Source organism: Hesperophylax consimilis, chromosome 3 (genome assembly GCF_061612785.1).
Source record: "Hesperophylax consimilis isolate HC1 chromosome 3, BYU_Hcon_1.0, whole genome shotgun sequence".
In the NCBI taxonomy this organism is placed as follows: Eukaryota; Metazoa; Arthropoda; class Insecta; order Trichoptera; family Limnephilidae; genus Hesperophylax; species Hesperophylax consimilis.
This window is the reverse complement of record NC_142838.1, coordinates 37,504,605-37,646,616: the sequence shown is the minus strand read 5'-3', so window position 1 is coordinate 37,646,616 and position 142,012 is coordinate 37,504,605. Positions and strand designations below refer to the sequence as shown.

General features: G+C 34.6%; 1 protein-coding gene and 1 long non-coding RNA gene across 3 annotated transcripts; both read left to right on the top strand.

Moving 5' to 3' along the window:
* Positions 1-72,051: 72,051 nt before the first annotated feature.
* On the top strand, positions 72,052-132,147 carry LOC149425427 (proton-coupled zinc antiporter SLC30A2-like). 2 transcript variants are annotated; one of them, XM_089650640.1, is made up of 10 exons: positions 72,052-72,499; positions 105,974-106,131; positions 110,020-110,127; positions 112,049-112,169; positions 113,233-113,412; positions 115,306-115,492; positions 116,449-116,646; positions 120,570-120,701; positions 122,375-122,483; positions 125,063-132,147. In XM_089650640.1, the coding sequence occupies exons 1-10, from the start codon at positions 72,264-72,266 to the stop codon at positions 125,206-125,208; spliced, it is 1,575 nt and encodes a 524-aa protein (XP_089506766.1). In that variant the 5' UTR covers positions 72,052-72,263; the 3' UTR covers positions 125,209-132,147. The 2 variants fall into 2 exon arrangements, with proteins under 2 accessions (XP_089506766.1, XP_089506767.1); XM_089650641.1 differs by lacking the exon at positions 72,052-72,499 and adding an exon at positions 97,915-98,012.
* On the top strand, positions 95,147-97,452 carry LOC149425428 (uncharacterized). The gene is made up of 3 exons (XR_016305679.1): positions 95,147-96,012; positions 96,102-96,199; positions 96,547-97,452. It is a non-coding gene; the product is annotated as an uncharacterized LOC149425428 (long non-coding RNA).
* Positions 132,148-142,012: the final 9,865 nt, after the last annotated feature.

Genomic DNA, 142,012 nt, shown 5'->3' with positions numbered 1-142,012 from the left:
AGTGTTTTTCTATATTTTTCTATCGTTAAAAAGAGAAATAATAAATCTTTAGAGTTTGCTTGAAATATTTATACTGGAATCCATTAATAAAGTCGTAAAATTAGACAAAATTAATAATACATATTTCGCCGCGCTATCGTAACAATCTGTTAAACATTGAAAATTATGAATATTTTTTTTCTACTAACGAAATAAAAGTGAAGATACAGTTTTCTTACAAATTCCCCAAAACAAAACGAATGTATTTTAAAAATGTCGAGTTCGATTGGAGTAAAATATGATGTAAAAATGGGGTTAGCGTTTTTGGCAACCTTTTTCACGTTTGATATTTAAATTTTATTATTTTGAAATAGTGAAATTTATTGTTAAATTATTTTTTTATTATTGTTAACTTATTTTACTTATGTTAATTTATTGTTAGGGTTAACCCTTCAGTTTTCTGATATGTTGACCATTGTATTTCTTAAAGAAGCTGTCAGGAAGTGAATGGGGTATTTCTGAACGTATCCGAAAAATAAAAACTGTTTTTGAAAAGTGATGTAATACACCTTAAAATTTTAACATTGTAAAATATCGTATAATTTTTGAAATATTAAAATTTTAAATGAGAAAAGTTTTAAAATGTTTTAGTGTGGCCGTGAAAATCTCAAATCATACAAAAAATGTACAAGAACATCTTGTTAAACAAAAGCAAAGAATTATTGATATTTTTTCTCCCTACTGAATAAGCCAGTTAAAGTGTTGGGATTTCCTTTTCAACGGCAAAAATAAATCATTTTAATAGCTCAAAATTCTTACCCAAAAAAACATTAATAATTTTGTTATGTGAATATCTCAAATCACACAAAAAGGTATTAGATCATCTTGTTGAACAAAACCAAAGAATTGTTGATATTTTTATATTTATTTGGATTTAACACAAATGTTTATACTATACCTAAATCAAAAATTATATTTAGATTTGTAAATATGTGAGGATTATGGTTGTAATTGTGTGTCATTATGTGTCCATACTCACAAAGGTTATGAGGTGTATAATTATATATAAGTAGACACTACAAATCATTTGTAGGAAGCACATTGTAGTTATTTTTAGGTCAGTTTTTATTATTCAATTTCCTCGTGTCATCACGATTCTGGTACGAAACCAGCCAATAATATTAGTTTAGCAATATGAATTATTATGTTATTATTCAAACGTGCTTCAATAAACAATTTATTGTAATCTAAACACGATTAGTACATATTTGCATACGTGAGGTTTTTAATGTACTGAAAATAATATCGAACATTAAATCGATCGGTGCTACTGTCACAAGCTGTCACTAGGTGGACGACTAATCCGTGTGCTAATTAATAAACATGACACTGTTAATATTTATCACTCATAATATTTATATTATGACACAATAAACAGGGTCGTTTGTGAGCAAAGGGCTATAGTAAAAACTTCAAAAATACAGTATTAGGTGTTTTCAGCGCATTGGTTCTTTGGCTCTTTGGCAAGACGGCGCCGGCGCACAGTGGGCTAAAAATCGCCTTCCATAGACATAGAGACTTGAATTTTCAAGGGTTTTTTTTTGGCTAGAAATGGATTCTGCTGATCATTACTATGCTATTAAATTTCGTATGAATCAATTGCGTCAACAAATGAAGGAGTTATCATTTTAAAAAAAATAAATTGTATGGCATTAAAAATGAGGTTATCTCTGGAATCATAAGGTTGGCCACTATATACTTACACACAGATATACTACTATTTATTTGCATTTTTTGACATACTTCGTATTGTGGCGCAACTTGCGCTTTTTTTTTAAATCTTCAAAGTTGAAATTTTTTATGTTGATGATTCATTTTAATGCTTAAATGCTTTACATATGAGTATGCTTTGTCTAGTTTACAATTCAAGTCTCTATGTCTATGAAAGGCGATTTTCAGCCCACTGTGCGGCGCCCGGAGCGGACTGATCCAATTACACCTGCCCAAGGCTGGCCCTGACAATAAACATATTATGTGGAGAAAAGTATGCAGATCCTATTGAAGGTGAAGTGGTGAATAAAATAAATAATTCGTAAAAAAAACGTATTTTTCTACAATATATGTAGTTTCAATTTTGGACCTTGTTGCGCCATCTCTTGCACCGTCTATTATCCAAAATCAAAGGTTTTTTTTCTTTGGTTTGACTGAGTATTGAATCTTCCTCCCCAGGGATCGGATCTTAAACCGCTGTGAAATTTTAAAATGTCTTTTAAAACTTTGACAAAAAAATGGTTTGACTGATGATTGAACATTCCTCCCCAGGAACTTGAGTCAACACCGCTAACACCTAAGCCAATCCTCATAAAATAATACCGAAATTTATTTCCTTTAATAAAACGCTGTAAATTTTTAAATGAAATGTCTTCCGATTTAAAAAAATTGCGTGTGTATAATTGAGTGCCATCGAAAGTTGATTGAGTGCATTGTCATAAAAAAACGAGTCGATCTGAGTTTCTCCTCGATCACATGTCGGGAATTAGGTTAATTTCCACTTCCAAAATTCAATTTCACTCATTCATTAGTTTATTCAATCAATCAAGAAAACTAAATCGATATTCAAATACATATACGTCAAGTAATAAGGTGAAAAGCTGTAAATATACCAAATGGAGGACTGAATGCAGAAGTCGCTGCTAGAAAGTTTTCAGAGGAATCGTGGTTAGCAGTCCATGATGGAGATCTCAAACCAATTCCGAAGACAGAAGAAGGATCAAAATGAATCGAATTGAGTAAAAATGAGATTCCCACGGCACGTAAGGGTGTTTTTGCAATCCATTTCCTAGGATAGAAATTGTGTGATGTTAAGTTGATTGGAAAACTACTTACACGCTATGTGGAATAAATTAAATGTAATATAATAATTTACTTTATTTAAATCCAATTTTTTTCAATATGTTTCTAAACCAATAGTTGTTCTGATCTATAAAAGTTATTTTTAATAGAAAAAAATTTTGTTCACTTTCCATGACTTTATATAACTTTTTAAAGATGTGATGAATTATCATTGTGATTAGTTATCCGGTCACCACTCTATTCATACTCTACTAGCATTTATAATTTTAGTTAGGAAGTTTTGTTTATAGGTAACACTTTGTCTACACTTGAATGAATGAAGAAACCATTGTTTTTTATAGGTAACACTTTGTCTACACTTGAATGAATGAAGAAACCATTTTTTTTATAGGTAACACTTTGTCTACACTTGAATGAATGAAGAAACCATTGTTTTTTTATAGGTAACACTTTGTCTACACTTGAATGAATGAAGAAACCATTGGTTTTTTATATCTAACACTTTGTTTGCACTTGAATAAATGAAGAAACCATTGTTTTTTTAAACATGTTGATACTTTTTATCAACTCCTTCATCGTTTGAGGGTCATATATGACCGGGCGATTTATAAAAGTATTTTTATCTTTTTTCTACTATAATACTATAATATGACAATTTTTTTTATCATACGAACGAGAAAAAAACGAGTGAAGTTACTGTTTTCTCACAAATTCCCCAAACAAAACGGATGTATTTTCCATGATTGGAGTAAAAAATTAAGTAAAAACATGGTTAGCGTTTTTGACAACATTTTAGCGTTTGATATTAAAATTTTATTATTTAGAAACAGTAATATTTATTTTAAATGTATACACCGAAAATATAATTTTATCTAGTTTCTAAAATAGTATTGGTTTTTACGAAAAATTAAAAAAAATAAGATTTTTTTTTTTTTTTTTTTTTTTTTTAGTTTTTTTTTTATTAGTAAAAAAAAGATACACGATACACGAATTACATAATATCTCAATTACATAATATAATTACACAATATAGTAGGTTATTAATTACATAATATAAGTATTCGATGTACCCCCATAAATAAGCAGGGCTTGTGTGTATGGGGGTGTTGTTATATTTGTTTATATTTAGTACGATTCAGTTCAACTGTTCGGAATACTTTTTAAGGTGGCTTTTGAATTCGTTTATATTTGCATTCATGTTTCTAATTTTTTCTGGTAATGAGTTAAAAAATTTAACTCCGAGATATTCATGGTTGAACTGTCCTATTGTTTTTTTACATTTAGGAGTAGGAAGTATTGACGTTTGTCTAAGATTTCTGTTATTTTTAAAGGGTGCAATTTTATTTTGAATATAGTTTTTATAAATTTGTAATGTTGCATGGTAGAAGTATAATGCACTTAATTTTCTGACCTTAAATTGTTTGAATAAAAGTTCGGACGAATATGAATAGGGTTTTTTTAATATGGTTTTTATTATTAGTTTTTGTGATATGTAAATTGTTTGAGTTTGATTTTTATATGTACCGCCCCAGCCTATAATGCCGTATTGTATAATTGATTGACAGAAAGCGAAGTATGTGGTTCTAAGTAATTTTTCGTTTAAAATGTCTCTTAAACATCTAAATATATATGTTAGTTTCCTTATTCTGTTGTTCAGAATATTTATATGTGTGGACCATTTTAAACGCTGGTCTATTGTTATGCCTAGGTACTTAATATCGGTCTTGCTTTCTATGTTTGTGCATAACATATTGCATTTGTGGTTTTCTGTATTTTTCACAGAGTGGATAATTATGTTTATTTCTTTAGGTGTTTCTTGTTTTTTAATGAAAAATGGTAAATAATAAGTTTTTTTAGAGTTTAAAGTCAACAGGTTTTCATCAAACCATAATTTTAGTTCATTGATATCTGTATTTGCCATGTTACTTAGTTCTGACCAGGTGTTTGCTTTTAGTAGTAGGACTGTATCGTCAGCGTAAGAGACAATGTCTCCATATTTGGAAATATTGAATATATCATTGACATATATAATAAATAACAATGGTCCCAAAACCGTGCCTTGGGGTATTGAAAAGTCGCTATATTTTGAATCGCTGACTTGATTGAGTAATTTTACTTGTTGAGGTCTTTTATATAAATAACTAGTTATCCATGCTAAGACTTTTCCACTAATCCCTACTGATTTTAATTTACTTATTAATTTTTTATGTGATATGCTGTCGAAAGCTTTTTTGAGGTCTATAAATATGCCAAGACATTTTTTATCGGAATCTAGGGCCGTATATAAATAGTTGGTTATTTTTGCTATCGCGTCGTGAGTACTTGTATTTTTTTTGAATCCGAATTGGTTATAATTAATTATTTTATTTTCTTCTAAGAATGTCCAAATTTGTTTTTTTACAATTTTTTCATATATTTTTGATATATTCGAGAGAAGTGAAATCGGGCGATAATTTTGTGGATCTTTACGACAGTCTGTTTTATAAATGGGGGCTATAATTGCTCTTTTATAGTTATTGGGATATTCGCCATTTGCTAGACTTAGGTTTATTATATGTGTTATGGGGTGAATTAAGTATTCTTTCATCGATTTTATTGTTTTAGTATCTATGTTATCAAAGCCGGGGGCAGAATCTCCTTTTAGTTTCGAAATAGTTCTGTCAATGTCGATTTCTGTGACTGGGTGAAATTTATTAATTTGACATTGTGTTATTTGTTGTGGATTAGATATATTGGTCTTATTTATGGATTTTGCTAGGTTTTTTCCCACGTTATTAAAATAGTTATTTAAAATATTACAACATTTTTTTGTGTCATTTTGTACGTTATATATTATTTCTCCATCTGAGATTTCTGATATGTGCTTATATTTTTTCTTTTTATTTATTATTTCATTTATTGTTGACCATATTTTTTATTATTGTCTTTAGCTTCTGTTATAATTTTTGAGTAGTAGTCGTTTTTCGTTTTCCTTATTAGTGTAGTTAGTATATTTTTATACTTTTTATAGTATAATACAATTTTATTGTTAACTAGTGGCCTTTGTGTTATTTTATGAAGTTTATTTTTTTTCCTAGTGGCTTTTATTAATCCTAGAGTAATCCAAGGTTTAATTTTTCTTGTTTTTGAGTTGGGGACGATTTGTTTTTTTTTTGTTGATTCTAAAACGTGTTTATTTAAAGTGTTTTCAAACAGTAATGCACTTTGGTTGGCGCATTTATTTATTAAAATTTCTTCCCATTTTTCAGTTTTTAGTGATTTTTCTAATAATTTGTAGTCTATTTGAGAATATGGAAGATATAATTTGGGTTTTGTATTTAGTTTTCTATTTGTATCATGTAGTATAAGACACGCGTAGTGATCAGTTATATTAGTTTTCCACACAGTAGATTTAATATTTTTTATTTCATTCAAATGTATATTACACCAGATGTGGTCTATGCATGATGGCGTTTGGTTTTTGATTTGTCTAGTGTTATTATTAATAAAAGATTTAAAATTGAGGTGTGTCATCATGTTTATGAAATTATTTTTTTCAATTGAGTGATGGTTTGCAGAAATATTTATATTGAAATCACCACAAACAAAAGTAAGTATTCTCGGTAATTTGCTAAGATATTCACATAGTTCGTATGTAAAGTTGATTATGTTTGATTTGTGCGTTCTGTACACTGTTAAAATTCTGTATAATTTATTTTTTAATTTTATATCTATTTTTAGACAGTTTACATATTGTATATAAATTTCTTCAATGTCAGTAATTTCACACTCATCATTAACAAATATAATTATATGTATAGCGCATTTGAAATACTCAGAAAATATTGCAAAATGAATAAATTTGTTGAAAGTACTCAAAAGATATGTTACATTAGCATTCAATTCGATTAATACGCATCGTTGCAGTTATAAGAATCTATGAGATTATCTTTATTATTGATTATCTGGACGATAATATATATAATTAAACATTTGATCGAATCTTATATAGTAGTTCGCCAAATCAATCAGATATCGATCTCATTGATTTTTTTTTGCTTGTTTAATCAGGTTTGGGAAACTCGATGTATCTGTGTATTTTTCTGTGCTTATTGCAGATTATACAAAATTATATATAGTTTTTAAAATTTGATGCTAATTAATAATAGTTCATGGCCCATCTACCTTGTTTTAGTTATCTATGCTGCAGACAAACATTATTATTTGATTCATCCTCAAACCGTGTATTTATAATCATGATTGATTGATGATAAGATATTTGTATACCTACTGATTACTTTACTTATCTTATCTTGCTTACAGTTAAATTGCGAACATTATTTTTTTATCCGTTCAAACGGACATAATAAATTATCTTTATCATTAATTTCCCCTAAGGGATACAAGTTATAAAATGTCGTAATACGCGAGTGCAAATGTAGGTACTAGGTAGATACTATATCAGATAATAGTGTTAGGTGAAGTCGATAGCCAAAATATTGATTTAGAATAAAAAGTCAATAAAAAATAATTATACTTAGGTAATTATTACTGGGTTCATAATTTATATATATTCTAGCTGACATAAATGGTTCGAGATAAACTTTTGACGTTGGGAATTCTAGTATACCTGACAAGTGAATGCATATTTGCAAGTAATATGAAACTTTGCAGCGAAGACGAGCAGTAGCCGACGCAATATTTATGCACAGAATTTTAAATAATGACATTGACTGTACCAAACTTCTGTCCCTTATTAACTTTAACTTACCTTTGAGACGTACACGACATGCAGTGCTATTTCACACGCTTAATTATAAAACAAATGCAGCATCTAATTCGCCAATTAACCGACCTCTTCATACTCTAAATAATATTTGTCTTAACTCTAACATCGACATTTTTTCGGATTCACTGCCCAAATTCAAATGTGGCATCATGTAAAAAAAATTATTATTTATCATTTTTCATTAAAAAACAAGAAACACCTAAAGAAATAAACATAATTATCCACTCTGTGAAAAATACAGAAAACCACAAATGCAATATTTTATGTACAAACATAGAAAGCAAGACCGATATTAAGTACCTAGGTATAACAATAGACTAGCGTTTAAAATGGTCCCCACATATAAATATTCTGAACGACAGAATAAGGAAACTAACATATATATTTAGATGTTTAAGAGATATTTTAAACGAAAAATTACTTAGAACCACATACTTCGCTTTCTGTTAATCAATTATACAATACGGCATTTATAGGCTGGGGCGGTACATATAAAAATCAAACACAAACAATTTACATATCACAAAAACTAATAATAAAAACCATATTAAAAAAACCCTATTCATATTCGTCCGAACTTTTATTCAAACAATTTAAGGTCAGAAAATTAAGTGCATTATACTTCTACCGTGTAACATTACAAATTTATAAAAACAATATTCAAAATAAAATTGCACCCTTGAAAAATAACAGAAATCTTAGACAAACGTCAATACTTCCTACTCCTAAATGTAAAAAAAAACAATAGGACAATTCAACCATGAATATCTCGGAGTTAAATTTTTTAACTCATTACCAGAAAAAAATAGAAACATGGATGCAAATATGAACGAATTCAAAAGCCACCTTAAAAAGTATTCCGAACAGTTGAACTGAATCATATCAAATATAAACCAATATAACAACACCCCCCATACACACAAGCCCTGCTTATTTATGGGGGTACATCAAATACTTATATTATGTAATTAATAACTGTACTATATTGTGTAATGTAATTCGTGTATCTTTTTTTACTAATAAAAAAAATGTCAATAATTTAAAGTATTCAATGCGCATACATACAGACATACACACACACAAACACTCAAACATACATTACACACGTCACACACCCACGCCTATAAACTACACACGTCACCTGGTAATTAAGGAATAAACATACCACTTGGCAGACATTACAAGGAAACATATCATAGGTACGGACATGAAATATCTTATTCCTGTGTATGTATTTTGTTTCATCTACTGTTTGTTTCTCTAATATAAAAAAAATAAATATATATTCAAGGTGAAAATTGATTCGATTAACTTGATCGTGCCATGTCTTCCACAGACGTCTTTGCCTTCTTCAACCATTCACTTTCAAGACTTACATTCTTCTTACACATCTTTCTTCGTTCGTCACTTAATCTCATTTTACCACAATGTTATTCATGTTTTCTGCGGGCGTCCCAGACTTTTTATACTCTTCACTTCATGTAGTATCATGAAATATTATTATTACTGTTAAAAAAAACTATATTAACTCGACTCCATATTTCAATCCAGTGCATAGATAAAATGTTAAGTCTTTCTCAGGCGTCCCCGACTTTTTAAACCATTCACTGCTGTATACCGATTTTTTACTACTCAAAAGCTACTTTACTAAAAGCGATTTTAATTCGACTACGTATCTCATTCTAGTGCCGAGATATAATGCATGCAGTCTTAGTTAATGTTGTGTTAATCTCAAGTGACCTACCAGGTAAGTATTTTATATATTTTTTTTATTTATTTAAGGAGAAACTTGTTATAAATCGGTAGAAATTGAGTATGCGGAGACTTAAATTGCCTGGTATTTGTAGTGTCTGTCCAAAGCTTGGGTTCCGAAATACCTGGCAGATAGAAAGACCAAAAACTGAAATTAGTATTTTTTATGATAAGGTAGATACAGGCAAATCATTTTAAAGAGCGCACCTTGAGATAGTTAATTTTTTCTTTTGAATAGCTATCAGTTATCGGCCGGCATAGTCCAGTGGTAACGCATTGGACTGCCATTCCGAAGGTCGCGGGTTCGAACCCGGCGTGCGCAAATAAATTTTATTTGATTAATTTATGTTATTTCACAATTAATTAATTAAAATAATAATATATAGTATATTTGCGGCACGTTCCAGAGTGGAAGATACTACCAGTATCGCCCTGGTGTAAGACCACCATTCAGAATTGAAACGTTGCTCCAAATGGCTATATCCGTGTTTAGTGACTAGATCTGAATAGCCAAGTACTTCTCCACCTTCCTCTTTCCCTTCCCCACTTACCTTCAGCCTCACAACATCCCCCAATTGGGGATGCCATAGTCTCACTGGCTCCAGACGGGAGCAGTTGGGACTCTTGTGAGGTATTCACTATACAAAAAAAAAAAAAAGTTAAATTTATTTTTATAAATGATTTTTGCTTAACGAATCTTACAATTAATTATACATCTACGTGATAAATAAATATGCCTACGTAGATTAATCATAAACATTGTCGTCAAATCTTCAAATCCTTAGCTCTTTGATAGACATTATTTTGATCAGGCAGTCGTTATTGAAAATTTTCCTGACAGTCGCTTACTAACAAATAATTTAACGCTTGTCTACGAACTATTTTAGAAAGAAATATTTAATGAGAATATAGTGACTATAGTTGATTAGTCAGGTGCTTCACAAACTTCATTCTGCCCTTCTCTCTCCCGCTTCTCAGCATTCCCCAAATGGGTATGGCATCATTTTACGCAAAAAAGGTTCACTGTATCACAAAGTTTGAGCCAAATTAATTGATATGCTTAACTTCGCGGAAAAACTTAAAAGTGGATTCGAAAAACACTCCATGTAAACTAAACGTTAATTCGTTTTCATATCACAGTATATACGTAGCTGTTTCGGGGATAATAATCGTAAATCTATATATAGGTAAAGGTACATATATTCTCCAAAATATCTTAAAAACATTAATGTGTCTTTTTTTATCCCATTACCATGTCTAGGATGCAGGCGAATTCTCAAGTTATTGTTTTATAAGACTATCTTTTAATTACTATCTGTATTTGTGTTTTCTCCTTAAATAAATAAAATAAAATATAAAAATACTTACCTGGTAGGTAACTTGAGATTAACACAACTTTAACTAAGACTTCATGCATTATATCTCGGCACTAGAATGAGATACGTAGTCGAATTAAAGTTGATATAATGTAGCTTTTTAGTAGTAAAAGTCGGTATCTTTAGTCGGTATATTCTTTAGCAGAAGTAATTGAACAATTGTAAAATTTATTTAGCTAACAATAATATTTATATATTGGGTATATATATATATATCGGAATTTAGTTACAAGAAGGCTATAAATACATTTAAAATGTATACATATACATATATTTATATTATTTTTAATGTTTTTATAGCCTTATGTATCTAAATTCCGTGCAGTTGAACACATTTACTATTTCTGAGTAAGTGTTGCAAAATGCATGCAATCTAGGTACAAGCGAGTATCAAAATGACTCGACCGAGTATTTCTAGTTGTTATATGGACTGGTAATTAGTCAAAGCAAATCAGGGCTGTTTATAAAGCCTGTTATATTTTTATAAAAATAGAGCACCGCTTATGAAGAGGATAGCCATTAAAATATTGATTGTTTTCGCGAATCGACTGCCAAGAGTCGATCCTGTATAAGGTAGAGAATGTTTTTCCCTCTAATAGAAATTAAATATTTTATAAATTCCAAGATTATAAACTCACTGAGAAACTAAAACAAATTGGATTGGACGGAATAGTGCTATCATGGTTCCAAAATTACCTAAAAGAAAGTTTTCAATATGTCAAAATCAATAATACCCTTAGTGAACCCAAAACCTCATCTTTTGGCATACCGCAAGGAACTGTCATCGGTCCAATCCTTTTTATTATATATGTAAATCAAATTTCACTCTTCCCATTGTTGGAGATATCATATCTTACGCAGACGACACTGTAGTTATCACAAAAGGAAAATCATGGGAGGAAACAATGAGGATATCCAATATCAATATAAACATACTCAAAACATGGTTCGACCTAAATTGTCTCTCACTAAATACCGAGAAAACATATTTCATCCCATTCTCTTTGCAGGAAAAATTTTTTGAAAACAATATTACTATTAAAATCCATTCATCACAGTGTGAAAATAAAAAAAGAATGCGGTAATGTAAATTGTTTACCAATAACATGCAAAAATAGTATAAAGTATCTGGGTATCATAGTAGATAGACACTTAAAATGGAACGAACAAGTCCAAAATACGGCAACCAGAGTAAGAAAACTTATTTACTTATTCATTAGATTGAGAAACATCCTATCATATAATATGATTAAAATTATATATTTTTCTCTTGCCCAATCCATATTACAATATGGTATAATCGGTTGGGGAGGGACTTTCAAAACTAACCTTTCACCTGTAGAAAAGGTTCAGAGGTTAATTTTGAAAGTCATCCTAAGAAAACCATCGATATTTCCAACCACGGAGCTGTTTGACTCGTTTAGGGTTCTTAGCTTAAACAAAATTTTTAAAAAGAATGCACTGTTACAAATTCATAAAGACCATTTCAATTCAACAATTTCTACAAAAAATAAGTAACCGATCTAGATCACGTGGTAACTTAGAAATTCATTAATGCAAAACTAGTGCTGGTCAACACCATTATACTTATCAAGGTATAAAACTGTTTAATGCCCTTCCGGATAAAATCAAAACTGAAAAAAATTACAAAACTTTCAAATCACAAACCAAACAACTTTTAGTTGAGTTTAGATTACCCAACGGTAATCACAAGTTTTAATTTCATTGGATACATTTTTCAAATAATTGTTTATATGAACTCATTTGTAATTTTTATTGATTAAATTTTCCTAAATTCACGTTATGAATTTAGGAAAATTGATTAATGATTGATAAAAAAAATATATATAAACAAAATTTAATATTTAAAAAAAATACATATCATCTAAAGTTATATTATGCGCTTCCTAATTTTCGTTTATTGTTGTTGCATTTTATTAAGTACCCATTTCATACAAGATTGCCAGCTCGGTCTTTGAACAATTTACAACCAGTACTGTATCTACCTTCTATTATTTCGTACCTAATAAGTACATTTTTATTTTTATATCTTATTTTTTCTAAGTTTAATAACTATTATTTAAGTTATATTTTTTAGTTTGTAATTGAATTTCTTATTTTCTTAATTATATAGTGTTATCAAATTTATCATCTAGTTTTATAGCTATTTGTTAATTTTTAGCTACATCAACTAGTGAAATTTTACAACCTATAAACCATAATGATAATGACTCACAACACTCCCCAACTCAAACACGAGAAATAATTTCTCAATTGATTATTTTAAATTTTTTTTTATTTATAATTTTTTTTATTTATAAATAATTATTTATATATAAAAAAAATATATAAAAATAAAATGGAGTTCTACAAATTAAACTTAATAAGAATAAATAATAAATTTCTCAATTGAGTTGGGCAGTTTTTGTTAAAAATTTCTATTAAAATTCTAATAAATTTTTTCGCAATCAGCCTCAAAATATCTACATATGTAAATTATTGTAATGTTTTTGTATATTCAATAAAATAAAAAAAAATATCCCGTGACTTTTCACGGGTTTTCACGGTAGTACATAATAAATCCTTCCCGGAAATATTGCATTTAAAATCCTACGTAGGAAACTGCACGTTGTCATAATTTCACAAGACGTATAGCAACGGTTTTTGCAACATTTCCTTGGAACTTAAATTCCAAGAAAATTGGTACAGTGAAATACTTTTCCAAGTATTTCCGTATTAGGAGCAAGTATTTAGGTCATTAGAAACTGGTGACTGATGGCGATCTGCACTGCTGACCAATGACCATTCTCACCAAGCCAAGTCGGGTCAATTGCTATTTAGCCTATATTATATTTAACACTGATGGACTGATAGTCTAAGCGCTAAGTCATCAAGCTACAAAATGCATTTTTAATAATGAGTCACCCGCAACTTGCGCTTTTTCTAAGGCATCTACTACTTTTCTGAGGTCTCTGGTATTTTTCTAAGGCATCTAGTATTTTTCTAAGGAATCTAGTATTTTTCTAAGGCATCTAGTATTTTTCTAAGGAATCTTGTATTTTTCTAAGGCATCTAGTATTTTTCTGAGGAATCTAGAATTTTTCTTAGGCATCTAGTATTTTTTTCTCATCCTTTTTATGTTCCTCCGTTTGTCCTGTATCTGACTACTTCAGTGGTCTCCGTCCATTGTGGGAATTCACGGATTTTTTGTCGTTCGGGCAATCGGAATTTTTAATTTCGGAGGCGGGTAGGAGTACCACCGTCCCGGAAACCATTTATTGGATAACCAACACCCCTGTCATATGTCACTTCGAGTGATTTGCTACGTTTGGTGACTTACCAGGGGTGCCCGAGTTTATGGGATTCGGTTTTTCCAGATCTTGGCGGCGGATGTGTTTATCCACCTACTGCGTGACGGGTCGAATCTGAAGAGACTGGTTAAGAGAGACCTTTTGACCTTTCCAGCCGGACTCTCTCGACCCATCGCCTTGCACCGATTCCCAGATTCCTACCCAGACCTCATACATTTTCCATCCCATAACTTCCTCTCCTTCCTTTCGATAAAAATAACTACACAGCATCCCCAAAGATGTCATAGGCCTTGAGGGATTTTTTTTCTCCGGGCAAAATTATCAAATTGGGCGAACAATTTGAACTTTAATCTATTTAATAATATGACGATCAAAGAAATCATCAAAAATATTAATTTCTGTTTCACGTCTCTGTATATCTTACTCAGGTTCAATGAACTCGGATTTGCTTGCAATATTTGCTACAAGAACACCCCTGTATTTACAGTGTAAAGGTAGGTGAGCCATGTCGCTACTGGTTGGGCAGCGTTTGTAAGACGGGTTAAGGTAGGGGCTGTAGAAAAGGATTTATTAATACCACGCATTCCCAATTTCTACTGACTCAAACATATTTCTCTTTAACACTTTAAGTTTTTAAATTCCTAAAAAATATACATTTGTAATGACGGAACGGTAATTAAACGAAACTCCTTCGATACAAAAAAAAATTGCTAAGTAAGTTGCAAAAACACGTTTTATTCTGTTCTTTTATATGTTATAGGTATGAACAAAATTCACAGTGTATCTTTAAACCCAACGTTTTACGTGTTACGTGTCAACGTGTTATCATACGGATTAAACAAATCAATATGCATTGCTTGCAGTGTGGGCTCGTGCACTGTTTAACATGCAGGGCAAAGGCCAGTGTCATTATGGCGGATGGCAAATTTTGCGGAAGTTTATTTTCGCAGCTTGGTGACGATATGACGATTTCATGATATCAAAATGACAATTCAAAACACCTACAAAAACTGATATAGAGTCTTTAAAAGTGATGAAACAACAACTATGTTAAATAGTTACCTATTTAACCTATTAAATCTTCTTCTTTTCTAAAACTTCAATTAACTACACGTACTAACGTAGTACAACTAAACACGGCCGGCATGCAACAAATGGAACTCGTAAAAAACAGAGATAGTAGAAATTTGCGATCTGTGTCATAGCGACGACTAATGCGAAGAACGAACGAACTGTTTTATTATTCAGGGATTTCAATATTTTTATTATTCGGGGATTTCTCGGTTGGTGGGATAACTACCATAGACAATCATCGCGCAAATACGGCAATGTAATTTTTGGTGTAAGAAGTTCCTACAAGTTCTGATAGATGGCACTAGTTTTTACTGTTATATAATAGTGATGTAAAATGTTCGTATAGCCAAATTATCAAAATCTCGTACATAATTGTACGAGGTTGATAGTCTCCTCGTACCTCGTACGGAAGGCCACAAATCTCGTATTTGTACGAGGAACCTCGTACGTTTGGCAACACTGGCTAAATCCTTCTTTAGCCGACGTTTCGGACAGCGTTGCAGTGTCCATCATCAGGGCAGATCCGGTAGATCCGAAGATGTGTAAATTTTGGTTGTCGAGTTTGTGCTTATTTATTTGTGGCCTGGGCCCGTCCAAGTGCGAAATGCCAACGGAAGTGGCGACATCTTGTGGCGAATATATTACCTTATTTAGGTGTTTTTTCGGAGGTCACCCGATATGATAATATCGGCTCCATGATGAAATAATCCGCCCCCGCTCCTGCTATTACCTTAGCCGCTCTAGCCGGCCAGACTCACCTTCCCGTTAGCGGCGTCCAGCCGCTCACTACCCGCAAAATGACCACAAGATCCACTGCTAAAAAAGGAAAACCGGAGGAAGATCTACATTCCGCTTCCACATCTGCTGCAGCGGCGTCTTCTCCTCCACAACCACAGAGTACAATACAGCCTGTTGTGCCCAAGCTGCCAACCCAGCCAATAACATCGTATAGCGATGCCCTCGTCAACGGTAGACGACGATCTCGGCCAATCTGTAAAGGGACAGGGTCTATCGACGACAGCTTGGTCACTATTCCCAAAAACCTACATCTACATGTATTCATGTTTCACCCGAATACCACAGAAGAAAATATATCTTCATTCTTAAAAAAGAAGAAGCCGGATTTAATTTACACTGTCGAAAAACTGGTTACGAGGCATGAACGTTATGCTGCCTTCAAAATAGGCATACCGGAAAATTACTTCCACTTTTTCCTGGACCCCACGATCTGGCCTGAAAACGTGGCCTTCAACGAATGGTCATTTCGGAGACCACGACCCCAAACTAGGACGGTCGATACGACGTCCGAAAAAGATAGACATTAGTGGAGTATACCAGAACGTTCGAAGTCTGAATAATAAAATTATCGACTTCATGACAAACGTAATGTGCCAGAAACCACTTCTGATTGCTCTTACCGAAACTTGGCTAACTTCAAGCACCTTTTCGTCGGAGCTATTCGAAAACCTATACCACGTCTACAGGAAGGATAGAGGCAGTCGCGGAGGAGGGACTCTCCTAGCCCTCCGAGCTGACAGCCACTCACACGCGGAAAGAATGGACTGCATAGAAACCCAAGGTGAAGACTTGTGGGTGAAAGTATCGCATAAAAATGTCATCATTTATATATGTGTTGTATATTTTCCTCCAAATACAACATCTGAACAGTATCAATTATTTTACGACAAAACTATAAGTGAAAGTGTAAAGTTACAATCAAAAAATATTATTATTTTCGGTGATTTTAACTTTCCCTCAGGGAAAAACCCAATTGACGTTTTCGATTACTTTTGTTCTTTTTATAATTTAACACAATTCAACACTGTTTATAACATAAATGCACACATGTTAGACCTAGTATTAAGTAATGTAAATTCTAAAAATGCTGTTATCTGCCGCCATGACTCTCCATTAGTCAGAGAGGATATTCATCACCCTTCACTTTCATTCACATTCGATTACACAACTCAATCACATATACAAACAGACACATTGCCTCCAGACATAAACATGGGTTGGATTTTCCACGAAAGCTCAGATAACACACTTAAGAATGCCTTAGAACAACATCACTGGAATCATTACGATTGCCTTGACGTAAATCTAGCTGTCGAAATGTTTTATGAACAGCTCAATAATATTTTCAACATTTGTTTTAAGAAAAGATCTACACGTATGCTCAAAGATGTTAGACAATATCCGAAATGGTTTAGTGGGGAAATCATTCACCTCATACGAGAAAAAACTAAAATGCACTATCTTTGGAAAAAAACAAAACACGAACATGCCTTAGCTAACTTTAAAACTTTGCGAAAATCAATCAAACGGTTAATTGGTCAGGCCTACACTGACTTTACACGTGAGGCCGAGAACAGTATAATAACAGACCCAACTCGATTTTGGTCTTACACTAACGATAAACGCCGCGGCTGTGACAAACTTAACCACATGGACTACAAAGACAATAAATATGATGGATCGTCTGAGATCGCCGCAGGTTTCGCACACTATTTTCAATCAGTATTTAGCGACAATATCCCCAAACTTGACATATCCTCTATAGCTTCATCGTCATTTAACTCTTTACCTGTACAAATTCATGAAATTAACGATGACGATATTATTACAGCTTTTCATAAGCTAAAACCTAAATACTCCGTCGGCCCAGATTGTATTCCACCTATAATCCTCAAAAGATATGCAAGTTATTTTGTTCAACCTCTAAAACATATTTTTAACCTATCACTTCGCAAAAATATCTTTCCGGAAATGTGGAAACTAACGAAAGTAACGCCTATACATAAAAAAGGAAAAAAGTCAGAAATAGATAATTACAGACCTGTAGCTGTGTTGTCAGCACCCGCAAAACTTTTAGAAACCATAATTTATTCACAGATATATAACCAAACAAAACACGCACTCACCGAAAATCAGCACGGATTTCGTCCCACACTGTCACCTTCAACGAATCTTATGAATCTCATTACCTATATTAATAATTCATTTGAAAATTTTGTACCTGTTGATGTGATTTATACAGACTTCGAGAAAGCATTTGATAAAGTCGACCATGATATTTTATTAAAAAAATTAAGTGACATCGGATTCTCTCAGAATTTCCTCACTTTTGTGGCTAGCTACTTACGCAATCGTCGTCAGTATTTCAGTTACGGACACCATATCTCTCACGAATACAAAACTAACTCCGGGATTCCCCAGGGATCGAATCTAGGACCCCTTCTCTTTCTCTTATTCATCAATGACATTGGCAACACTATAAACCACTCAAAATATCTCCTTTTTGCTGACGATATAAAACTTTTCAAAGCAATCAAAAGTTACATCGATTCCATTCTTCTGCAGAACGATCTTGATTCTCTTGTCAAATGGTCGGAACTGAACAACTTACCCTTCAGTATTCAGAAATGCAGTGTCGTTACATTTACAAGGTCCAAAGATACATTCCTGTTCCCCTACCACATTAATAAACATGAATTAACACGTAAAAATGAGATTCGAGACCTAGGCGTAATTTTTGAAGCAAATCTCTCTTTCAAATCCCATATATCTGATATTGTCTCCCGTGCCAACAAAATGCTTGGATTTGTTCTTCGTAATTCAAGATCATTTACCAACGGAATCGCAATCCGAAGAACGTATGAAGCACTTGTTCGCAGTATCTTGGAATATAGCTCCATTATTTGGGCCCCTTCTGAGCAAAACCATATTCTCGAAATAGAAAAAGTACAAAAGAGATTCATGCGTTACCTATATATGAGGGAATATATGTACTACCCTTTCCTGTATCCATCCTTATTCTTAGCAGGAATGCTCGATCTTAATACATTAGAAGCCCGCCGAAAAATATTTTTAGGAAAACATTTTTTTAAGATAATCTCTGGAACTATACATAATCCACCTATTTTGAAAGAGATTAACTTATATGTCCCAGACAAGTATACTCGTGGAAGGTCCCATACCCTTTTTTATGCTCCAAAAGCGAGGACTTCTGCCTATCAGAACGCCCCAGTCAACAGAGCGACTGAACTGCTCAACGAGTCTGCATTGACCATCGACATTTTTAACGTAACCTACAGGCAGTTTTACAATTATCTTTTGACGTATGTCACAAAGTAGTGAAACTGACCTTTTTATGTGTTTTGCTATACTTTTTGTCTAATTTGTAATCTTCTCCATAGTGTATTGGTGAATAACCGTTTTACGGAGAACATGAAAAATAAATAAATAAATAAATAAATAAATAAAACATCGAAGAAAAGTACAGAAAAAATTATAAACAGCAAACCTGACCTAACCCGAAATGGAAGATACTCTCACCATCGCCCTGGTGAAAGACCATTATTCTGAATTGAAACGTTGCTTGGAATTGCTTTAGTCGTGTTTGATGACCAGATCAGAATAGCCAGGTGATTCACGACCTTTCTCTTCCCCACGCGGAGGACCATTGAATGACCATTGCTTATTTATTAATATTCTCTTCAAATTATTGATTATTCAGGCTAAAAATGGGATTGAGGGCCTTACAAATAAATTAACAGGTTTCCTGATAAACTTTTAGTAAATTACGCATATATTATCATTATAATTCATCACATCTTTAAAAAGTTATATAAAGTCATGGAAAGTGATGAAAAAAAACTTTATGAGCTGGGTTAAGTAGATTAGGTTAGGTAAGTTTAAATTATCTTGATGTCGAATAGTTGTATCGTCATGATATATTATCAAAGAATATCGATAAAATTATCTAAAATTGATTTTTTATTAATAAGATCTGTTGTAAGAAAAATTACTAATAAAAATATTGTTCATTTATTAAGAGTCTCGTAATTCGGTTAAAACGGGATTGCAGGCCCTTAGAGAATAAAGTGAATAGTTTCCTGATAAACCTTTAGTCAAAATACAATATATTGTCACAATGTCGGAACACGTGTCCACGTGTTCATAATTTTTTTTTTTCGCTTTTCGTCTTTATTTATTATTAAGACAAACGGAGGTGCATGAACACGTGTTCCGTTATTATTACGAATTGACTAAAGGTTTATCAAGAAACGGCGTGCAATCCCGTTTTTAACCGGATTACCATTAATTTGAAGAGATTCTTAATAAATTAGCAATACTCAATTTTATCTGTGTGTGGGCAAAAATCGGTTTCTCTCCGTGCTTCTCCCTCCCTCCCCGCTCTCTTCCTACATAGCCACATGAGCTAAGGGCAGTTGAGTCTCTTGTTTTGAAATCATCTTAAACACAAAACTTCTAATACCTTTACCAACTGCGTCGATGTAGACCCTTGGACCTCTCCAGTCAGAATCTTTCAATACAACGCTTATTCCCAAAGATGATATACGCTTTACGTGTGGAGTTAATGTTAAAAAAATGAACTAGATTTCTTTCTCCGTTCTTTGTGGATTAACAAAAGCGGTCAAAAACCATGTGGCTAGGAAACGCTCAAGAGAACGTAAAAAGTCAGTAAATAATTAAATATGTTTTAAATGTCTGAAATCCCGGAAACCCTTTTGGACTGAATTTGCAGAAGTCTACTTCAGTCAGAATTCTTCTTCCCTGGCAAAAAGCAACATTTGTTGATCCTTCTTCCCATTATCAAATTGCAAGAATTCTTTCTGTTGGAAAGTGGACAACATCGGTTCTTTTAAGTAATGGTACAAATAGTATTCACTAATGAAATACCACTAAAGTTTAACCCATTGACACCAAAATTATTAAGCTACGAAATTGACCCTCACCCAAGAATAATTATTAATTTCGTACTAAACTAACTACCTAACTAACTAACCAACACGCCGTTTCCACGCAGGGGTAGGCAGAGAAGATGGACCGCCAAACAACTCGGTCTTGGGACACATTTCTTGCTTCATTCACATTCATACATCGTATCATACATACTCTTCTATTATTCTCATGACATGGCCAGACTCGAGTTTCTGATTCACTTGATCGTGCCATGTCTTCCTCTGGCGTCCCCGACTTCGGCTACCATTCGCATTCGCATAATATATTATCCTTACACACTACTTTCTTCGCTCATTCGCTCTACATGCCCAAAAAATCTAAGCTACCCTTTCTTAATCTTACTCATTACGCTTATTTTTAGTGGTAGTTTCTTCCTTGAACCGCTTTTGGTTGAGTTTAGGATTATCTTAAATATTACATCAAGCTATTATTATTGTTTTTCACGTGCTATAATTGTATAAATAGGTGTGTGTTTTATGTGTCTAACGTTGTGTTAACGTTTTTTCGTTAATTTTCCTATTCATTTATTAAAATTTACTTATGTATTGGATTAAGATAATGCAACAATTTTTTTTTCTTTATGTTTAAAAATGTGTTGAGACACTTTTTATTTATAAAGAGACGAACAATTTACCTTGATAAATTATATGTATCATAATTTTTGAGCCCATTAAAATATACTTATAACTACGAATTTTATTTCATATGAGAGTCTTCAAAGCATTCGGGGAGGTGAAGTGCCACTTTGCATTTTTTGCAATTTATGCATTGTCAGCGCCATTTTGAAGAAATACATTGTCCGCTAGCTGCTTACAAAACTTTTAAAGGTAAAAACTCAAATGAAAGCTTCATTATTTATAAAGCGATTGGCATTTAAAATTTTATTTTTAAGTGTATGACCTTTTTCCGTCTCTAGGCCGACCTACCACAAAATGTCCAAGAGCCGGAGTTTGTGGTTTTGTATTTTAACACACGCCCGTCTCGTAGTAGTTCGGGGCCAATGGGTTAAACCACAAAGCACATTGTTGAAGAATGTCCATTGTCCACTCCAGCTGACCGCAATACATCAATACCACGAATACTGCACAAGAGTCCCATCTGCTCGCAATCATTGGAAATTGGCATCCCGTTTTAGGGAATGCTGTGGGGTTGAAGGGAGCTCCTAGGAAACAAGTTTTATTATTTATTATTGGTTCCATGAAACCTTTTAAGGCGAAGCTTAATGCTATATTACTATTTTGATTAATCTTTATAACGATTTGGTGTACATTATGAATACTAAAAAATATGTTTGAGATAAATTGAAGGTTTTCTATTTTTTAGATAAAAAATATAAATGTAAACTACCAAATAAAATTATTTTTCGATAGAAATTAATGAACACGTAAAGGAAACAACTTTTTAAAAATACAGTATTATAGCTAAGATTATCTGTGACAGTTTCACTTGATTAACTTTTTTTCCTTTCTTATAAAATTATTTGCAAAATAAATAAAAACCAGTTTTTTTCTTGTGACTCCGTATGTCAATCGATTTGAATGCCTATTACCTACAATATAAGGTATACCATGAATATACAATTTTTTGGCTTGTAGCTTCCTATTAAAGAGAATAAAAAAATTATCAACTTCAAGGTGAACGTTTTGGAAATGTCTGCGAAAGTTTACAATATCATAAATCAATTGATTGATACCATACTTACATTAATATGGAAGTAGTTTAATAACCAATATAATACTTTTATAATTCAAGTATCTTCTATCTTATATTATCGAGTAGAATTTTTTTACGACACTAATTAGCTATCCGCTGTCACGAGCCTTGTGATGTTCTTTTACACGCAACTGAAAAGTGCACATCGATAATAATGAAGCAAAACTTGTCAGTAACAACAAACTGTGATGAATAACTAAAAAGTCTCTTATTTAAAAAAAAAGTACCTTCTATCGTATAAATAACAATGACCAAATTGTAATCCTTTAACTAAAGAACCTTGTACCTAGATGGGTGCGAATATTGGAAACGATTATTTTTATCTATAATTTATTTAATTCGGCGATAAATTAATGATTTATTAAGGTGATCCAATTGAACCAATTTTAACGAAATCACGCACTTATTACACTAGTGGCGATAAGGTTGTTTGTAGGTACATAATTTAGTAATGGTCGCTGGACACCGAGTCCTCCTAACTACTTCGATATATCTCTATCTCTTCTCTATTATCTCTAAATATTATAAAACAAATTCATAATCCGCGTCTGTCTGTTTTTACGCTTAGTTCTTCTAAACTATGCAACGGAGCTCGATAGCGTTCGCACTATCATTTAGAGAATTCCATCCATAGAATAATTTTAAAAAATACATGCATATATGCCAAAAAAATTGTGATGCATAATCAAGCATTACATATTTTATATATGTGGAAACAATAATGCGAGTGGGAAAGGATTAAAGCATCTCTAATATTTCTTGGCATCAAATATTCAATCCAAAAACACACGGTATTGCATTATTTTGGATTTTATGCAAACTATTAATTGTGTTCCTGTATTATAACGGTAAACGGACAAATCAGGACAGTGGCAATTCGACCTATTTTTAAAAAGTGATATAAAGTCATCTAAAATGATGAAAAAAAAGTTAAATAGGTGACGTGAGGTTAGGTTTAAGGGTCAGACTTTTTTAATCCCTTTTAACGACTTTCACTTTTAAGAGGAAGCTACAAGCCAAAAATGTGTATATTCTTGGTATACCTTATATTGTAGGTAATAGGCATTAGTATAATCTACACAGTATGGGGTAAAGTGCGCTAACTTCGGGAGGTGATTTTAAATGACGGTAGTAATACAAAAGATAAATAACTTTTGCCCAAATTTCAATTTTCATTAACCCATGCAAAAATATTTTTCCACAGAAGAATATTTATTTTCCAATGCGAACAATTCATATTTGTACCTAAAAACTACCATAAAACGTTATTTTTTTTTAGTTCAAATACTTAAAAATTATGTAGAATCACCCTCTGAAGTTAGCGCACTTTACCCCCGAACACCTCTATATCTTTCCTTGAACTATTTTATGTCAGTTTCTATATTAGTAATGTTTTCACATACACGGTCGTTTATCATTGGATGTTGTAACTAAAACTATTTATTTAATTATTTTTCCTTCACACATAACTAAAACTAATTTAATGGAGGTGCAATCACTGGGATGACAAGCTTTGTTTGTGCATGCACTGCGTGATAATCTAACCATGTGATAATAAACATATTAAAATGACATGGACCTATCGGAAAATACGACAAATAATTTTCCGTTGTTATCATCCGTACAATAATATGTTGTTCCTACGTGACGTACGTGACTACGCGCCTCTTTATTTATTTGTTTTGTTCTTCGGAAGTTTTTGAACACGGTGACACTATGAGATAATTTTTTGCAGGTCATCGATATTTATAAACAATGATTTGTTAGTAAACTTTAAAACAATTGATTTGATTTTTTTAAGGATTTGTACCAATAAGTCAAAAATTACCTCATTTTAAACATTAATTTTATGTATGTGAAGTCTCAGGCGGATTTTTTAAAAATTTAAATTAACCTCACACAAGAGGCCCTGGGGAAAACGATTTCCCTCCTCAGGGCCTATGTCATATTTAGGGATGCTGTGTTTAGAGTCGAGATACCAATTGAAGAGGTCAAAGGGTATCCCCAAACCAGCCTCTCTCGATCTGGCACGCACTCGAGTTTTTTGAAATCAGATGTAGACACTATTTTATTTTATTATTTTGGACATTAATTTTACAAAATTGTAGATAACCTACTTCTTGTTTTTAAGGTCGAATGTGCAAAATTTCATTGATTTGGTAATAAAACTTTGTTTTTGTACGAAACATATATTTAAATAAATGACCGGTCTGTGGCCGGGTTGGCATCGCGTTTGGGTCCCACCCAGGCGTAGTGTGTTCAATTCCTCGGCCGTCTAAGTCCTCCATCACAACACAAGCAACATTTTCAGCTTACTGTGGTGGTAGTAGAAGATTTTCAAATATTGTCAGGTTATTCGTAACCCGGGAATGTTTGTCTTTCTTTAAAAAAAAAAAAAAATAAAATAAAACCTACACCGCGAAATTCTTATCTATATAATATTTATGTATATTTATATACATAGGTAGAAAGACAGTAGATAGGTTTTGGTGCTACTAACTTTTGCTTTTAACTAAGGCGTTTTACACGTCTTAAGTAAACCAACATGTTTTAATTTACTTCGGCTAGTTAATTATCACTAGATTAAAAGAAATGTTTTCAAGTAAAGATAACTGGTATCTAAATAATATATTACGAAACTATACGACAGGTGTCACGGGCTGTGAAAAGGTTTAATTTTCTGCGATAAACTGATAAATATTAATCTGCAGTCTACTTACGAACATTCCGCCATCCATTAATACTAATAAAAAGCGAAATATGGTATTAGGTAGAATCTAATTCAGGTTTCGCATTTAGCGAGCCAATATCAGTCTGTAGTCTATGTTCAAGGAACGAACAAGGGTTGGGATAGCCGTATTTTAAAGGGCTATTCCACACAGATAAAGCATGGATAAAGCCTATAGCTTATGACAGGCGAATGCGATAACACAATATGTAAGGTTAATTATTCACAGTCAGCTTACCGGGTGGCGAACGAAATCTGCATCTCGGGAATCATCTGTCAGCACTGGAACGGTGATCGTTGTACGGTAGCACTCGTTATGTTGAATTGGATTGCGATAGTTGCGATAAAATACGTTTAAGGGATTATTCCGATAAATAACCGGAGATAGTACACACATTGGTTTTGACAAGACGAACCTTTTTCATGCGATTGTACGGCTCACGGCACTCCGTGATTACAGTTGACGTGTGTGAATTCAAACTGTACAGTTCAAAATCTGACCATACTATTGGTCAGCACACGGCCTGTCAAAAGCAAATCGGCGTGACGGAACAGTCTATTTGTAGAATTTTTTTACCTACATGAACACAAAATATCATGAATACCTAACCTTTATAATCATCACAACATAATCATTACCCTGAAGTTTCTTGTGCCACCTTGATAACGCGGTGTGTACGGAGTGTCTATTTAGTAGTTTAGGCTTATATTTTTCATGACGTAATTCAGGCGATGCACAACGTAGTAATGCAAAATCACGTGTTTTTGGTTTGAAAATTTGGTCGCCTAGAAATGTTTCAGATGCTTTAATTAAATACTGCTAGTAGAATACATTTTGATCTTTGAAATAATCGAGTATTTTTTTATATAAGTCTTTTTATAAACCAAGAAAAAAATAATGTATAAGGCCTATGAAAACTGCTTTAAAGTTCAAAATGTCCTACTTACGAACCCATTTTCTGTTATGGTTTTATTGTATAATATGGCAAATTAAGATATTTATAAAATGATCGAAAAACATTTAAATATTTGTGCCTATTTGCGTCGTGTAATATTTTGAATCGAGCCGCCATCAATAACACTCCTTACGTGGATGGCGATAAGGCTTAAATTCCCGCTTAACACCATCCGCCTGTTTTGATTTATGCAAGAAAAAAACATGGCCAAAAAGTGCCTTTTATTTTATTTTGTGGATGTTCAGGCATAAATATTTAAATGTCTTCCGATCATTTTATAAATAACTTAATTTGCCACATTATACAATAAAATCATAACCGAAAATGGGTTCGTAAGTAGGAAATTTTGAACTTTAAAGCAAATTTCATAGGCCTTATAAATTATTTTTTTCTGGGCTTATAAAAAGACTTATGTAAAAAATACTCGATTATTTCAAATTCCAAGATGTATTATACTAGCGGTATTTATTTAAAGCATCTGAAACATTTCTAGGCGACCAAATTTTCAAACCAAAAACACATGATTTTGCATTACTACGTAGAGCATCGCCTTAACTTAGGTACTAGGTAAAATCATGTAGAATCACCCCTCCGAAGTTAGTGCACTTTACTTCTGACACCTTGTATAAATAATTGGATAATTTTGTAACAATATCATAAGTGTAACTTTTACGAATTTTCCCAATAACATTTGTTCACAACTTCTTCGCTAATTGCCTTTACTGATAATGCAAACTTAATCTATTTATGTTGTTGGTGTTACAGTTAATTTATGTGGTACGTTTGTTGAAGATAATATTGATTTTACGGTGGATTTTATTATTTTCTTTTCGAGTTATTTACCTCACTATTAGTGACTCACTACTATTATTGTAATATACACGATCAGTGATGTATGGGATTTATGATTTACGAGTAAACTTAATTCAAAAATAAATGTTTCTTAGATTTCTGTACAGCCTGGTACGGGTCGGTCCATAGTTGACACGAAGAGTTATAACTCTGGGGTTCGAGCTCTAGTGACGCTACTGTTAAATATTTAATGAACCTCTCAATTGATTTTCGGCATATTATTTATTTATTTATTTAATATCAACGGTATAAATATACCATAAACAATGATAACATGTCACAGTTAAAATCGTAGAAATATTTTTTAAAAAGAATTACAAATATATGTGGCATTTGATTGTGAAATGACATTAGAGAGTAAGTAAGTAAGTAAACAAGAGATACAAGTACATAAGTTTCTATAGTGCAAATAAGGTAGAATTAGATTAAATTAATATTGATTGAAAAGATTTGATAGCATAGCCCTCTTGTACCTACCTTGCGTGCAGTTAAATAGATCTGCCACATCTGCGTATCTATTACTAACTTCATGCAACCTAGGTACAAGCGAGTGTTTGGAATACTCAGTCCTGATATTGTTGCATTTAAACAAAATTTTAGAACGAGTAGCTCTCGTGGGTATATGAAATTCAATGAGGTTAATTAAATCAGGACTGTCTATACTACCATTAACAATTTTGAACATAAATATGTCGAGTTTGCAAAACATCTTGAGTGATCGCACGCCAAAATATGCCATTTTGGACTCGCGCATTTAGGATTTTTTTTTTTTTTTTTTAATCATAAAAATATCGGATAAATAGATTTATTGGCTATATAGCACTATAATCAGTTTATATGTCTCCCCTTTAAAATTCAGAGATATGATTTTTTTAAATGAGAGCGAGAAATATCCTACTCGAACGCCAAACACTCAACTTACGAGATTCCAGTTACAGACGCGAGCACTCGAGTGGTTAAATATTAGATACCTTACTATACGAGTATAGGTGGATACCGACTACAGCGATGTAATGCGAAGTTATGGACAGTCGGGCATAATCTTTTTTTTTTGTATTGAAAAGATGATCGCTTTTAGATTTTTTAATTAAATACTGCGAGTAGAACACATCTTAGCTTTTGCTATAATCAAGTATTTTTATAATTATTTTTTAATGATAAACTAACGTTTATAAGACAAGGTTTTATGCATAGCATAAAGGATAACAAATAGATATTTTCAATTTGTATTAGTATTTTGGATGACTAATTATTGCTTATAATTATTTATTTTTATAAGCCTAGATAAACATAAAGTGTGAGGCCTATAAAAATGATTTGAGCTGCAAAATTTCCTTTTATGAATCCACTGTCGGAATTATTGAATAGCTAAAGTCCCGGTGTTACCCGGGCTTCATAAAAAGTTTTTCACGATCAGACGTAGTCAATTGTGCAAATTTTCATCAATTAGTATCTAAATTCTGGTTTATGGGGTGGGAAAACGGGATGGGGGGTGAATTTTCTTAATCTCATCTAGACGGTAACCTTCCTCCTATTTTGATGTGTATGTCTGTAAAATGTCATAAATCTTGGAATAAACTGTATATTTGAATAAAAATCAATCCACACACCAATATCTTCTTTAAATAGATAAGTTGTTATTCTTTAAGCAAAATAACGTTTATGATGTCACAGGTCTTCGTTGGCGAGTTAGCGTTGTTTCAGCACACAGATTTTCAAATCTCTGAAAGAGTGCGCGGTGGCACAAGCGACTGACATATCATCCAAGGTACCTACATAAATATCATCCAAACACTGATAGAAGACGAGGAATTAGAGTTCCAATATTAACACACTTGAGAAGACCTTCATCCTGTGACATAGTTAGACTATGACGTCCTGGCCTCGTGATGTGGAATACGCAGCTTGCAACATGCGCTCGATGTTCCTAAAAACAACACTTAGTTTAAAGTCTAATCGCTTTCGGCCGTCACGCCCGTCACCCACCTGTGACGTTATCAATCGACGCCAACCATGACGCAAAAGATCTATTGGTTAATCATCCCATCAGCGCAGATAGCTGATCAGATAAGCTGCCTCACTCGACACTGAACTGTGAACTACTGTCAACAGACAACTGCCAATCTGCGGATAGATAAAGAGAATCCGTGCGTATCAAATTGTCACTTGGATGGAGTTATTGACATTGAAAGGCATTCAAAGGGACAGGATCAAGTGCATTTTTCACGCAGAGTGTCAATTGTCCGTTATTAGATGGACGAAGTGAGGAGAATATGTCATGATGATATGGAGGTAGGACATCACGTAGAACCTGACACCTGTTAAAAGGTGATGAAAATTGAAAGACAAGAACAATGACTGGAAACAAATTGAGACACTAACCTAGTTCCAAATAGAAAAAGCTTCCAATTAAGTTTATAATGGAGAGGTTATGTCAGTTTGAAAGCATCTAAATAATGTTAAACTCAAGGTTAGGTTCAATGAGTTTCTAGTTATTGACTGTTACAAAACCTTTTTCCGAGATGATACCTTATGAAGACGACGTTTTTATATACCTAGAACAAAAATCAATAAACTGTTCGTGGTTGATCTGTATAAGGATATTGACCATTGCCAATGGCCCTTTGGGTCTTAGAAGTTAGTAAAAATTAGGCAAATAAAAATTATATAATATTTGTATTCTTAAATTGAGATTATTGAGATCTCAAAAATGATGGAAAATAATGTATCAATAGCTTAGTGGTTATAAGCGCTGTTATTGTAAGATTAGATCTTGGGTTCGATCGTTACCTTTCATTTTCTGTTTTTTTTTTGTTTTTGTTTCATTTCGTTTAGATCTACATTTCCTTCAGTGATAGCAGTAGATTGTGAATGATTAGTGAGGTTGAAATAATAATGCTAACATTTAATCGAAGTTGACCAGAGGTGCGATTTAGGTTCTACTTAAGGATAAAGAATCTAAATGTCGTTAATTTCATGATTAAGGATAATTTATGGTTAAGGATAAGTCATGGTTAAGTATAATTTATGGTTAAGGATAATTTATGGTTAAGGATAATTCCTTATCCTTAAGTAGAACCGGAATCATCCCTCTGGTGGCAAATAGAAATAGAGCCAAAGGGGAATTGATTTTAGACACACTATTATCAGTTATCATAGCCACGCTGAACACTGAACAGTTCTATAGCCGAGTAATTGGACAAACGGCTAAACGAGTTGAGGGGGATTCTGGATTAGGGATAGAAAGTCAATGACCTAATAATCAATGTCAACGTTTATCACTGGTTAAATGAAGGGATTGTCACGTGATGAATAAAGAATTCTTGTAAATAATCAATATTATACAATATCGTTGACCTTGACTATAAATTTGTGATATCTGGAGCAACAACTAATCTATAACAGTGCGCTTTGCCCCAATTCAAATTGCACGCTTTTCTGTCTGGAATTTTTAGATCAATGTAAAATTTTCAGATAACAATATAATTTACACCCTCGGCTGAAGGCTTTTGAAATGTATATTCAATTGTAAGTTGATTAAATTTGTGTTGTTTCACAGAATTTAAACAATTCATACAATTTAAAAGTTAATATTTAAGTTTTGTGAAAGTCCTTTTCAAGGTCTTTTACTAAACAATCGGCCCATGATGAAATAATAACATACCCTGAACAGAACTTTCATAGAACTTCAATTTTAACTTTTAAATTTGATGGATTTTTCAAATCCTGTGAAACAACCCATTAGTCTTTGGACGACACGTCATTTTTGATGTTCAATAATAAAAAAGAGAAAGAAAAGGTGAAGATATTGGGATCAACTGCCCATTAACTGTGATATTTTTTAGAGAAACGTAAACATTTTCGGAACAGTTCATCTTGTTACCCATGAATTCATATTAATAGTTAGATAATAGAGTGTAGGTACTTTAGGAGTACCAATCAACTGATTGAGGAAGAGATTTGGAGGAATCTAGAACAGGATGTCTATTTGCCCACAAAATAAAACTCTCGCTTTGCGAAACTAGATTAACTGGCAAGCAAAGAAAACCAGAAGTAGCGAAATCCTATACTGATCAAGTCTCGAAGCTTCCGGAACTGGACTAACTGTCAACCAAATCAGAAAGCAGAAGTATCGAAACCCTCTACTTATCGAGTCTCGCAGCTTCCGGAACATCTGTGTCTACAGCTCTTCACGGAGCGCAGGACCGTGAGGAGTGAAGGGTCTGGATAATCAGTGCAATTGGCGCGAGGGTCAGGATCATCAGTCATTACCATGTCACCACCAATGGGCAATGAGGGAACAATTGGAGAAGAAAATCATTTTTGGAACTGTGCCAAGTGCACGTAGAAGAAAGCCATGGAAGTGGTGGCGTGGTAGTGGGATGTTACGAACCGTACCGGGTTATTACACATTCCCAAGTTGCAAATAACTTGAAAATCTATTATGATAACTTCTTTCAATCTTCAACTGCAATCTTTAGAGCACATGCGTCAGGTAGGTATGATGTCCTTGTTCTATCGGTATTACAATGGAAGATGCTCTGAGGAACTAGCGCCAATGATCTCTTTGGCACCGGTGCGTAGTCGGGATACATGCCAAACGCGCGCCCAATATTTGTACACGGTTGACATTTGTCACATGAGAACGGGTCGCTTCTACGATTCGTTCTTAAGTTCAACAGCTCGGCTGTGGAACGAGCTGCCGGCCTCTATGTTTCCTCCCTCCTACAACATGGGACTCTTCAAGACCCATGTTCACTCCTTCCTCTCCACCAAAAGACCCTCCACACAGCATCCCCAAAGATGACTTAGGCCCTGAGGGAAATTATTTTCTTCAGGGCCTCCTGTGTGGAGTTAATATATTAAAAAAATATATTTTAATGAAATCAACAGTTTACGATATGGTTGGTTCAGTATGTTATATATTTTCGGAAAAATTATTGAATATCCTTTTTATGAAAGTAATGATTTTTATGTAATTTAAATCCAATTTAAGTTGCATAAGTATTTTCGTTTTTTTATTACTGTGACAGCTGTATCGACTTCAGGACCATTTTCAAACTGTAAAAAAAATAATGTAGTGCTTTAAAAGAGATAATTAATGATAACCTGTTTATTTATTTAACCTGCCAACGAAAGCGTCCAGCACTGACATACTATTCAAACAGCAGACTATACATATGAGTATTGAAATGTTGCATGCAGTTTTCTCCGAAGACATTGGAGATTAATGGTCATGGTAATCGTTCATTGAATCAATAAAGTGACTTCACAAAGGACAATGTCCAATGGCGATAAAATGCTCATAAATACATTCATAATGATGAGTTTATTGACTGCTTGCACTGAACTATTGAGGCCAATGAGTTATGGCTCAAAATTCCTAAAATTAAAAAAGGGTGTAGGCATTAATTGAATATTTATTTTTGGGAATAAGGACGGAAAAACAATTTTGTATGTCTCAAGAAAGTGCAATATTTGTATGGGCTCCCTTTCAGACCATATGCTATGCATATTTGAAAATACATAGATTTCAAATTAGAGCGAATAAAAATTGACCTTTTTCGTTTTCCAATTATTGGTACACGGAGAAAAATGTGTAATGCTAATTTATTAAATTAATTGTAAACTGATTAAAAACGGATTGCAGGCCGTTTCCTGATAAACTTTTAGTAAATTCGTAATATTTCGGAACACGTGTTCATGCACCTGCATTTGCATATATAATACAACGAATTACCTAGTAATCTAAAACTTCCGACAACGAACAAAAAACATTGGCAAAAGCTCTTAAAAGCTATTTCCTCAGCAGTTTTATTAATGATTGACTCATTCTTTCTTTGGAACTCCAAAATAACTTCTGCGTTTATTTATTTTAATGTATTTATGTTGTCTTGTCTTTAATCTAATGTTATCTTTCCCGAAATGAGTTTTTTCAACTAACTGGGAATAATACATTATAAATTGTTATTATTTTGTAATGTATTATCTTGTAATAAATAAATATATAATGACGAAATGCGAAAATATTAGAATTTTTAACACGTGTTCCGAGATTGTGATAATACATAAGTATTTTACTAAACCTTTACTAGGAAATCTATCAATTTTTTCGTTAAGGGCCTGCAATCACGTTTTTAGTAGGATTACGAATAATTTGAAGAGATTCATAATAAGTTAGCAATATTCTCAGTATTCAACTGGCTTAGCGAGCTATTTTTAAAAATTTGATTTTATCTACTCGTTCAGGCTGTAGGTAGCCATTTTAATAATAAGAAACGCGATTTTGATTTTAATCTTCCGAGTTTTTTGTGTAAGTTTCGAACGTGTGTTTTCAATGTTTAATTTTATGTATTATAAAAAAAATAATAGAATGCTTTATTTTGGAACACAGTGTACTATTTATCATTTTATGTGAAACGCCCTTTGGGAATCTGCAAAATACAAAATAAAAAGAGTTAATAGGGCTGAGAAAAGTTTTTCTCTTTACACTTATATTTACAGAATGTTCCAGAAAGAAGCTTTTTAGTAATTCTCTGTTGAATATCTTTGGAAATACCCTCCAGTCATTTTAAAGCTTAAATGTTGTCAGCCTTTTCCTGGTTATAGAATAAGTCCATAAATCTTGTATGCACTTTTTCCTCCTTCTGACCCATGGTTTTTTTTAAATATGGTTCAGTTAATAAAATTAGGTGTTTAATTTAAAAATATGGTACATGTTGTATTAAAATATATTATGACAGATACAACTTACAAAAACAAAAGGAATGTTTGCAAAATACCCAGTAAAAAAACAGGGGTTTAATTTTGAAATATTTTACATGTTGTATTATAATATATTATGACAGATACAATATAAAAAAAAAACATAAATAATGGAGGCACAATACACAGTACAAAACAGGGGTTTAATTTAGAAATATTTTACATGTTGTATTATAATATATTATGACAGATACAACACAAAAAAGACAAATTTTAGGCACAAGACTCAGTACAAAAACAGGGGATTCATTTTGAAATTTTGTTCATGTTGAATTATAATATTCGAGTAATACGACAGACACAAAAATTAAAATAAGTTTAAAATTTAAAAATAATTTTATTTAATTTAATTAAAAATATTGTACATGTTGTATTATTATATATTATGACAGATACAACATACAAAAACAAAAGGAATGTAGGCAAAATACCCAGTACAAAAACATGGGTTTAATTTTGAAATATTTTACATGTATTATTATAATATATTATGACAGATACAACACAAAAAACAGATTTAAGGCACAAGACTCAGTAAAAAAACCGGGGATTTATTTTGAAATATTGTTCATGCTGTATTATAATATACGAGTAATACGACAGAGGACAGACACAACAATTAAAATAAGTTTAGAAGATTGTAAGTACAAGACTTGGTACAAAAATATTGGTACATGGTAAGCTTCATAAATGTTTTGGAAGAATATTTTTATGCTATTCTCAAAACGTTTGACAAGGGTTCAAAGACTAAAAATAATTGGAGATAGCTGCCCTAAGCAATTAATAACGCAAAGATGCAATCTGCTTCCTTGAAATCCATTTCGTGACCAAGAGGGAATTTTTAGCGGCCAGTTCACGATAGCAATATCGGGAGAATACCCAAGTTTGAGAGCAATGCCTTCGTGCTGGGAACTTATATTATGCTTCCGGACTTGTCTGAACTGTTTTTAAGCTGCCCGTTTTCCTCATGGTTTCTCTTATGGTTTCCATTATGGTTTTCATTATGGTTTCCATCCTGGTTATTACTATTATCTAAGGTTTCCTTTATGCATGATTTTCACTGTGGTTTCTATTATGTTTCCGTTATTGCTTCCTTTTAGAAATGTTTACAGTTTGTATAGTATCCATTATGTAGTGTTTCCATTATGCATGGCTTTAATTATTTATATGTCCTATTGGACTTTAGCAAGGACAAAATGATTACAAACACTAATACTATGTTTAATATCGAATCCACATAATAAGACCTGATAGAGTCAATAAAACATGAAAGTAAGTATGTACGCATATACATATAATTATTCATGTTTGTTACAAACCCGTAAAACAGAAAACAAAATAGTATTATAAGGGTGAATAATTATAGAATTAAGTTGTACCCACAGAAAAAAAAAACTGATAATTATACTATATATTTTTTTGAATTTACATAAAGGACTCGAAATGGTAAATAAATCTAAGTATAATATTTAAAGCAAATATGTTCGTACATGAATGCAATCATAAATATGTAAACAAATAAAAACTAAAAAATAGAATGTGATGTACGCAGGTACGGTATAGACATAGGTATAAGAGACAATATTAAAAAAAAGAGAAAAAATAAAAGTTGAAAGCCAACAAAACGGTCTTAAATTAGTTGCCTTTCGAAACCTACAAAATTGTTAACACCATACATATCACAGTGTTTATTTATATAAAAGGTGACGAGTTCTAGGAATTGGTGAGTAAATAGAATAGTATTGAGGTTATGGTTACATTTGAAAGTATCTTTGCATTGAGTTTGCCTGGCTGCTATATTAATGTAAATTAGTTCCAATATTTCAGGGCAGTCAATTAAATAATAAATCAAGATTAGATATTAAGTTATCATTATTTATAAATTCGATCGGAATATTCATTTTTATTGATGTACCGAAGGAATTAATTTTGCACCTTTTCTAATGATTGAGAATGGACTTTGTAGAACGGTATCTGTTACTGTTAACTTGTATTCGAATTGCTTCATATTCAAAAGTAATACATAGATGTTTCAAAGTTCACACATTTTTAAACATTCCACTATTCTTAAATATGGTTTACATTATCTCCATCGTGTAAGCTTTCCATTATGTACGGTTATATTATGAATGGTTTATATTATGTTTGGTTTCCATTACGTATTGTGTCCATTGTTTATGATTTCAATTATGTATTGTTAGTGTAACTAAAGTGAGTTTTAAAATAATGGGTAATGGACGCCATCCTATTTTAAAGAAAAGGAAACTGATTAACCCTTGAGAAATCTTACCTAAGGTAGTGTACGCATGAGTATGTAACTTGTGATAATGGTACTGCAACTTAAGATTCATATTAAAAGGCAAAATTTCAATCAGCAAACAAATAGTTATATAAAAAACATGTAAAAAAACAACCTACAAGCTATTCTGAAAAAGGGATCAACCAGGGTTTTGCGAACACAAAGCAACAATAGGTGGTAGATACTAGAGGTCCTTCTCGAATGTTACTTGTGGTGATGCGTCATTATATTCCAGTATTTGATGAATGATATTGGCGATCCTCGATCCAAGATTAAGGCAGTGAGTTGGCCTTGATTCAGGCCGGACCTCTTCAAAGGAATGCTGCATGTCCAAAGCAGCACGGGCATTATCAACATTCAGATTTCACCAAAATATTGGAAAGGAAATGAAAATACGACCTTCGCAGTATGGATTGATGATTATCCAATAATTCCGGATAGAATTTGCCTCGCTGGACCATAAGATAATCCGATTACTTCGGATTTGGTTAGTCCCCAACTTTTAAAATTACATCTCGTATGTTTATGGATTCATCAGCAACACACGAGGCGAGAGCTCCTTCGTCGTCTTGTGTTTTGTTAAAAAAACTCTGTTTCCTTCTGTTACAATCATGGACAAACATCGGGATACCAGTGCACAAAAGCGTCAAAGATAAATCAGTGACTGGAAATGTAGGTACCCTTTATAATTAAATATTTTATATTTCGTTTCCATTATGTATGGTTCCATTGTGTATGGTTCCATTATGTATGGTTTCCATCATATATGGTTTCCATTATGTATGGTTTCCATTATGTATGGTTTCCATTATGTATGGTTTTCATTATATATGGTTAAAATTATGTATGGTTTCCATTATGTATGGTTTCCATTATGTATGGTTTCCATTAAGTATGGTTTCCATTAAGTATGGTTCCATTATGTATGGTTTCCATTATGAATTTAATTTATGTTTCCATTACGGATTTCACAATGTTTTCCACTATGAATGGTTAATATTATGTATAGTTTCCATTATGTATGGTTTCCATTGTGTATGGTTTCCATTATGTATGGTCTCCATTATGAATTTAATTTATGTTTCCATTATGGATTGCACAATGTTTTCCATTATGGTCATCATTGTGGTTTTCATTATGGTTTCCAGATCACACTGTATTTACGGATCGAGCCCAACAGAAACAGAAAGTGACTCGAAAAGAAGGTGTTAAAAATGACATAAATGGGGCCAATTGGTGAATACAACAAGAAACGTTAGTAAACAAAGCGGCTTTTTTTACTATGGTCCATCTCAAATACCTGTTCCTGACTTGACCAAGCAAGAAGACAACAGTTGGATAAAAACTTAAAATAAGTGCCTCACTGGAGACCTGAAAGATATTCAGAGGTGATTTACTATGAGTTTGAAATAATGTATTGAGTTATTTTATTTGGGAGGTGGTTTTGGGTACCGCCGCCCCGGTAACCATTTATTAGATAACTAACACCTCTGTCATAGGTCACCCCATGTGGTTCGCTACGTTTGGTGGTTTAAGCAGGGGTTCCCGGGTTTATAGGGTGAGGTGTGTTCAAGATGCCCCTACCCACGAGCTGCGTGGCGTGCCATATAGAGAGGCTGGTTTGGGGAGACCCTTTGACCTCTCCAACTGGTCTCTGACACATCGCCTTGGGCCGCAGTGGGAGGGATATATTCATATGTCCGTCACACCTGGACATTCTGATATCCCTAGATTCCTACCCAACACTCATACGTTTTATCCTCCCAGAATTTCCTCTCCTTCCATTCCTTTAAAAAGACCGTCCACACAGCATCCCAAAAGGTTACATAGGCCCCGAGGGAAATTATTTTTCTCAGGGCTTTTTATGTGGGGTTAATGTAAAAAAATATAATATTATGAACACAATGATATTATTGTGAAATAGTGAACACTCTTCTATTTATGTAACTATGAATATTGTATTGTTTTGATCTGGGCAACAAGTTTGAGGGTACTATTGATATATTGATTGACACCATTTATAGAAGTAAGCGTAATCTATACCAGCACTGTTGTTGGATTTGTAGGATTCAACACAGCACTTGTGTTAAATCCTACAAATTATAGTAGCGTTCGTAATATAGTTTTAGTGATATGTCTTATTTGTAGTTTCTATATTATGTTATGTTACTGTTACGTGTTTTACTAATACTGTTTTATAATCAGTTTATCAGTTTACTGTTATATCATACTATAAATTTTTTGTAAAATTTTTGATAGCAACCTTTTTTTAAAATGCTTGCAAAAGCCCGGCTGGGCCTAAAACCAAATAAAATAAAATAAAATATTAATAACACGCGATTGCAATAAAATCATAAATATTCTGAGAAAAAAAATCAATTCATCGCTTATCATACAAAAAAATATTTAATTTGAAAAAGTTTACATTTCGGTGTAAAAATAACAATCTAGATTATACTTCTAAAAAATCACCCAAATTATTATTGTACATAGACAGATAAAAATATTTGCTAGTAGTTAATGCGTAGTGGACTTGAAACTTATTATAACAGAGTCAAGAATAATATGACTCATTGAAATCAATTAATCCATTTGACGCCAATTTTTAGTATAGATTATATATTTATCAATCTCGGGCGCGGCAATCAAAAAAGACAAGTTGATCTGCCAATTCTGATTATATAAAAAATGAATAGTTTTCAGTTTTCCTGAAAGGCGAAACGCCCGAATTCTCACGTAGGTACGCAACCTTGACACACTATCGGGGTCGGGTAGACGCTTAGGTGATAGGATTTCAACACGTATGATATATTCATTTTTCTCATTAAGATTTCTCCAGTTACCAAACCAACATATCAATTAAGTTGTACTCTGTAAATGTTGATATAAAAAATATTCAGTAAGCTAACACTACGTTAGCCCGTGCCTGTACACTATTCCAGCGCATTCAATGCATTTGGGAGACGGGTGTCGGTACCGCCGCCCCAGGAAACATTTATTGAATAACCAACACCTATGCATTAGGACACCCCAAGTGGTTTTCTACATTTGGTGATTAAGCAGGAGTGCCCGAGTTCACGGGGTGGGGTTTGTCTAGGTCCACCAACTGCATAACGGGTCGGATCGGAATACACTGGTTAAGAGGAAGCTACATGCCAAAAATGTGTATATTCTTGGTATACCTTATATCGTAGGTAATAGGCATTAAAATCGCTTGACAAACGGAGTCTAGAAACGTTCGATTTCAAGCACAAAACTGGTTTTTATTTATTTTGTAAATAATTTTATAAGAAAGCAAAAAAGTTAATCAAGTGAAACTGTCACAGATAATCTTAGCTATAATATTGTATTTTTTAAAAGTTGTTTCCTTTATGCGATCATACAATTCTATTGAAAAAAAAAATTAGTAGTTTACATTTATATTTTTTATTCAGTAATTTATTTTTTTATTTGCATTCTACTCAAGCGAAACGATAGGAAAATCTTCATTTTATCTAAAACATATTTTTTGGTATTCATAATGTACACAAATTCGTTATAAAGATTAATCAAAATATTGATTTGGCATTAAGCTTCGCCTTAAGGGAGATCCTTTGACCTCTCCAACAGGACTCTATCGACCCATCGCTTTGCACTGTATGGGATAAATGGATTTATACGTTCGTCACTCTTGGACACACTTACCCCCAGATTCCTACCAACCACTCTTACATGCGTCCTTCCCAGATCTTCCTCTCCTTTATTTCATTAAAAATACACTCTACACAGCATCCCAAAAGATGTTATAGCTAATGTGAAAAATCTACATTCGGTGGTGTCATTCAATTTCTGCAATGAGTACATTCATCAAAATAATATAATAATTTAATAAAACATATCGACTGTTGTTTCGGATAACACTTCAACCCACAAAATGAAAATTTAACAGAAGATGAATAAAAAAAATATTTACGAATTCATAAAACTAATTTATAATCTTGAAGTTTAAATGAATGTGTTTATTCGTTTACCAAAATGAGGATCAAGTAATTTCATCTATGGTTTTCTCGAAATAACCTAAAAAAAGGTAAGCATAATTTTAATTTTTAGCATTGAAAATGCATAAATCATCAAAAATTACTTTAACGTGTTTGAAGACTCTTCCACGTGAAACCACTGTAAAATAATATTCCCAAAATGTGGCTTGAAGGATACTACCAAAACACAATCAATATTGACTGTGGTGTGATAAAACGCTCAAGCCACAAAATGAAAACAACTGAAAAGTAATATTCACAAAAATGTGGCTTTAATGATGTTACTAAAACACAATCGATTAAAACCAGGCGTGCGCCAGTACGGCCAGCTTTGGCCGTGTTTGGTGACCAGATCTAAATAGCCAGGTATTGTCCCACCTTCTTCTTCCCCATCTCCTTCCCCTCGCCACTACCTTCAGCCTCACAATATACCCCAATTGGGCATGCAATAGTCTCACAGGTTTCAGGCGGTTGTAGCAACAACAAGCAATAACATCACCATTGTGCGGGGTTTTAATTATTTTAATAAACGATTACATTATTTAATATATGAGTCGTGTAATTTCTATACCCGCTATATCAACTTTCAATGATTTGGAGAAAACCGCAAAAAACTGTCACATCTCTAGCGTACATAAGTAAATGCATTACAATTTTTTATATAATGAATTGGAGTAATAAAATTTCGAAAAGCATTTATTTTTCTATATATGTCTAGCAATAATTAAGTAATTTCGATAAATAAAATGGATATAGCGGATTTTGATACTCACTTCGTGATTTTGAAAGTCAACTGAGCCGACATGGCGGGTTTAGAAACTCACGCGTAGATCATTTTGACACACGAGCGTGGCGTCAGAGCGGCGGCCATATTGTATTTTGGCAAAATAACTGCTTGTGATTCGTTGAATCCGATATAGCGGGTTTTGATAGTAACTTTCTGTATGATATAGCGGATTTGGTTTCTCACTCGCAGTTTAAACATGGTTTTTGGTCGCGATAAGGAGGGTTTTGAAACTCAATTTTAGGCTCCTCTTGTTGCTCGCAAAAATGTGAACAAGATGTCATACTCAGATCATTTTGTCAAAAAATCGGATATAGCGGGTATAGAAATTATAGGATTCATATATCTTTCACCTTGCGAAAAAACTCGATAGATATATATTTTATATTAGATGTATTATGGAATAAATGGTTCCATAACAACTCGGGACAGTGGGAATTCAACACACTTTGGAAAAGTGATAAAGTCTTTAAATGTGATGAAAAAAAACTGTCCTATAAACACAACCTAACGTAACCTCTTTAACCTAGTTTTTTCATCATTTTAAGGCGACGTAAGACTCTAATAACGGGGGTTTGCTCGACGCCCCTATTAAAATTATTTCTGATGAACGTATTACTAAAATCTGAAATTTTTCTAGAGGGATCCCCACAGATGTAAGTTATTTATATTTAAAATTTAAAAAAACCTAACCTTAAAATGTAAAAAAATTGTGTAAAACGGTTTGAAAAATTTATAAAACATTTTTCAACTATATAATTAGCGGTAAGCATCAGATTTTATTTTTAGAGCATGAATTGGTAACTTCCCGAGAGTTCCCTTTAGAAATATTTTGATTATAGTTATATATTCATTAAAGACCGATTTTCTAGGCCTGCTAGGGCAAAGTCGACCGTAGGGTCGCCGGCGCCGGGCCGCGTGCCGAATATTGTTTTTACACGACTTCATCACTTATGTCGTTAAGACTCCCACATTATTTTAGAGTTTTGATAGTGAAAATTCAACAACAGGTCTGCCCAATATACGTCGTGATAATATGTTCGTAAATTACTAAAAGTTTGTCAGGAAACCTGTTAATTCATTCGTCAAGGCCTTCAATCCCGTTTTTAACCGGATTTCCAAAATTTTGAAGAGATTCTTAATAAATTAGCAATAATAATAATATTTGTATAATTAACATTTAACCTTTTTTGTGAAAAATAACTTCAACTATTTTTTCTCAGTGTAGCAGCGTAAGTTATAAATATTTGCTTTCCAGACGATATTAAAATAAAAAAAGGTTTCGATTAGAAAATAAATTAACCAATTTTTATAATTTTAAAAAGTGTTTATTTAGGTAACTATTCAAGAAAATGTAATTTTCTTATTTGTGGAGTAAAAAAATATCAAAAAAATTGTCTAGACGCATTTATCTCTTTTGGGGATATAGCTTTTATAATGAGGAGAATTCGTACGTATTCCAAGGGTAGGCAGTAGTTAGTCCCTGTGTTTACTTACAAAAGATTATAAATCAACGTAATATAAGATAACATTTAAGGAGCGTTCGTCTGTTGAAAGATTTCAGATGATTATTTGATTTCATCAAAAGGGAGTGGTTGATTTAAATCAAAATTTCAATTGACGCGTTGCAATATGTACATAGATGTCAATAGAAGGTCATCTGCGGAACGGACGTCAACCTGCACGTAGTGTATTGAAAGGATACTTGGCAAAGGCGTGCCCAGCATCCGTACACCGGTATCCGGACACCGGACAGGAAGGGTTTAAAATAAATAATTGCGACTTCTTTGCATCTTGTAGGCCCTACCCAGAGTGGTTGAAAAGTACTAGATGCAAAAAAATAATTAACCTTTAATTTGACGTTGTTCACTGTTGTGAATGATCTAAAAAAATATTGTACGCGTACTTCGTTTTTTTCTTAAATTTTTTTTTTATTTATCCTTAACCCTTCAGGTTTTTAAATATTTTTACCAATAAGTCACAACGACATGGTGAATTTCGGAATTTCGGAATATTGCCGAGGTATCTAAAATGTGCTGTATATTACTTATTTTGAAGTTGTCGTTAAAAGAAATAATATTTTAGAAACTAGATTATTATACTATCTATGAAATATTTGCATTTGAAAAAACAGTGATCTTTCAAAAAAATATTTTTTTAATATAGACATGAAAATGTTAACAAAAAACTCACTAGAACATTTTGACTCGGAACGTCCATAATTTCCAAACAATGAGATATTTATAAAACATATTCCTTTTTTGTAGTTAATTAGTAATAAAACTGCCACTTCACTTTTTATGCCGTTTATTCAATAAAAAAAAATATTTTTTTAACTTTCAACTGTCTATGGAAAAATGCCGCCAATTCGTAATCATGGAATTTGACAATTTTTTTATTTATCCATGTAATAATATATAAATATTTGATGCAAACTATAAAGAGCAATTATTTATCTTTCACATATCACATTTCTACGCATTATAAAATAAAGATATAACAATATTTTCATAACATTATGACGCCCCGGTCAGATCTGTCCTTTAGAGGCTATAATGGAATATTATGTTTGTGGCTAGTAATGTCCTTCCGAGGCCTGAAGGGTTAAGAAAGTTTGGTGAATAAAAAATCTTGTTAGTAACAACTCTTTTAACTATAATTCTGGAAGCAAAATGTTCACTCGCCGCGGGGTCATCTATTCTTGGGAAGGTATTTATTTATTTTTTATCTTCAAAATGAGTTTTTGTTTCAAATGTTGCTTTTGGTTTGCTAAATAATGTTTGTTTAATGATCGTAAAATTATTTAACAAATCTTTATCTCATTTTCGAGTTTGTAAACACTGATAAAGTTAAATATGATTTAAGATTTTTACGGCCAAAAATATTTTTGTTATTTGTTTTTGACATTTTTTCAAATTTCACCACAGCTTCAAATAACACATCTGCCCTGATGATGGAAACTGCAATGTTGTCCGAAACGTTGGCTAAAGAAGGAGTTAGCGCAACACGGCATAACAACCCAAAAACAAATAACAAAAAAAACTGATAAAGTTCTTTGTTCATCACAGTGAACATTTTCAAATCCATAGAAAATAGCCTCCTACTCGATCTGTTCACTGTGGTCTTGCCAAATGGGGTACATTGTGGTGTTTGGTTTATTTTTATTTATTTTTGGCTAATTGGACGTTATAACATAAACATATGAATATTTCCGATAAAAATGAATTGTATGACTCCCTCTCGGGCTAACTTTTCTTCTACTTTACCTTTTCTTGACTATTTGGTAGAACGTCTTCACCTACTCAACAGTTCCGACTCTGGATAATCAAACTGAATATTATGAAGTTCAAGATGAGCCAAAAAATCAAGCCAAAGACGTTCCACTAACTACAATTTTTAAGGAAATTTTCCGAACGTCATAACCCAACCCAATTATGATGATATTCCCTCACTGTCATCTTTACCACCTCTTCCCTCCTTCTCTCTTTCCTCTAAAACACCATTATACAATTTGCAAGGAAAACTAGGTCCAAGTAATAGTTTGCTTCGGTTACCAATAGACCAAAGAAAAGGAAAAAAAAATTACTAAATTATAAATAGAAAAGGGATGAATTTAAAATTTTGAATAAGAGATACTATTGAAGTAAACTCCATTGATTTGCCTGATGATGATTATAAAAGGTAGAAATATGCACGTGCAGTGGCTTTAAGGGTAAATTTGCGTATTAAGATCTCTGTCTGAATAGTATCTATAGGTAGTTTTAATATTTTTTAAAAATAATTCTACGTAATAGTTTTAAAAGTGACTTGAATTTGTCGCTTTTATTACGTAAGTAGGTACCTAAGCCTAAGTAGGTACTTAAATATATTTCGCATCAAATACAAACTACAGACTTACAGCTCTGTCCCTGTAAATACTTGAAATCCCTGTAAGTACTCGTGAGTGGTGAAATGGTGGGAAGCATGGACCAAGGCTAAAGTGACCGAGAAGAAACTAGTTCCTAAGCTCTGGCCATACCGGCTTATACTGAGAATTCCCTAAGGATCGAATGCCATGCAGAGGTCATTACAAGGACAAGTCAAGTCCAAGGACAGGAACGTTGTCCACGCACAACAAAAGGGGAAATTATAATAATAATTCATACCTTCTCTGAATATAGAACAAAGAGGAATAAAAAAACAAATGCTTCAGTTTAAGGCCCCAAAGTAAGCGTTCAAAGAAGGCTTGAAATATACATAAATACGAATGTTGCGCGCTAATATTAAAAAAAACGATAATAATTAAGCGAAAATGGTGAAATTATTTATTAAAACACGATTTGTTCGAAATAGAGCAAACATCTCTAGATAAATGATTTAGTCGCATTTAAAAATTAACTGTGATTAACTGTAATTGATGTAACTGTGAACGTGTTTTTAATAATTTTTGTAGCTTACTTTGCAATTTTTTTCTATCGAGGTAATTTCATATAATTAACGTTTCGGCATAACAAATGTGTTGATATTATCTTAAAAAATAACATACATATTTTTTTGGAACTTAAAACTTAAAGAGTTAATGAGAATAAAAATTTTCAAGCGACTATATAAAACATGCGAACGTACAAAATACTGTGGTGTAACAATGGTATATCTTAGTCCTCCTCACAAGGGGATCCTGTACTAAAGTTATTTAATTAGTTGCGTCTTCTATGTTATTTTTCCACTGACTTCTTTTAGCCAGATTTTGATTATCGAATACTTTTCTATTCGTTTTATATCAAGTGAACGATATTATGGAGTTTTGTTGCTGATAATACCTAACACCTAATACAACGCCCTCGAGTTTTTTTACTAGCGCCAGGCACCCGCGCCATTTGGCTCAGGGCCGGCCCTGGTTGTCAGGTGAGTGCAAGAAATACAGAACTTGTGCTAAATGGGATAAAACAAAAAAATAAAAAAAATTAACAGAACAAAAAATTAAATTAAAGGTATTTCTGGTTATTATCGTTTTCTTCTTTTTAAAGTTCTTATATTGTAATCTTCCTCGCCCTGGTGAAAAATGAATATTCAGAATCGAAAGATCAAACACCCTTAGATGGCTTTAAGGGTGTTTGCTGACAAGTGATCATATCTGAATAGCCAGGTTCTTCCCAATCTTCCTCTTCCTCATCTCGTTTAGAATAACACAAGAAATGCCCTGTGAGCGTGATTCTTGACACAAATATTTGCCTAATCGAGGCATAAATTTCCATTATAAAACTATGATTACGAAATTAAAATGGGATGGAGATCTACGATGTAAGTGAGACAGAGCGCTGGGCTGGTGGGCTAAACATTTGTTTCTATTCAAATTTGTGTAAGGAATGCAACATTCACATAAAAAGGCTTCTCAAACTCTTACAATATACAGCCTCATTTTAGAAAAAGTAAGGTCCAATGATTCCGCCGGACCATAAACTGCACCAAACAGTCACACGTTGAGGATAGAGAGGCTTTTCAACAATAACTCTTGGGTTTTCCGAGCCCCAGATGCGACAATTTTGCTTGTTGACGAAGCCACCGAGGTGGAAATGGGCCTCATCACTCAAGATGATTTGCGTTTGATTCACTCAAGTGAATTTTAATAATTTCATTGCGTTGTTGAGGCGTGTATCGTTTCATTTTTAATAATGGCGTAGTTTCTACTTGTCAAATGTCAAAAAATGACAGCTTCAAAAGTAACATCTACCGAAATAGCGGGCTATTCAAAATAACACCTCTTATTGGAAAACCCTGTATGATAGGTAGGCCTTTTCTGTATTACGCTTCCTCTTGAACGTCAGCCAAGATAATATGTCATTAAACTGTTTGCATGTAGGTAGATACATACACCTAATTATATCCCGAGGCAGATGTAACTTCTTAGAGTAGTTCCATCGCGTTAATTATCAATAAGTGAATATGGATCACTTCAACACTGGGAGACACAGTTCTGTTATTATATCATTATTGGCCAGTTATTTAATAAATCTTAAATAATAACACAAATTGAAAATCAATTTGTACAAAACAAAAGATTATATAAAACTAAAAATTTACAAAACAATACATTTATAGCCATGAAGAGAGGTTGTAGGTATAAATCAAAGCATAATAGAGATATAAACAATAGAGACATAAACATTATTCACAAACCATCAGAGAAATATTCTTTTTGGACCTCTTGCATTTGGTAAGGTCGCAACTGAAAATATCAACCGATAATTGATAAGTTAATAATAATAGGGCGTAGTAACATGCGATTAGAAAAAAATATACAGTATTTTTTTCCTCTTTTTATACATAAATGAACTTCACCAGTAACAATGTTTTGAATTAATTTATTTAAAATACAAGCGGCACAACATAAACCATTAACATAAATATAAAGTAAAACAAAAAAATTATGAAATAAGTACAAAAGGTAGGAAAACAATATTTTTAATAATTGATTTATTTTAATTATTATAGGCAATAATTAGTCGCCTGTAATATCAATAATCGAATATCAGTAATTGTTGATTTAAGTACTAGTACATATTGAATTATTTGGCGGGTTGTAAATAAGCCAACGTGGCTGAGTGGTCCAGAGCGTCTGACCGGACATCAGAAAGCACGGGTTCAATTCCCATCGGCGGCATTTATTTTTACTCTGGAGATATTTTCAATTTGTACTGATATTGCAGGCGACTAATTATTGCTTTATTATCCTTTGTGCTATGCATAAAAACCTTGTCGTATAAACATTAGTTTAACATTATAAAAAATATATTTATTTATTCACACCTTGACTGTTAAGAGCCTGTTAGAAGAACGAGATGTGCTATGAGCAGTTCATACTGTGCGGAATTGTTTTGCCCAGTGTCGCCGGTTTTGTTCACCAATACTACTGCACACCTTCGCTTACGCTAAGGTATCCGCACTAATACAGAGCACAGATTTCTGTGCGTACACGTCCCGATAGTATTCAAAGTACCCTAATTAGGTAGTACTCCGCCTACGGTCCGGCGGCCAACATAGCATATCTCGTTCTTCTAATATCTTTGAGCCAATCCCTGGGGAGGAAGGTTCAACTGCCTGTAAAAGAAAAAAAAACATAAATATATCTATTAAGTTATGTTTGTAAGAGGAGTGCACAGTGCATCATTGTAGTTATTTATAAGTAATTAATAATATGGTAGTTATTACGTGTTGTAGTGATAAAGTAAAAAAGATTACATAATATGTTTGGTAGATGTTATATAGATGTAAGTAGGTAAGTAATATTTAGTAAAATTCTAATGTATAAGTCGGAACACGTGTTCATAAAAAACCTAATATTTTCACATTTCGTCAGTTTATATAATTGAGGCAAATGCAGGTGCGAGGACACGAGTTCTACAATCGAACGGCCTACAATTTCGTTTTTGACCAGATTACCAATAATTTGAAGAGATTCTTAATAAATTAGCAATACTCATTTCTCTCCGTGTAGGACCGAAATTTATTTCGTATATTAACTTCTCTAATGTCATCCAATTTCAGAAAAAAAACGTGTATGCCCGCGTATGTGTACGTAATTGTCACCAAAAGTTGATAGAACGTATTGTCATTAATCTCGATTGATAGCTTGATTTGCATTCATTCATTACCGAAAACAAAATTCAAATTCAAATCGATGTATTTGATAAATAACCATTTATATAACTTTTGTTATTTGGGCACTAATGAAAAAAAGTTTTTCATCAACAATCACCCCCCAAAGTTTCGCGGTATGAGTGTGGAACACGTGTATTTATTTATTTACTAAGGCATACACAGTACAATAAGATACAGTTAAGGGTATGTTTCTTTATTACATAGTTGTAGTACCTATTAAGTATGTCCATAAAATATCATTACGTAATTTTGCCTCAGATTGTTATAAAAGGAAGAAAGTGTGTGAAGAGAAATAAATGAATTGAAATCAAGATTTATAATATGCTCACGAATTTTAATTGTCTGTTAATACATAGAAGTTTTTAAAAATGATGTATAATAACTGAGTTGTTTGCTGTATTGGTATTGTTGGCTTCAATATGAAAAAGTTTAGTGTGCCTGGTACGCCTCGTTGGAACATTTAAACCAATGACGGATGCAAGTGAATAACATAAACCTCAAGAGGTATACAAAAAAGCAGTAAGTAGTGACCTGCCTTAAGGCGATGCACTACGTAGTAATTTAAAATCATGTGTTTTTGGTTTGAAAATTACGTCGCCTAGAAATGTTTCAGATGCTTTAATTAAATACTGCGAGTAGAATACATCCTGGCCTTTGAAATAATCGAGTGTTTTTTAGATAAGTCTTTTTATAAGCCCAGCAAAAAATAATGTATAGGCCTATGAAAACTGCTTTAAATTTCAAAATGTCATACTTACGAATCCATTTTCGGTTATGGTTTTATTGTATAATGTGGCAAATTAAGTTATTTATAAAATGGTCGAAAAACATTTAAATATTTGTGCCTGAACATCCACAAAATAAAATAAAAGACACTTTTTGGCCATGCTTTTCTCTTGCATAAATGGTAATGGTGTGAAGCGAGAATTTAAGCCTTGTCGCCATCTACGTAAGGTGTGTTATTGATAGCGGCTCGATTCAACATATTACACGACGTAGTGCATCGCCTTAATTGTTATCATCAACAAATGCCCTTTTCAAACTGTACTTAGTAATAAAATCACACTTCCATCTTACTATTAAATGCAAGTCACCATAGGTGTGGCTGTCACGTTATTATCAAATTCACTGATCTAACTTAAATATTATTGTTCGAAAGAAGGTTACTTCTTGCAAATAATTGTGCAAATATTATATCGTTGATAAAATGATGATTCCTGTTATCTAGTGTTTATCTAGATTATCCAGTAAATTAACTTTTACCGACAAAGCTTAACCCCGCTAAGAGTGAAGTTATTTATTAACTACGTATTATTACAGAGTTTGCACGTTCCTATCAGTTAGCGACAACAGTAGGTAAGGAATACATAATAAATTGATGGCAAATATACAGAAGCGCGCCTAATCCAAATACTTCGTATCATTTTTAACCAATATCACCCATTTTCTGTTTAAGAATATATTGTATACATCAGAGTTTTACTAAAAGTTTATCAGGAAATCTATGAATTCATTCCTTAAGGGCCTGTAATCCCGTTTTTAACCGCTTTATTTATAATTTGAGGAGATTCTTAATAAATTAGCTTTACTGCTTTTTATCCGTGTACCCGATTGGAATCTGGCAAGGTTGGTAGCGCGGTTGACTTTGATCCCTTGTAAGAAATGTATAATCGTCAGCCATACCAAAAAAAGGTAAGGTATTATAGTAAAAAAACTTCGTTTTTCACAAGCTGATTTTCACAAATCTTTACTAGGATTTTTATCTTAGATTATCATGAATAAACAAACACCCCCCAAAATTTCGCGGTATGAGCGTATAATATGTATAAATAGTGACACTTTCCCATTGCTGGCATATTATAGTGAGCATTGACGCTGAACTTAAAGGAGATGTAAAGATGGAGGTTGGGAAGATCATGTTACTAAACAATCTGAACATAGCCATTTAAAACATTTTCACATATAATATTGGCTCAAAAGTAGTACAATTATGATTACCTACCAAACCACCTTTATAACTTACTAAGGACAAGAATATGATTACCTACCTAACCACTTTTATAACTTACTAAGGACAATAATATGATTACCTACCTAACCACCTTTATAACTTATTAAGGACAATAATATGATTACCTACCTAACCACATTTATAACTTACTAAGGAAAATAGTATGATTACCTACCTAACCACCTTTATAACTTACTAAGGACAATAATATGATTACCTACCTAACCACCTTTATAACTTACTAAGGACAATAATATGATTACCTACCTAACCACCTTTATAACTTACTAAGGACAATAATATGATTACCTACCTAACCATCTTTATAACTTACAAAGGACAATAATATGATTACCTACCTAACCACCTTTATAACTTACTAAGGACAATAATATGATTACCTACCTAACCACCTTTATAACTTACTAAGGACAATAATATGATTACCTACCTAACCAACTTTATAACTTCCTAAGGTCAAGAATATGATTACCTACCTAACCATCTTTATAACTTACAAAGGACAATAATATGATTACCTACCTAACCACCTTTATAACTTACTAAGGACAATAATATGATTACCTACCTAACCACCTTTATAACTTACTAAGGACAATAATATGATTACCTACCTAACCATCTTTATAACTTACAAAGGACAATAATATGATTACCTACCTAACCACCTTTATAACTTACTAAGGACAATAATATGATTACCTACCTAACCACCTTTATAACTTACTAAGGACAATAATATGATTACCTACCTAACCATCTTTATAACTTACAAAGGACAATAATATGATTACCTACCTAACCACCTTTATAACTTACTAAGGACAATAATATGATTACCTACCTAACCACCTTTATAACTTACTAAGGACAATAATATGATTACCTACCTAACCAACTTTATAACTTCCTAAGGTCAAGAATATGATGACACTGATATAGATCTTTTAAATGACAGAATTTATAATCTTGTATTGGTTTTGGAGAAGGAACTTGCTTAATTTAAATTGACAGGAAATACAAATATAAAGCACGTTAAATTAATCTTATCTTTGGAGTTAAATTGCACTTCATAGGCACGTGTTAATTATTCGATTTCCTACGTATTTATATCAGGTAGATAATACGTAATAATTTAATGTTTATTGAATTAGTAAAAAATCTGGTGATCACAACATGAACGTAAATAAACTTATTCGAGATTTTTGAGCTTTTTAACGATTAAATAAATACATTTTATATATTTTAAACGGTAATGAAACTTTAGTTACATCTTAAATTAATTATTCATTTTTTTATTTGAACTCCCAACTGTTCCCTACCGTCTGGAGCCTGTGAATCTATGCCCCCCCCAATTTGGGTACGTTGCAAGTCTGAAGGCAGCGGGGAGGTAGAGGAGAAGGGGAGGAGGATGGTGGGGAAATATCTGGCTATACCGATATGGTCACCAAATACGGATAAAGCCATTACAAGCAAATTTTAATTTCTGTATTAAACAACACATTAATAAATAAATTTACTTGCGCACGCCGTCATTTGAACTCTCGTCCTCCGGATTCGTAGTCGACAGCCCTACCCCTCGACCGCGGAGGCCATCTAAGCGGTATACCGTCATTTTTGTGAAAAATCACCTTAAGGATGCTGTGGGTAGGTACCTACGCAAGAATAAAACAAAATATTTTGAAATTTCTCCAAAATAATGCAATGAGAATAACAATTTTCAAAAGTAACTAATATATTATGGAGTTAAATTGGCTAAAAGCGAAATAGATGCTGACCTTGAACGCGATGATATTTATACATTAAATAATAAAAAACCAATTACCAAAATACTTTTTAAACAAAACTACATACAATAAGAACATTCACAGACAACACTGAAATCGGACTTCAAAAAAGGACAAAGCAAATTCCCAAACCATTTTATATTCTGTAAAGGATGAAATAATACATGTCAAATGTACACCGTTTGTACAGCGTAATAATTAAACATCTCTTTCTGATGCGTATTTTGATAATAAGAGGGAGAGGTCGCATACATACCAATTTAATAAAATAATAAAACTTTAATTCTTTGCAAGCCATTAACTATTATACGTATCTCTAGTAAGAAGTCTAATTGAATATAACTCAGTAGTTTGGTCCCCATCTTATACAATTCACATTAACAACATTGAGCGAATACAAAAAAAAATTTCTACGTTTTATAAATTTTAAATTAAATATCCCTGTCGAAGACTTAAAATACAATTTCTTATTAAATACTCTAAAAATACATACATTAGAAGATAGACGTAAAATAAACGATTTAACGTTTTTATTCAAAATACTTAACTCTAAATTCGACTGTTGTGAACTCCTGCAACTTATAAACATACATACACCCACAGTAACAACACGACAAAATACAATATTCTACAGCAGTACACATAAGCGTAACTACATTGCCCACTCTCCGATACAACGACTTCACACCATGGGAAATCATTACTTGGGTGATGTTGACATATTCAATACCAACTTGGCAAGTTTTGTGGATCATTTAAAACATTTATTTCAACAATACTCCTAAACACATCATGTAAACCAACAAATAGCTGTAATTTTCTGTTTTTGTTTCTTGTGTTTGTATAACTTGTTACATAGCTTTTATCAAATGTAATTTTATTCTTATTTTTTATGTTTGAAAGTATTTGTCAAATTAAAATTATACTACCAACCATGTAAAAGCCCTCTGGGCGTTAAATAAATAAATTAAATAAATTTAACGTTTTTGTTAAAATGAGTTAGTAGCACAGACATAGGAATTCATATGTCTATGGTTAGTAGGATTCATTTCAATTTTACGTAAAAGCAATGAAAATAACCCCGCGTACTACCGCGGCGTGAGCAAGGTAGGTACATCAATGACACCGTGTAGAGTTCAGTTTACGGGCGTTGTCAAGAGATGAATAACAAATTTCAATATGAAATTTTTGATATTAGTTAGACGGTAAACATTGATAAAAAATGTACTGGAATTTCTTACAACATGCATTAACCACACGACGCGACGTACAGCGCACGGATGACGTCATACACCCTCCCTTGACGGGCTTAAAAATATTCAAACTTAGAATAAAATCAACATTTTATCTACTCAATTTCCTTATTGAGGATGCCATAGTCTCACTGGCTCCAAACGGTAGGGAGCAGTTGGGACTCTTGTGCGTTAAAATCAAAAGAACGTCTAAATTTCTAAGGACGGGTTGTTTCGGAGAATTTGAACAATTCATCAAATTTCAACGTTCATTTCCGGGTTCTGTGAAAGTCCTATTCATGTTCTTTTATTATATCATTATAGGCTAGTTGCTTGACAAAACTGAAATTAAAACAGAACTTGAAAAAATCTTTCACAGAACTGGAAAATGAACGTTGAAATTTGATGAATTGTTCAAATTCTCCGAAACAACCCGTCCTAAGACTCGAATAAATGATGCCAAATATGAATAAATGCAAATTTTGCTGGGTTACAAACCAATCCGTTAAAAACAAAGTTGTAAATAATAGACGTGGCTTTGTGGGTAACAAATTATTACCTACATTCGGGAAGTGCGTTTGTCGAATGAGAAATGTATTTAGATCAAACGTTACAAAAGAGGTTATGGATAGATTTGGTTACGCTTATTCTTGAACGTAAGCCAAGAGGGAGTCAATAAACTGTTACCCATAGAAATCTAAGGTAGATGCATTGGGAGCATGGGTAAATGCAGCTTCATAGAGTAGTTGCATCATCTTGTTTTATGAGTGCATTTTGGGGCGAGGATTTTCAGCTCTCAGTGTATAAATCAGGACGTGACATCTCGCACGATTATATTTATCAGGAATAAACAAATTATTATCTTGCATAAGAATTAAAATGCTTCCGGATAAATAGTTGTCAATGCGGTTAGTGTTTACCCAAAAGTATTGAAATGTTTGTTTTACTTGGCGTACTGAAATCAGCGTTCCGATTTTAACCGGTTAACGATGAGCCCATTTTTTTAATCAAAATTATGGATAATAAGCTATCGTATTATAGATCAGCAGTGAAGATGTAGATGTTAAAGATACGATAGTAAAACATTATAAAATAGATTATAAATTGATAAATGTTGACACCCTGTTATTTATATAATTTGTCTGTCTGTGTTTGTGTTTGTGTATAGTTAACCTTAAGAATAAGTAAAATAATAACCTTAGTTTTATTTTATTTCGAGAATGTAAAATTATATTAAAATACATAACGACGGCCTCCGTGGTTGAGTGGTTACGGTCCTTAGCTACGAATCCAGAGGCCACGGGTTCAACTCCCGGCTTGCACAAGACAGCTCATAAGCTGGGCGCATTGTTCAGGGTCCGCAGACACTTTGATAGTACACAACTGCTGACCCTGTACAAATCGCAAGTACACCCCACTGATGAATTTGGCAAACTGAGAAGGAAATATAATATTGGTCATACAGAATATATCGAAACACGTGTTCACGCACGTGTTCTTTCCTAATAAATATCATAACGGAATGTCTCAATATTGTTATTTGTATGGACACGTGTTCCGCCGTCGTCATAAAACATTCGCTTTTATTTTATTTTATTTATTTATTCATACGCCCATTGGGCTTTTACATACATAGTTAATAAAAAAATAATATTCTGAAGATTGCAAGTTCACAAAAGTAATAGTAAAAATACATATGACCATATCCATTTGACATATTATAACAGCAAGTAAATAGTACAAAAATAAGAATATTCCTACTCCTAAGTTATACAGACTTAAATTTGTTAATAAGAAATGTAAAGTTTATATGTAAATGCTAGGTAGTGGCAGCAGTAACATGATACAATTCGACACATAGTGTATGAGGCCTGAGTAAGAAAGCTAACGAAATAATAATTATTGGCAGTATTGTTAACAAATATACTGCGTTTTAACTGATACTTTGTGAGGAACACTTTCAATTCATTCGTTAAATGCCTGCTGTCCCGTTTGTAACAGGAAAACGAATGATTTGACCAAAATTTTAATTAATAAACGGTATTTTATACTAGTAAGTTTTCTCCGTGCAACCACCTCTGGTCTGGAGATCCAAAATACCTAAAAAACCCTTGACTCTGTGCAGAAAAAAAATCCCATCAATAGTCGGGCACACTCCAAACGCGCGCCCAACATATGTACGAGGTTGATAATTGTCACATGAGAACGGGTCGCTTCTACGACTCGTCCTTGAGTTCAACGATTTGCCGGCCTCTATGTTTCCTCCCCAGGAGGCCAAAGCTCGATATGGGCTGTAGCGCCATCGAAGAAGAAGAAGAAGATGTTTCCTCCCTCCTACAACGAAAGATATTGGCCCTGATGGAAATTATTTTCTTCAGTTCCTCTTGTGTGGAAAGAAAGTAATATTTGATTAATTTGTTTTATTTCACAAATTTATTAATTCAAATATTAGCTGTACTTATTTAGCTATGTTCTCTAAAACACACTATCTGGCGTAATAAAGGCTTACTAAATAAAAACATGCTTTACAACGAACTGTTCAAGTTTATTTATAAATATTAATAAAGTTACTACACATTGTTCTGTAACTACTTTCATAGTACCTACCTAAAGTACTTATTTTGTAGTCTTACTATGATATACAGTTATTGAACTCCTTTGTACAACAGTACTTTCTACGGTAACTTGTATTGTACCTGCTAGTATCGTTCATACACAGTTTGTTATGTTATGTACTATATACTTATTATTGTACTCCTGAACAACTTACAAAAGCAATCAATGTACACAAATAAGCTGCAAACCTGCTGAGCTCAAGACCGATAGGCAGAAGGAGCCTGGGAAGGCCAAGGTTAAGATGGAGCGACAACGTCTTCAAAGATTTGTCTGCCTTGGAGCTTCGAAACTGGAGAGAGCTGGCGCGGGACCGAGATGAGTGGAGGAAGACTCTTGAGGAGGCCAAGACCCACCAGGGGTTGTAGAGCCAAAAGTGATGTACACAAATAAATTCCGTCAAGGCGTGAATAAATAAATAAATAAATTAATATCATTGAAGAATAAGATAATAGTAATAAATCTAAATGAAACTTGAAACAGAACAAGACAAGGAAAAAAAAAAAAAACAGTCACAACTAGGAATCGAACAGGTCAGGACAAGCGTCTTAACCAACGTGACATATGATTTATTAGTATTATCCTCTACTTCAATGATATATTACATTGATGGGGTTATATTTGCGGTACGTTCCAGAGTGGTAGTTACTTTCAGTATCGCCCTGGTGACAGAACACCATTCAGAATTTAAACGCTGCTTGTAATGGCTTTAGCCACGTTCGGTGACCAGATCCGAATAGACGGGTACTTTCCTGACCTACCTCTTTCCCATCTAATTCCCCTCCCCAATAATTTCAGCCTCACAACATTCTGAAATAGATTGGGGATACCATAGTCTTACTAGCTTCAGACAGTTGGGAGCAGTTGGGACTCTGCCAATAAAACAAAAATGATATTAATAATAAATCAAAAGTTGTGATATTCAGAAACCAAAAACAAACGCGCAAATGACGTTTCTTGTCCAGGTATTCTCTCCTATTGGAGGTTGGCTATCATCTGATCATTGGGGCAATCTTACCCTTCTGAAGGTGCGCAGGTGTCGATACTTTCTAAGCCATAAGGTGTGAAAAATTTTAATTATTATTTACCTACAAAGTAAAAATCAAAAATATAATGTCTTTCAAAAATACTTAAAATATATGTTACATTGCGGAAACGGAATATATTTGTTAAAGCATACGTTACATATCAGAAACGGAATATATTCGTTAAAACATATGTTACGTTGCGGATACGGAATATATTCGTTAAAGCATATGTTACATTGCGGAATAGGAATATATTCGAAAAATTATAAAAGTTTTTTACTCTAATACATCTATTTTAAAATTCCTTTTAAAACATAAAAAAAATGTTTAATGAGAACTAAACCTTCCTATCCAGGAACTGCATTCGATAACTTTACCAACTTCGCCGATTGTCGATCTGGTAGGACCGACATTTATTTGGTATATTAACTGCTGTTATATTATCCGATTATCCGCGTGAGTGTATGTGATCGTGACGGAATGCATTATCATCAATAACGAGTCTATCGGCCGAGTTTCAGATCGATCGGATGTCGGAAAGTGTATTAATTTCCGCTTCCAAAATTTGCATTCATTCATTACCGAATGTCGAATTTATACATTTATATACACGATAGTTATTGACATTTACATATGCTGTGTCCTGGTTAAAATTTGCACTGTTAAATTTTTAATTAGTACAGCTTTATACTGCAATAGAGACGTATTGAAAATATCAGCTAACATAGCATAAGAGTTACCGATGGTGTGCAATCTATTTATAACAGAATTGTAGCCTAGAACCGCAATATAATTGTCACAATAATACATACTGGGAAACCTTGATCTAATAATTGTAGGAACATGAATGTGGATCAACATTAATTTATCAGGGCTATTCAACTGAAAATTTACAATTTAACTTCAATCTATTGATTCTAAAGGAATTCCAAGTCTAAAATTAATGTACCTAAAAAAATTGCGTTGGACTCTTTCAATGATAATCAATGTGATTACTAAAGACAAGTAACCTAATTGTAGAGTTATATTTTAGAATGCTTCTAATGAGAAATATTAAAATCATACATTATGGATAAATATCATTGTTTGTATGTCCTCCTAGGAACCGTAGGTATACTGCAGCGGAAAGTAAAAACACAGTGCCCTCCTTGAAACTCACAAGGAAGACACTGTGTTTTTACTTATCGTGACAATAAATATCATTTAACGATATGAAATATTGATAATTTATTTAAAAAAACGTGTCAAATTATTCGTATTCCAGTTAAAAATGGGACTGTAGGCCTTTAACGAATGAATTGACAGACTTCCTAACAAACTATTAGTAAACATAAATGCGTTATTAGAATCTCAAAACGTGCTCATAAAACTTCTAATATTGTAACATTTCCTCATTATTTATCAGTAAAAGGACACTTGCATAAACACGTGTTCCGATATATTCTGAATATAGTAATATTTTATGAAATGGCTTGCCATCACGTTTTTAACAGGATTTTAATAAATCAGCCGCACTCATTTTTCTGGAGGATGTCGGAACACGTGTTCATAAAAATTTTAATATTTATTATATTTATCAGGAAGAGCGCAGCTGCATGAACACGAGTTCCGATATTTTCTGAATGTACTAATATTTTATAATAAATCAGTCACACTCATTTTTCCGTGTGGATTCCCCTACCAGTTGCCCTAGTATAACTTGCAGTAGTAGAGTTTAGGTGTTATATTAATTTGGTCCCAGTAGACATTTGATATGTGCCAAATTATTGCAGCTTCAATTAGATATAATTCAGGTCCGGATCTGCGCTCTCACCAGGACAGAGATGGCGGCCATAAAATATAAAAACAATTCTGGCCCCCCTTTAGTCTGTCGAGTGCCGACCCTCATTCAGAAACGTACAATATTCAATTTATTGTTTGAGATCGCAATACCTAGCTAAAGGCGTACCGCTGATAGCTCCGTTGCAACCTCTCACACTTCCCCAGTGACAACGCGTGTAACAGAGGGAGATGCCATAGCGGAGCTCTCAGCGGCAGGCCGATACTGTATAGAGTTTTGTATTTCGCCTGTGCGAAACGGAACGGCTAACCATGAATGATTCATATGTGTATAGGTATTCAGCGTATATATATGCCTAATGACCAGTGGCTTAACATGATATGCCCCGTCCTAGGGCAAGGGATTAAAATGAGCCACCAAGCGTTCCCAACACTTGGAAAATTAAATTTTAAACATAAATACTTATCCACAGGCTTTTCCAATAAGAGGTGTTATTTTGAATAGCCCGCTATTTCGGTAGATGTTACTTTTGAAGCTGTCATTTTTTGACATTTGACAAGTAGAAACTACACCATTAATAAAAATGGAACGATACACGTTTCAACAACGCATTGAAATTATTAAAATTCACTTGAGTGAATCAAATGCAAATCAACTTGAGTGATGAGGCCCATTTCCACCTCGGTGGCTTCGTCAACAAGCAAAATTATCGCATCTGGGGCTCGGAAAACCCAAGAGTTATTGTTGAAAAGCCTTTCTATCTTCAACGTATGACTGTTTGGTGCGGTTTATGGTCCGGCGGAGTAATTGAACCTTACTTTTTCGAAAATGAGGATGGAGCAACAGTTACTGTGAATGGATTGCGCTATCGAGAGATGATTAATGATTTTTTATGGCCGGAATTGAATGGTATTGATCTGGACAACGTTTACTTTCAACAAGACGGCGTTAAGTGCCACACAAGCAACGAAACCATTGATCTTTTACGATTGAATATCAAAATAACACCTCTTATTGGAAAACCCTGTATTTATTTGTCAAAACCACGGAGCGTGGCGTAAAGGAATATGATGAATAATAAATTGGAATTAAGTGAGAAAACACTAAAGCCAAGAAGTTAAAGGATGTAGGAAAGTAGTATTTGCTCAAAAAAATATTATTAAGCCTGCTCGTAATCGTAAGTTGATATCATAACTTATGAGACCAATTTAAAACATTATGAGTCATAACACTACCTCGGACAGTACTTACTCGTAATTTGCCATCAAGCTCATATGCCTCAATAACATGTGTGAATTTTCGTTAAATCAGCATTTTTGCACTATTTTTTTTTGTTCCTATTGAGTGAAGTACAATAAACATCAAAACATTTTATTGAATACGTTGTAAACGAAATTTTAATATACAACATTTTTCCACAAATTCAGCATAAATTCTAGCAATAATTTTTACATTAATTGCCTTTTCTTACGACTTAACATTTAAAACACTTAAAAAAAATTATGTATATATATAATATATTGGCATACTAATAGCAATCAACAGTAAGTCGGTTGTCCGCTGTAAGTATCGAATTGTGAGAATGGGATGAGAAGGGATTGACGGGTGAGTATATCTATTATGTCGGGGACACCCTGTGAAGAATTGGCACCATCACATCTCAAGAGATAGAATACGGTAAGTATGAGACGATGTATGAATGTAAATAAAGCAAGGAATATCTTCCAAGATAGAGTTGTAGGACGTAGGACATTTCACCTATATATCTGCTGCTTGACCCTTCAGAAAACGGCATGATGGTTTATTTAGTTCTATTAATTTTTTCAAACACGAAAAAACTATTTATTCATCTCTTTTATTGAATCTTTTGAAGACTTCTCAGATCACGGCATCTAAAAGTACCCACAGATAAATAATTTTCAGATATCCTTGCTTGTGTAATGGTGTATTGGATTAATAAAAAAATAATTAAATTTAAAACTAATTTTGTTTTTGGTAGGAAGCTGAAGTATTAAACAACAATCGTCGAAATGAATCGCTGAGAATTGAAGTCTAAAATTAAACTGAATCGATTACGCACCCATTTTATATGTTTCGTGTCTTTGTGCATATCGTATCTTTGAAAAATTTTGAGGTAAGAGGGGACTGTGAGGGGGTTGTTCCAAACTGGTTCGAAAAACTATTTAAAAAAATTGTGTATTATAAGTGTGCACAAATACATTCAAAGTGTCATCATTAAAATGATTTCCGCGTACTGTAGTGCCAATTCAGTTTGCCACCTGAAATTCTCTGTTTTCTTAAAATAATGTATTCAAAAGTTGATGAAACTACGAACATTTTGTTAATGTCCGCTGCCTTCGGCTTATAACCTTTGTGATAAAAAGTGTTAAAATTGTATTTTTTGTATTTCCTGTGCGCGCACCCTACTTTGTGAGCCACTGCCCCGGGACCTGCCCAGCCGCACAGGCGGCCGTTACCCCCCTGCCACCTGCTCGTGCCGAGTGCTCCGAGTGCTCGCAACCGTCTCCCAATGAACTTTGCAGCCGTGCTACGTGATAGTCTGCACGAGTCACGCGACCTACGCAAATCGCTGAACGATAATCATATATTTTGCATTGCTAAACTCGAACATACTGTTCCATAATAAATAATAAATAATAACTAATAACTGCAGTTAGACGGAAGCGGTTTGTGACAGGTAGCGGGAATGTAGGTACCTACCGCCGCCATTGATGGCAGTTTGAGGCATTCACGCGGGAAATCCGCCATTGTATTTTGGCGAATTTGCGCGGGAAAGCCGCCATCTTCAAACAATAATGTCGTCATATTGTGTAAAATGTGACGCGCTGAACTGTAAAAAGGGGCTTTACGCTTCAAGCAGTTTCTGGTATTATCATTTCAATATAAATTTCTCACACTTGAAATGAATAAAAAAGTGAGTGCTGTTTGCATTACGAAATCAGCAAATGGTACATACCTACTCGTATAATAGGCGCCACTTCCGAATAAAATACGTAAATGATAAGCAATTTCTTGATTTTGTTTTAATTTAGCAGAACGAGGTGGGTGTGCCTGCATTGTGCAATACAACTTAGCTGAATAAAATTAGGTTCTTACACGATGAAAAGAATCAAAAATAAAATTTATAAATAAAAAATAATTATGATAATTAGAGAAAGCGACAAAGCGGCAAATTCCTTTGATCCGGACAAAGAGGTCGAGGGTTCCAAACTAGGTCAATGCAAAAATGATTTTTCTAATATTTATATAGATTTTTTAGTGTAAATGATTAACTCATTGTGACGACCTCCGTGTCAGAGCGGCAAGGTCCTTGGCTCAGGACGATGTTGAAAATGACGCGGTTCAAGGAGTTTGTTGCATCATGTTTTCGTTGAATGAAGCGCTCATTGAGAGTGGAGATGAGTCACTGAGTAGCTGTTATATTGAGTTGTGAGAAAGATGTTAGTTGAGTCTAGACACTGGCTAGTCGGTGGTTTTAAATCTTAGGTAAGAATCTTGGTAGGAACCTTGTCTCCATAGAAAGGATTGGTTGGCATAGTTACGGTACCTACCCCTTAACGCCTTCGTGTGCCATTTCTTAATTAAAAATTCATTTTAACGATCCTTGATTGTTGAAATAAGTTTTGTTTTACATTTCCTCCAAACAGAAGGCCCTGAGGGAAAAAAAATCTCTCAAGACCTATGTTATCATTGAGGATGCTACATGGAGGCTCTTTTTAGGGAAAGGAAGGAGATAATGTTTTGAGAAGGAAAAATGTATGGGGGTGGGTAGGATCAGGGGTTCAATCTGTGTTAAATAGGATGATCCTGCTGTAGAGGTCAAAAGGTCTCTCTCTACCAGTCTCTACCGATCCAGCCTACCACGCAGTTGGTGAGCAGATGCATCCGTCGTCAAGACCCGGAAAAACCTCACTCCATGAACCCGGGCACCCCTGTTAAGTCACCAAACGTAGCGAAGCACTTAGGGTGACCTATGTCATAGGTCATTGGCATTATCCGTCTCGCAAATTGAAAAAAAGTGTTAATCATTTAAAATGGGATTTATTCACACATAAGTAAACCATTCAAGGACCCTCAATCAATTCTAACTCTTTACAAGCCAACGAAAAAGTGAGTATTGCTAATTTATTAAGATTATCTTCAAATTATTGGAAATCCGGTTAAAAACGGGATCGCAGGCCTTAACAAATGAAACAGGTTTCCTGAAAAACTTTTAAAATATATTATCATAATGTCGGAAGTTTGCATTGCATATCATGAAGAAATGCGAAAATATTCGGATTATCATGAACACGTGTTCCGACATCGGGATAATATATTTATAATTTACTAAAGTTTATCAAGAAACCTGTTGATTCATTTGTTAAGACCTGTAATCCCAATTTAACCAGATCACAAATAATTTTAAGAGATTCTAAACTAGGAATACTCATATTTCTCCGTGAAGATGTGTTATAGTTATACCGTCTTACCAGAGATGTGCAAAATGGGTACCCAAAACCATTTGAAATGCAAAATGGAAATGGGTCAAAACTTTTCCATTTGAAAATGCAAAATGCAAAATGGTTTTAAGAAAAGCATTTCAAATGCAAAATGCAAAATACCTATTTTCAAAATGCATTGAAAATGCAAAATGGTTTCTCAGGTCAAACAATCAAAATAATTATAGAATTTTTAAACAATTTTATCATTTAATAATGGACATCAATGTAGAATAAACATATTACATGATGGTAAATCCAAAAACACCACGACTACAGATTATGAAACCACAAAAAAATTTCGCGGGACTAATGTTGCCAACGTAAAAACATAGAAACTGCTATCTAATATTTAATATTACAGCGTCATGGCCCCATGTTCAGTATTTGAATCAGTATTTTTTGTAATGGTATCACTCAATTGCCAGGGCTCCTACCATGGAGCAACTTGACAAATGTAAATTATCTCTCATAGCGAGGTTGAGGAGCGACTGATATTTGGGGCTTATGAAAAAAAGATGAGTGGAGATAGTAGGAAGAATGTTGCAAAAAAGCATTTAAAATGGAAAATGTATTGAGAAAAGCATTTGAAATGCAAAATGCAAAATGGTTTTTAGAAAAGCATTTAAAATGCAAAATGGAAAATACCCATTTTGCATTTTGCATTTCCATTTGAAATGGATTTATTTGAAATAAAGCACATCTCTGCGTCTTACTAATTAGATTCTTACACGCGCATTAACTGGATTCATCTCACGTAAGTGAGAATATCTGTAAATATCTAGTAGATGTAAATACATGAATAAAATGTTCTATTAGAATAATAAGTCCCTGTACCCATCACTGGTTATGGTATAAATCGAACCTATTTGCTAATACATATTTACAGGGCAGTACAGTTCGTCTTGATTTTCTCTAGAGTGCAGTCTTCTGAAATCGTCACTGTATCTAGCAATAGAAGCGCCTTTGTTGCATTCCGGATCGCTCTCTGTCGATCCATAAATAATATTGAATGTTCCATAAATAGACAGTCGAACGTTTCATAAATAGATAACCGAACGTTCCATAAAAAGACAATCGAACGTGCCTACCTACCTTTTCTCTCCTTTTATATGGGAAATAGGCTCATTTGTGCTTGTGATTTTTTTGAAACTGTTACACTACAAATTATAATATTTTTTCTAATAAATCTGAAATAAAAATCGATTGCGGGGGTTAATAACAGCTATTTTAAAGTTTTTTTAACCCTTCAATTAAAAAAAGGAAATATATATATATATATATCGAAAGCTCTGATCGAAAAAGGTAAGTTTTTTTTGGGTTCTTTATGTTATATAGATTCACCAGTTTACTTCTTGTACTACGAGCTTCGGGACACCGTGTATATTACTGCAGGGTTTTCCAATAAGAAGTGTTATTTTGATATTCAATCGTAAAAGATCAATAGTTTCGTTGCTTGTGTGGCACGTAGCGCCATCTTGTTGAAAGTAAACGTTGTCCAGGTCAAAATCATTCAATTCCGGCCATAAAAAATCATTAATCATCTCTCACCGTAACTGTTGCTCCAGCCTCATTTTCAAAAAAGTAAGGTCCAATGACTCCGCCGGACCATAAACCGCACCAAACAGTCACACGTTGAGGTTAGAGAGGCTTTTCACTTTTCAACAATAACTCTTGGGTTTTTCGAGCCCCAGATGCGAAAATTTTGCTTGTTGACGAAGCCACCGAGGTGGAAATGGGCCTCATCACTCAAGATGATTTGCATTTGATTCACTCAAGTGAATTTTAATAATTTCAATGCGTTGTTGAGGCGTGTATCGTTCCATTTTTATTAATGGCGTAGTTTCTACTACGTCAAATGTCAAAAAATGACAGCTTCAAAAGTAACATCTACCGAAATAGCGGGCTATTCAAAATAACACCTCTTATTGGAAAACCCTGTATATAATTCCTGCAAAATGTGCAACCACTCGTCTAGCAAGTCCGACAAGAAAAGGATAATCATTATCTGGAAAAAAATTCGAAAATTGTGATAATATGCCAAAAATATACTCTTGAAACTATAAAAAAATACGGAATCCTCTACTATACCGCGTATCCATCACATAAAGAAACAATTGTTTTGCAACAAAACTTCACGACATCCTTCCCCCATATAAAAAGAATAGAAAAGTTTGATGAGCACAGTTCACGAATAAAATCTGGCTAAAAGAGGTCAGTGAAAAATCTCTGAAATAAATATTAAAATCTCTGAAATATATATTGAAATCTCTGAAATATGGATTAAAATCTCTGAAATGTATATTAGAATCTCTAAAAAATATTTTAAAAACGACATAGAAGTCAAATAAAATACAATTAAATAACTTTAGTCCGCCTCAGCACAGATACCCCAGTGATGAGGACTAATAGGTACCATTACTATACTTAAATTCACCATAATATTTATTTTAAAAAAAATGTTACTGACCATTTTCATGCCCGAAAGAAAAATATTATTACACAACAATTTTCTCTTAAAATAAAGCGAGCGCCCAAGGCAGGCAATTTTACTAGCAGATATGCAATAATATTGCAAATTAAATATTTTGTATTTTTATTAGCCTGCATAATGGCGCGTAAGGATTTTGTAATAGACTTCTTGTTTTAAGTGTTTTATAGGCACTTACCGAATGAACTGAAAGCTAAAACAAAAAAAGAAATAAATTCAACAACCTGAAATAGGTAGGTACAGGTTTCTACCTTCGCCTTGACACTTACCAAACAAAAAAAAATAACACCCACACAACAAGAAATTTATAGCACTTTTAGAAATTTTTTTTCGGAAAGCCATTCATGAATGAAAATCAACGAAATGTAAAAATATGTTGTAGGTACCTATAATATAACTTCCCGTACCCGACGAGCAGCGCCAACGCCTGAATACATACAATATCCATATCATGCTTACAATATATTTGTATTATCATTTTTTTTTTAAATCCCCGTTATTAATTCCAAATTATGCGATTTTTTTGCAACATTTTTTGGAACAGTATTTTTTTGCAATAAAAGTAATGGGAACTTTTTTTGATTTGGTGAAGCAAAAAAACTAGCGGAATGCTGTTTTTTTAAATAAAACATTATTTATTTTTTACAAAATTAAAAAAAAAAATTACAAAGATTTTTATAATATATACCTTTCTTATAAAACTATTAGAAAACCTAATTTCCCAAATAATTGCAAAGTATGAATAATATTTATATACTAGCTGTACCACGCCACGCGTTGCTGTGGATCAGTATGTCTGTGCAGATAGAGAAACAATAGCGCGTGTTGCTTTTACGTCCAACATATGGTGCTGTTTTTGAAAAAAAACATGTTTTAGATATATAGATAGAAAGATAGATGGACAGACAGATAGATAGATAGACAGATAGACAGATAGACAGATAGACAGACAGACAGACAGACAGACATACAGACAGATAATCAAACAGATAGACAGACAGACAGATAGACAGATAGACAGACAGATATACAGATGGGCAGACAGACAGATAGACAGACATCTATATACAGACAGAAAGACAGACAGATAGACCGACTGATATACAGACAGACAGACAGACAGATAACAGACAGACAGACAGATATACAGACAGACAGATATACAGACAGACAGATAGACAGATAACAGACAGACTGACCGACAGATAGACAGACAGAAGGATAGACAGACAGATATACAGACAGATAGACAGACAGATAGACAGACGAGTGCGTAGTACGAATACACATATATAAATATAATGTAAGGCGAGTTATGACGGAGTTTTCGATCATGTATAAGGATTTAACTTGCTTGTGGGATACTGCGAGGGAGGCGGGTATGGGTACCGCCGCCCCGGGAACCATTTATTGAATAACCAACACCCTTGCCATAGTCACCCCAAGTGACTTAGCAGGGGTGCCCGGGTTCATTGGGTAAGGTTTGTCTATATCTTGGCGGCGGATGTGTCCGGATATACCGAAGGTCGCGGGTTCAAATCTCGGCGTTCGTAATACAATTTTATTTGATTAATTTATTAATTAAAAATAATATGTCTCCTTCCTCGTACCCATTTCCTTCCCCTCACAACGTACCTCTATTGGGAATGTCATAGTCGTACTTTGCTTTAGACGGTTGGTAGCAGTTGGGACTCTTGTGCGGTATTCACATAAAAAAATCTATAAAAACATGTTTTGGAGTAAACTTAATTTTAAAGTTTGATCTTCATTATAGTCAGGATGTTAGGAAATAATGTCAATGTTAATTTGTTTTTGTAAGTGCTGTTACAATATTTTTATTGTCTATTAAATATAAAGTTTAAAAGTTTTATATAAAAACTACTGCCTTTAAAACTACTTAACTACATAAAAGGGGACCCAAACTTATTCCAGACATAAATTATAATACATAAACATTAAAATTATCGCTAACTCAAAAAATGCAGTTACCAACTTTTGGCAGTTACCCCACGAAATACCCTATTTTACAATCAATCACAGTAGACCCACAACCGAAATTGGTAAGGATAAGGTTGGTTCGGACTAGGCTAGTAATTTAGTCGAGTGGCAAGTACAGGATTTTCCAATAAGAGGTGTTATTTTGATATTCAAAGAGCTATCGAGAGATGATTAATGATTTTTTATGGCCGGAATTGGATGGTATTGATCTGGACAACGTTTACTTTCAACAAGACGGCGCTACGTGCCACATAAGCAACGAAACCATTGATCTTTTACGGGAAAAGTTTCCTCTCGAAGAGGTGATCACAATTGGCCACCGAGATCTTATGATTTAACACCTTGCGACTTCTTCCTTTGGGGCCACGTGAAAGAGAAGGTCTACGCTAACAGCCCAGCATCGATTCAAGATCTCAAAGATGGAATTCGTGAGGCTATAGAGGACATAAGGCAGCCACTTTGCGATTTGGTTATGGAAAATTTCATGAAAAGGATATGGTCCTGTAGGCGTGGTCGTGGTGGTCATTTGACTGTTGTTGTTTTTCAGTATTAACGGCATACCTTCATCTTTATAATGAAATAAACATTCGATCATTTATATTAAAAAGTGGCATTTTTCTTTGAATATCAAAATAACACCTCTTATTGGAAAACCCTGTAGTTAACATCAAGCAGTTGGACGTGTCCGAACCATGGAACTAAATAGCCCTAGGTCAATGGTCCGATCCTAACAACATAAATTTAGTCAGTGGTTTAGTCGAGTCAATCCATTTTGTTCTATTTTTTTTTGGCGAGTAGAGCCCGCACAGGGCTGGACTTATGCGGGCACAATTGGAGCAATCCACTCCGGTCGCCGACTTAATAATACGTAACAGTCCGTGAGTCACATCGGTCGCATCGCCTTTGAGATTATTTTTCACAAAAATGGCGCTACTCGAATATACAAATCATCCGAATATTACTGATTTGTGATGGTTTGATTACCTACCTACGCGTCTACTGGTTTTGACAAGGGGCGTCAAAAGTTTACTCGCGCCAGGAGACTTTTTGTTTAGGGCAGGCCCTGCCTCCGCCACATTTTACTGCTCATTGAATAAATAAACCACCCATGGTAAACTGGCTCGACCATTAAACAAGTCCGAACCATAGAAGTACAATTAGAGGCGCTACGGTCCAAAAGGTCCCTTTCTCTTTCATCATGATTGAAATTAATACGTTGTTGAAAAATAGATGTAATTTAGGTTTTGTGAAAAAATTATTTGCAATGGAAAATGGCTGCAATATGGGGAGAATTAGTAGGATTTGTCTCGGTTTTTTTTATATGGTTTTTATATTTGCGTCGTACATGGCGAGGCAATTGATAGACGCGTTTTCATAGGATGTGTTTTTTAAGGAGTGGGACTTCAGAGCCCTGATGGAGTTGGAAAGCCCTCATCCATTTGGGTCCTCCCAGAGCAATACATATTGTGGCTTTATTTTGGAAAGTTTGGAGTCTTTTCAAATACGACTCTGAAGTGTGGGCCCAGATGAGACTTGCGTAAGTTAGTTTTGGCCTTATTCTCGATTTGTATATTAAGAGTTGATTTTTGATTGATTTTTTTTACATAGTTAGATATATGAAGACAGATATGAAGAGGCAAGAAGATGCAGAAAGAAGCCCAAAGAGCGAGAAGAAGCCAGATAAAGCAAGAAAAACTAAGAAGAAGCAAGAAAAACTAAGAAGAAGCAAGAAAAATCAAACAGAGCCATGAAGAGACAAGAAAAGCCAAAAAAGAGATTAGAAGAAGCGAGAGAGGGGGAGAAGATGCAAGATGAGTCGAGAAGAACCATGAAAAGCCAGAAAGAGCTTAGACGTGCTATAAAGGGGCCAAAAAATGCAAGATGAGTCGAGAAGAGCCACGAAAAACCAGAAAGAGCTAAAATGTGCTATAAAGGGGCAAAAAAATGCAAGAAGATAAAAGAGTAGTTAAGGCGAGCTAAGAGGAACCAAGAAGAGTCAAGAAGAGACAAGAAGAGTCAAGAAGAAACAAGAACAGCCAAAAAGACGCCAGAAGAAGAATGACATAAGAGAAAAAAACAACGCTCAATCAATTCTTTCGCGTATTTGTTTGGAAGTCGTAAAATATACGTAGGTAGACGCAACTAAAAATAAACTGTATGATTTTTTTCGATGAATTAAAAGGCTGTGATTTAATGTTATATTTGGAAAGTTTTGGCACTCAATCAAAGAATCTGTTGATTTATCATTTATCATTACCAGCCGTCGCCATCATCATCGTCACCGCGACCGTATCGTCATCACCACCGTCACAACTAATTAGCAAACTTATTTCACACACGATTTTCAATAATTTTGAGTCATCATTAATAAAAGGTTCTAAAACTTCATTTTTGTATGAAAAAAGATTTTTTTTACATTAACGCCACAAAGGAGGCCCTGGGGAAAATAATTTTCCTCGGGACCTGTGTCATCTTTTAGAATGTTTTGTGAACGGTATTGTTTAAGAAAAAGAAGGAGAGGACGTTCTGGGAAGGTAGAAAATATGAGGGTTGGGTAGGAATCTAGGGATCAGTGTCTCCAAGAGGGGGGGGGACATAATATGAATATTTATCTCCCATTGCGGCACAAGGCGATGGGTCGAGATACCAGTTGGAGAGGTCAAAGGGTCTCCCCAAACCACCTCTAATCTAAACCAGATCTGGCACGCCACGCAGCTGGAGGTCTTGCGAATCCTGAACACAACTCACCCAATGAACCCGGGCACCCCTGCTCAGTCACCAAACGTAGCGTCCCACTTGGGGTGACCTATAGCAGAGGTGTTGGTTATCTAATAAATGGTTCCCGGGTGGCGTTACCCAAGCCCGCCTCCCAAATGAAAATGACGAAAATTACGAATAACCCAACGAAAATTCTTACTACCATTATTATAAGCGAAAAATGTTGCTCATGCAACGACGGGAGACTTGACATAAGATAAATTAAACTCACGATGCGGTCCTAACGCGGCACGTTAGGTAGGAACGTTGTAACAGTGAAAAACTTGACTTATTACCACGGGCTTTTGTATGGGGGGAGGGGGTTGTTGGAATCCTCGATATATTAATAAAACTTCATTTTACCAAGTACCAATTTTTACCCGACGGCCCCGACAACCCTACGCCGCCCCCGCCCCTGCTGTTCCTGCGTCAGACGCTCGGTGTGTTGGATTTCACCCATTTATGTGTGCAACGAGGTTGTCAACCATTTTATCACTCATTTTCTTGACGTTGTATTCGCGATTGTTTGATAACGTCACTGCTTCCTTCGAATGATACTCTTGTGTGGTGGTTAGTTTGAGGGAATCTTTAAGCGAGTCCCCAGCTTTAATGAGCATTACACTCATAATAATGCAAATGGTTTTCCTTCGAATTTTATGTACAATGATAACCAACTAAAAGGAAGTTGGATCGCGTATGTATTTGTCTCTAAACTGCTTCCTAATAAACCTGAGTGCGTACGTAAGTACCTGTCAACTATGTTATACCTTTTCTATGGGTTTTGTTATGATGCATTATGCTTAAAACATATCTGAAACATAATGAAAAACTATTCTCGCGTTCTGAATGTAATATATTTTTTATTATTTTTTTTGTGATCAGCAGGTCGCACCAAAAAGCCTCGCGAGCCGCAGTTTCCTCATCCCTGATTAAAGTAAGGAAAGTACCAACTTTCGCACAGAAAAGATGAAGATACATCGATGAAGCAACGATGACATTCCATTTTTTAGGTCCATGCCATTTTATATCGTTTGCATGACGTAGTAACTTACCAACTGTTTGTTGTTCTTCTTCTTCTACTGTTTACCTTGTTTACTATGCTCAAGCACATCATCTGCAGCTAACATCTGTGCGCTTGTCCGCCGTCACTGGGTTGTCAGTGGTGTCAGCCAGTGTCAGCTGTCATTTGACTGCTATTCTTGTCGTGCCGTAAGGTTATCGAGATGACCGTTCAGTATTTCTCCATTTCCTGATAAACAGTACACTAGTTTAAATACAATAATACGAATTAACTTGTTCAGAATGAATCTCGCCGTAAATGTAATCATTTGAACAATGTTTTTGTTATTTGTGGCGCTTTGAAAGATAGAAAGTTGCTTGTTTATTTTTGTTTGCTTTCGTTTTCTGAGAATGCCATCGATTGATCATAGTAGACTCTGTGATAGGAAGACGAGTGATAATAATAGTGATACAACCAATGAAACCAAAATCAGTTTCCTCTCTCGAAGATGTAGTTCGGGAGATGATTTGGAAACTAACAATTTAGTGGAATGCTCCGAGGACTCTGGTGTAACGGATATCTCGGACATTCCAGTTCATGTTATTCAACAACTAGAAGGAGAAGAAGATGAGAATCCATCAAGCAGGTAACTTTTCAATACAAAAATAAACAAGTTTACTAACAAGCTACCAGTTTATTGAACTCTGTTCTTTTCCTTGTAATGCAACCTCCATTCCTTTGTTTTATGTTATGAATAATGTTGATATACTATATTTTTATTTGTTATTATTTAAAAAATATTTTTTACTAACATGTGGTGTTCTAAGCTCAAATAACACTGTCTTTGCTTGGTATCCGTAGAATGAAGATATCTTTTTGGTGTTCAAGTTCGAATCGGAGTAAATTTGTAATTATTTTTATCACCGAAGAAGAAGACAGTACTAATAAATCTAAATGAAACATGAAACACAGTGACACAGAAAAATTAAAAGGTAACAATCACAAATGGGAATCGAACCCAGGATCTCGGTCTTAACAGGACAACGTCTCAACCAACTTTTAACAGCATCTGAGTATTATCTTTTTCTTCAATGAATAAAATTATATTGATAGGTAAAAGTTATTAAAACAAGTTAAATCCGTAAAATTGTAATTATTTATGTGTTTTACTTCAATTACACCTTTTTAAAATTCACATCTTCCCAGATTGTGCTTTCTGCGGTGTAAAAGTGGGAACTTTAGATCACATATTTTTGGTTGTACTTCTATAAACAAATCTCTTCTATCAAGCCTTATCTAAAATAACCTGCCCTCTATTCAACATCTCATCTCTTCTACGTCATTGACTCCAATCTTCCAAGAAATTATGAAATTTGTCCATTTAAAATAAAATTAATATATAAATTCACCTTCCCTCTCTCCATAGTTTGAAATGGTTGCCTAAAACACCCTTGAGAGGTGAAAGCCAAACACTTATGAAAAATAGCTTCAATTACTTATCTAAATAATAACAGTCAGGTAAATGTTTACCTTATGAAACAATCTCTTTGCAGCCATTTTGGATTTGGGTTTAAAAAAGTTTAGTTTCAATCTAAATATGCACAAATTACTTAAATAACCCAAATGAAGAACCTAATAATATATTTTGTGCATGTAAATAGTTGTTTCTTGCAGTAATTGTTAAAACAAAGTGTAATTTCCATAATCTGTGGTTAAAAGTGCGGCGGTTAGGTAAATAATTACCAACTGTGTTCAGTAAATGTGTTTGGACTTTGTGTAATAATCTGAAAAATTGATGTCATATTGCAGAGTAATAAATTATATTTGTTATTACTTTTAAAAGTCTCAATAAAACTTATAGTAATGGTCGCCAGAAGTATCCTATTATCTTATCACTATTAATATTTTATTAGTTTGGTTGACTCATTAATTTCTACTAATAATAATACATTATGAAGGCTTCTAGTACAGTCTAGTTGTGGAGATTTTTAGAGCAGTGTAGGTATACCCATAGATTGGCGCTCTAAAGGGAGAGTTCACAGCGTCAGTAGCTTCGGTGACACTGCGTCACTGCGGTGAAGAGCTAGTCACTTCCGAAGTAAACTCCAGTCAATACAAAATCGTCGACCTACTTATCGTATCTTGCTCATATAACTTTTATCTAGCTTAACTAATATTTTATCATATAATAAATCAATCTCTTGTGACAGATTTGGAAATCTATAAATAAACCACTGCAGCAACGCCACATTACTGACGCTGAGTCAGTATCGCTGCATTTAAATATGCTACCATACACTTGTATAGTGCACAATACAGTCATTCTCTCGCAACGACACTATTGGAACTCTATCTTGAGACTTAAGCACAGTTCAGCACAACATTTTTGACTTCAGTGAGGGTTCACAAACAGATCTGGAATGAGACTTTTTGCACAGTCTATGTGTGCTGATAGATCAAAACAGTCAGGATTATAGCCTAGTCTAGAGGCATCGACAGATTGGCGCTGAGCCTTTTGTACAGTCTGGGTCTGATATATTCGGTATGATATATTGCCGCTCTTAGGCTTATTTGTAGCACTTAGATGCATCGACATAACGGAACTGTGAGACTTATTCTATACTACCCGGCATTGCTGGGGGTTATCCTTAGGAGATAGACATATACCATCGTGGACTTTTCTGTAGGCCTTTTTAAGATATACAATTCCGTAGTACATTATTTTGATGTATCTCATAAGGTTAAGCCAGCATTAGCAATGTAGTGCCTAAAATATAATTTTTGGACTTGATTATAAAACATGGACTTTCCTCTACTTTCTATAAATATGATATGCATGTATCATATATGTAAACCTTCCGGAAAAAATTCTCTAAATGATAGTGAAAACCCTATCAAAATTCGTTGCGTAGTTTAGAAGAACTAAGCGCACAAACAGACAGACGCGGATAGCGATTTTATTTTATACTATTAAGAGATGCACTGATTGATCAGAACTGTGAGGTTTTTAACAGTTATTTTAGGTGTTCTCATAGATCGACTCTCCAGAGCTCCGAAGGCTAGGAACTGGAATCAGAACTGCTGCACCTCAAAAGAATCTTTCGCCGCAGTACATTTATTTTCTGTTCATTCAGTTTTTACGTTCGCCAATACACAATCGATGTGTGGATATTGAGACAGTTGTTCTTGTAGATACAGGTGTTCCCAATTTGCACAAAACAATTTACTTAGGCGTAAAATAACATTTTCTATGTATTCCATTTCCTTATTAGCCAAATAACAGAAAGAAACAGGTAGGTTCGTATGCATTGCATGCAAATAAATTATGGTCTTTAAAGTAATATAGATAACGATAATGACAAGTGATTTATTATTAAAACTTAAGTTTGAAGTGAGTTAGTTACGCTTGAAGTTATGGAAACATCAAACTAATTTATTGATGCCGATGAAATGTTAACGATTTGATTTTAATCAATTTGGAAATTAAAAAAATAGACATATTATTTTTAAGGAGATTATTGCTTGTCTAGTGGTGTTCTATATCGTAGGACTACTGCGGGGTAAGAGGGGACTGCGGGCGGGTGTTCGAAACTATTACGGAATCGGCTTGAACCACTATCGGTGAGCACAAATACATTTAAACGTGCGCTCTTTAAAATGGTTTGCCTGTTCTTACCTGAATATTTATGTGTAAGTAATGTAATTATATGATTTGAAAAATCTTTAGAATTAGGTTATCAACTAATTAGTTAGGAATTAATCTTTATTTTTTTTATTTCAGCTAGTCAATAATGAGTGAATAATACTGGGGCTATCTCTTTACAATAAAGGCTTCATATTTATCGTGGTTTAGGTATTGTAAAATACTTTAACATTGAATGTAATTTTGTCTCCAAATTACTTGTTTTCTGCATTATTAATTACGTAATACAATACAAAGTAATTTATGCAATTCACAAGTGTTTCACAGCATTTATTGTAACTTCTATATGTTTCTTTGTTTGTCCCGTACGTGATCCTGTACCAATCATCCGATTTCGCTGAAAATTTCAAAGTTTGTTCTTATTAGTACCAGACGTGATTAGAGAGCAGTTTGAATGGTAGAAGCAGTCGGGGACGCTCAAGAAAGACTCAGCACTGGAATGAGATATGGAGTCAAATTAAAATCAACATAATGTAGTCTTTTAAGTATAACAATGTGTATTTAATAATACTACGTGAAGTAAATGGTAGACAAATCGGAGATGCCCGAGGAATACACGAATCACATGATTATTTGTGGTACAATGAAACGAAGAAAGAGGTAAAAGGAGAATGTATGACTTGAAAGTGAATGGTCGAAGAGATCAAGGACCTCCGAGGAAGACATGGCACGATCAAGTGAAACAAATACAATAATAATAAGTACTCTAGAATTCACAAACTTTACCGTTTATTTAAAACAAACCATTTATAAGTCCCCGAGCAATGTCGGGTAAACGTCAGTTACCAATAAATAATATGTAACAAGATGCTTTAAAATTCTGATAATCGGTGTAATTAATTCAAACATTCCACTGTTTATACATAAATGCAGGGAAATATCCTAGATACTCGGTAGTATGTTCTTTTTTGTCCTTTTCAGAGAATTTTTTTCTGTTTTCAAACGGTTATTTGATTAAATCGATAGATTGTGATTTCCGCAACACTTTTTGCAACATGAAAGTAACAACGGAGAAAATGAGTAATACAATTCTTTTATGAAAACATATCAGTGATTGATTTCATAAGAATTACTTACTCATCATAAAAAATCAACCTGTAAAGAACAAGTTTTTTTACCATTATAAATCGGTCCGGTCTGACCGGTCGGTGGCCGAGTTGACATCGCGCTTGGGTCCCACTCGGGCGTAGTGTGTTCAATTCCTCGGCTGGCTAAGTCCTCCATCACAACACAAGCAACATTTTCAGCTTACCGTGGTGGTAGTAGGAGATTTTCAAATATTGTCAGGTTATTCGTAACCCGGGAATGTATGTCATTCTTTTTAAAAAATTAAAAATAAAAATGTAAAAAATCAGTTTAAAATGTCTTTTAAAGCTAAAAAAAAAAAACAATTTTTTGTTTTGGTTTTTTTTTTGGTTTGGCTGAGGATTGAACCTTCCTCCCCAAGGAAGAGTTAGCCTCCTTAGTTAGCCGCTTTACCGACCTTGCCAGATGCGTATCGTTTAGGACTGACATTTATTTCATATATTAACTGCTGTAATTTCGTCCGATTTTAAGAGAAATGCATATAAGTCCGTGTGTATATGATTGACACCAACAGCTAAAAGAATGCATTGTCAACTACAACGAGTCTATTTGTCGAGTTTCAGCTTGATCGGATGTCGGGAAGTGGATTAATTTCCGCATCCAAGATTTCATTCATTCATCAACCAAAATAAAAGTGAAATTCAAAGAGATTTATTTAAAACACGAATAATCTTATACAAATAAAGTGTTAACTAATGATGACCCACTTTACCAATTTCTTCTTCAATCACATTTCTTATTTTTTCTCAATGTTTTGTGATGAAACAGTTGTAAATAAATATTGACTTAAACAATAAGAACTTCCTATGAAGCAATTCTATTTTTGTTGTTATGCAAGCAAAAATTGCATATCTCGAAAACAACATCCATCACAATTGATTACAGTATTTCTTGTTATATAAATTATTATTAAATTGTATTGAATAACAAATCTTTTGTTTACTGTTGCGTGTCATAGAATTCAGTACCAATCATTGTAAATTGTCAATATTCCAACAATTTTAACATCTGATTTTCGTGAATGTTGTAATATGACCGGTTGGTGGCTGAGTTGGTATCGCTTCTGGGTCCCACCCAGGCGTAGTGTGATCAATTCCTCGGCTGGCTAAGTCCTCTATCACGACACCAGCAACATTTTCGCTTACTGTGATGTTAGTAGGAGATTTTCAAATGTTGTCTGTATTGTATTTGTAATATTGTATTTTAATATTGTATTTAATAATATTATATTTGTAAAATTGTATTTTAATATTGTATTTAATAATATTATATTTGTAAAATTGTATTTTAATATTGTATTTTAATATTGTATTTTATAATATTATATTTTATAATATTATATTTGTAATATTGTATTTTATTGTAATATTCTATTTTCTTCATAAAAAAAAAAAAATAAGAAAAAATATTTGATGAATTTTTAATCTCAATTTTTTGCGATTAATGTGTTTTATTCAAATTGTTTAAAAACTAATTTTTTTATTAAGAATTTGGAGCAGATTTTTTTAATATTATTACTTTCATAGATAATAAAGGGAGATTTGGCATGGTAGCGCGCCGACTGTCGCTGAGCTATGACCATAAGCATTTATAAGTGTGTAGGTAGAAACAAAGAAGAGGTGCCACTGAGCGATGAACTATGGATGGACAATGTTGGCGAAACTTTTGTGTGTACCGTTTCATGCTAACAATTGTTAATGAACCATCTCCCTTGTTTCTATTGCCTGTGATGACGGCTCCAGTGTCGAAATTTTTCAACATATTAAAATTATTTTATATATCTATCTCGTTCCAGAGTGGAAGATACATATCGTGTCCTGTTCAGTATCCCCCCTGTTAGAGACAACTATACAGAATCGAAACGCTACTTGAAATGGCGTTAGTTATGTAAGAGCCACTGTCTTTGTCCAATTGGAACATATGTAAAGCAGCGAGCCAGACGGAATGCCTGCCCTGTTCCTTAAAAGGTGTTCTGAAGCATTAACCCCGGCGCTCTCCAAATTATTTAAACTCACTCAAAAGTGGAAACGTGCCAGATCTTTGGAAAAGGGCGATCGTCCAACCAATGCCTAAGAAGCGGGACCGCTCCGATCCTTCCAATTACGAGCCCATAGCCATCAATTTCATAAAAAGGTATTGGAAAGGGTGGTTAGTAACACGTTGCTCACATACCTTGAGAATAACAACATCTTAAGCGATCGGCAATATGGATTTCGTCGAAACCGATTTTGGCGATCTGCTCGGGTATGTAACGCACATTTGGGGGCGGTACTTGGAATATTTTGGAGAAACTCAAACCATCGGGTTGGATAACTCCCAAGCCGTTATGGGATCCACCCAACCCCGCGTAGATGGATTGCGGACTTTTTCAAAGGATGAACAATTTAAACCGTAGCTGACGGCTCTTCTTGCTCTCCGCATCGAATCAATGCGGGGTGCCACAAGGATCTGTGCTGTCGCCGACGCTGTTTTTGCTGTACATCAACGATCTCGTTGCTTGTGCACCAATTCATTGTTACGCTGACGACAGCACCGTTCACGAGGGTTATCTTTTTGATAAGCTCCCTTCCAATCTTGATGTCCGTACAGCTTAGGAAGCTTTGAGATAAAAAAGTTGACAACTACCTCCAGAAGGTTCGTGCCTGGGATAAGGCCAACCTGGTCAGTTTCAACATCTTAAAAACCCAAGCGTGTCTGATTTCGGCAAAGAGAGAGATCAATGATTGTCTGGTGCAATTTGATGGAAGCCCCCTCCCCAATAAAGACTCCATTGAAATGCTTGGAGTAAGTATATCAGACCCGCTCAAGTATCAGGCCTTTATGGAAGCCCGAGTAAATCTAGCTTCCAAGAAACTGGGCATTTTGTATAGGGCTAGCTTCTTCAGTAGTAACAGCTGCTAATCCTATACAAATTTCAAGTACGCCCAACAGTTGAATTTCGGAGTCACCTCTGGGCTGGAGCCCCACAATACTTGATAAACCTACTTGATTCTGTGCAAAGGAGGGCAGTCCGTCTGATTGACAATCCATTGTTAACACACTTTGATCGGGTTATTTTTTCGCCGGCAGACCGCTGAAAACGGGCGAAAATAAAGGTACGGCACGAATTTCTTTAATTTTATTTTAAATCGCAATATCTTTGAAAATAATGGAAATATTTTAATAAAATTTTCTACATACTAACTCAGCATACCCAAGCTATAAAATTTCTAGCCGAAAACCAAGTATTATTTCTAATGCAACTTAATAAATCGAAAACAAAGTCATTGTTGGGTCATTAGGGTTCAATTTTTTAAGTATAAACTAGGTTTCAATTTTATAAAATTACAAATTATTATATTTTCACCAAACCCAAATCATTTTAAAAACAAAAACAATTGCCACATCTCTAGTATCGTCAGAGTAACACATTATTACCCATTCAAATACCAAGTGTGCAATTGCCCCTCGCACGGTACAGCGGACCAAAACCATCGGAACGTGCTAATAATATTGGTTATTTTTTAAAATGAAATTTAAAATAATCACTTAGCGTTGAATGCTTCTTGTATTGCTCACGTAATATTCTTTATTTTTTTTCACCATACATTATTAGGTTTAAGTTTCTAATCACCTTTATATAATCAGTTATAGTTCACGTCTAAAAATTGTTCATCTAATATTTCATTGTTCTTCCTCCATATCACTTTCTTCAGAATCACTGAACTGTAATGGCATCACTGACATTTTTCTCCTACAGGGAATTTCTTCACTTCCACTAGATTCTTCACTTTCACTATGGAATTCAGGCAAATAATTACTGGAACAGGCAGATAAATTATCTGCGACGATTTCGTCATCACTTTCGTAATTGTCAGAATCCATTTAGAAAGTTTTGAAAAAGCAAATATAAATATTATCTCTTCGGAACACAACCGTTGGACAATTTGCTTTTTAAAAACTGGCATGCACTTGTAAATATTTACTATGGTCCGCCTAACTGTGTTTGCCGATACCTGCTTTGTTATATGGGTTCGACACTCTCGGCTCGCTCGCACCTAGGAGTTGAGTGGGTGCGGAACAGAGAGATTTGTTTCGGGTTTCATGGTCATAAAAACCCTCATTCCAGGAATTGAATTATTAGAATAATAGAATATGTTATCTAAATTACTTATTTCGTTGATCTTCAAACGCAAGTTTCAGATGTTCAATAATATAGGTTATTTTAATTGAAATATCGATGTACACAAAAGACTCCAAGATAAATACAAAAAAAAGACTTGCATTGCAATTTGATAATTATGTACATATAGTTGGAACCTTTGCAAAGAGATTGGTACATAATATTCATATAAAAAAATTTCGGATAATTTCATCTTTTCTGCCATTGAAATGAGGCGGGCGCAGAAGGTAGAAATACCCTTCCCGACGTTAAGCATCAATCGACCAAACGGGTAGAACTACCCTTCCTGATTAAAGTGTGTTAACAGACCGATTGCCATCTATAGGTATTTTGATGAAACCTACTCTAAGGAGCTAGCAGCATTGATCCCCAGTGCACCGGTGTTTGTACGTGAATCTCAACGTATATGACCTGAACACTCATTCACCGTTGATGTTGGCTTCATGAGAACGGGCCGCTTCTTCGACTCGTTTTTGTGTAAGACGACTCGTATGTGGAACGAGTTACCGGCATCTGTTTTTCCTCCTTCCATAATCCGGGCCTCTTCAAGACCCGCATTAATAAATCCCTTCCTACAGCCCCTACCTTAATCCGCCTCACAACACTGCCCAATCAGGTGAATATAGACGGTGACGCTCTTGTGAGGTGTCACACAAAAAAAAAACAGTGCTGCCAAGTGTCAAATATAATAATTTTTTTTATTAAGAAATTCGCTTTACAACTAAATGGAAATTAGTATTTTAAGTAACTTGTAAAATTAGAGTAGTAAAAATTTACATGGTTGATTGATAAAACCCTATAACAATACGATATTGACTAAATTTCTATGGTTATTAGGCGGCGTTGGGCGTTACATCCGAGTACGGTCACTTCCTTTGGTTAACTGTCAATATACACAACTTTTTGAATAACGTCATTCGTTATGCAAAATTGTGTAGGATTGAAAGATGTCATGTAAGCGATGAACTGAACTTGTTCAAGCTTGGAGAAACGAAATTCAGAAAGTTTTTCACTTGACCTCTTTGACTGATTAACTCTCTTCTTACTGTCAAAATGTACATATATGCGAACTTCCCATGTATACACTATTAAGTGTTTTTCAATTGGACATTGTCAATTTAATTCTTATTGATGTTTGACGTTTAGGAGTGTCGATCGGTAAACAATACCTGCCAGTTTTGCGATTTCTTATTTATTTTGTTGCCAATATCGGCTTGGTTATCAACACACCCAATGAGCACAACCATGCTCGGGAAAGTGATTTAAAATCGTTGTCAGTTAAGCCTATCTTTTTTTTTTATTTTTATATTTACTCCACACAGGAGGCCCTGAAGAAAATAATTTCCCTCAGGGCCTATGTCATCTTTGGGGATGCTGTGTGGAGGGTCTTTTTGTGGAGAGGAAGGAGTGAACATGGGTCTTGAAGAGTCCCATGTTGTAGGAGGGAGGAAACACAGAGGCCGGCAGTTCGTTCCACAGCCGAGCTGTTGAACTTAAGAACGAATCGTAGAAGCGACCCGTTCTCATGTGACAAGTGTCAACTGTGTACAAATGTTGGGCGCGCGTTTGGCGTGTATCCCGACTACGCACCGGTGCCGAAGGGATCAATGACGCTAGTTCCTCAGAGCATCTTCCATTGTAATACCGATAGAACAAGGACAGCATACCTACCTGACGCCTGTGCTCTAAAGATTGCAGTCCGTTTGTTAAGATTGGGGAATCTATCAAACGGACCGCCCGTTTCTGCACAGAGTCAAGGGTTTTTTTCAGGTATTTTGGGGCTCCAGACCAGAGATGGCTGCCAAATTCGACAGTAGGGCGCACTTGCGATTTGTACAGGGTGAGCAGTTGTGTACTATTAAAGTATCTGCGGGCCCTGTACAGTACGCCCAGCTTCTGAGAGGCCAACTTTACTCTGGCTTCGATGGAGCCCCCGTACCTGAGCTGGTCACTTATAGTTACACCAAGCATATCAATGGAAGGCCTGTTCGGAAGATTGCTTCCGTTGAAGGAGACTAGATTATCATTTGGATCCCTTTTAGACGTAATCAGACAGGATTGGGTCTTTGAAACATTAAATTCGACGAGATTATTTTTACCCCAGGAGGAAATACTCTCGAGATAACCGTCCATTCTCTGCTTCAAAGCCCTCCGAGCCGTTGGAGTTTGTGTGCCCTGTGGGGGCTTATCAAACAAAAAGCTATCATGAACTGTACTGTCATCCGCGTAACAATGAATCGGTGCAGATGTCAAAAGGTCATTGATGTGCAACAAAAACAAAGTCGGAGACAGAACCGATCCCTGTGGGACGCCAGCATTTATGGAGTGCGAGGAAGAGGTGAAACCGTCAGCAACCGCCTGAATCGACCTATCCCTTAAAAAGTCAGCAATCCACGTACACAGGGATGCGGGAAGTCCGTAAGAATGCAATTTGTTGACAAGTCCTCGGTGCCAGACCCGGTCAAAGGCCTTGGATATGTCTAGTGCGACCGTTTGGGTCTCACCGTGACGTTCCAGGCACCGCCCCCAAACATGCGTCACATACGCGAGAAGATCACCGCACGAGCGGTTCCGCCGGAATCCGTATTGACGGTCGTTGATAATTTTGTTCTTCTCGAGGTATGTGAGCAGTTTGTCGTTGATCACACGTTCCATCACTTTGGACAGAACTGATGTGATCGCTATGGGGCGGTAGTTGGCCGGGTTGGAGCGGTCACCTTTCTTGGGAATAGGGTGAATTACCGCTTTTTTCCAACCAGAGGGCACAGTGCCACACTTCAGGGACATTTTGAAGAGCTTTGTCAAAACTGGAACTATTTCCGCAGCACACCTCTGCAATACCAGGGCAGGTATTCCATCAGGTCCACTAGCTTTGTTAACATCGAGCCCCCGTATGACGTGGAGTACATCCCGATGCCGGATCCTCAGCTTTTTCATATAGAAGCCGCAGTGAGGAACCGACGGCGGAACAGCACCCCCGTCGTCGAGGGTCGAGTTTTCCGCAAACATTTTCCCTAATAGGTTAGCCTTTTCGGTGGCGGTGTTTGCTAGTGAGCCGTCAGGTCTGGTAAGAGGTGGCAAACTGGGTTTGTCCAATATTGCTAATTTATCGATTAGACCTCGCTAGACTATCTGCTCCGTTAAATATATGACTCCATTGACCAATTCATTACTCTTTCATTACATTACTCCAATGAATAATGGATTCCGGAAAATCTGCTGCTAATTATTAACGTATTTATTTACAGTGAACAATTTTATCTCTTCTTTTTAAATACATCTATTTGAATTTCACTTTTGTTTTCGTTGATGATTAAATGCAAATCACCAAATGCACTTTCCGACATACGATCGAGCTGAAACTTAGCAGATAGACTCGTTGTTGATATGACAATGCATTATATCAACTTTCCATGGCAATCACGTACATGAACGCGGGCATATACAGGGTTTTCCAATAAGAGGTGTTATTTTGATATTCAATCGTAAAAGATCAATGGTTTCGTTGCTTGTGTGGCACGTAGCACCGTCTTGTTGAAAGTAAACGTTGTCCAGATCAATACCATCCAATTCCGGCCATAAAAAATCATTAATCATCTCTCGATAGCGCAATCCATTCACCGTAACTGTTGCTCCAGCCTCATTTTCGAAAAAGTAAGGTCCAATGACTCCGCCGGACCATAAACCGCACCAAACAGTCACACGTTGAGGATAGAGAGGCTTTTCAACAATAACTCTTGGGGTTTCCGAGCCCCAGATGCGACAATTTTGCTTGTTGACAAAGCCACCGAGGTGGAAATGGGCCTCATCCCTCAAGATGATTTGCATTTGATTCACTCTAGTGAATTTAAATAATTTCAATGCGTTGTTGAAGCGTGTATCGATCCATTTTTATTAATGGCGTAGTTTCTACTTGTCAAATGTCAAAAAATGACAGCTTCAAAAGTAACATCTACCGAAATACCAGGCTTTTCAAAATGACACCTCTTATTGGAAAACCCTGTACATATACAACCCTGCAAGAATCCTTCAGAAATATCTTCTGGAATTGAATTCAAGCTAAAAATTAGCAAATTAGCCATGTGCATTTATCTTTTTAATGCTTGACATATTGCTTACACAGCACAATACAGATTATGCAGTTTGTGTTGTTAACGTTATTCTAATTTTATTACATTTCTGATTAAATTCATCTGTTTATAATATAACCATACCGTGTAACGTTCTGCCTGTAAATATTTAATCACAGAAATATAAACAAAAAATTACTTGAAACTTCTTGTCTTGGAGAGAGAGCAGTCCAAATAGACAAATAATATCGTTATGCTAATGTTCGTACCACTAGTTGAAAATAATGAATGCAATTAACGGCATGCCTAACCCATCCCATCCGAAGTTGTTTTGACTGAAGTTGTCACAGCAACTGAATTAATTGTTGTGCAAACTTGTCCTGAATTTATTGATTTAGTAATAATGACTTGTAGGAATATGAGTTTTTTTTATTAATTTTTTAATATAAGACAAATTCAATTAATTTTTAAAAGTAATTAAAAAAAGACGTAAGACGGCAATGCTTACTACAATTCATGTACAAATAAACATTTTGTCGAGAGGCTTAAATTATAACGGCTCGGAGGGAAGGCTTAAAAACTCGGCTTCTAAGATAGCCACCCTAAATTGAGGCGGCTTGAACGGAATGAGTTAAATGAATCGATAATCATCTCTTTTAAAGATGACGCAGAGAGGTTAACTTTTATGTGTGCCTAACAAGTACAATCGTGGAAAATCCCATGCACTTTTATTTATACTCCGAAAGCGAGGACTTCTGCCTGTCAGAACTCACACGAACAATAGAGCGATTCTGCATCGACCATCGTAATTTTTTACGTCACTTACAGACAGTTTAGGAACTATTTTTTGACGCATGTCACAAAATAGTAAAACTGTCTCCATCACCTTTTATACTCACTTGTACCTTTTAAAATATTAATAAGCATTATTTGTTTGCGCCCGTACATATTTGAATATTAATAATTAGTTTTGTCCATATACAAACCCAATTCTTTCAAGAAAGGCATACAAATACAATATTATATCAGTGATTCGATCCAATATTGTATTTGTATGACTTTCTTGAAAGAATTGGGTTTGTAAAGAAAGGTAGTAGACAAAACTATTTATTAATATTGCGTATGTATGGGCTCAAACAAATAATTTATTCACGTTAATTTAAAAAAAAATAACTCGCAAAAAGTGTTATTTCCTAAAATAATTATATTACCGCCAAATACATGACAGATCAGATTATGAATTCCTTAAGGTCTCCCCGCGTGAATGACAAAATTATTCATTTTATTAAATGTATGAAAAGCAGCAGGTAGTTTCATTGCGGCATGTGGAATATTTTTCTCATAAATTATTATATAAATTATCTAGTGCATTATAATATTTTCATTAATTACATTAGAGAACTATATTTCATTCATTATCCAATGGGTTTACCAGATTCTTATATATTTCTTAAAAATTGTTGTAAAGATTAATTGCATTTTTTAAATAAATTATTGTAGGTGCCTGGAATTTGACAGAGCACTTTTTTTTGTAAAAGAATATCAGTGTAATATTTTTCTTATAAATGATCTTTGCGAAAAACTATCAGTGCAATATTTTTCTTAAAAATGACATTTGTGTATTAATATGTAATTATGTTTTTTCTTATAAATGATCATTGTAAAAAAGTATTAGTGCAATATTTTTCTTTTAAATGATCATTGCGAAAAATTATTTGTGCAATATTTTTCTTATAAACGATCATTGCGAAAAATTATTTGTGGAATATTTTTCTTATAAATGATCATTGCGAAAAATTATTTGTGCAATATTTTTCTTATAAATGATCATTGCGAAAAGTTATCTGTGCAATATTTTTCTTATAAATGATCACTGTGAAAAATTATCAGTGCTTTATTTTTCTTATAAAAGATCATTTTTAAAAAGTATTAGTGCAATATTTTTCTTATCATTTATAATTTTTTGACATTGTAAGTGTAATATTTTTCTTATAGTGATCATTTTCAAAAATTGTCAGTGCAATATTGTTCTTATAAATTATAATTTTTTTTAAATTTGTTTTTGCATATTTTTCTTATTTATTTATTTATTAACGCCTTGAAGGCTTTTATAATAACAAAAGTACACAATAAGTAAGTAGGTACTATGTAAATAGTTGCAGCGCAATTTGTACTAAGTTTATTATTAAAAAAATTAACATGAAACAATTTATTTTTTATTTTTATTTTTACACATCCATATCCTGTGTCGAGACAGGCTACTTTACAAATATTTTATTTTAACAATTCATAGGTAACTACATTTAAGGTTAATTTCGACATGTCCATTTTTTTGATAAGTTGGAGGCAAAAATATTTGACAGAACTATAATTCAGGTTGGTATTGGTATTTGTTGACAGTTATAGGATTAGAGAACTTTTAATTTAGATTTGTGTGAGTTGACTAATTTTTGCACGACCTTTGTTGATGATCCAAAGTTTAGCCAAGATTTTAAATTTGTTTAGATTTTTTAATTGTCTTGTTTTCTCAGGTAGATTATTGTTTATTTTAGTTACAATGTACTTGAAATTTCTTTGTCCAAATGTTGTATTTGTAAGAGTTTGTTGGTTTTAAACCACGTGTTTCGAGTTTTTTTTTGAAAGAGAAGAGTTCAAATGGTTTTTGTGTAAATTTATCGAACATCCAGTGCTCGAAATTTGTTGAATACATCTGCAGTACTTGTTATTATTTGTGAAACATCACAAACCAATAAGTTGCATGTTTGTAATACAGCAAACTTATATTACGCCCAACCGTTTCACCGAACACACGTAAATTAAAACAACGATAAAAGGTGCACATGAATTTTTTTATAAATCTGTTACAAACATTTAAATAAACTGATTTTAGTGTGTCGTAACGATAAACATTGATTGAACAATACTTGTTACCAAGTCTGTGCAGACTTTGAAAAAACGAATTTAAACAGTCACTGTGAAAAATTATCAGTGCCATATTTTTCTTAAATGATCATTTTTTTAAATTATCAAATATTTTTCTATAAATTCATTACTGAAAAATTATCAGTGCAAAATATTTATCAAATGATCACTGAAAAAGAGTCACTCCAATGTTTTGTCATAAATCGTCTTGGGTTATGTCTGAGAAATGTCCTCTTTTAATTGCCTGTAATTTGTATGTTGTCATACCTATTGCTAATATATCATGTACTTCAAGAAAGATAGATTTCATGGCAAATGACTACTCATCGCTTACAAATAATTGTTCTGAGAACAGTTTACTAATAACTTTTAACGGAAAACATTCAAATAATGCCACGTTTGGTCTTTTAGAAAAGTGCTATTATGTATTATGAAAGAGAATGGTACCTATTTTGGGAGGTTTTAAAATAAAGTTATTATTAACTCAGTTCATTTAGTTCTTTCTTCAGCAAAAAGTCTTGTGAGAGGTGATTTATTCTTCCTGTTGTTTTTCTTCTTGGCCATTTAATGAGATGGAAGATGACAGGTAAGAAGTTATTAATTGAATTTATTTAGTTAAAATATAATTGATGTGTTTTTCAACACCTATGAAATCACTTGTGCAAGTTAAAAATCAAATTCACAAAATCAAGACCATAAATGTCAATATATTTTATGCTAAATGAATTGTAGACAAGCTCAGAGGTGGTTCCTTGTGCATTTTCGCATAAAACTGCTTGTCTTCAGTCTTCACATATCTTACGACATCTGTGCCTTGTCATCGATTTACAAAAGTATGCTCCGGTCATGATTCCCGCCAGGTCTTTATTTTAGCTAAATTCTAGTACAAAGATCCCATGCATGCGCAAATGGGTTGTGCATATTCCGATGTCCACAAAACCATGTTTTACGATACTACTGAGACAGCATCAGGCGGTATCGAGACTGTTCGGCTAGCCGAAATGGTGACATGAGTGAAAACGAAACAGATTACGCTCTTAATGCAAATCTCTTATTAGAAAAATGCCGATATGTAACTCATTCCGTGCATTGAAGGCAAGTGAATTTCGCACCACTTTGATCATGCGTAATCCAATGTGTCTGGAATGTATTCGTTTAGGAATTCGAATTTACAATGTTAGCACTACAACATTCACACATAGGTTTTGCCATATTTTCAGTCATGAATAGCGTGTCCTATACTCCCAAGATGATTTTAGTAATGCTGACGTTGCTGTATTATTTATCAATTAATTATATTGATTATCTCTGTTTTACAAATATAACTGAACTAACTAACGTAGAGAATGAATTGAAGTAGGCAACCCTATTAACTAATTTGCTACACTTATATTACGCACTAGGTACATTTTAAAAGTGAAATGCACTGCTGGCAATTTCGGTCACGGGCCATCCTATAGACAAGCTGCTATATTCAAATTCAAAGTAAAGTATCTTTAATCCTACAAGTATGCCAAAAAGTCTTTGTTCAGAATTGAGTAAAATGTTCACCCTTGAATGATCATCATTGTTTCCTCCGAAACATAAATATTTAAAAAAATATCAGTTTTCAGCTAAAGAAGTTCTTGTAATTGCTGTTGTTTTAAGAAAGTTCCCAGGTTAACTTTAAAATACTAGCTAAAGTCCCCGGCGGTGCCCCGGCTTCACACAGAGTTTTTCTAAATCAGTCTTAGACATAAGTGACCTTTTTCTTGTTTTGAAGGTTAAGTGTGCAAAATTTATTCAATCTCGGAATAAAACTGTAGATTTGTATAAAAATCGGTGTCCGCCATGAGGCCGTCCGTCACAGACATTCTTATTTATATAAATAGATAGAGTTTGAAAAAAAAAAGTTATATGATAATATGTCTTCCGTACCATGTAAATCAAGTTAAAAATGAATACTCTTTTTTAATGTCATTTTGCTGGGTTTTTACAGATTGCTCACACGTGGAGTGAGAATAATCCAATCATAAAATATGTTATTAGTATGCTATTCATAAATTGTAATATATGTCCATTAGCAGCATCACGTTTGTTAATCAATTGCATTGTACATACAGTTTAGTATGAGTGATCGACGAACCGTAGCATGCAATCTGTCCGGTTGATAATAGTTACAAATTACAAATCATCCAAATATTATTCTTACGGTCGACAAATCATCCAAATATTACACCTGACGAGTGCTCGGCCGAGAAACTTTTCGAGAGTATAGGTGATCACATGTAGAAGAGACAGTGGGCGAGTCAATTTATTGAGATTAGTTTAAATTGTTGTTATGGTTTCGTGATGGAGTATAAGAGAAAAATTAAGAGAGTTTCACAACAACAAACGTCACACAAAAATTGAAAATAAAATTTTAAAAATTTTTACAATTTTTAATTATTTTTCTTTCACTGATTGTGGAGGGGGTACTTACTCGACCGAGTCACTGGGCCTTTCTTCTATCCACTGTCTCTCCTGAATCACTCGCCCGCTACTAGGCCGAGTACTGACTACTGATCACATCAACCGGCAGGTGTAATTCAGGCATTAGCGCTAGCCACCACTGGTAGGTACTATATTTTTGTTAATATAATAATATTGGCATGTATTTACAAAAAAAAAAACAGTTCCTTTCTGTTTCCTGTGTCAAGGATAAAACATCATTAAAAATTCAGTTTTCAAAATATTTGGAACATGTTTAGTGTACTGTCAAATTTAGTTAAATATGCTCATACGTTACAAAATAATTAATTTCTTTAGTGAATGTTGCATGTCAAACACGGAATATGATGATATTTCCAATGACAGGTAAACATGGTATGATAAATGCAATATTCCAGTTTGTAGCAAACCATCTGGTTATTATGCTAATTCCGGGCGTATATTGATTAGTTCCTCGATTGAATACTTTCTCATTTCTGCATCGCTTTGTCTCTTTCTAATTAGGGCAAGGGATGCTAGTGGTTAGTTTTTTCACCCCGCCGCTCTGGCTTACAGATGTGATCCCGGGAAGGGATGTCACAGCTGTGATAACCGATAAAAGGTCATGTTTTGCTCTAGAATTTTAAGTTACCTAACTTTGGTTACCTCTGGAAGGACTGACTCAAGCGACGGAGATCAGCTAACCCAGAGAGGGAATATACCCTTTTGTAGAACAAAAAGTTAAGGGAACATATTACGTTCCGTTGGGAGGAAAGATACAGGTGTAACCTATTTCCTCAGTGAACCCATAGAATGGTTGTTAAAGTTTGTTACACTATGTAAAGTCGAAGGACGGGTTGTTTCGGAGAATTTGACAATTCATCAAATTTTAATGTTCATTTTCGGGTTCTGTGAAAGTCCTATTCAAGCTCTGTTATTATATCATTATAGGCTAGTTGCTTAACAGAACTGAAATAATGACAGAACTTGAAAAAATCTTTCACAGAACTTGAAAATTAACTTTGAAATTTGAAGAATTGTTCAAATTCTCCGAAACAACCCGTCCTAATGGTGTTCACCGTTAAAATTGTTAATTTATTTAATAATCCCGTTACAAGTTTAGTTTATTACAAAGTTATTCACAATATTCTATAGCATAATATGATGATAGAACTTGGTTTCAACTTAATTACTACAGTAAATAACTATTTATGTCATGAGAGATGTATTAAAATTCCATTTTTTCTCAATCAAAGAAGTTTGAAGGTTAGGAAATACGCATTAAATTATTAAAATAACCCAAACCAACAGCCTAAAAACCTATTTTGTGCATGTTTACTTAAACCCCCCCGACTTAAATAGTTGTGTCCATTAGATATTTAAGTTGAAATAAAGTGTAGCGGAATTCGACAAGTTTACCATTATTAAAATCAGAGGTGTCAATAATTTTCATTTTTTATATTTTTGACACACAGGTTGGTACAAATAAATGGAAATATGCATAAGTACTTTATATAATAATTTTTAAATGTCTGAAAAAAGTATACAACATTGTTGTAGTAAGGGAATGCACACATTAAAATTAAAATACATGTGTTATACATTTAAATTCACATAGAATATGCGGTCTATGAATCTGCACCTACGTTTGTTAACGTAAATTCCCGGATTGCCTCGGCGGCCTGCCTGCAGTGGATGGTCTTTCATCCACTTACGCAACTTATCACGACTCGGGAGTAGATGAAAAAATATAGGGTCGCAGACTTTCCAGGAAGAACGATCTAGCGAATCAATTACTTCAGACAGGTCGTACGAAAACTTGAAATAATAGAGGAGCATGTATTTAAGTTAAAAGGTGGAATATTAATTTATTTTTTTAAATTACTGGAATTCATTACTGAGGTACTGACAGATATACGTACTAGTAGGTAATAGGTGAATTCAAAAATATTCACTGTTTAATCTTAATACACAGCAATAAATTTATAAATATCTCATTGAACACAGAAAAATAAAAAGATATCGGTCACAACTAGCTATCGAAACCAGCATCTCTTACCTTACCGGGGACTGGCGTCTAAACCACTCAACCATTGGGACCTATTTATTAAGCGTCATAGTTGTCGATCTCATATTTCAAATTCAGGATTAACAAAATCATTTTGCAACTAATATTTCCCATATTTTCGCGTATACTTTTTTTAAATGTAAACGAAATTTCTAATGAAATTGGTTTGCTAGTGAGATTTATATAGTAACAAATTAAATAGGTCAGCCTATAAATTGATATTTATATTTAAAAATCGCAAGTTTCTGATTATTATTAAATTAAACAAATTGTTTCTCAAATATGATTTAAGATTTTCACGGCCAAAAGTATTTTTGTTATTTATTTTTGGGGTGTTATGCCGTGTTGCGCTAACTCCTTCCTTAGCCAACGTTTTTTCAACACATCTGCCCTGATGATGGACACTGTAACGTTGTCCGAAACGTTGGCTAAAGAAGGAGTTAACGCAACACGGCATAACTCCCCAAAAACAAATAACAAATATAATTGTTTTTCTATAAGATGGTTTTATTTAACTTTATGTAGTAGATAGCTAAGATGTTTTTTATTAACGTTACAAAAATATTGCATAAAATCTAAATATACAATTTTCTATCGTGCATGCAACAATTTTCCTTGTGGTGGAAGGTTAAGGCAACACTTCTATAATGTGCAGTGATTTCCAATTAATTATTAAAATATGAGGTTAGTTGTAAATTGAGGTTTGGTTAGTTCGATATTTTTTCCATACAATTTTTTAGTAATTATACAAAAATGCGGTCCCTAGTTCCACGTGCGTGCAACAATTTTCCAAACACGGGCGCTTGTGGTGAATGGTTAAGAAAACGCTTCTGTAATATACAGTGATTTCTAATTAATTATTAAAATATGAAGTTATTTTTTTATTGAGGTTTGGTTAGTTCGATATTTTTTCTATACAATTTTCTAGTGATTATACAAAAATGCGGTCTGTAGTTCCACGCGCGTGCAACAATTTTCCAAGCACGGACGCTTGTGGTGAGAGGTTAAGAAAGCACTTCTATAATGTGCAGTGATTTGCAATTAATTACTATAATATGAGGTTAGTTATTTATTGAGGTTTGGTTAGTTATATATTTTTTCAATCTTTTTTGTCTTTGTGGCAACATGTTTTTTTTCAATTTTATTGTTAATTATTATTAAGTGTACTGTATGTGTTTTTGCGCTTGCTCCCACTTTAAATAAGGTTTTACGTAATGTCACAGTGTTTCCGGGTGTTTTATAATGCATATTTTCCAAGATAATAGAAATGATGTCAACATTTTCAGCAGAATAAAATTCGTATTTTAGGCGACAATAAAATAAATGTCACATTTTATTAGCAATGTGTGGGTTGATTAGTTTTAACTGTTAGTCGTTAGTCAAACAAGAATAGTTCCTTACAATGTGTATAATAATTATTATTCATCTCTTAAAACAGTTTTCTGCTTGTTAATTTTATTTTGTGCTGTAAAAACACTTGTGTTGTAAAAAGTTGTGTTTGTGTTTTTTTAATCATCTTTTTGAATTTTTTGTGATCCATCCAATATGACGTTTGAGTATGTATGTTTTTAATAATGAAATATATCAGCCATAGCATTTGATATGTACACTTTTGGAAAGTATTTAACAAGGTTCGGTAAATATACAGAAAATAGGAACACGTTTAATATGCATGCTTTGTTTAAAAAATATTTTTTATTGGTTAGATAATAATGACATGTAAGTATTCCAGTTTCTGGAAATAGAAAATAATGCATTTTAATAGTTATTTAGTTCAAATTAAAACTGATTTTTACTTTGCGGCCATTTTTGTTGATGTCAAAATTTTAAGGTTAGTTTTTTTTTATTCTCCTATTTGAACCAAAATATGGTTTTTAGGTTGTCAGTATGGGTTTAATTAAATCATAAATAAAATAAAAAAACTAGCCAAAAAAACAATTTAAAATTATTTGGTCAAAACATGTAACACTTCACTTCAATTTAATTACTACAATATTTACGTCAGGGGAGATGGAAAATACTACATTAAAGTTTCAAAGTTTCATGATTTCATGCATTTTGACAGTTCGGCCATGTTTTTTTTCTTGTATGAAGTATTCGCATTGAGCGTGTTCAGCTATTCTAAAAGTTTACCATTGATCGTTTTAACGTTACGACTGGATAATTTGACCAGTTAGTAGCTGAGAGGATAAATGTGTCGGGTTACCTCCAAAGGGTCGCAGGTTCTATTCTTTTCTAGCTAAGTTCTTTATGATTGCACAAGCAACATTTTCTGCTTATATTCATGGTAGCGGGAGGAATTAAATATTGTCAAGTTATTTGCAACCCGAGAAAGTTTTTGTTTCTTATTAATCTCACTTATTAGAAGTGAGATTAATAAGAAACAAGACCTATTAAGGTTCTCACTGACTGCATAATCCAATTTAAGATTTCTTTTCACAAAACAAAATTAATACAGAAAACAGCATCTGTATAATATAAAGACTGTGCCCTTAAATGTAAATAAATTATCAAACACAGTGATTTGTTTACTTTTATGTGTTGTATACAAAATACAATGTTTTCATTGCTCAAAGTGCTCTTACTGGATCTAGAGCTCAAATTGATAACGTCCAGTAGCTCGTGGTACCCAGCTGAACTGCATGTCTCAATTACCTTCACTTATCAAAAGCAAATACAATTTTTAATTCACAGTGATAACACCGACATGATTAGCTTATCTCAAATCAAACACATATTTGATAAGTTATTTGTAAATGAGATCCAACCAATAACTCAATAGCATTTTTCCGATCAACGATTTGTGATATCAGTTTAATTATGAACGTTTGTTAAGAGGAACGGCTGCGGTGCCTGTTTCATACAAAATTTTAATTTGGATTTACGGCTAAAATACTAGAGTAAACTGTTTTTTTTTTTTTTTTAGTTAAAAGACATGGTAAATATAAAGTACGCATATGGATCAGATTTTCGATTTTTGCCTTAAATTATAGAATATAGGCCCCAGAAGATGACGATTTTACATGATTTTACGAGGCATCTTTGGCAATTTTTTGTGACCAAATGGAAGATATTTTTTGAAAAAATCTCACATATCCCGTCTCAGGCATATAATGAACTATACAATAAAATTTGAATCTTCACTGAAAAAAGTTTTATTTGCTTCAAAAGCCGAATTTGGTGGCCACAAATTCAACGTATATTTAACTAGCTTTTTTGTTATTGTCTCATTCGCACTTTCTTGAGTCGGGCTGGCTAGAGTAGGTGAAGCACGGGCCGGGGGGCAGGGGCCCCGGAGAGATCGCCTGCCTAACAAATACATGCATACATACCTACGTCAATCGTCCTTCATTTTTTATTATTATTGCTAGTGTATGTATATGTGACATTCGCAGTCAGCCCGCGCGGACATATAATTGACGAATTTGTTACTTTGTTTACGAATAATATTATTTTTAAACTCCACAGTTTTTAACCGAAGCATCCCCAAATAATTTATTTCATTCAACATGGGTAAGTAATCATTATTTGAGCATTTTTAACAATGATAATTAGGTTATGAATTAGGGTACTTACGTTATTGATTTTTATAAAATGTTATTTGTGTTTTAGGTCGAAAGTGGATACGTGGTAAGCCACCCAGTATGCACCGGAAAAAGAGGAAGTGCAATGTCAAAAAGACAGAAAGAACTCGGAACAGGTGAAAATTAAATGCAATATTTAAATCAATATTTATTATAAGTATTTATTTTTTACGGTAAAAATGTAAGGTTTTTTTGTTGTTTTCAGTTCCGTAAATGATGTTAAAGATTGTCAGGCTAAATTTGCCAACAAGGATTTTTTCGATGCTAAAACATCGATGTGAATTGTGGGATTTTGAGCAAACGGTAAGCAAATAATTTTATTTTCACAAGAACAACTCTCGAGAATGTACACAATAACATCAAGATACCATCTTTTGGTTAGTAGTGAGAGTTTCATTTTATTGCCGTTCAGCTTTTAGTTTTGATGACAGTGTTTTTACACATTGGTACAATTCAATATTACACCGACGATCTTTAATTAAAAGTGATTAAATTTAAGAATAAAAACCGTCCTCCATTTTTGCCTATAATTGCTTGTACTATTTTGTCGAATTTGTAAGTATAATCACTACACATATTGATCATACCTTGACAGTATAATATGCGGTCTTTTGTTTTCACGGTTTGATGCCTGATTTTTTTTCTTTTAGTACCGATGTGATTGAACCCGAAATATCGTCGCAGAAAATGTCAGACGTATCACCCGACATTATATAACATATAAGTAATGCCTTTAGTTAGAAAATTGAAATTGGAAAATTTTGTGGTTGACTGACAAATTTTATGAAATTAAATTTTTAATTAAATTTTATTTATGTAATTATTTATTTGCTTATTTATATTGGAGTCTGTTCTTACTATACAACTACTACCTGTCCGACTTTTTTTTATTTTTCACCTTGTGCACATGTATTGTGTAGATTATAAAATAGGATTTTTTTCAGTATAAAAAATCTGGGACTAACTACCATAAATGTATTCCTCACTGCCTAGAATGGACGGAAATAATTATACCGATTCATTGAACATTTTTTAATAAAATATGCTTGTTGCTATTATTCTTGCTGTTATTGTGCTGCTATTTTTATGGTTATTTTTACTTATAGTTGTATTACTTAATTTTGTTGTTCACATAATATTCTTCTTACACAACACTTAAAAATAATCTCGACCAAAATCCCAGTGATAAAGTCAGTGCGTGTTCGGAATTATATACACAGCGACACGACTTTATAACTTTCTTCCAGATAAAATAAAAAAAATGTGATTCACAAAAATTTCAAAGGTAATGTAAAAATTAAAAATAAAAGATTATGTCAAAGGTAAGGCCTTTACCGGTGCACTTACACAAATTTTAAGTAAGTGTATATTTCTATTCTCTACAATTATATTACTTACTGTTCATATATTATTTACTGCTGTTAATTCTATGTACTTATCTAATTTATAAACTTATACACCTATTATTACTATTATTATAATTTCGTCTGTGGCCACATGTACGATGCACGTGTACAATTTCCGTATCTCCTACAATAATACACGTATCTGCTAATTTAAATGAACTAAACAAAAGGGTGATTCTCCGTTTAGATGCAAATATATTCACGCACAAAAGAAAAAAAGCATTTCTCTTTTACTGGCCTTTTATGCGTGATATTGTCAGTGCCTAACGTGTACATGCGCATATACCAATACTACTAAAGAATAGGTCGGAAGCCCTTGTATGTCTGTGCTGCTAATGGAATGAACTAAACGAAAGGGACATTTCACCGACTTCGTGCAAATATTCAAGCATTGAACTTAATTTCTTTTTTATTTAATCTCATATTATCTAACTTTTTTTGATCGCTTGCAACGTCAGCCGTACTAAAAGCCAGGTACTCCCTCTCCGTTCCCCGCTGCACGCTCCGTTAGAGAGGGACACAGGACAATAATTATTTTTGCGGGAGTCGAAATTTCGTCCGCGAAAACAACGCTCTTAAGTTATCTATCTTAGAATTCTCACTGCGCTTATTGCCTGTTGTACTAAATAACTCAGTTAGAGTGCTTGTTCATTTTTTAACCTAAATAATAATTTGTTATTTATGATGGCCGAAGAAGAATCAGTTTTATTGTAAGTTGTTTTACTTTGACTAGTGTTTGCATTATCAGATTAATTGTTTGATGTGTATTTGGACCTAACCTCAAATACTTTTTATAGAGTTTCTCTCTAACCTATTCTATGCATAACTTAATGTAATCTAATTCAGCGGACTTTGGTGTTTAGTTGTCTATATCCTAATCTATCCCCAACACTGAATACATAGTTTCTAAACGAACTTTGGCTTCGAGCTTCTCTCTATCCCATCCCGAACCTAACTTGTAACTTAACTCTAAACTAACTTAACGAACTTTGGCATTAAGCTTTTATCTATCCTATCCAGAACTAACTCTAAACTAACTTACCAGATTTTGGCATTAAGCTTCTCTTTATCCTATCCCGAACCTAACTCTAAACTAACTTAACGAACTTTGGCTTTAAGCTTTTACCTATCCCACAGACATAGGAATTAATAGACGAGAAGATAAAGGCGAGGGGTAAAATCAACTGTTGAAGAACGAAGGGAGTGAAGATGACTGTGATTCGTCAATAAATCAATCTGACAGTAAATAGGCATCTCGCATTATAATATCACCATTTACTTCTTAAAAGTAAAATCTGCTTTGAATGAATAGACATTTTTACATGGGAGCGCAAATTACTCGCCACGTTATGAACAAATTTGCGAAGTCCAAATTCGGCAAAGTAAATTTCTTCTGTTTGCAGCGTCGTAGTTAGTTTCAGAGTATTTAGTTAAGACCCTTTTACGAATGTTCATAATTTACTTACCCCAGTAAACAGCGACAAGCACACTTGACAACGGCTATATTATTACTCTAAGCAACGGCCACATTCGAACAATGATCTAGGGTTGTCACAACCGCTTTTTTTCCTATTAATAATAAAATAATGTAATTATCACTTTTAATTAAAATTAATTTACGCGAATTATTTCAAACATTATTTCATCACAATAATACGTAGCATTTACATTATTATTTGCTCCTTGTTTTTGTAGATACTCTCAGTATCGCCCCAACTACTTGAAATGGCTTTAGGCGTGTTCAGTGACCAGATTTACATAGCTAGGTACTTCTCACCACCACATAGCCAGGTGTGGGGTATTATTTGGGAGTATTTTGTCGATGAAGGTGCTTTTTATTTATTTTTTGGGTATAATATTTGCATAAACATTTTTTTAGGTACATTTAAGCATCATAATATGTCTGCAAGAAATTAGTAAGACAGTATTATATACACCGACATAATAACAGTATTCTAAGACTATGCATAATATTATTCAAAAATATACGAGTTATACATATAAATTATGTATACAGGGTGTATCGGCACTAACCCGACAAACTTTAACCAGCTATTCCTTAGCACATTTGGAGTAAAAAATGTTATGTACACTTTGCTGTCCGGTAACATTTTTTTTCTTTTAAAAACAAAAAATAAATAAAATTTCCACACTCCGCTACTGCCCACAGTATAGGGGTAAAATAATTGGCAACGCCGCGCTACTGTCATCTCTTTCACACATATTCTGTCTCAAGTCCCGTGTGGTTCCCGCCACCCCGTCTCGTATCAGTGGTCAGTGCTGTTTTGGGAGTTCGCATGTCATCAAGTTTCTAGTTTCGTTTTTGTTTTGTTATCTAAGTTTTTACTGTTGAAATATGCCCCTCAATTATCCACCTGCCGAGCAAGCAGATATTGTTTTTGTTTATGGATTTTGCAATGGAAATTCACGAGCAGCCGTAAGGGAGTATCGCATGAGGTTTCCTGGAAGACGCGTCCCACACCATGCTACCTTTGTCCAGGTTTGTACCCTATCAATTGTTTATTGAAACTATTTACATTCATTGATAATGCCAAAAAGCGCTTTTGAAATTTAAACTGGGAACATTAAAAACATAACAAGGGGCCACCAACTTTAAAAATGTAAATTGTACTTTAGGTGATTTGTGTTCAGTGGTCACTAAACGGCGTTTTAAAAAGTTAATTAATTTTAATCTCTAATAAATGCATCATTCACTGCAATTGAATTCACTCCCTTTCTCACCATGGGATTATTTAAATTACTTGAATTCAATTTCACCCCTGTGAATCCAAGATATCAACCGTACCTAGTTAAGAAAATTATAATTTAAAACACTTTGTTATACATTTTACTATAAAAAAATGAAATAAATGAAGAGAAAACGTAAGTTTTCTGATATGTGCCTAAAATAAGTGTTCTTTAAAAATAAAATGAGTGAAAAAGCCCGCGATTGTTTATTTGACATTATTACTGAGCTGAATAATAAAAGCAGTTGTTATTTGTTGTTTTGTTTCAGATGTATCAACAATTGCGTGACTGTGGCATCGGACGGATTGAAGGCGCCGGCGGAGGACACAACATCGTTCCTGTGGCAGTTGAGGAGAGAATCCTGAACTTAATTACCGAAGACCCCACGCTGTCCGTGCGTCGGGTCGCTCTGATGATAGGACACAGGGAACACATGGCGGTATGGAGAGTTCTGAAGAAGCACGGGCTCAAACCTTTTCACTATAGGCGCTGCCAAGGCCTCATGGAGAATGACCACTTTTCCAGAGTCGTGTACTGCAGAAGAATGCTGCATAATGTCATAAGAGATGCAGACTTCATGAAAAACATATTGTTTACCGACGAAGCACAGTTCATTAAAACAGGAGTGCTAAATGTGCACAACTTGCACCATTGGGCTGAACAAAACCCCAAGCTTGTTCGGGAGTCGTCGAGCCAGGACAGATTTTCCATCAACATGTGGGCAGGAATCCTGGGAAATCAAATACTCGGTCCAATCGAGTTGCCTCCCAGACTAAATGGACCGATGTATTTGGAGTTCTTACAAGTGCAACTGGGCGAGATTCTGGAAGATGTGAACCTCGAATTACTACGGAGAATGTGGTTCCAGCACGATGGAGCCCCACCACACTATTCGATTGCCGTGCGGAACTACTTGGATGTCGAGTTTCCTGGTCGTTGGATAGGCCGTGGAAGTCCGGCCATTGCTTGGCCACCAAGATCACCCGACCTGACCCCCCTGGATTACTACCTGTGGGGGGCTCTCAAGGAAAAAGTGTATGCTAAGCCAATAGCCTCAAGAGAGCAACTGCTCGAACGAGTGATGGAAGCCGCTGCAGAAATTAAAGCAAATCCTGCAAACTTAAATAATCAAAATATAACAAGACTACACGCTTGCATCGAAAATAATGGTAGTCACTTCGAACAAATGCTCCAATAAAAAAATTAACATAAACTACATGTCCGCATTTTCATTTATTATTTATTGGTAAAATTCTCACAATGTCATTCATTTACACATCAATATTACCTACATATCAATATTTAATAAAATCTGTAGAAGAGTATGCCCGTCGGCATTCAACAAGTTTTTCGACAAGTGTGTCGAAAAGCGTCTTCTCTCTTTCCTACACACTAAATATTAATGGTTAAAAATGAGACGACTGATGCTTGTAAGCGCGCCAATACGTAAAAACAACGAAACTCGAATAAGAATTGCCAGGTGGGTTTTTTAATCGCTTTAATCTGACTTTAAACAATAATTAAACACGTAAAAATTATTTAATATAATATTACAGTACAGTACTTTGAACCTTCGCAATAAATTTATTTGATTTTAAGTTTAGTTTGTAGAACTCCATTTCAATTTAGAGATTTTTTTTATTTTAACAGTCTTATTAAAAAATTTATAAAAACAGTGTGTTTATAAACAAGTTCTGCTAGTTGTAATTATTATTACGCGTGACAGCTGTTTCACCTTCTGACGGCATTATCAAACTTTGGTAAAGCCACTTACAGACGACGTAAGTGATAACTTTCTTTTTTTATTATTCTGGCTTTATTGATTTCCGAGTAAATTGTCGTAAATTATTATTTGCTAATCCCAATATTATTTGCTAATGCTAATAATTAAGTGAAATTTTAAACAATGCAATAATAGGATTATTGCATTGTTAATTTCACTTAATGTCGTTGGTATTTCCAACTGATGACTCAGGGGTTTATTTCCCTGAATAATTAAGTATTTTGGGGTCTAATTATTATGCATTTCATTACATCCGATAATTTAAACAATTTTTATGTTGAATTGGGGTAAGTTTTATGGCTAAGGGAAGGAGTGGAAGGTGAGGAAGTACCTGGATATTCAGATCTGGTCACCAAATACGGCTAGTCATTTCAAGCAACGTTTAAATTCTAAACCTGGATATTCAGATCTGGTCACCAAATACGGCTAGTCATTTCAAGCAACGTTTAAATTCTGAACCTGGATATTCAGATCTGGTCACCAAATACGGCTAGTCATTTCAAGTAACGTTTAAATTCTAAACCTGGATATTCAGATCTGGTCACCAAATACGGCTAGTCATTTCAAGCAACGTTTAAATTCTGAACCTGGATATTCAGATCTGGTCACCAAATACGGCTAGTCATTTCAAGCAACGTTTAAATTCTAAACCTGGATATTCAGATCTGGTCACCAAATACGGCTAGTCATTTCAAGCAACGTTTAAATTCTGAACCTGGATATTCAGATCTGGTCACCAAATACGGCTAGTCATTTCAAGCAACGTTTAAATTCTAAACCTGGATATTCAGATCTGGTCACCAAATACGGCTAGTCATTTCAAGCAACGTTTAAATTCTGAACCTGGATATTCAGATCTGGTCACCAAATACGGCTAGTCATTTCAAGCAACGTTTAAATTCTGAATTAATTAATCAATTACGAAAAAGCGTGGGGTTAAGAATATTTTTTTTAAATTATAGTTGTAATTTATTGTCGATTTTTTAAAAAAATTGCGATATTTTAAATAAAATTTAATAATTATTGTTTAAATAAATTAGCAATCTGGCAGCATTCATTTGCAGGTGGTCAATCCAATGCAGTCATGACGTTTGTGTGAGTGCTTTCCTTTGTCTCAGTGTGTTGCGCAGCAGTTTTATATGAACCGTTTTTTGATTCATCGGGATTGTTTTTAAAACTATACATTCTTTGTACCTTCAAATTAGTGGAAATAAACTTAAGTGTGTCAAGCTGCTCGTTATATTCCGGTAATTCTGGAAGGCTTTTAACATAAGCAATAATATTCATAAATCACATTCCGCGAAGTTGTAAATAACTAAATTTATTAAAAAATATACGTTGTAGGATAGCCTAGCAAGTAACATTTTGACAGAGCACTTACGGTGATTTAAAAAACAACGGCGCTGTTCAAATAATCCAATTATTATTATTGATAAGTACCTAAGTGAGGAAAATTGTTTTTAAAAGTGCTCAGAATTATTGGACTTCGATTATAAATTCAGGAAATCTACTAATTAGTTTCTTAGTTTCAAAATTAGACTATTTAATACGTGAAACGCGTAAGAGGTGAAACCAAAGCATTCCAGAGGTGAAACAATTTAGATACAAAAATAAAACTGATGTGTACAATACAAGAAGACAATCAGTGATTCGCATACGAAAAATGTGAATAATCATTATTGTTAAATAAAATATTTCTTTTCTGGTACTGGATTATGTAATACGGGCTTCGTTCGCAGCAACACGCGAGAGTTGCGATGTTGCTTTCAAATTTTGACAAAGGATAAAACAGTGGTGACATGTGGTGAAAATATGTTTAATTAATTTTTTATTAAAAAAAAACGTTACCGGACAGCAAAGTGCACATAACATTTTTTACTCCAAATGTGCTAAGGAATAGCTGGTTAAAGTTTGTCGGGTTAGTGCCGATACACCCTGTATATAAATATATACGGACAATGGAAGAAATCAAAAGAAAAAGACAAAAGGGTTAATAATTAAAGTATATTTGTGAGAACAGCATCCAATAAACAACTTACAGGGGTTTAAATAATGTACAAAAATAAAAGCACAGTTTAAGAGAAAACAACATGTACAATAGTTATATTATCGATGCTAGATAAATAATAACAGCTGAATAAAAATATATTTTAAAGATGAACCAACATAGAAAGAAGGTATTAATCTGTTGACTGTGATGACGCCCGTGTCCGTGAGAAAAATTACAAATCATAGATATGAAGGTCTCCGTAGTCGAGGGGTAACGCTCTCAACTAGCAAGCGGGAAGTTTCGGGTTCGAAACCCAGCGTGCAAATAAAATTTTTATTTGATTAATTTGAATTATTTCACGATTTACTAATTTAAAATAATTTAAAGGATGTTTGCGGCACGTTCTAAAGTGGAAGATAATATATTCCAACGCCGTCAAAGAAGCTGCGTTTATCAAATAAAAAATATTTCCTAAAGAAATATTTAGCGCAAGCGATTCTGGCCGTATTATTCATACAGTTCCTTTGTAAACACGGGTTAAAATTGATTTTAAAAAAATCTTCGATTTTAGTTTGGAGGACTCCGGAGTCCCTCCCACAGTTGATAGGTTAATAATTGAATATGATCGAAAACAACGTAATACCATAGACATATGAATATTAGTAGACCTGCCCTAAGTGATTAAAAGCGTATTATCCCCACTCCCCATACCGGTTCCATTGGAGCCGGCTGGGCTCGCGTATGGCCTCAAGTGAAATTTGAAAACGTGACGTCATCATTCTTGTGCGAACTATGGTCGAGGCATCATCGGTTCATTTTACGAAATAACACGGCAAAATGTTGACTTGTGATATGAAAACTTGTAAAAATAGATGTGAAAAAGAGAATAAACCCAATTGTCGTATTACATTCCATAAGTAAGCATTATTTTACTTTATTTTAAGCTTATTCACACCGTATTATATGGATCAGTTTTAGAAACACATACTATCACATCACAATGTAGCGATTCTCAAGTGTGCTCATCGTTGTTTACTGGGGTAAGTAAATTATGAAACATTTGTAAAAGTCTCTTAACTAAATACTCTGAAACTAACTACGACTCTGCAAACAGAAGAAATTTACTTTGCCAAATTTGGACTTCGCAAATTAGTTCATAACGTGGCGAGTAAAAAAAAAATATATATATATATATACATATTTTATCAAAGCGCAAAAGGCGAAGGCACATCCCTGATTCTTGTGGACACGGCTTTGTTGTTCGCGTCCATCGCGTGATAGTATATGTTTCTAAAACTGATCTATATTATACGATGTGATAAGCTTAAAACAAATTAAAATAATGCTTACCTATGGAATGTAATACGACAATTGGGTTTATTCTCTTTTTCACTTCTATTTTTACAAGTTTTCATAGCGCAACCGACCATTTTGCCGCGTTATTTCGTAAAACGAACTCGACCGTAGCTCGACGCTAGTTCGAACAAGAATGATGACGTCACATTCTTTTGATTCATGGGAAGCCATACGCGAGCCCAGCCGGCTCAATGGAACCGGTATGGGGAGTGGGGATAATACGCTTTTAATCACTTAGGGCAGGTCTACTAATATTCATATGTCTATGACCTATCCTATCCAGAACCAACTCTAAACTAACTTACCAGATTTTGGCATTAAGCTTCTCTTTATCCTATCCCGAACCTAACTCTAAACTAACTTAACGAACTTTGGCTTTAAGCTTTTACCTATCCTATCCAGAACCAACTCTAAACTAACTTACCAGATTTTGGCATTAAGCTTCTCTTTATCCTATCCCGAACCTAACTCTAAACTAACTTAACGAACTTTGGCTTTAAGCTTTTACCTATCCTATCCAGAACCAACTCTAAACTAACTTACCAGATTTTGGCATTAAGCTTCTCTTTATCCTATCCCGAACCTAACTCTTTTCTAACTTAACGGACTTTGGCGTTTAGTTCCTCTCTAACCTAACTGATGGCTAAACTAATCTTGTTGACTTCGACACTACAAATTAATTTACGTTATTCCATCTAACTCTTCGAATATCGTAGCCGCATGAATTGCCATTTCATCCGATTCGACTTTAGTTTGTTAACGTTTTGAATAATGGACAATGTTGATATTGGCAGCTACCAGGGAGGCAAGGTGTCGTACGGGGCAGCTGAGTATGGAGCTGGGAGCCCCACCGTGAAGCGCGTGATCTACTGCATGCACGGCCTCCCTTCCTCACGCTGCTGTGGGATCCTCGATAACACCAGACCGCTTCCCTCCGCCGATAATCCTTACGGTACGTATTCTTGTGATTGCTTTTCATCATCATTTTCATCTCGGTCTTTTGACGATGCCCTTTCGGACATGCCTACGTTACGCTAATTCAGCAGCGTTTGTCCATTGCTGGTCCCCAAGGAGTGCACACAAAGATATTAGAAGAACGAGATATGCTATGTTGGCCGCCGGACCGTAGTTGGAGTACTACCTAATTAGGGTACTTTGAACGGTATCGGGACGTGTACGTACAGAAATCTGTTCTATGTATTAGTGAGGATACCTTAGCGTAAGCGAAGGTTTGCAGTAGTATTGGTGAACAAAACCGGCGACACTGGGCAAAACAATTCCACACAGTATGAACTGCTCATAGCACATCTCGTTCTTCTAATATCTTTGAGTGCACACGAATTCCAACTTCCCGGAGCCAGTGGAACTATGGTATACATAACTTATTGGTTAGGAGTGGCTTCAGAGTGGGTCGGTGGTTTGGAGTTGAAGTATTCCCATATTGGAGAAGGTTCAGAAAATGGTTTGGAAATGCATGACTTTTCAAATCTCTCACTATTATTTATTTACTGATTAAGAGTGACTGAATCTTGTAATGTTGTGCAAATCATGGAATGTAATCACAACTGCTTATCAATTTCTTTACTGTTAACAATGAATCAACAAGTCATCGTTCAGCTAAAACCTCCAATCCCGAATAGTTGTTTTTTATAGTAGAGAAAACTGATTTTCTCTTGTTGTAAATGCATTATGTTTATCAATTCGGTAGTAATATGGTAAAAGGGGCCATCTGCACCAATTTCCAAATAAAATTAACAGCTCAGCATCGTCTAGGATTGTAAAAAACCACGCAAGTGACTGGGGCCACTCAGACTATGGCATCTTCAATTGGGGATTGTTGTGAGATACAAGAACAGTTTTGGAAAAATAATATATTTTTTTAAATATGACATGCATCATGCACTGAGCCAGTGAGCCAGTGAGACTATGGCATCCCTATTTGGAGAATGTTGTGAGACTGTAGGGAGTAGGGAGAGGAAGTAGATGGGAATTGGATGGTTGTGAAGTACCTGGCTATTCAGATCCAGTTAAGAATGCATATCTACCACTCTGAAGAGCGCTATGTTATTTTTGTTACAAGTTTGCTGCCTATTTGACATTTGAATTTATAGTACACGTAATGTCAACATTTTTTTCCATGGATTTTTTAACTTTGCAGCGTCAAGATATTTGTTGTGATAATTTCACACTTGTTTCCATTCAAACATAAAAAAATCATAAAAATCAACTAATAATAACAAAGTCGTTAAATGCACACTTGTTCTGAGACAAACTTCAGCATCTCGGGTAATTGGTAATACTCTTTGAGGATTTGTACAATGAAGTTAACCGCTTAAATTATGTGATTTGCAAACAATGACAGTCAAAGTGGCTCATTACTCTTTACTCTGCAAAAAGTTGGCATTGAATACATTCATATTTTAATTTTAAAGTCTTGTAAGGGGAATAGGAAACTAGTTTTTTCGTCTGCTACACGTACCACGTACCACGTTTAAGTTTATTTTGCTTTGTTAATATTCCTATGACTTATGTTATTTTAGCATCATATTATGCATTATATTAATCTCCTAATTGATTTAAAAAAAAATGTTTTTAAAAAAAAGGTGAAATGTAAAAATCCAATAATAATAATGATTGGATTATTTGTATAGCGCCGTTTTCGTGAGAAAACCACCTCAAGGGCGCTTAATAACTAATTTATTCCTATCACTGGACCCCCAGGGGTCGATATCGGCATGCTGGGGGGTCTATGTCAGCTACCAAAAATTTTGGGGTCCACGAGATTCTAAAGGGGGTACATACGAGCGCGGACCCCATTTACCTCAAGTCAACATTTAGGAGTTCCGTAAATGACACAATAGACCTAACACAAATATAATAGACCGAGAAATTACTTATTTGATTTTGTATTTTTATATTTCGTATAGTTGTTAATTGAGGTATATAAATAGAGTCTACGTTCCTTTTCTCGTCAGAATTAATATATTCAAGCAAAACATTGCACATTGGAAGCCGCGAATTTTCCTAGTTCCCCAACTTGTTTTTGAAAAACGTCCAGGGTAATAATGATGCTCAACATTTAAATGCACTTCACACAGACTTCAAAACTAAGTTTGAGGACTTTTGACCATGGAAATGCAACGTTGAAGAATCGGATACCATGTGACAAGAAGAACTGACCGGAATAAGCACTGACAAAGAACATAAGGGGCAGTTCTGTAGGGCTAGCTACAGAAAGAAATTCCCGTTGCTTATCCTGCTTCATTTTCATTTGGTGTAATACCTCACAAGGGTGCCCCTGTCTGCACAATATAAAGACAGAGCAATTATATCGCCACCCAGTTGTTGGGCAGGCTAGGGAAGGGAATATTTTTACTAAAAAAATAAATGATTATCACATGGGACGTTAATAGTTTTAGGAATATTTAATATTCGGCAGGCAGGGGGTCTACGGAAAAAAAAAAATTTATCAAGTTGTCTACGGGGCAAAAAAGTTTGGGAACCTCTGACTTAGACTTATAACTTATTACATTACTTTTGGCTTATAACTAAGTTTCATAGCCAGAGACTTATAACTAAGATTAATGTCGAGTGATTTACAACTTTTTTATTTAGACTTTTAACTAATGACTTAAAACTGTACATATTTTATGACCGAGTGTTCCATCTCCCATTTTACCTTATTCGTTTGACAGTAACCCGGTCCCTTTGGTTAAGTTCACCAGCGTTGTCATTTGATACGTGGCAATGTCTCCTGGTTGCATCATCTGACTTCCCAGGTAGCTAGGCCTTGTTCCCACCATGAGGGGATATTGGTACCATAGGTGAATTGGAGTGAATTGGTGTTTTCCACTTTCAACAGCTGCATGTGTCTCCTGAGGCGGCAGTGTCCCATTAGTGGTCCTGCCGTTGCAATATTCGATAAATTGCTTGCAAAAGAGATTTCTTCTTTGATTACACACAGATCTGGGGACTATCACAGTCGATCGACAAAGGTTTTATCTATAATGTTTTTTTTTTTTTCCCGAGCATGACTGCAGATCGCCAACGAACAAACATTAGTTCACCATGTCATCAAATAGCCATTCAGAGCCTTTTTTTTGACAGTCGAAAGGTCCCTGTGAAGTGCTGATTCTTATTCTGTTTAAGCTTTTGAAAAAATTGTGATCAACAGAAGAGGACAACTATCGTGTTGTTAAGCTTGTCATCTTATTAGAATTTGATAGAATGCTAAAACGCACCTAAAATTGGCGTTTAACAAGTACCTTTCAAATGTCAAAAAAACAAAATGGTTCTGAATGGCCATTTGATGACAATGTTACATTTGAATTTCTGTGAAACAACCTGTCCTAAGCGTTTTTAATTTATTTTATGTGAACTGTTCTTGGGACATTAGCGATTTGTAGTCGTTCTCGGAAATGATGACAAGTTTCGGACATTATCAATCGATCGTGCTAGCTCCCCGGATGTGCTAATACAAACAACACAGACAATATAGCTGCTCTCTCCATCCCGAGGAAATGTGCGACGATAATATTATTATATTACCGGTTTGCGCTTCATTGACAAAATAAAAGATTTTGTCTTTGTTTAAATGGTGTGTTTTGAGCAATTGTAAAGATAATCTTGCAGATCATTCGTAATTACGATAACGTTAAAGATTCTTATCGTTTTTTAATATAAAACCAATTATATTATTTGTAATTTTTAATAACATTATGATTCATAAGGGTCATAGTCAATCCATTACTAAGAACACAGGTTCGATTGAAGATTTTTATTTGTATTGTGTGATGATATATTTAGTGAGATTTAATATGTGTACATATTTATGTTTCAGTTGGTCATTGCCACAGGGACCGAAATGAAGAAGTGGACAAGAAAGCCCGGCGGAAACTCATAATCGCCAGTGTTCTCTGCGTATTATTTATGATAGGAGAAGCCGTTGGTAAGTGAACTCTTTTTATTCGAAAAACTCTACTTTATAAGTAAAATTCTGTCCTGAAGATGGAAGGGTACTTCCAAGACTGATCAATACATAATTTTAATTGTACAAGTCTCAAGTCCGCCCAACTATTGAATTTGGGAGCCACCTTTGGGCTGGTGCTCCAAAATACTTGATAAACCTGCTTGAATCTGTGCAAAGGAGAGCGATCCGTCTGATTGACAATCCGTTGTTAACAGACCAATTGCCTTCTCTAATGCATAGACGCAATGTAGGCATGCTGTGTCTGTTCTACAGGTATTTCAATGGAGCCTGCTCCAAGGAGCTAGCAGCATTGATTCCTGATGCACCGGTGCACGTGCGCGAAACTCGACGGACACGAACTGAACACCCGTTCACGGTTGACGTTGGCTTCATGAGAACGGGCCGTTTTTACGACTCGTTTTTGTGTAAGTTGGCTCGTATGTGGAACGAGCTACCGGCATCTGTTTTTCCTCCCTCCTATAATCCGAGCCTCTTCAAGGCCCGCATTAACAAATCCCTTCCTACAGCCCCTACCTTATTCCGCCTCACAACGCCACCCAACCGGGTGGTGACATAGTTCCCCTGTCTGTACACTGCACAGGCAGGGACACTCTTGTGAGGTGTCACATCAAAAAAAATAAAAAAATTAACGTGGTTTAAAAAAAAAGAAAAATTTCAAATTTCCTGAGCATGTTTGAAGTAAAAAATTTAGATGTCATTTTGCTGTCTGATCATATTTTTTTCCATTAAAAACAATAAAAATATATTTTTCTACTACAAGTCGCCACAGATAACACTGCTACACGTCGCAACGGATCATATGATGTGGGCTTTGTGTCTTTTGCACGGTACTGCTTGAAGAAGACCGAGTGCGTATCACGTGATTTAACTACATAATTTTTTACTCAAAATGTGGTCGGGAATCTCTCGTTTGTCTGTCAGTTAATTTGTGGCCCATATGGAAGGAATGGGATACAATTCCAGGTCCTCCAAACAGGAACTAATCTGATTCTCAGACGGATCCAAGATGGAGGAAGGAACATGGGCTGGGGTCTGTCTGCAGGGATCGAAGAGAGAACCATTGTATCTCTTAGAACACACTAAACTGTAATTCAAATTGAGATGAAAGTCATCATTGCCTGCGCACAGGAGAATGTATGTATATGTTCTGATAGTCAGGCAGCCTTAATGGCACTGGAAAGTAACAGACGCAACTCAAAACTGGTGATACCAAACTATATATTGAAAGTTTGGTCAAATCCCAGCACTGACGGGAAGGAATGGGAGAGGGCACCCGAAACGAGACAATCGCAAAAGAACTCATAAACGGACCTTACCCTAGACAAACTAGGCAAACTACACAATATGGACAGAAACTCACTGAGGGAGCTGGTAGGTTTACAAGGGACACTGCCATCTCAGGAGCCACATGCAGTTGTTGTTAGTGGAAAACATCAATGAATGCAGGAAATGTGAAGAAGATGAAGAGACTCCAATTCACATTTGGTGCCAATGATATCTGGGAAGACACATTGTGGAACCAAGGCATATCCATATATCCAATGAAAACCCTGGTGAACTCTATCAAAGAGACCGGTTTACTGTTAAAGGAATGTTAAAAAAGAGAGCCTAAGAGCTCACGGAAACTATTCATAAACTGTCTCCGCTCTGCAATAATAATAATTTGTGGCTATATGTTTTGAATTCATCGATTTGTACTATATTTCTGTTGATTATTTTTGGTTAAGGGTCAGCACTAAAAAATAAACATTTTGTGGACTTCCCGCTACAAGCAATACTATAAATGACTTATCTGTAATTTCTGTATGGATAGATAACTTAATGTAAAGTTTCCAATGAATAAATTTTATCGAACTGTAATTTGTAATGTTCTTTCTAGGTGGTTACATGTCCAGCAGTTTGGCGATTGCTACGGATGCAGCGCATTTACTCACAGATTTTGCCAGCTTCATGATATCATTATTCTCAATATGGATGGCCAGCAGGCCGGCAACCAGAAAGTATGTTTTCCTTTTATAGCCTTCTCTTGAGTCTTCCTTTTAGAATTAATGTGGAGCTATACAATTAGCGGCACTACTTCTTGTATAATATAATGTCAAAGGGAGTTCTGCAATAGGCAGCGAGAGCGGTTAGGGGACACCGGGTTCGACTGTTTCCATCATTCGCTGAGCAAGCACAGAACTTTTCGGCGGTCGTTGGTACTATTGCTATCGCCTGTAGACTACCGTTTTCACCCATACTAGCTGAAGCCACTACAAGGAAAGGCTCGGGTGTCCGGCCATCTTTTCCTTAGCCCCTCGAATAATTTGAGATTTTATCGTCAAATCATTTTAAATATGACTTGTCAGATTCATGATTCATTTAGAAACATTCCCGGTTGACATTAATTTTCAAATAGATTAGCTTATTTTGAATGTATCCCAAAATGAAATACTGTTTTCGAAAGCAGACGAAAGACTCTTTCAGATTTTAATATTACAACAAAATCTGCAAATTGAAAATTGCAGATTGAAAATATTAAAATTTTGATTTAAAAAATAGAGGTTTTTTTACGATAGTTTTGCCACTTACTGATTGTTTTTTTCCATGAAACCTGTAAAAATACCACTCTACGTAAAAGTAGAAATATTAAATTACATAAACGTATTATAACGGTAACTTTTACTTCACTTTTTTTTTGTTTCATTCAAAAACTTTGTCAAATCTTTCGCAAACATGCATGCAATGGTGGAAGTGTCTATGATAAACTTTTAAATGAAAATGTTAAGCGTGTTGTGGTCTCTTTCTAACACTGTCTAATCTCCTCGCTGTAATACAAAAGGAGATAGAATGTCTTTTTTGAGTCTGTCTCAGTTTGGGCTTAAATCACAAAATACTTAATGTCACACATCAACTGCGATCGATGGTAGTAAGTCAACTAAAGTGGTGCAACAGAATGTTGGATGTTTGACCTCCAAATAAGTGTATAAATTTGTTTCCCTTGAAGAGTCTTATTAAAAAGTTTCACTATTAATTAATTAAACATTTTATGATTTATGCTTACCGATGATTTTACGTTTGCAGGATGTCGTTTGGCTGGTACCGTGCGGAGGTGATTGGGGCGCTCACGTCCGTGCTAATGATCTGGGTGGTGACGGGCATCTTGGTATACATGGCCGTGCAGCGCTGCATCACCGGGGACTTTGAGATCGACGCCATGGTCATGCTCATCACATCAGCCGTGGGGGTGGCCGTCAACATTGTGTGAGAACTAAGCCTCATTTTTTTTATAATTGCAATTTATTAAATATATTATAATTATTTATTAAAATAAGTTCTGCTAGTTTGCCTAGTGCTTTTTTGTGGCAGCTGTTTCTACTATGGCTTTAACCCCTCCCGTCTATTTAACTGTCAAGTGAGACATCAGAATTTTTTAACAATAAAATAGGTTAAATTTGTTTTATCAATAAATGCATACTTGATAATTATATGGAATGAAATCTCTGGAACAATACGTAATCTATCTAGATTGAAAGAGGTTAACTTTTTTTTAACATTAGCTCCACACAGGAGGCCCTGAGGAAAATAATTCCTCTCAGGGCCTGTGTCATCTTTGAGGATGCTGTGTGGTGGGTCTCTTTAGGAAAGAAGGAAGGATGGGAAGTTCTGGGTAAGAATCTGGGGTTTCAGTGAGTCCAGGAGTGACGGACGTATGAATATATCCCTCCCACTGCGATGCTAGGCCATGTTCCGAGAGGGTCCTGTTGAAGAGGCAAAAACGTCTTCCTCAACCCGTCTCTCTCGATCCGGCCTGCCGGGCAGTTGGTGAACAGACACATCCCGCCGCCAAGACACTGATAAACCTCACCCCATGAACCCAGCAACCCCTGCTAAGTCACCAAACGTAGCGAACCATTTGGGATGACCTATGGCAGAGTTGTTGGTTATCCAATAAATGATTCCCGTTGCGGCAGAACCCATACCCGCCTCCTAACTAAAACATTCCTAGCAAGTATATAGCAAGTATAGAGAGATCCTGTGCACTTTTCTATGCTCCGAAAGTGAGAATTTTTGCCTATCAGAATGCGCCAATCAAAGGAACGACTCAACTGCTTAACCTCTCAGACAAAGACTTTTATTTACTATGTGTTCCTTTGAAACTGTCAAAATGTGATAATTTTTGTGTTATTTACGAGTTTTGCTAAAAGCTTCATAACTCACGTTTTGGGAAACGTAGCCTCATTCTAAAAAATGTTTTGGAAAGATTATGAAATCCCCTATCGCATTGTGTTGTTATACTTAAATATTTGCGTTTCTAAATATACATTTTATGAAAACGTCAAAAATATGTAAAAAATCGCTTACAATTATTTCAAAGCCTTGAAAAATGTACTTTTTTCTGAGTATCATAAAGAAATAAAACTTTATATATTGAAGAAATATAATTAAAAACTATTAGTCACCTCAAAATATTAACCGTCCAAACTAAAATATTTTTAATAAATTATTTAGAAACGCAATAAATTATGAACGAACAAGATGACAGATTCAATCGGCTTAGATAATGCAACTCTACGTTCCATAGATATTCTTGAATACAGACGCGTAGCGTTATTCATTATCGATACTCTGTTTTTTAAATCATGGCAATCCGTATACTAGTGATGGAAATAAATCGATTTAGGTAAAATCTCGCACGTTTACGTGAAAAGACGTTATAATGTCTTGACCGCTATTATCATATTTACGTCTTTTGACGTTCTAATGTTCTGAGTGGTTAAGGATACTTCATTGACCGTTGACATTTTCAACATCACTTACAGACAGTTTAGCATCTATCTTTTGACGCATGTCACAAAATAGTAAACAACCTTTTCTAGTTATACTAGGATAATGCAACACAACAAGGTCGCCTCTAGCATATTTGTTTGATACAGATAATCTTCTTTAGTTTTGTACTAAATAATTAATACATATACACATATTTCTATTTGTTATTACTACTACAACTTGCTTATACGTGTATATATATATATTTTTAAATTTCTCGTTTACTGTTTGCCTTATGTTTTCTACATTTGTTTTATGGAGACTATGAAAAATAAATAATGTTTCTGAATGTTCCATCAATAAATGTAAAATTGTTGAATGTTCCAGGATGGGTCTCACTCTGCATCAGCACAGCCACAGCCACTTTGGCGGTGGAGATCACGGCCACAGTCATGATGGCGACTCCAGCCATAACCACAACTCCAAGAACAGCCACGACTCCAGCAACGGACACGGTCACAGTCACAACGACTCCAAACATAAACTCTCCGGCATCATCAATCCCATTTTGACGGTAAGCTGACATGCTTCTTAACCTTTTAAATGCCAGTAGGTAGAAGTGTAGCTGTGCACAGCAGGCCAAGAATGCGAGTTAACTCGCTCTTGGCACAGAAGCGGTTATACCTTGACATCAATTTAATCCTGTAATTTCGAATAACACGCTTTTTAATCAGACATGGAACAATCAATGTGGTCATCATGTCTTTTTTGATAGTCGACAGCTGACGAGACTGCTTAGTTGATAAGTTATACTGTTTTATCTCCCGCAATGCAGGACTCCCCTGCTAATGCTCATACCAGTGGCCAGAACAATTTTTTTTGTAAATTATTGCATCATTTTTATTTCTGGCGGTTAGTTCTAACAGTATCCTTATCAAATTTGTGAATTGTTCAGGAGCTGCTATTGTATTTCAATTTATTGGCGTAAAACATGCCGAAACGTTATTTAGACATGCATGTTAGATAGGCCACAATTTCATTAATCTGGGCAGGTGATAAATTTATGGCATTAAAAGGAGGAGTACTTTCTGAGAGCTTCCAAAAATTACCAAAGCCTGACAGCCACTTCTAGCTTTAAATGTTCTTTCGGTAAAATGACCATAATCTTTACAATGCTGGCCGCTACGTGCCACATTTTATGATAATATATGTGTTTGTGTGAAATTCACGGATCACATATGTGACATATACAAGGATAGCCGCTGATGGATCACATATGTGACAACCACGTAGATCAGGTAAAGACCTTCATTGGTCGGTAAGGAATCGACATAAACCGAGTGCTGTAAGACCCTTCGCAGAAAAGTTCACTAAAGTAGTGTAACAGTTTGCACCACAGTCCATTGTGAGACTTATCTGCGTGAGAATGCGTTTCTTTCTTGAGTGAGGGAGCTGTCATAAAGGTTTTGTTTCCAGTTTTATTATTGTTTTGACGTTATTGAATTTTGATTAACTTATCTAATAATGCAGGTTGAAGAAGGTGTTGAAGAGGTGCTGGAGCCGACCGGGCACGTGAGCGTGGCGGTACAAACGCCCGCGGTGACTGCGGGGGCCGGTCGGCCCGCCAAGGAGCAGAACATCAACGTGCGTGCTGCCTACGTGCATGTCATCGGGGACTTCCTGCAGAGCTTCGGGGTGTTCATCGCCGCCATAGTCATCTACTACAAGGTATAAACGGCTTAATCAATTTCTTATTATGAGAGGAATTTAAATATTGCTATAAGTGACTTAAGCTATGGTATTCTTCCAAAGGGATACAAACGATTAGTGTCAAAGCGACTATTGCCATACATCTGCGCGGAGGTTCATATAAAGGCACAACACGTTGCTGACATTTTGTAATTTGTCAATACAACCAGTTGTGGCGACATCCCCGAGTGTGAAACTCTGGTACAAATAGGTTGATTTGTGCCAGAATCTCACTGTTCGATAAGTGGGAATACACACAAATTCTCCGATCTTCTGACAGCTTCCTTAAGATATATACAGTCAATATGCTTCATTGTCTGCAGCAGATCTTTTAAAGATTTGATTGCCATTTCAAACTTCATTTATCATTCAGGTGTATCAATCAATGACAGTAATGCATGCTGTTAATTTACAAGTAAAAATGGGCATAATGAATAATGTTTTGTTATCAAACAATCAATTGCCTGTTTACCCAATAAACTGCTGTGTAATGTCATTCAACTTGAAACATAAACACAGAGATTTATTTGAATCAAATTTGCGTGCGCTTTTTTATCAGAATCAGATAAGCGCGTGATTTATGTAGACTGATATAGAAGTAAAATAATTATTATTGTATTGGGGTGGAGTGCAAACAGAATTCACGGAGACATTAAACATTAAATATTTAGAAGGTCGGGTGCATAAACCAAATCTAAATCTACATATTAGCAAGTTTACAATGAATGAAATTTAACAAAAATAAAGATGCTATCGTTATGTCTGTATATTTGTTATAGTCTACTTTTAAGTGCATTATTGTTATGATAATATTTTGGGTGGCTGAGTTTGACTTTGTTGGTTTACAAAAACCAAACGCGCCAGGGTCCCTTCCGGTGGTTAGACTGGAAAAGAACCCGCCAAACCGATCAGTCAACGGTAGAGCCTAATCCTCCATACAGGGCGGGGGAAATATATCCCATCTATGCAATGTTTTGAAAGGAAGTTGCAAGGTTAAGGTAAGGTTATGGTAAGGTTAAATGAAAGTATTTTAGTTAAACTTTGGACTGACCGTAACAAGGTATATTTAGATAAATTTCACATAGATATACAAGAAAGGTGAAAACTTACCCCCCAACGATTAGAACGCAGAATCTAGCTACCCTGTCTAAAATAATATGTCGTATATAGTTTTGAGGAATGAACGCTGAATGCCGCGAGTGGCGGACTTGTTGAACCAGCCATGTAGGTAGAAGACGACAGCATCAAGATGTGGCTGGCCACGGCCCAGTGAGAACCAGCCAAGTAGGTAGAAGACGACAGCATCAGGATGTGGCTGGCCACGGCCCAGTGAGAACCAGCCAAGTAGGTAGAAGACGACAGCATCAGGATGTGGCTGGCCACGGCCCAGTGAGAACCAGCCAAGTAGGTAGAAGACGACAGCATCAGGATGTGGCTGGCCACGGCCCAGTGAGAACCAGCCAAGTAGGTAGAAGACGACAGCATCAGGATGTGGCTGGCCACGGCCCAGTGAGAACCAGCCAAGTAGGTAGAAGACGACAGCATCAGGATGTGGCTGGCCACGGCCCAGTGAGAACCAGCCAAGTAGGTAGAAGACGACAGCATCAGGATGTGGCTGGCCACGGCCCAGTGAGAACCAGCCAAGTAGGTAGAAGACGACAGCATCAGGATGTGGCTGGCCACGGCCCAGTGAGAACCAGCCAAGTAGGTAGAAGACGACAGCATCAGGATGTGGCTGGCCACGGCCCAGTGAGAACCAGCCAAGTAGGTAGAAGACGACAGCATCAGGATGTGGCTGGCCACGGCCCAGTGAGAACCAGCCAAGTAGGTAGAAGACGACAGCATCAGGATGTGGCTGGCCACGGCCCAGTGAGAACCAGCCAAGTAGGTAGAAGACGACAGCATCAGGATGTGGCTGGCCACGGCCCAGTGAGAACCAGCCAAGTAGGTAGAAGACGACAGCATCAGGATGTGGCTGGCCACGGCCCAGTGAGAACCAGCCAAGTAGGTAGAAGACGACAGCATCAGGATGTGGCTGGCCACGGCCCAGTGAGAACCAGCCAAGTAGGTAGAAGACGACAGCATCAGGATGTGGCTGGCCACGGCCCAGTGAGAACCAGCCAAGTAGGTAGAAGACGACAGCATCAGGATGTGGCTGGCCACGGCCCAGTGAGAACCAGCCAAGTAGGTAGAAGACGACAGCATCAGGATGTGGCTGGCCACGGCCCAGTGAGAACCAGCCAAGTAGGTAGAAGACGACAGCATCAGGATGTGGCTGGCCACGGCCCAGTGAGAACCAGCCAAGTAGGTAGAAGACGACAGCATCAGGATGTGGCTGGCCACGGCCCAGTGAGAACCAGCCAAGTAGGTAGAAGACGACAGCATCAGGATGTGGCTGGCCACGGCCCAGTGAGAACCAGCCAAGTAGGTAGAAGACGACAGCATCAGGATGTGGCTGGCCACGGCCCAGTGAGAACCAGCCAAGTAGGTAGAAGACGACAGCATCAGGATGTGGCTGGCCACGGCCCAGTGAGAACCAGCCAAGTAGGTAGAAGACGACAGCATCAGGATGTGGCTGGCCACGGCCCAGTGAGAACCAGCCAAGTAGGTAGAAGACGACAGCATCAGGATGTGGCTGGCCACGGCCCAGTGAGAACCAGCCAAGTAGGTAGAAGACGATAGCATCAGGATGTGGCTGGCCACGGCCCAGTGAGAACCAGCCAAGTAGGTAGAAGACGACAGCATCAGGATGTGGCTGGCCACGGCCCAGTGAGAACCAGCCAAGTAGGTAGAAGACGACAGCATCAGGATGTGGCTGGCCACGGCCCAGTGAGAACCAGCCAAGTAGGTAGAAGACGACAGCATCAGGATGTGGCTGGCCACGGCCCAGTGAGAACCAGCCAAGTAGGTAGAAGACGACAGCATCAGGATGTGGCTGGCCACGGCCCAGTGAGAACCAGCCAAGTAGGTAGAAGACGACAGCATCAGGATGTGGCTGGCCACGGCCCAGTGAGAACCAGCCAAGTAGGTAGAAGACGACAGCATCAGGATGTGGCTGGCCACGGCCCAGTGAGAACCAGCCAAGTAGGTAGAAGACGACAGCATCAGGATGTGGCTGGCCACGGCCCAGTGAGAACCAGCCAAGTAGGTAGAAGACGACAGCATCAGGATGTGGCTGGCCACGGCCCAGTGAGAACCAGCCAAGTAGGTAGAAGACGACAGCATCAGGATGTGGCTGGCCACGGCCCAGTGAGAACCAGCCAAGTAGGTAGAAGACGACAGCATCAGGATGTGGCTGGCCACGGCCCAGTGAGAACCAGCCAAGTAGGTAGAAGACGACAGCATCAGGATGTGGCTGGCCACGGCCCAGTGAGAACCAGCCAAGTAGGTAGAAGACGACAGCATCAGGATGTGGCTGGCCACGGCCCAGTGAGAACCAGCCAAGTAGGTAGAAGACGACAGCATCAGGATGTGGCTGGCCACGGCCCAGTGAGAACCAGCCAAGTAGGTAGAAGACGACAGCATCAGGATGTGGCTGGCCACGGCCCAGTGAGAACCAGCCAAGTAGGTAGAAGACGACAGCATCAGGATGTGGCTGGCCACGGCCCAGTGAGAACCAGCCAAGTAGGTAGAAGACGATAGCATCAGGCCCCCAAAAATAATAATTGACCCCCGACCGGATGCACACACTCGCCTAGGTCCGGCCGGGAAGTGACGCCGTCTTCAATTTTAGTCACTTCCTGTTATTGCCAGTGTTAAAACAATAGACAAAACGAATCGAAACAATTTCACAGATTTGACAAGTTCTTACTTATTTCAAGTAAGAAAAATAAACCTATGTTATTTACATAACATGGTGTAAGTGTTGTTTTAGTTGACATTGTATGTAATCTTGTTTTCAGCCGGAGTGGTCGCTGGTGGATCCCATCTGCACATTCCTGTTCTCGGTGCTGGTGATGTTCACCACTTTTGGCATCATCCGGGACACACTCCTGGTGCTCATGGAGGGCTCTCCTAGAGGACTAGATTTCCAGGTAACCCTCCTGACTTAACACAATATAATGGTAATCTGGTTTCAAGTCTCTCAGGTGCAAAATGGGTTTTCGCATAATATTGAATTTGACGGCTTCCGTGGTCAAGGGTAAAGCTCTCGACCAGCAATCCGGAGGTCGCGGGTTCAAATCCCGGCTTACCCAAGTAAATTTTATTTGATTGATTTGACCACCATTCAGTATTGAAACGTTGCTTGAAATGGCTTTAGCCATGTTTGGTGACCACATCTGAAGAGCCAGGTACTTCCCTACCTTTTATTTCCCCTCCCCACTACCTTCAGCCTCATGCCATACCACACATAGTCTCACTGGCCCCAGGCGGTTGGGAGCAGTTGGGACTCTTGTGAGGTATTCGCATGAAAAAGAAAAATTGGTTATATGAGTGGTGTTTACTAACTTATTGTTTTTATCTTGAATTACAAATAATGTCACATCACAAAGTATCTGCTTCATATAACCAATTTTTCTTAGGCTGTTTAATACAGCCCTGATGAAGCTATGGTTGTAGTGAAACTCGGTCGACATTAAGTATAAAAAATAATAGTGGCATTTACTAAGTTATTGTTTTATTTGAAAAATAAGTAAATTGTTATGCAAAAACTCGTAAGGTTGAAAATGATGTAATAATATTTTATTCTTTTTATTTTATTTTTATTAATATTTTAGTACCACATCCGCGTGTGGAAATAGCTGCCGATGGATCACACATGTATAGACAAGGGTAAAGATGAACTGTTGATAATGTCAAAGCCGCATTCTAATTCACAAAGTATTTGAGTTTGGTGCGCTTGTCTAAATGATTTCTCACTAACTCCTCAGTCCTCACGCCTCAGCCATATTCTGTCGGAAGGTTGCAGTATTTCCGCTTTGCAATTAAATCATAATAAATGTAGCATTTCTGAATGAATCCAAAAACTAAAAACTGTTATTGAAAAACACTTTCAATTTTTATCATTAGAAATAATTATATATATTTTTTGAAATATTAGAATTTTGAAAGCAAACATAAAACAAAAATTAAAATGGCTCACTTTACGTTTTTTGTAGTTAAAATTACTGATAACGAAAAAATGTACAAAAACAAACTTATTTAGAAAAATGAATTACAAACTTTAAAGTCGCCTCACTTTTTTGTTGTTTTGTATAAAAATAATGAATGAAAAATTCGCAAAGTCTCGATAAGTTTTTTTTTTTTTCAAAATGTGGTCGGAATCTTTGGCTTCATAAAGACGCACATTTTAATTCTTCTATGGTTAATTTATAGATTTGAATATGAAGCGTGGTGTTTTCTCTTTCTAACAACGTTTAGATCATATTTCTTACCATAACGGTAAGGAAGGCACAACGATTTCTGCAAAACCACATGAATTGTTCCCGAAAGCGAACAAATTAGCCTAACATTTTTTAAAATTTTACACAAATACAAACAATTTTTTTTTGGCAATTTTGAAAGTAGCCTAATGTAGATATTTAATTAGTGAATAAATTGGCATTGTTAGTTAAATAAATGATTTTTTAGATTTGACCAATTTTGATAATAATCGTCACATACATAAATTGTCATTTCTCAGGTGTGTAAAATTTAAAACACGTTTATTAGTTAAAGGTTTGTATTTAGTAGTTATTTGATTATAGTTTGTTGTGTTGCATTGCAGGAGGTGTGCAACACTTTCCTGAGCCTGCCGGGAGTGGTGCGTGTGCACAACCTGAGGATGTGGGCGCTCTCCCTGGACAAGACGGCGCTGGCTGCTCACTTGGCCATCAGTAAGTCTCCAATGACGTGCCATTTCAAGGCTTTAGCTATTTTTTTCAACAGAATCGTGCATATAAAGTTCTTTATATTTTTGGTAAAGGTTACGAATTCCGCTTCACGGTAAATATGGAATGTTTACTTTGAATTAATACTTGAATTTAGTTATATTATTACTAAAAGTTACTATAAATGTTGGGGAACCTTTAACCCATTGGCCTCAAACGACGCCATCCTGGCGGGTCTGGTGTCTTCGGCTTAAAAACGAAAAAGGGATACATTATTGACATCTGTGTTTAAAATTTTAAATGCCAATCGCTCTGTAGATAATTAAGCATTCATTTCGTAGTAATTGGCAGGACTCCGTTGGTACAGTTTTTTCCTGATATTTACGATTGAAATTTTGTTATATTTCAGCGTCATTGAATTTTTTTTTAAATAGCGTGTGGTTCGGGAATTGACAAGCTTGTTCGTAAAATGCGTGGTGGGCGGCTAACATCAGCCCAAATTGAAATAAAATATATTATGGTCATAAGTATGATTAATGTAAAACTTTTCTTAATCCAATTATAAAAAAAAGAAAAAAAAATGGGTTTTATGAAAAAAAAAATTTTTATATCCTCGTTTAATCATATTATTATTATTTTTTTAAAAATTGCATATATTTTTTGCATACCTTAATTCAATGAACGAGTAAATTTAAAAAAATTGTTTCGTTTGTATGTTTAGTTTAAAAGTTATGTAAGATTTAGTACACCACTGCAGATTTAAAACTTCGGTACAAAACAATTCGGAGGCCAATGGGTTAATAATGCCTGCTCGCGTCCCCTTTAGAGTTATATCCCAGTTTTCAAGTAGTTTGTGGGCTACGCTAGGTTTGTATAGACTGGTTTGTGATTTAATTCTAATACGATATTATGAATATAATCCAACTCTTGATATATAGTCGCCGTCGGCTGCGACTATAACGGCGCTGCATACTAATTGACATATCGCGTAAGTGACTTAATAAACGAAATTAAAATTAAAAGTGCTTATTTTTCCGTCTCCCCCGACATAATAAATCATGTTTTGAATTAATAAAGCTAAATCCATTTATTTGAAAGTGAAATATTGTGTATTAAGAGTGAAGCGTAATAAGAGAAAAATAATATATTTTTAATAAAAAATATAAAGTTTATGAGAATGTAATTCATTTGAGATTATTAACACATTTGATTGATTTGTCATAAATTTTGTAGCAAAATAAAGTTTTGTGCCATCAAAATCATTCATTTAAAAAATTTCTCAGTGATTTGCTCATGTGTCCGTGGACTGGATTGTCTCAAAGATCAGTAGTTATCTCCTAAAACTAGTGACGGCTTGTGAATTTTGAGTGTGATAGACTGCAAAGTTTGAAGTGACATGTGTATTCCCTAATCACAGTATAATGGTTGATTTGAGTGTTGATTAGTTTAAACGTCTTTTAATGATCATCATTATCGTTTAGTGATCATCATCATCGTTTAATGATTATAATCGTTTTTTAATGGATAGCACCAATGAAAGATTATTTTTTTTTAAAAAGAAAGACAAACATTCCCTGGTTACGAATAACCTGACTACATTTGAAAATCTCCTACTATCACCACATTATGCGGAAAAAAATGTAAATGAAAAAAAAGTAATGCAATATGAATTATTTTGTAGTGTTTTGATAGGGGCCAGTAATTTTTTTTTTTTTAAATTTTATATTATAGAAACAAACAGTACATGATTTACCGAGATGAAACAATATACAGTAATAATATATTTCATGTTGCGTACCTATGATATGTTTCCTTGTAATGTCTGCTAGGTGGTATGTTTATTTCTTAATTACCAGGTGACGTGTGTAGATTACAGGTGTGTGCGTGTAACATGTGTAATGTATGTGTGAATGTTTGTGTGTGTGTGTGTATCATATTCAATTGTAAAAGATCAATGGTTTCGTTGCTTGTGTGGCACGTAGCGCCGTCTTGTTGAAAGTAAACGTTGTCCAGATAATACCATCCAATTCCGGCCATAAAAAATCATTAATCATCTCTCGATAGCGCAATCCATTCACCGTAACTGTTGCTCCAGCCTCATTTTCGAAAAAGTAAGGTCCAATGACTCCGCCGGACCATAAGCCGCACCAAACAGTCACACGTTGAGGATAGAGAGGCTTTTCAATAATAACTCTTGGGTTTTCCGAGCCCAAAATGCGACAATTTTGCTTGTTGACGAAGCCACCGAGGTGAAAATGGGCCTCATCACTCAAGATGATTTGCATTTGATTCACTCAAGTGAATTTTAATAATTTCAATGCGTTGTTGAAGCGTGTATCGTTCCATTTTTATTAATGGCGTAGTTTCTACTTGTCAAATGTCAAAAAATGACAGCTTCAAAAGTAACATCTACTGAAATAGCAGGCTTTTCAAAATAACACCTCTTATTGGAAAACCTTGTACTACACACAACGATGACCCACCATTTGTTTACACCCACACAAAAAACGCATAACTTTTCCATGCTAAATCTCCCTTTGTTTTTATATTCTATTTAACGTAAATTTGTCTTGATTATTTTTTAGAGAGCGGCTATGAGCCCCAACAAGTCCTGCAAGAGGCCACGCGGCTGGTCCACGAGAAATACAACTTCTTTGAGATGACGCTGCAGATTGAGGAGTTCAAAGACGACATGGAGGAGTGCAATCAGTGCCAGATGCCAGAAACATGAGCACTTCCCTCGCGCACCAACTGGGTTGAGAAGAATGCTCGGGACCAGATACTTTGTCCAAAGACTTTCAAGTCAAATTATTATTATCGTACAAATAGAACAAAATCATATTCAGTTTTCCTTTTTTCTGTGGCATTTAATTTCTTCTTTTTTTACAATGAAAATAGCCTCAGCAGGCAATACCTATTTGCAGTTCACTTGATATTAGAAGTATACTGCTGCAGTTATTACTTGGGTGTGATTTTGTTGACAAAGTACCTTTACAAAACCCTTCACTTAATTTCGATTAGGAGATATTTGTCCTTGTAATAGCACTATAAAAATATTGATATAGATTAGTAATATCCAAATTTAAATTATTATTGTTGTATTATTAGAGAATATTATTGATTGGCTGTATTTTTAAGGCATATATGTATATATTTTATATAATTTTCAAACCGGTCTATTAATTGCAGCTTAGCAAAATTGCTTGATCTTCATCATAAGGGCTATAATTCTAGAAGAGTCCTGGCCGCCTATATGAAATGCCTCCACTCCTGCAGGTCTCCTGCTGTCTTCTTCTAGTTCCGTTTGCCACCGAATGCAGTTTCTATCTCCATACCTTACACTTAAGTTTGGTTCTCCCATCATTCCTTCATTCTGCAATATTTATTATAAAAAAGTCGGTTATTTTAATTTTTAAAAAGATATACAAACACTTTCAGGTTACAAATAAATAAACTGACAGAATAACGGAAGATTGGGTATGATTTAATATATTTTTTTTAAATTAGCTCAATACGTATGTCATATTTGGGTATGCTGTGTAAATAGTTTTTTTGAGGAAAGGAAGAAGTGGAAGTTCTGGGAAAGAAAACAGGATGAAGGTTGGGGATCAGCGTTTCCAGGAGTGATGGACATATGAATCCATCCCTCCCTTTGCTGTGCAAGACGGTGGGTCGAGAGAATGAGAGATGGAGGGGTCTCAAATGGCCTTTCCTGATCCGGCCCGCCAAGACCTGGACAAACCTTACCCTATGAACCCAGGGACTCCTGCTGAACTCAGCGCACCACTTTGGGTGACCTATGGCAGAGGTGTTGGTTATCCAATAAATGCCTCCCAAATTGAATGTGATTGAAAAGGTCTGTGTGTTGAGACAGAGTTGTGTGACGGTCTATCGTCTTCACCTACCCCCTTCGACGAAGACGAAAAACTCCTGCTACCGTAATTATAAGTGGTAAATGTTGATAGTGCAATGAAGAGGACAAGCTATTTCGTTGTTGCCTTCTTTACTCGGAGGTCCTTCTCTGCCGCCTTCTCCATCATAACGAATTTTTCTTTTTCTGGCGGCAATTAATATTTAAATAGTCTGCATAATATCAATGAAATTGCACAGATGTTTGGTAGATGTATTCGTGGTTTATACTTTGAACTTTCTACTTGTTATTTTGGATCAAACTCCTAAACTTACTGTGCCTAGACTTACCAACAATAATTAACCTGTCTTGGCTTCGTTCATTTAAAAATCGTACACATTCATAGTCATAAAAAACCAATAGACCTGCCCATGCGGGAAAGGGGAAGAAACCAAGTAGCGCCGAGCGCGGAGGTGGCATGACCGGCTTCCTTTCAGTGATTTATTAATAAATGAATGGCAGCTCTTATTGTACTATCACTATCTATTCTTCAAAAACACAATCTGTTTACGAATAAATTTTGTCATTTTTTTCAATGATGCACAAATTGCTGGCTGTGTAAAAGCCTTAACTGCAATTCCCGAATCAGGTAAACAAATGTTCGGCTTGTTTCCTAAATCGAATATTTTGTAACATTATTTGACCCTTATATAATTTACTTACCAACAGTAAACGAACACTTTAAAGATGAGTGAGTACCTGACAGAAACAAACCTTGCGCAATGGACTGCGCTGCAAACCATTACCTTACTTTAATTTTCTGCACAGGGTTTAATTATATCAATGTATGCTCTTCGGCGGCCAATGTATTCAGATTTTGCATTAGGGCGTGTCTTTCTCTTTTGACACCTGTGTACACATTCAAATATGTATTGAGGAAAAGCCACTAAGAAATGCCTACCCTCTTTTCTTTGCAATATCTATATGGCCAGTGAAATTACTTAATATATTTTTCCCCTATTTATATGGGAATTAGCTAACTGTGTATTATCCAAATACAAATTTAATTTAATTTTTAATTTTCATTTTCCTGTAACACTTAAATGATTGAATTAATGTAATTCACAATTAAATAATATATGAAACTACAAAATAAACATAAAAAAATACACCACTCAATTGATGACTAATTTACCTGAGAAGTTGAAGGTATTTATTGAATATATTTATGACAATAATGTTATTATTGTGGTTTTATAAATGCATAATTTTAGGAAACTGCATTAAAAAAATGTGATTGTATTAAATGTATTATTGAATGTATTAAAAAATATTTGTTTATTATTCTGTCAAAGTGTATGTAAAAGCCCGGCTTGGCGTAAAACCAAATAAGATATTAAAAAAAAAAAAAACATGCAAAAATATTTTATCATCGATACATTGCCCACTACAAATATTTGCGACAAAACTTTCAATGCAACAAAAGTTGCAACAAATAACCATAGTGTTTGGTTCCATGATAACTCATCAAAATGACAATTAAAAATTCTTTTAAAAAGTGAAATAAAGTCATTAAAAGTGATGAAAAACTAACATATAAACCTAACATATTTAACCCAGTTTTGGTTTCATCACTTTTCTTGACTTTATATCACTTCTTAAAGGTGTGTTAAATTGACATTTTGACGAGTTATCCGGTCATCATAATGTTCATGCCCGTTCGTTGCGCAGTTTGTGCGCACAGCAATGTACACACTATGGTATGTAATTTGTTGCATTGCATGTTGTGTTGATAATATCCGTATGCGGCTTCATGTATACATATCTGTGTTTTAATTATGTATGTACCTATAAAAAACATTTATGCAGATTTAAAATTTTCAAAACTTCATTAAAAGCTGGCAATTGAAATAGGGAATTTTTATAACATATAATAGAGCTGTTTATTTATAAAATTACCGAAAGTGTATGGGGGTAGGAAAAAAGAATTGTGGGCTTCAGGATCCGGCAAATAATAACTTAAAGTACTATGCATATTATTTGAAAACCATTGTACATATTGCTTTATTATCTAGAAAATTTCCATTCATGCTATGTATTATCTAGGTACATTCAATGACATTACAATACATCTAGACCCGTTATTGTCTCACAAAATTTAGACAGAATTGGGGCAAGTGAGAAACAATCTTATATTTCCAGGAAATTCTTAATTCAAATGTTGTTCATGTTTGACAAAGATAGCATCCAAAGAATATGTGTGTATCAACGAAATAGATATAAGACCAGACAGAGTTCACATAGATACGCTTACGCTCACTAAGACGAACACTGAACTTTGTATGATATGGCCTACTGTAAGTAGGTTGTCCTTACTTATGTGTTGCTACTTTTGCTATCTCACATTCTCTAATGGCGCTGAAAATCTTCGGGAAACAATCTAAATTATCATATTATTTATGATAATAAATAATTTGCATGTATTTACGATTACTTTTTCTTGTGTTCGCCATGTAATGCAAACACTTTCTCATCACACAAGAGGGCATTTTGGCAATTTTTATGCAATTTGATTAGAGATAGCATGACGCATGTCACTTTAGTACAAAACCACGAATTCAAAGTACAACAATTGGCGTATCTTTCGCTTGCCACATTTGAGATCGCTACAACATGTCTATTGTTTGTAATGTCATTATGTACATTATAACATTACATCTTACATATCGATGGTGTTTTACATATAATTTTATATTTGTCTTGTTTTCCTATTCGGAAAATGGATGAAAATTAATGATTAACATCTTTTTATTAGTAAATTTAACAGTCATCCCAAAGAACCGTTTACCTCATTCCATAATGAAAAACTGGTATTAACTGTTGTTATGTTTTTATATTTATAATTTCTAGAACCAAATTCGTTAGCCTGTAAGTAAAGAAATTAAATTCAAGCGATTGAACTCTGCATATCAACCTGGACCTAATAAGCCCTGGACAGAACTATTCAAGAACAATTTGAAGCCGCGGGTTGAGGGGGAAGATGTACGAAAAATGCCAAAAACTACTTAAATTTTTTAATGACCTTTCCCATTCCTTGTCTCATCAAATACCCCCAAATATATCATAAACCGTTATAACTGCGTTAACTCAAAAATAAAATAATATTAATAGTTTAGTATGCATCACTTTGCATACAAATCAGTTCAAAAGTTAGTCATACAAGATGGCTGCCAGGCAATTTCCCCTCACCCTAGATTTAGCTTCAACGACTCGTAAAAAATCGCACTAATGCTCTGTCCAGGGCCTTTTAGGTCCATGCATATAAATTTGTTCATAGACAAACTTCAAAAGTCTATAATCGCGACCATAGACAAGGTGTGTTGCATCTTGATTATTATTATAAAATATGCCCTTCATGTGTAAAGCTTGCAATATTTTGCAATGATATTGATGTTATTTTTAGCATAGTAATGATCATTTCTAATAATAGATACTACACATTATTATGTAACTATAATAAAGACTGTATTTCCAAGTTTTTATATTTTTTGTTGATTATTTAAAAAAGTAGCTGTAAATTCACAGTATTGTTATTTTGAAAATATGACATTAACATCCATTTTAAATCGTCCCAAAATGAGACTGCTTTTTAGAAATTTATTAAAGGTTGAAATATTTGATTACAAAATTATTAAGTACAGTGTATCGAAGGTCGAAACTTTTTTGAGTATTAGATAATTAGCAAGTCATTGACAATAAAAGTTTTTACTTAGTGCATAGTATTATGTAAATGGATAGTGAAAATAATGGTTGAACCACTTGAGCGATAGCTACCGAAGTTTGGGTAGGTGATTTTTATGAATTGTAAATTTAACAATTTAAAAATAAATAAATGCTAACCTAAAATTATGGGATGAACGGTGAAATGTTGGTGGATTCAATTGTTTTTTGTATCAATGTTTGGAGGTTTGATTAAATCTAATGGCCGAATCGAAAATCGAACACCCGGAAATCTCCATTGCTCGAGTGGTTATGATTTCTTTCAACCTATTGAGTGCAAAATTTTAATATCTTGTTTATTGACGCCGTCCGTAGCACTCTGAACAAATAATCCCTAGAAGTTTAATGTACACCGATTTTAAAGAAAATAGTTGTTGCCAATTTACTTAAGTCCTGTGGACAGGTCAATGAAACTGTTTATCCACCCAATAAAGAATTTCGTTATTTGAAAATGTTTGATTAATTTCAAGTAAGGAACACTTGAGCTTACTCTGGCAACACGGACACGCCCTTCTATAGGTTTTTCTCTTCAGTGGCCGGATCAGAATGGGAAGCCGGCTTAGAACGCAGTGGGTTGAAAGAATATTTTAATACTGGTTGCGTCGCCGTTGAAAACTGGTTGGAAGAAAATCATTGAAGATTTTTTAAGTTATCACCGTATATTTTAAATTGATACAAATTGTCACAAAATATCTATGAAAATCCAAAATTTTACTGGATTTTTTTTTATCTAGGTGTAATGATAATTTTAATCTATTGTTATGCTAGAGGACTTAATTTGAGCATGATTTACAAACACATTTTCAAAGTCATAAAAACTCCAATTTTAATAGCAACTTGTAAACTATGTGCATTTCTCTTGGCTATTTAAGTTATATTCTCTGCATTCATAGATGGCGTTAATTTTAATTATTTTATGAAAACACACTTTTTGCAAGTTATGCTTTCAAATAATAAAAAAATAAAATGGAGGCCTCAGCACGGGTAAGCCACCCAGTGAGGCCAACATTACTAAATTGTAATAAGAAATGTAAAATATTGTATCAAAATAAAAAATAAAAATATATATAAAGATGAATTATTTGTTTGCGCCGTACATATGTAATTTGAATATGAATAAATAATTTTATGTGTATAAAAACTAAATTCTTTCAAGGTAGGCATACAAATACAATATTGGATCTACCAATTCACTAACCTAACTAACTACCCATTACGCGGTTCCGCAGGGGTACGCAGAGGACGGACCGTCAAACAACTCGGTCTTGACATGCACTCCTTGCCTCTTTCACATTCATACGTACTCTTCTATTATTCTGACTCTTGATATGGCCCGACTCAAGTATCTGATTCACTTGATCGTGCCATGTCTTCTTTGGGCATCCCCGACTTCTACCATTCACATTCTCCTTAAACTCCTTTCTTTGCTCATTCACTCTACATGTCCAAACTTGCATTCTTTGCAGATCTCCACATTTCTTACACAATTATATGTGGTTTTACCACACATACGCCTCAGGGATCTTCTACAGCGTTCAGTCTAACTTCATCCTTCCTCTGCCTGTTCTATGCCTCACTGCCATACATCAGGGTAGGTACCAGCACTCCATTGTGAACTGCTAGCTTCGCTTCTTTGTGACAATTTTTTGTTAGCGCCAATTGCGTTCAGTCCTCCATTAATGGAGTTACCTGCTTTTACCCATCTTTCAATATCCATGTCAGCCTTCCCATCTCTCGTAAACATACTTTCTAAATACACAAACTCAAATCTCCAATACAATATTGTATTTATATTCCTTTCTTGAATGAATTGAGGTTTTATAAGGACAACACTATTCATATTCAAATTACTTATGTATAGGAATAAACAAATAATTCGTCTTATTAAGGCATAACTTGCAAAAGGTGTAATTTCATAAAATAATTAAATTAATGCCATGTATGAACGCATCGATAATAACATACGTTATGTTTACTCGTAAGATATCCGAGAATATCTTGTATTGTGTGATTAGGTTTACTGAACAAATGATAATAAAACAGAACTGTATATTACTAATTGTGTTTTATTACCTCTAACCTAACTGACCCCTGATAAACAAAAAATCTATTTTATCAACCAATATAATTAATTGGTCGATGACAGCAGAATATCAACACAATACTTTGGTAAGCAGTCAAGCATTCTTCTTATCATAATTGTTTATTATTGTCGGATATTATTTATCTTCCAATCGTTACTTTAAGGTTAAACGCGACGCTTCTTATATTCTATTTTTTTTAAATACGCTTTTTGCGAGGTATTGCTTTGCAATAAGACAAATTATTTGTTTGCGCCTGTACTTTCGCAATATGAATATGAATAAATACAGGGTTTTCAAATAAGAGGTGTTATTTTGATATTCAATCGTAAAAGATCAATGGTTATGTTGCTTGTGTGGCACGTAGCGCCGTCTTGTTGAAATTAAACGTTGTCCAGATCAATACCATCCAATTTTGGCCATAAAAAATTATTAATCATCTCTCGATAGCGCAATCCATTCACCGTAACTGTTGCTCCAGCCTCATTTTCGAAAAAGTAAGGTCCAATGACTCCGCCGGACCATAAGCCGCACCAAACAGTCACACGTTGAGGATATAAAGACTTTTCAACAATAACTCTTGAGTTTTCCGAGCCTCGGATGCGACAATTTTGCTTGTTGACGAAGCCACCGAGGTGGAAATGGGCCTCATCACTCAAGATGATTTGCATTTGATTCACTCAAGTGAATTTTAATAATTTCAATGCGTTGTTGAAGCATGTATCATTCCATTTTTATTAATGGCGTAGTGTCTACTTGTCAAATGTCAAAAAATGACAGCTTCAAAAGTAACATCTACCGAAATAGCGGGCTATTCAAAATAACACCTCTTATTGGAAAACCTGTATAAGAGTTTTTCCGTCTAGCTTGTATGAAACGAAATACTGTGCGCCGCTCCGAACTGTACGTGTGGCAGAGCCTATAGTTTAAATTTGTTTCACCATTTATTGGTACGCATTATATTTCGCATCCCTTCCTATTGCTCATCTTATAACAGTAATATCCCACACAATTAATAAGTTATAAAACTCGCTAACGGCAGATGAGTTACGAAATTATCACCCATTGTGAGACATATTATTAATTTATCACTATCGCACAAGTAATTTGGAAACAATGATAAATATCTAATTATAACATAAATAGTTGTCGAATTTTCAAGGGAGCACTGACCCCAGTGAAATATTTATGGATGATATTACGTTTTATAACATAACTAGCCGACATACACTACAGCGAAATTTTCTGTAGGCTTTTTAAAGATATACAATTCCGAAGTATATTATTTTGATGTAAGTATCTCATAAAGTTTAGCCAGCGTTAGCAATGTAGTTCTAGAAGAAATATTTTTACGGCTTGATTATAAAAATCTACTTTTCTCTACTTTTTATCTATAAAATATGCATGTATTATATATGTAAACCTTCCGGAAGAAATTTTCTAAATGATAGTCAAAACCCCATCCAAATCCGTTGCGTTGTTTAGAAGAACTAAGCGCACAAACAGACAAACGCGGATAGCGACTTTATTTTATACTGTTATACCGTTAGAGATTAGAGATGCGAAGATATAGATGCGAATTATATAATATGCACACCTATAGATATTACTTCGCATCGAAAAGATATATTTTTTTTTCTAATGTCATTGACTATATTAGTAGGTAAACATAACAAATAATATTCACTTTTTTCGCAGCTAAATTTCACAGCCAGATTCCTTGCAAATTTTGAAAGTATCGACCGCGACAGCGACATATTCCCTCTAAGAAAGAATCAACCGCGACAGCGACATATTCCATCTAATAAAGTATATAGGTACCGCGACAGCGACATATTCCCTCTAAGAAAGTATCGACCGCGACAGCGATATTTTTCCTCTAAGAATTGATTTAATGAATTTTAAAATCATAATTTTTGTATAATTGTAATAATCTATAGTTTCGAAGTGGATAAGATGTTTACTATATTATTTTTCAATAATCTGGCAGTATTCCGGTGATGCATGTAGGCAACAGTAGGTAATTAAGCTGTTTTAGATTTAAATAAGAATCGAATCGAGTTTTAGATTGGTTTATTTATTTATTTATTTCACGCATATATTTAATTTTTTTATGTTAGTAGAATCGATGACGTGTTGTGGAAGTTTGTTCCGTGCATCCACTACTCCACTTGAAAAGAAGTGTTTGAATTGCAAGCGCAATTGGAGCAATCCGCTCCAGGCGTCGACTTGCCAAGGAGCCCTGATAATACTTAAGACGTAACCGGGCGTTGATTTTTCCATACAAACGTAGTCCCCATTTATCTATCTGGATTTTAACCCTAGAGCAAATATTTTTAACATAAAATAGATATCGGCGACTTGCGTGTCGGTACGTTTTGTTTTTATTGATAAATTGCTTCTTATAGAAGTTATGACCTTCCAAAAATCAATAAAATTGCCTGATTTAAACGCAGTCAAAAGACGTTCAGTCTACAAACTAGACAATATATTTTGAAAAAAAAGCAAAACGGTCCAACATAGAATAGTTTCTTCTTATGTAGTTGGTAAAAAAAAATTGAAAATCGGTTAACTTTTGGAGGAGAAAAATTGGGAATACAAAACCTCGATTTTGAAGATTTCATTTAGGTATTAGTAGAGCGAGCTGCATGTGTCCCTTTCGCTCAGTATTCGGGAGGTAAGGGTCGGGGGGACAGGGTTTAGATAAATACGTATGTATTTGTGCGAAGTGATGTCACGTAGTCATAAATGGTCACTTTTGTGTTTGTTTGGTGAAGTATTCCGATATTCTTACTTTAATTTCATATGTTTACGTAAAATAATATCTGTAAAAAAAAACATCCGTTACAGCCAGACTGACTCCGAGGTGATTTCGTTCCGTATTGCCAATATGGATACAAAACACTCAAATGGATAATTTTTTTAAAAATAACTTTTGGGTAACTACCATAATATTATAATTCTTCAATAACCTATAATGTATATAGTTATTTTATTTATTTAACTTCTATTTCGACAAATAAATATACAGCAAAGTGATGTAGCGTAGTATATCGAATTGTGTCGGTGCACTAGTGTTGTCTTTTCCCGAGTAATTGATATATTTTATTAGTTTTTTTTTGGTTTAGTGACTTATTTCAAGTATACCATATTTGCCGATCTTACTAAAATTGGACCAAATTCAATTTGAATACGTCAAGTACTATAATTATTTTCAATTTGGGAGGTGTTTATGGGTTCCGCCGCCCCGGGAACCATTTATTGGATAACCTCTGTCATAGGTCACCCCAAGTGGTTCGCTACGTTTGGTGACTTGAGCAGGGGTGACCGGGTTCATGGGGGTGAGGATTGTCCGGGTCTTGGCGATATATGCATAGGTCCGCCAGTTGCGTGGCAGGCCGGATCGGGAGACCAGTCTAAACGCACGCTCAAGTCGCGATGCGAATGAAGATGAGTTAGCAGCAAGAAGCCACCTGACTATTGTATGTGCGCACTCAAGTTGAGACGCGACTTATTTGGACGAGTATTATAACAAAACCCTGTAGCAACCCGATTCAGAATTTGGTCGTAACACGGACATGTACTTAGCATGAAAGTCAAGAAATCCTCAACTTACAATGAATAAAGAATTTTTTTTTAAAATATATATTTTTAAAAAGATGCCATTTGCAGGGTGATCTGTTATAACAAAACACAGTAGGAAAAGTTGCGCCGTTTAGTCATGACATTTTCTATTATTTTCGAATTACATGGATATTTAAATACTAGTTCATTTTTACTCATAATCCGATTTTCAGATCCCCGACATGTCTGGAGGTAGAGTGGAAAAAAATGGAGGTTTCCTCCACACCATCCGATTTGCAGTGTGGTGATTGGCAAGGGTGTTATGGCTTTCATGTCATTTTCAAAATTTCAACGAATGGCATTGGCGTTGGCTCTATTAACAAAACACAATAATAAGATTCGTAAAACAAAATAGTGAACAAAAAATTGCAATATTATATCGAAAATTGGTCACTTGCGATGTTTATGTGGTAAAAATTGGCCATTTTGGCCAAATAAACATCGTAAGGGAATTAAAACCTGTTGATTTCAGGAATTTTACTAAAATAAAAAATAAATATTTTATTTTAATACTTTTCCCTGTCTCAAACAACTTGAATGGTTTAGTTAAGTTTTGATAAACAAAAAAGATAACTATCTGTCCAAACAAGTATTTTATATTATTTTTAATTGATTAATTTAGCAAAACGACACAAATTAATTTAATAAAATTTACTTTCGCACGCCGCGACCTGCGGATTCGTAGCCAAGAGCCTTACCCTTCAACCACGGAGGCAGTTCAAATGTACGCACCTACATATTTTAGTAGGTGTACCTATATGGGTAGTAAGATTTTTTTTAATTTTTAAAAGAAAGACAAACATTCCCTGGTTACGAATAACCTAACATTTGAAAAACTCCTACTACCACCACACTAAGCGGAAGGTATTGCCTGTGTTGTGATGGAGAACTTAGCCAGCCGAGGAATCGAACATGGGACGCCCGGGTGGGACCCAAACGCGATGCCCACTCCGCCACTGACCGGTCAAGTAAGTAAGAGCAATACAATTAATTGGCATTAGTAGTACATTATTTTGATGTATCTCACAAGGTTTAGCCAGCGTTAGCAATTTAAGCGCCCGAAAATATATTTTAAATCACTTGATTACACAATGACTTTCCTCTACTTTTTATAAATATAATACATATTTATAAATTACGTATGTAAACCTTTCGGAAGAAAATCTTTAAATTATAGTGAAAATCCTATCAAAATCCATTTCGTAGTTTAGAAGAAAACAAAAACTAAGCACACAAACAGACAGACGCTGATACTTTGTTCGATACTATTTAGAGATTTTAGTAAGACCCAGTAAGTGCCCAGTAAACAATAACATTATATGCCGAGACAAAAACAGTAACGGAGAAATAAGTCGGAAAAATAACCACAAACACCAGATATACCTACATGACGAAGGACGGAAGACGGGAGATGCGGGGCGGGAGGGCGAGCGTAACATGCACACACTATTAGTTGGGTGGGTACCTACACATCGATAGCGCGCTCGCTGAGCAGAGTGAAATAGCAAGTGATTTTTAAAATACCTATTGTTCAAATTTTTTAGCGCCCGGGTTTCCTCTTAAACTAAGCGCCCTTGCGGAAGCGAAGACGCCGTTTGGCTCAGGGCCGACCCTGATTATGTAGGTCATTTTCGTCACGATGTTCTTGGTTAGAGACCATTTTTACTCTCCGAACATTAATACTAGATACTGGAAGTATATATCAACAAACACGTATGTTCCGTTATTAGATACATAAATACAAAAAAATATATAATTTATAAATTTGCATCCCCCCTCAGGATAGACTCCTTACATGAACGAGTTTTTTTTTACCGTAGTAAGTTCTAGGGCATGGGTGGCTAACCTTTTCAGCAGCCGGGCCAGATTTTAGAAATGAGATTTCCTACTGAGCCATACAACTAAATTTATTTTATTATTCAAAGCAAATAAGAAATATATTGTTTTTTTAAGAAGATATAACAAAAATGAGAGTCAAACATATATTAGATTAGAGTTAGACAATACAAAAAATAATAATAAAAAATAAACAAAATATAATAAATTTTAGTGAGACGTCTGATTTTGTTTGTCAGAACTAAGTGCATCAATTTTGATAACGATTTATGTTGTTGCTACACGCAAACACTTCCAAATGTTCATCGGTGATTCGTGTTCTCATTTGAGATTTAATATGCTTCATTCAACTAAAAAACTGTTCACATGTGTAAGTGTTTCCAAATAGCGAAATCATCGATAGAGCATGTTTGTAAAATGCAGGATATTTCTCCTTGTCCAAATATGTTTTGTAAAACTCTTCCAAACCAACCTGTTTGAATTTCTCCTTTAACTGTGTATCACAACACATTTCACAATGTTCCATTTGTAAAATTCCTGGCAATAAATTCACGTCTACGGAGAATGGCGTTGCAAATGCAGCAAAAGCACACGATGCTTTTTAAAATATTGAAATCGGTTTTCAAATTCCATGTTCAAGTCGGATATCAAAGAAGCGTATTTATCCGCCGTGATTTGTGTGACGTCTGGCTGCAATAACAATGTAGGAAAGTGATTGAAGATTTTTGTCCTTGTTACAAGCCCAAGTTCATTTTGAATGCGGAATTTCGAATTTCAGATCATACATGTTATTAATTAGTCGATCTTTCCCTTGTAAACGAGTATTAACAGCATTTAGGTGGCTAACTATATGGACCAGAAATCACAAAGTCGCTAACCCACTCCTAGTCTTCAAATTCTGGGATACTTTTTGACTTGCTTGCGAAGAATGATTGTATTTCTTGCTTCAAATCAAATACTCTTCATTTTGGCACTGGTCAGCCATCTTACTTCTGCATAAAATGTAACGTCATTATACTATGAATCCAAAGACTTGAGAAACTCTTCGAACTGACGGTGATTCAACCCCTTCGACTTAATAAAGTTCACTGTTTTGATGACCCCTTCATGACATGATCCATTTTAAGAGACATGGAAAATAAATTCTCCTGATGAATAACGCTATGAAAATTTAGCATCGAAGTATTGCATTAAAGGCATCATTTTAAATAAATTTTACTAAACCTTCGTGTTTCCCAACCATTGCTGGAGCACCATCTGTTGTTAAACTCGATAGGATGTTGAGTTGTAACGAAAAGCGATTCAATGTCGATTTCTGTCAAACCTCGTTAGCAAGTAGTTCTCTTATGTGGATTCTTCTATTTCGTTAAAACGGATAACAACAGTCAACACCCCTGATAAAAATCACCACTTGGGCGATATATGTGCTTTCATCCAATGCTAGACCATAAAATATGAAATTGGATGCTTTTATTCATTTGTACTAATAAACTTAAAAGTAGGTAGGTACTACGCCAAAGGCAGTGGTCAGCACGGTCAGTAATTTGGTTAGATACCCATAGTTAAACACAAAACAAAAATAGAACTCTACAGAATTAATGCCAAATATTATAGATTATTTAAAAATAAATAAAAGCTGGGTTTGCTTACCTTTACTGCACTTGAAGTAGACAGGAATCGGTAAAGTATTAGACAGGATACTCGGCTATAGCAACTTTTATTCTTATCAATGTGTATTTAAAAGTCGATCGTAAAATGCATTCATGCTCACGGCTATCCACGGAAGATCGGCGTGCGCATTTTTTAAAATCAGCTTAACGTTTAGTTTGTTAACACGAATATACCATAGAAGAAATTGTCACGATAATTGAATCAATGTACTGTGATACTTTCATATACGATAATGATATTAACTCAAATGATTATGCTACCTACCGGCTTGAATACTTGCTGGCATGATTCTCCTATCGATATTGTTTATTGTTTCTTTACATTGTATCATTGTTTACATTATAATTTTTAACCCTTCTAGGACAAGCCTATGTAATAAATAATATAAATTCATCTCGACTGGGCAATTAAGGGAGCACTAAAAACAAAAACAAAAATCTGGATAAACTCTGGTATTTACGGAAATAAGTTTTACATCTTGTAGAAAAATATTGTTATCGTTGTTTTTTTGGTGATAAGTGTCTAATTTCTCAGATGACATTGAGATCGATAAGTTGTGCGGAAATTGTTTGAATGAAATTTACACAAATTACGTCAACTTCTCATCATGTCGTAATCACGTTGCATAACCTTTAGTAAATTATTATTCAATAACTTGGCATACTTTTTTGCAAGTTCGTAATACATTCCTTGACCGATAAGGAAATGGATTTGGTCCAACAATTATAAATTGATATCTCGAAAGATATGTAAATGTAAACATTTTATTTGAAAGATTTGGATAGAGTTGTCATAATCAGGCTGATATTTTAATTTCACTTTGGTTTTCGAGAAGGAATTAATGCAAATCTTGGAAGCAGAAATTAACCCACTTCCCGACATTCGATTGAGCTGAAACTCATACAGACTCGTTGTCGATGACAACGCATTCTATAAGCATTTGGTGGTAATCACATACACCCACGCGGACATAACACATTTCTTAGAAATCGGATAACATTATAACAGTTAATTTATGAAATAAATGTCAGTTCTACCCGATCGGCATTTGGCGACGTTGGTAGAGCTGTCGACTCCAGTTCCAGGGCAGGAAGGTTTAATACTCAGTCAAACAAAAAATGTTAAAAGACATTTTAAATAGATGTATTTTTATAAAAAAAACTTTGTTTTTAAATGTTGATTTATTTTTGATTTCTTAAGAGTTGCATGACATAATGCCTTATATAACGTTATATTTTTTTAATTCAATAACTTTCAGACATGTTCAAAGATTAATCTATAAATTCAACAAAAAATTCCACAATATTAATTTTATTTATTGGTTTGCATCGATAGACCAAGACAGAGTTAAGAAAAAAAATTATAGTTGTTTTATTTTTATTTATTGTTTTTGTGTTTAATTCGTAAAAATCCATTTTTTTTATTTCAATTATTAATTATTAATTATTATTACATTATCAATTATTAATTATTATTACATTTTCAACTTGACAGTTTGAAAGCCGAAACATCTGTAACAATAACAAAAACCAAAAAATACTTACAGAACTGAATAATTATATTATTAAATTTGATTTTAATTAAATTTAAAAAAATAGTTTTTGTAGCTATAAGAAATCGATAAATTAGGTTTTAGACATTTTTTTCAGATAACCTAAATAAAAAAAACGTACATATTTTCAAAATGACATATTTCATACAATAGTGGTTTTTGCTTAAACTTTTTTCATGTTTAAAATTAATATATTAGTATATTTCAAATATAAACACAGAATACATAAAAAATAGATTTTTTCTTTTACGACATCTTCGAAAAGAAGAGAAATATATATAGGGCATTTAAAAAACCTTGGAAATATTCCGCATTCGATGAGAAATTTCAATTTTGTAAAGCAGTTAAACAACCTTCTTTGGCTGTGTAAACAATGTATACCTACATAATGTTTCCATGAACGATATTATGGCCGTTAAATGTCAGTTTATATTAGTAAGGATTTTAGATACCGATGTAGATATAGATTTTTATCAATTGTATACAATATTCATGTTTCCTAGACGAATGTCTAACGTGAACGTTTGAATATCAACATGTCTTGATAATTCTCATCACTGCTAGTTTGTTATTGTTTTGATATATCAAGGGCATAGACGAGTAATAAGTATCTAATAATGGATTTCAGGTTTTACTCTGTGCGTTTATCATAACTCGTTCCCAGTTCACACGTAGGGACCTAATTATCTCGTATCTACGTAGGTACTACGAGTACATACGCCTTGATGATTTTACACCTTGAAAAATTCAAAACCAATTAAAAGCTGTTCTCTTATTTTAGATACAATTTAATGTATGCCAAACGGGCTGTTTTCATATAAAAAAAAACATTTTCTCTGAAGCTTTCTATCGTGCATCGCTGTAATCCTGACTTCTAGTATTCAAAGCAAAACAAAATAAACAAGTGATACTGTCACAGATAATCTTAGCTAAAATACTGCATTTTAAAAGTTTGTTTCATTCATGCGTTCATACATTTCTATTGAAAAAATATTTTTTTTAGTAGTTTACATTTATATTTTTTATTGAGTAATCATTTTTTTATTTGTATTCTACTCAAGCGAAACGATAGGAAAACCTTCAATTTATCTAAAGCATATTTTTTTGGTATTCATAATGTACACCAATTCGTTATAAAGAT

Coding starts and splice junctions, on each gene's coding strand:
- LOC149425427 (XM_089650640.1), top strand. CDS start 72,264: ATGCCATCGATTGATCATAGTAGACTCTGTGATAGGAAGACGAGTGAT. Junction 72,500..105,973: donor GATGAGAATCCATCAAGCAG/GTAACTTTTCAA, acceptor TGATATTGGCAG/CTACCAGGGAGGCAAGGTGT. Junction 113,413..115,305: donor GGGGTGGCCGTCAACATTGT/GTGAGAACTAAG, acceptor TGAATGTTCCAG/GATGGGTCTCACTCTGCATC.